The sequence below is a fragment of the Phocoena sinus genome, chromosome 15 (genome assembly GCF_008692025.1).
Source record: "Phocoena sinus isolate mPhoSin1 chromosome 15, mPhoSin1.pri, whole genome shotgun sequence".
Taxonomy (NCBI): domain Eukaryota; kingdom Metazoa; phylum Chordata; class Mammalia; order Artiodactyla; family Phocoenidae; genus Phocoena; species Phocoena sinus.
In genome coordinates, this window is record NC_045777.1 from 34,658,511 (window position 1) to 34,780,406 (window position 121,896).

The window sequence follows — 121,896 nt, forward strand, 5'->3', positions numbered from 1 at the left end:
CTGAAGTGGGAAATCTCACATAGGGTGAACCAAAGATATTTTTCTGGATACCTGAGTGGTGCTGTTAGCAGTATTTTGGGGGAAACTAAGGCCAAAAAGTTAAAGTTAAGTAATGTGTGCATGTTCATCAACTAATAACAATATGGCCTTCAGGTCTACTCTTTAGTAAAGATTTCAATGTAATAAAAGCCAAAAAGGAGATATGCACAGGAAATTCTGAGATCATAGGAATTGCCTCTATTTTTGCAAGCTGTGGTAAGATGCTGGACTACAAATCTGAAGATGTGCAATTGAGTCCTGCTCAATCAAGCTCTAGCTTTATTAACTTAGAAAATACCCTTCTTCTGGGCTGGGCTCTTTTAAGCATCTGGAGACACTGGCAGGCCGGCTACTCTGGGAGGGCCTCAGCTAGGACAGCTGTTCTCTGCTTCATGTTATCTTCCACCCTCCACCTGGCTATCTCAGACTTTTGTAGATGGCAGCAGTAGAGTTTTGAGAGAATGTGGAGTACACAGGTCTCCACCACATTCTGTTGACCGAAACAAGTCATAAGGCCAGCCCTGATGCAAAGGGAGGAGCAGAGAATTGGAGCCATTACTGCACTAAATCTATCATCCAAACATATAGTATGAGGTTTAAGGCCTGGGATTGTGAGATTGTTTTTAACTCCTATATAGGAAGCCATCCCTAAATTTATTTTCAGCTAAATGTTTGCTCTGTTTAATTCACAGAGCTGTTGAAAGAACCTGCTGTTTCTGATTCCACAGTAAATTAAAGGGGAAGCTTTGGGGGGCACAAAGAAACAAATACTATACCACAAACTGAGTTGCTGCTGGTATAATTAGATCTTTGGGTGTACACTTGCAGGGCAAGATTTTCACCCATCTCTGGGGACTTTGGAAGGAGAGAAGGAAGGAAACCAATTGACAGAAGAGCTTCAGATCCCAGTTGATGTTTGAAAACTGAGTTAACACAGAGCAGTCCTTATCCTTGTCATCCAATAATGACCACTTATCATGTCCGGGGAGCGTGTGCTACTTCTGGTTGGGAGAGTACTTATCTTAATCTGGAAGGAAAGCTTCCCACCTGATCGATGTAGGACCTCCCAGAACAATCTTAAGCAAAGTATCCCCACCTAGAATTTGTGAGGTGATGTTTTACAAAGGAACATTATTGACCTTGATCAAGTCAGGACTAGATAGCAGTGTGTCCACTGTCTCAAAAAACCAATGAGCACTCCACCTCTGATATGTGATCTGTCAGAGACTGGCTAGTTGCTCATCAAAGTGTTTCCTTTTCCTGGGCACACAAACAAAGTACATGGGACTGATTCTTGCCAATGGAATGTGAAGGGAAGACATCCCTTTTGGTGGAATGTAGGGGTCAGCAAACTATAGCTTACAGGCCAAATTTGGCTTGCCACCTGTCTTTGGAACTCAGCCACCTCCATTCATCTACATACTGTCTATGGCTGCTTTCACATTGTAACAGCAGAATTGAGTAGGTGTAATAGGGAATATGTGTCTCCCAGAACCCAAAATATGTACTATCTGTCCCTTTACAGAAAAAGGATGGCAACTTTTGGTTTAAGGCATCTTAAAGTTGAGTGCCTATTCCACTCTCTCTTCTCTTTGTTTGCTGTCTAGAAGTTGTCAAGATGATTTTGAAGCCATGATTGCACTTTGCAGAGACTCATCATGAAAAAATGTGTGTCCCTGAATGACTGTATGGAACTGACGCCTATGTCCAGACAACCAGCCCACCACCACTACTTTGAGATCCACACTGGATTATGAGATGGGTAAAAAATTTTTAAATTAGTATGTTAATATACTGTGTGACCAGGGGCTTATTTGTCACAGCAGCGAACACTACTTACCTTGGTTAATATAAATGGAAAAAAGATAGTACAAACATGATATTACAAATTTGAGTAACTGCAGCACAGAAAAATTAAGGCATTGATACAAGGCCTATATCATAGCTTGGAAGAGACAGGAGTGGTTACTATTTCTCCCCATACTGCGATGAGATGAATTGGCAGAAAACCACTGGAGACCGATTCTAGTACCAATCTTAAGGTCTTCCTCAGGTAACATGACTTGAGGAAAATTGGAATGTCAAGCCCAAAAGAGTATTTCCCTTCTGGTTTGTCACTAATGCCTGCCTAATTTTTTTTTTTGTTGTTGTTATTATTATTAAAAGCTGTCTCAGTGCAAACATTCCAGAAAAGAGTACGTCAAAAATCATCAGTTACTCCATATTAAGAAGGATATTATTATACCCTTTGAAAAAGAAAACTAGATAAGCAAGCCAGAAATATATATTTTATGATCTCAGAGACAATTAGAATCCTAGATACCTGGAAGAGAGGACTATAAAAAGAAATGTAGGTACTTCTTGGAAAAATGGAAAACCGCATAACTGCCCCCTTTGTTAGGTACGGTGCAGCTCTGGACTCTGATATAATCTAAACAGGTATCAGAAAACTATCAATTGCCTTGAACTCAGAGGCCAAGCTATATTCCTGTCCACAGCATCCTTGTCCTTCATCTACCTTTACCCCTTCTCCTCACCAGGAGTCATTTCTTCTGGTAATTCTTCCCTGGCCACTCCCCATGTGTCCTTTTGTCTTCTGTAACCCCTGAAATTAATAAATGCCTCAGGAAAGCATTAATTACACCCCAAGTATCATTTTAACCACCCATCTCTCCTACCAGATGTCAGCCTGGGGCCACTCCCTAGTATAATTTCTGGGATATAGAATATGCTCAATTAATATTTGTTGAATTAATGGGAAACTGTTCTCTAGGACAGTGAGTTTCCAAATCTGTTTAAGAATTAAAATCACTTGGGGAACACATAAAAATATGTATTCTAGACCTATTGAATCCGAGTATCCAGGAGTAAGACCATGAAACTGTATTTTTCACAAGGTGATTTTGGGGCATTGATTTCCATGTTCCAGTCCTTCTAACCAGGAAATCTTCCAATCCCAGGAAACTAGTTGAGCTGTAGTACTTTCTTTTGTGGTTCTGCCAGGGCCTTAGACCATGGAAGTGAGTTGGAGAACATCATTCATGCATTCATTCCTTCAGTCACAGTTATTGAGGGTCCCCTATGTGTCAACACTAGTCTAGGCTTTGGGGTTACTGTAGGGAAGAGAACAGATAAGGATCCCTGCCCTCATACAGTTTATATTCTAGGAAATTAGGGGGTGATTATAAGCATGATATGTAAATACAGATTGTAATATGTTTCTAATAAGTGTTGAAAAAAATTAAACCAGGAAAGGAATAGGAATTGATTATAGAGGAGTTCAATTTTAAATAGCATTACCAGGGAAGACCACAGTGAGAAGGTGACACTGAGTAAAGATCTGAAGGACAAGAGATTAAGTATGGTATCTGGGCAAGGAGTTTTCAGGAAAAGAGGAAGTGAACAGACCCCAAGGCAGGAGCATGCCTATCAGGTTTGAGAAACAGGCAGGAGGCAATGGGTGAGTGAGAGGATCAGTGACACAAACCAGGGTCCCAGAGGTTAGAAAGGGCCACATCACTTTTCAGGTCACTGTAAGGTGTTTGCCCCTCGTCTATGGGTGATGGGAGCCATGCATGGATGATGGGTGATGGGGTCTGGGAAAAGGTCTCCTCCTCCATGGGTGAGGGGGCTCTAGGCAAAGGTCTGACTTGCCTTTTAATAGCCCCACTATTGCTACTGTGCTGAGATTACACTGAAGTAGGGACAAGAGTTGAAACAGGGAAACCTGTTAGAAAACTGATGTCCTAATTTACACAAAAGATGATTGTGGGTCAGGCCAGGGTGTATGTAGTAAGGGAGGTGGTGAGATGAAGGCAGATTCTGAACATACTTTAAAGGTAGAGTCAACAGGTTTTGCTTGAGGATCAGGTATAGGGTAAGAAAGAGGGAGTCAAGAGCGACTCCAAAGTTTGAAGCTGAGAACGGAAATGATGACTTTGTGATTTCACCAAGACAGAGAAGACAGGAAATTAAGCAGACGGGGGATGGATATCAGAAGCTCAGTTTTGGCTCTGTTAAGCTGAAACACCCAAATGGAGATCTAAATGAGGTTAGAGGTCATTATTAACCAATACATTTCTTCCTCACCAATCTCTCTGGCTTGGACCTCCAATGCCTTAATCCGAACCTCTATTTTCTAAGAAAAGGGATAATTGCATATGTGAGTAAAATTGCTTTGTGAAACCATAAAGTACTGTAAAGTGTAAGCTATTACAGTTTATACGTGGAAACTCCAGGAAGATGCCATCAGACCCAAAAAGGGCCTTTTATTTGGCCTTTGGAAAAGCAGGCTTTAGGAAACATGCAAGAGTCCATAGCCCCTCAGGGTTGTGGGGCCAGAGAAGTACAATCTGGGTTATTTGCAAGCAAATACAGTGCCTTTTCTGGAAACCTTCACAGTTAGCTAAACTTTTGGAATATTAAACACCCACCATTAAATCATAACCTAAGGGGACCTGAAGTAACAACTGACCATCCACCCCCACCTCTTCTTATGTACAGCTAGAGGCAATATGAGTTCAATCAAGAATATCTGAAACCCATGGATTTCCTTTCTAAAGTAACCATAGTCCATTCTTTCAATCCATCTCCCACTTCCATCCCATCTTGCAACCACCAGCTCTGCCCTTGCCCCCACCCATCAAATCTTGGTAGAAACAGCTGTCACCACAAAAGTCATAGCTGGGCCAAGGCAGCCAGCTGGCTCTGTGATTCACAAACAAATTAACCTTGGGATTTTATTTTGAGCAAAGGGGCTTCCTATCCTATGTTCTTAGTGGCCATCTATATTTTTGCTCTTGGATAAACAAACACCAACTCAAATGTCACACAAGTCTGAGCCATATTGTGGGTTTTCAGGGCCACTACCCACTACTGCTTTTTTAAAAATATTCTTCTTAATCAAAAGCTTTTATCTCCTGACAACTTTTCCAGTGACCAGTTTAAATGATCTGATCCGTGCCCGGGGTTTCATTTCTCAAAGGCGGAGGAGTGTGAACATCATTGTTCCATTAACAATTTAGCAATCAGTTCTCAAAGTGAAGGCGTAGAATTAACAGATGACGTCATATGATATTTACAAGTTTTAGGAAATCAGCAAATACATGTGTTGCAGCACAGCACCATCTACTGACCAGATAGGGAAAGAACGTAGGAGAGAGAAAAAGAAGACAAGAAGATACGGGCACAGAAAGGGGGTGAGAAAAAATGAGAAGGCTAGAGAGGAAGGGAAAAGGGGAAAGAAGAAGAAAAGAAAGGAGGAAAAGTAAGGGAAGAGAAGGGAAAGAAGAAAAAGGACTTTGGATTTCTGCTAATCCACTAATGCAAATCCTCATTCCATATGTACAGAAACTGACCTCAGAAAGTTTAGCTGAATTCACCAAGGGTGTAAAAGACTCTCAGGTTGTCTGTTTATAAGAAAAATCATTTTCACATCTTCAAGTTTTAAAAAATAATTAGCTTTGTGTGGTATTGGCAAATGAATACATATATAACTCAAAGGAATAGAATAAAGAATCCAGAAGTAAACTCACACATTGAGTCTATTATTTTTCTACAAAGGTACAAAGACAATTCAATGGAGAAATGATAGTCTTTTCAACAAATTGTGCTGAAACAATTATACAAAACATGTGCAACCTCAACCCATACCTATCACCTTATATAAAAGTTAACTGAATATGGATTATAAGTCTGAATAAAACATTTTCAAATGTTAGACTAACTTTCATACCCAGAATTTATCCCAGGTATGAAAGACCAGTTAAACATTTGATAATCAGCTAGTGTAATACATCACATCAACAAACTAAAAAAGAAAAGCTACACCAGCATATCAATAGATATAGGAAAAGCATTTACAAAATCCAACACTCTTTTATGATAACAAAAAAAAAAAAACCTCTCAGTAAACTAGGAATAGAGGGGAACTTCCTCAACTTGATAAAGAATATCTACAAAAACCTACAGCTAACATCATACTTGATGGTGATAAAGCAGAAAGCTTTTCCACTATGACCAGGAACAAGTTAAGGATGTCTCCTCTCACCACTCATTTTCAACATCATACTGTGAGTTCTAACTAACATAATAATATAAGAAAAGGAAACAAAAAAATATACAGATTGGGAAAAAAGAAATAAAACATTGTAGATGAAATGATCATCTGTAGAAAATCTTAAAGAATCAATAAAAAACTTCTGAAACTAGTAAGCAAATATGGCAAGACTGAAGGATACAAGGTTAATATACAAAAGTCAACTGCTTTTCTACATACCATCAGAAGTAGAATTTGAAATTAGAAACACAATGCCATTTACATTAGCACCTCAAAAATGAAATACTTAGGTAAAAATATAACAAAATATGTACAAGTCTACATGAAGAAAATTGTAAAACTCTGATGAACAAAATCAAAGTAGAACTGAATGAATGGGGAGACATTCCATGTTCATGGGTAGGAAGACTCAGTATTGTCACAATGTCTGTTCTTCCAAACTTGACCTACAGATTTAATTCAACTGAAATCCAAATGCCAACAAGTTGACTTTATAGATATTGACAAACTGATTCTAAAGTCTATATGGAGAGGCAAAAGACTCAGAATAGCCAACACGATATCGAAGGAGAACAAAGTTGGAGGACTGACACTACCAGACTTCAAAATTACTATAAAGTAACAATAATCAAGACAGCATGGTGTTGGTGAAAGAACAGAGAAATAGATCAATGGAACAAAATAGAAAGCCCAAAAATAGACTCACAAATATAGTTGACTGATCTTTGACAAAGGAGCAAAGCAAGTCTGAACTTCACTATTAAAATAAAAAAAAAAAACCTAGAAACAACTCTTACACCCTTTACAAAAATTAACTCAAAATGAACCACAGACATAAGTATAAGAAGCAGAGCTATGAAATTCTGAAAAAATAATATAGGAGAAAAATTTAAATGACTTTGGGAGTGGTGATGACTTTTTAGATAAAATATCAAAGGCACAATCCATGGAAGAAGTGATTACTAAGTTAGGCTTCCTTAAAATTAAAAACATCTGACTTCCAAAAGACAATGTCCAGAAAATGAGAAGACAAGTTATGGATTAGGAAAACATATTTGCAAAAGACACATCTGATAAAGACTTCTTATCCAAAATATACAGAGTCTTCGAATTCAGCTATAAGAAAATTAACAACCAAATAAATAAATAAATAAGAACATGAACAACTATATTAAAAAGTGGGCCAAGTACCTTAACAGATGCCTCACCAAAGGAGAATACATATGGCAAAAGGCATACAAAGAGATGGTCCACACCACATGTCACCACAGAAAAGCAAATTAAAACAACAAGGTACCACTACGTACCTAATAGAATGCCAAAATCTGAAACCCGGATGACACCATATGCTGGCAAAGATGTGAAGCAACAGGAGCTCTCGTTCATTGATGATGGGAAAGAAAAATGGTACAGCCATTTTGGAAGATATCATAACAGATTTTTACAATAGAAAATAAACATTCTTACCATACGATACAGCCATCGTGTTCCTCGGTATTAACACAAAGAAGGTGATAAAACTTATGTCCACTCAAAACCTTGTACATGGAAGTTTATAGCAGCTTTATTCTTAATTGTCAAAACTTGAAATCAACCAAAATGTCGTTCAGAAGGTGAATGAATAAATAAACTGTGGTACATCCAGACAACTGGATTTTACTTAGTACTAAAAAGAAATGAGCAAGTAAGCCATCAAAACACATGGAAGAACTTTAATGTACATTACTAAGTGAAAGGAGCCAATCTGAAAAGGCTACATACTGTGTGATTCCAACTATATGGCATTATGGAAAAGGAAAAACTATGTCGACAGTAAAAGATCAGTGGTTGCCAAGGGATTAGGTGGGGAGGATGAGTAGGTGAGCAGAAAGGATTTTTAGGGCAGTAAAAATACTCTGTATGGTACCATAGTGATGGATACATGTCATTATACATTTGTCAAAGCCCACAGACTATACAACACCAAGGGTGAACCATAATGTAAACTACGGACTTTGGATGATTATGACGCGTCAGTGTAGGTTCATCAGTTATAACAAATGAACCACTCTAGTGGGGATGTTGATAGTTGGGGAGGCTATGCATGTGTTGGGCATGGGGTATATGGGATACCTCTGTGCCTTCCTATTAACTTTGGTATGAACCTAAAAGTTCTCTAAAAATTAAGTCTTTTAAAAATACTAGAAGAGGGCTTCCCTGGTGGTGCTGTGGTTGAGAGTCCGCCTGCGGATGCAGGGGACATGGGTTCGTGCCCCGGTCCAGGAAGATCCCACATGCTGAGGAGCGGCTGGGCCCGTGAGCCATGGCCGCTGAGCCTGCATCCGGAGCCTGTGCTCCGCAACGAGAGAGGCCACAACAGTGAGAGGCCCGCATATTGCAAATATATATATATACTAGAAGAAAAATCTTACATAATTATTCACAACACGGGATAGCACTGGGGGAGAAAAACAATGAAGGAACTACTGATTTACCTAATAACACGTATGAATCTCAAATGCATTATGTTAAGTGAAATAAGCCAGTCTCAAAGGACTACCTACTGCATTACTTCATTTAGTGGCATTCTGGAATAGTGAAAGCTCTATGGCCAGAAAATATATCTGTGGTTGCTGGGGTAGGAAGAGAGAGTGACTATGAAGGGCATAGAGGAATTTGGGGGGTGAAGAAACTATTTTATATCTTGATTGAGCTGGTGATTACATACTTATTTGTCAAAACTCTCAGAACTGTAAAATAGAAAGAGTGGATTTTACTGTATGTAAATGATACCTTAGTAAAAATGTAAAAAGTAATTAACCTTAGTCTAATATGTTACTTATATTGAAAAAAAAGATGGAATTAAAAGTATTTTCTACTCTCATACACTATTTGTTTAAACTCATTAATTTATTCTTAAAAGAAAGCACTTGCTAAACAAAAACTAATCCTGGCTCCTGTCTAAAATATCCTACATTTAAAAATAATAGAATATGAATTAGTAAGTTTTTAGTGTAACATGAACAGTTACATCATCTACTTTTAATGATCTAAATGTATTATAGAGAGTGGATTATACTGGCATTTAATGCAATCTTTGACTACACTTTTAACCTGAAAGTTTTTCCTTCAGAAATTCTTTCCGGTAGCTTACATTATACAAAGAAATCACTACATAGTTCTGAAAGCTGTCCCTTTCTTTTCAAGCTCCAGATTATATCTTATCAGCCTTCCTGGAGTCGTACTTTTGTTCTTACAACCCAGGTGACTTCTCAGCCCCAAAGAGAAGAGTTCAAAGGTAGCCATCTATAGGCAGAACATTTATTGTGTTGGATTTATGCTGCCAAAAGTAAGAGTTAACCAAAGGAGGAAGGGGAGGAGGGAGAAAAAACACTAAAACTCTCATAGCATCGAAAGCCATTTTGCCAAACTAATATTCACTTCATCAGTGGTTTGATCACTGCTCTTTGGATGTTTCTTCCACTAACATGATTTTGGGGCTATACAAAATTTATTTATTTAACAATTATTTCTCATAGGTCTGATAATTATTTCTCGTAGGTGCCAGAAACAAACGAGATATGGTAGCCAACAGAAAGACAAAGGACCTGTCCTAAGACAGGTCACCATCTTTGGGAGAATGTAGATGCATTAAGTCAGAAATGATGGCACAGTAAGATCAGAGTTGTCATGGAATCTGAGGAGTACAGGGGAGGAAGGCAAATGCCTCAAGGCAGGGGTCCAAACCAGGGAGGCGTAGTTTGTAATGAAAAAAATTATGAGGTCAGGAACATTAACCTATTTGATGACTGTTAACCAGGTGGATTGGGGAATATAAGCAGTAAGAGGAGACAATCACAGCAAAGCTCTAAAGGCTTACAAGTCTCTAACCTTATATAATCATGTAATTAAAGTTTTACCACATGAAAAAATATGCTTAGAAAATATAAAGACTCAATAAAACTGTAAAAAAACAAACTTCTCCTTAATTGATTTGTAGATATCTAATTGAAGTAACCCAACTGTTGCTAAGTGGAAACAGAAGGAGCAAATCTAATCTAGAGAAAATTCCATCCCCAAATAATATCATTAATTTGTCTTTAGTTGGGGAAAACATTTTGACATTAGGGTGGCTTATGCTAGATGACCAAATTCTCATAGAACATTCTCAGTTGCATAAAAAGGCAAAGTGTATTAGTCAGCCTAACCCTTTCTAGTTCTGAAACTCTGTGCACTTGGAGGTAGACTGTGACCAGACTGATTTCTGATAGATTTCATTTTAGAAATAGGTAGTAATCTCTTAATTTTTATGCATTTCCTGCAACACAAATATCTTGCATATTTAATTTTACTATTTCTTTGTATAGAAGTTTATCATTCATAGAGAAAATGTTCATTCAATCCAACAAATCTTTATCTGGTGCCCACAATATGTCATGACCGAGAATCCTCATTTGTATTATGCACTTGAGTTCACATCGGTCATATATAAGTCTGAAAATGCACATAAAATTACTTAACCAGTAGCTTAAATGCTTAGGTAAGCTTTCCCTCAAACCTCAAAACCAATAGTAAAATGAAGGCTAACATGTCACAAACCTAGCCATATTTTTGATCTGTACCATTTTTTAGTATAGAGTTTCAATAAACATTATTCTTTTAGCATGCCATAAATTCACTTCTCTATAGCTTAAAAAGCTTGTTCATAGTTTTATTGCTCTCAGTTTTAGTGAATTTGTCCATACTCAACCATCAGTCTTTACCCTCCCAAAATATTCATAATAAATAATTCAGAAATAGCACTCCTTTAGTTTCCCTAGATTTTTCCCTCTTCTTTATTTTAGGTCTCATTCTATCTCCATTATCCAAAGAGCATTCTGATGTTTAATTGTGGTGGTAACTTAGCAAAAGGTAATAATTTTGAAGGGGCCCGTGATAGTTGAAACTTAAGACCAAACAGCAACCTGGCTGACTTTATATATATATATATATATATATATATATATATATATATATATATATATGCATAGTTGATTAACAATGTTGTGTTAGTTCCAGGTATACACAAAAGTGATTCAGTTATATATATACATGTATCTATTCTTTTTCAAATTCTTTAATTCTTTTCCCATTTAGGTTATTACAGAATATTGAGCAGAGTTCCCTGTGCTACACAGTAGGTCCTTGATGGTTACCTATTTTATACAGTAGTGTTTACATATCAATTTAGAAAGAGTTTAAGAATAACCAAGAAGCCAGCACCTCGATCATTTTCTCAATGAACTGAGCAATGGCGGATAGAAGATTTCTCTTCTTCACATACCCCTATAATAGTCTGCGAGATACTTTTTCAGCTATTTAGCTGGAAAATATTTCTTTGAATCCCCGTTTCTCCTAAGCAGTGATACAAGGTGGACTGTCTAAGGCATGCTTTCATGTGGACACGGTATTGCTGCAGGCAGAAGGAAGCACTCCTATAATAAATCCTCTGGGTGGGACTGTTTTATAAGGGTCTTGAAAAGCGGAGAAAAGCAAAGAACCAAGTGTGAAATTTGAGGCCATTGTCACCGACAACACACGGAGTTAAAAGCACACACCTGCCCAAGATATGCTTGGTAAATCTACCAACTTCTCACTCACCCTTTTTTATTTTTATAAACCAAGAGAGGAACACAAGAAAAACAATTCTCACTTTTATTTTTTAACCCAAGAGAGGAAAAAAGTGAATTTTGCAGATTATTTACTCTTACTTTTGGGCAGTCATTATTAACTCTTAGAAGTTAAATCAAAAGAAATACAGGGTTCCATCAATCTTGGGCAGTGCTGGAGAATATTCAGTCTCTGTCTTCACCTCATACATGCGATGCACTTTCAGAATTAGATGTCACAGCATCACTGGAAGCAACTGATTGTTGCCAATGTTGAAGGAAACTGACAAAGCGTAGTTGCTTATTGTCATCTACCCACATGGTATCTGCAGATATTTTGTTCAAATTCCCTCTGTTAATGTCTAACACATGGTTTGGTACCTGATTTCATTCAAGTGTTAGTACTCTCTTCATAAAATCTGATTGTAAGTCTTCACTAGTGCTGAACCTACATGCCATAACCCTGAAGTCTCACTACAACTAAGAGCTTTATGTGGAGGATGAAATAAATACCTTAATTGAAATTCCAGTCCTCAATCTCACATCTAAAATAATCTCTACCAACGCCTAGTTATTCCTTAGAGAACTGGTTATAGGAAGTGGCTGCTATAGGGGACACAGCTGAGCTCCATCCAGAGACCCTTGAATTCCCTATGCCCTGTCTATGTGCCCATCCACAAGCTTCGGTGGGCCTTGATTCCTACAGCCTGCACCTGTGACTTCCTTCAGAAGGCTGACCTTGGACTACTGAAGCCACTTTGCTGCCCCGAGAGCCAGAAGTACCTGGGAATTTGCATCTTCCAAGGGTGTCCAACCAGCCCAGTTTGCTGGATATTGAAGTGTTTCTCAAGACGTGGGATTTTTCAGTGCTAAAAGCAGGACAGTCCCAGGCAAGCTGAAATGGTTGGTCACCCAAAGCACCCCGTCACCACTAGCAGGCAGTTCTTAGTTAATTTTCTGACTAATGCAGGAGTATGAAAGCCCAATTCCCTTGTCTCAAGTTGGGACAAACATTCAGGTACAATTATGTTCCAGAGCTCTTTGCAAGATCCAGCTGAGGCTAAAATTTTCCTTACTTGGCATCTTCCCTTCTGTATCTTGTCTTTCTTCTGTCACTTCCCTATGTCTCCTAGAAGCACTTCCTTCATAAATCATTTGTACCCCATCCTCATCTCAGTAAGCACTTCTGGATATCCCCACTGAAGTCACCTGCCTTTCTGTGAGTGTGAGAAAATCACAGGATGTATCTGTTGTTGAAATCCACAAGGCAGTCACAAATTTGACTTCAGCCAAATTTTTGAGCTTCTTCTCCTTAATTAAAATTGATTATAGGGGCCTTCCCTGGTGGTGCAGTGGTTGAGAGTACGCCTACCGATGCAGGGGACACGGGTTCGTGCCCCGGTCCGGGAAGATCCCACATGCCGCAGAGCAGCTGGGCCCGTGAGCCATGGCCGCTGAGCCTGTGCATCCGGAGCCTGTGCTCCACAATGGGAGAGGCCACAACAGTGAGAGGCCTGCATACCGCAAAAAAAAAAAAAATTGATAATAGAATTATGAGCAGGTGGAAAGCTTATATCATCTTGGTGAGTTTCCTTTTCTTGTTTCCACAACTGTGGTCAATTTGAAAGTGGTAAAGATGGCAGAAATGGCAGCAGAGGATAAAGGTGGCTCTGATGGGCAAAGAAACAGTTAAAAGGAGAGAGACAATTTATATAATCAAGTCCAAGTGATTAATTTGATTATTTATTATTTAGTGGGGCTCAAGGGGCATTTTTTCTGAAATAAAACTAAAACCTCTAGCACATTGTAAAAAAATAATTTTCTCTACTAGGATATTAGTAGAGTTATGTAATTCTATCATTTATGTATACTTACAGATATTCTTCTGAAACCATAACTCAATAAAATATTAACCTGGCCTGGCACTGTCTTTTTTTGTGTTTAAAAGCTCTTGGTCTCTGACCTGCTCTTTCTTTGAACCGTTGAAGTTACTATATGATGAGGAGCAATTTGCAATAATTTACCAAAATAAATAAATAAATACAAAGAATAATAAGGTAGCTCTATATCCTGTGTGTTTGATTTAAGGAAAAGCATTTTCCTTTCAGGAGCCTATGAATGTACAAGGTTCAAACAAAGTGCGGGGTGCTGATGAACAGACTCTTCCTGTGCCGGGCCCCTGAACAGAATGACTTCATTCAGGTCTACTGCTCGTGCATGGAAAGTGCTGGTAAAAAATCCCACAGAGTTCAGACGACCTTTTCCTAACTTTCATTTTTTTTTCCCCTGTTTGTCTTTCGGGTCTAAGCCAGGGATAACATAAATATTCATCAGCTGATATTTGCAGTAGCTGTGAAGTTATGAATGAGGCCATGCGGCTTCCCTCTTGTCCCATCTACAGAATGGCAGCTTCTCCACTCAGCTTCCAGCCAAAGGACACTTTCCGAAATCCCCAAAGTGTACTAGTAGGCTTTTCAAATTCAGTCTTTTTTTTTTCTTTAATGCTCAAAGCATAAATGCTGTCTGCTTAATATTTACCCTGGGATTATAGAAGAAGAAAAAGAAAAACACTACTTTGCCAAGTTTTAAACTTTCAGATGCCTTGACATAACAGGCAAATGTGTTAGTAGCTCAAAATATTGGTGGCATATATCAATGGTTATGATGGTTGCAAGTTTTCTTTTTATATTAAACGCCAGACAGGTAGCTGAGACATTTATTGTGTGATGAACAGGGAAAATAATCACAGCTTTGATCTGTTTCTATTGCTTTGTTAGTCACCTGGGCAGGTGTTGGAGAGAGATGTTGGAAAACACTTTTGAATAAGACAACTTCAAATAGGTGCTTGATGTTGAGACATAAAAATATAAAACCTATGCCTGTCATACAGCCCAGAATGGAGCTAATCTTCTTGTAATCCAGATTTCCCACAAACCAGCCCTTTAGAATCTGGACTTTTTTTAAAAATTTTCCAGGACCTCTCACTCAAAAAAAACCTAAGTAGAAAGAGAGTTGTAAATGGGAACAAGAGACTGTGCAATAGCAAAGAGCCAATTGATGAATCAACCCCCAATGGCTAATAAACATAAGTAAAACATGTTTTTATAGGTACAGGATAAATGATGTTGATGTTCAATATTATTTTTTGATTTTGCTTACCAGAGTGTTTTATTAAAAACCCAACATTTGGTCTGTCTTTGTCTCTGTAGAAATGTTCCCTACATGTATGAGTTAGCTGGGTAATTCTAGGACATGAGGATCATTTTTAAGAAGTATTACTCCAAGAGCCATACTTGGAAGAATCTACTGGGGAATGTACTGTATTTCTGAATGTTAAATAACAATTGCAGATCAAAATCTCCTACCATCACTTTTCTGTACGTTTCCAGGTTCAGCCATCTAGGATAAGATGACAATCTTGACAGTGGAAATAATTGTCTAAACCACAAAACCATAGAGATGGAAGATAGAAGAGCAGGAACTCAGGTGTTCCAATAAGGACCAGATCCCCACCTGGTGGGAAATCTGACTGGAACAGATATTCATGGCTGGATTCCCATCTCCATCTTCATCCTGGAGTCCAGCCTTGCCAGGACTAGAATGGGAGTCAGAGGCAAGTGCACAACTGTATCCTCCCTGGCTTCAGCCCTCAGCAGAATAAGACCTGATGAAGAGTTATTGGAGAGAATCAAAGGCAGTGACCTTCTGCAGGAAAAACTAGATAGTAGACAGGAACGATGGATTGCCATACATGCGCAGAGACATTTGGGAGGCCAGATGAGTTAGAGCAGGCAAGAAAGCATTTCTTCTCCTTCTCATCCTTTCACAGTACTGAGCATTCTGATCCGGAAGTAGCAGAAAGGACAATTAGATGTTGATCCCTCTCTATGAAACTCTTTTTCAAAGCTGACATTGGATTGCAATGAAACTCTTTTTCAAAGCTGACATTGGATTGCAATGTCAGAAAGAATTCCAATTAGAAACTTGTTACTCTTATCTTATCACAGAAGAAAATACCCTATTCAACAATAGCCTGTAAAATCTTGTGTACAAGTGACTCTATATTTTGATCTTGAGCACAAGCAACCAGAGATATTTGCTTGAGTATTTTTCTATGGTTTCAAAGGACTATTTACCTGTTAAAGGCCACTTCCTGAGTTCTAGCTTTCCTTTCTTCCCCCTGGCCTCTCCAGGAACACTGCATTTTTCCCACCAATACCTCATCATTAAGTACATTCTTAGAATTTTCAACAGTACAAGACAACTTCAGGTTAGTCAAGGCACATCAAAGTGCCTTCATCAGTCCATATTTTTCCATCAGAGTGGCCCATGTAATTTATATTCCAAATTGGGAGAATTTGGGAGTAAATGGGGCATTTACACCGGGAGAATGAATATAAAACTGGGACTGCTGTGGGCAAACAGGAGCATATAATCAGCCTATACATGGAGACTTCTGGTTGCTTCTCTCTACTTTTAGCTTCAGTTTCCACTTTTGTTCTCTGGATAATGATTTGTTTTCCTATTAGGAGATTTAATGTCACTTTATTTGGCTGCTATTCCAAATTATCATCGGTATACCTTACTCAACCTACATCCTATTGAAGTTGCTTTGGGAGATGTCATCTTCCTTCTTTCTTTCCGTTGATGGTTTTAATGATTTCTAAAGCATATCCCTTAAACAACTGTGCACGTGTATGTAGGACGAGTACTATCCCAAGAAAAATAGGATTAGATTGCTGATTTCTCTTGTTTCTGAGAGATTACTTGGTGGATACTGGATAGCCTACTGTTGGTTCTCTACACTGAAGTACCCTCAGCTCCTAATAGTAGGATACAGATAATTAATATACAAAGGGGCATCAGACTACTTCCATGGGCTCAGTGTCCACAGATGTTAGAGAAGAGCACCTTGGAGGAATAGCAACTCCAACACATTGGTTTTGGCTTAAGGGCTTTGTGATGCCCACTTATTTCCAGCTCCTCTGTGGTGAATTCCTTTTACTCTTGGGTGATCGTGATGAACCACTGTACCTCTTTTCTTCATAAAGTTCCATCAGTATTGCAATGTGGAAAATAAAATTGCACCACTTCAAAGTTCATAATTTTTTGAAGTAATAATTACCTGAAGTCTACAGATGCTATTTAAATGGATGAGGAGTATTCTGACAAGAATTTGTATTAAACAAGTTTTTTTTAATTTCTTACCATTTAATTTTGATTTATTTTTTTATTAAAACTTTATCAATTATCTCCAGTTCTGCCACTATTAGTTGACTGAACTTGGGTAAGTCATAACCTTGTTGGTCTGTTTCCAAAACTAAAGATGAATAACTTGGATTTTTAGCATTTCTTACATTGCATCCCATAGAACTTTAGTTCCATATTATATTAATTGTAGACATACCCGAAGTATTTACGGAAAATACCTGATTTAATAAAGGTAAGTAGATTTCTTTAATATAAGATTTGAGATACATTAATAAGCAGATGTGCCTTATCAAACCACAGGACAACTTTAAATTACTATGATTAATTTATGCACTTCAATAATAAAGCAATCAAGAAGTTAAATTTGCAAGAATGAACACACTAGCCTTGGAATAACATGTTAAACTTCCATCAAATATTCTGTGGTCTGAAACTGACAGTATGTTTCTGGATCACTGATGTGTGGTCAAGCAAAGAAAGTAAGACACTACGCACAGTGGGATTCAAGGCAATTCCCTGGGCAGTTTCAAATTTCCCAGTTGCCAAGTGATGCTGTACCCTTCAGGTGTTATAAGATTAAGGTCAAAGAACTCATACGTTTCCTAAGTTTCTTTTTTAGTAAAAATATCTCCAGAAAACATTAGTTAATTTGTAAGGAGGCCCACAAAATAGCACACACACATACAAAAAATATATAGAATGCCAAGTTAAATTTGAATATCAGATAAAGAACACTTTTTTTTAGGATAAGTATGTCCCGAATGTACGGGGTATACTTATAGTAACAACAACAACAACAACAAATGCATTTGTTGTTTCTACAAGGAACACCTATTGTTTTGTTAGCCACCAAAATTCCTCAAAATTTCTTACTCTGGAAGAAGCAGCACTCTTTCCCTTCCCTCTTTTCCACACTACCATATTTAGGATTCACAGCAGCCCCATATTCATATTGTACCTTTTCTCCCTGACTGTGTTCAATTGATCAAGGGGTGCACAAGTTAGCATTCTGCTTTCCAATAATCTTGAACTGGAACTAGAACATGAATTCTTGGTGGCAGAGCCAGGGGATGTGAATCCAAGGGGCTGCTGGTAGCCGTGTGACCTACCAAGATGAAGTTGCCCATCTGCAGTGAGAAAGTAGTGAAGCCAACATTCTGGGAGAACCAAAGGGAGAAAAAAGCAAAACAAGTCCTTGGAACTTTTAAATCCCTGGAACCAAGTTTCTTAAGTCCCAACTGCATTCATATTCTTCCTGAGGCTTGGCGGTTCAACGCTTCCTGTGATTTAGTGAGATACTTAAAAACCCCTCCTATTGCTTGACCTGATTCAAATTGTGTTTTTTCTTTCCAACAAAGCGTCATGAGCTATAAAATCTTAATGGGACATTGTTTAGGATGCTTAAGCAAAAATTAATTTTCTCAGAAGAACTAAAGAAATATTAATTACCCTTTTTAGGGATGGACTATTGTGTAATTGAGATGTGGCATACCCACAACACCAAATTTGTGTGGCCAAGACTGATTATGCAGGGAGTGCATCATAGGGCTTGCCCATAGTACACATGTGAGTAGTATTTGGCCACATGGTCTAACATATTCCAAGAAACTCTAAAATTCTATGACTTGGTGACATTTCAACAATTTCTCTTACTCAACTTGGTAGTTATTTGCTACAGAAACGTAATCAAAGAAACAGTGCTGTTTACAAATAGCAAAGACATGGAAGCAACCTAAATGTCCATCGACAGATGAATGGATAAAGAAGATGTGGTACATATATACCATGGAATATTACTCAGCCATTAAAAGGAATGAAATAATGCCATTTGCAGCAACATGGATGGACCTGTAGATTATCAGACTAAGTGAAGTAAGTCAGACAAAGACAAATATCATATGATATCACTTATATGCTGAATCTAAAAAAAAAAATGATACAAATGAACTTACAAAACAAAAACAGACTCACATTCTTAGAGAACAAACTTATGGTTACAAAGGGAAAGGGTGGGGGGAGGGATAGACTGGGAGTTTGGGATTGACATGTAAACACAGCTATATTTATTTATTTATTTTAGGATCTTTTTATTTATTTATTTTTAGAAATTCCATGTAATCTCTGAAACATTTATATTAACATATTTCCATACAAATAACCCAAAGAAAGTTTAGTATTAGCTGGTTTTTTGTTTGTTTGTTTATACTGCAGGTTCTTATTAGTCATCAATTTTATACACATCAATGTATACGTGTCAATCCCAATCGCCCAGTTCAGCACACCACCATCCCCACCCCACTGCGGTTTTCCCCCCTTGGGGTCCATACGTTTGTTCTTTACATCTGTGTCTCAATTTCTGCCCTGCAAACCGTTTCATCTGTACCATTTTTCTAGGTTCCACATACATGTATTAATATACGATATTCATTTTTCTCTTTCTGACTTACTTCACTCTGTATAACAGTCTCTAGATCCATCCACGTCTCAACAAATGACTCAATTTCGTTCCTTTTTATGGCTGAGTAATATTCCATTGTATATATGTACCACTTCTTCTTTATCCATTTGTCTGTCAATGGGCATTTAGGTTGCTTCCATGACCTGGCTATTATCAATAGTGCTGCAATGAACATTGGGGTGCATGTGTCATTTTGAATTATGGTTTTCTCTGTGTATATGCCCAATAGTGGGATTGCTGGATCATATGGTAATTCTATTTTTAGTTTTTCAAGGAACCTCCATACTGTTCTCCATAGTAGCTGTATCAATTTACATTCCCACCAACAGTGCAAGAGGGTTCCTTTTTCTCCACACCCTCTCCAGCATTTGTTGTTTGTGGATTTTCTGATGATGCCCATTCTAACTGGTGTGAGGTGATACCTCATTGTAGTTTTGATTTGCTTTTCTCTAATAATTAGTGATGTTGAGCAGCTTTTCATGGGCTTCTTGGCCATCTGTATGTCTTCTTTGGAGAAATGTCTATTTAGGTCTTCTGCCCATTTTTGGATTTGGTTGTTTGTTTCTTTAATATTGAGCTGCATAAGATGTTTATATATTTTGGAGATTAATCCTTTGTCCATTGATTCGTTTGCAAATATTTTCTCCCATTCTGAGGGTTGTCTTTTCGTCTTGTTTATGGTTTCCTTTGCTGTGCAAAAGCTTTTAAGTTTCATTAGGTCCCATTTGTTTATTTTTGGTTTTGTTTCCATTACTCTAGGAGGTGGATCAAAAAATATCTTGCTGTGATTTATGTCAGCTAATGTTCTTGCTATGTTTTCCTCTAAGAGTTTTATAGTGTCCAGTCTTACATTTAGGTCTCTAATCCATTTTGAGTTATTTTTGTGTATGGTGTTAGGCAGTGCTCTAATTCCATTCCTTTACATGTAGCTGTCCAGGTTTCCCAGCACCACTTATGGAAGAGACTGTCTTTTCTCCATTATATATCCTTGCTTCCTTTGTCATAGATTAGTTGACCATAGGGGCATGGGTTTATCTCTGGGCTTTCTATCTTGTTCCATTGATCTATGTTTCTGTTTTTTGTGCCAGTACCATATTGTCTTGATTACTGTAGCTTTGTAGTATAGTCTGAACTCAGGGAGTCTGATTCCTCCAGCTCCGTTTGTTTTCCTCAAGACTACTTTGGCTATTCGGGGTATTTTGTGTCTCCATACAAATTTTAAGATGATTTGTTCTAGTTCCGTAAAAATTGCCATTGGTTATTTGATAGGGATTGCATTGAATCTGTAGATTGCTTTTGGTAGTATAGTCATTTTCACAATATTGATTCTTCCAATCCAAGAACATGGTATATCTCTCCATCTGTTGGTATCATCTTTAATTTCTTTCATCAGTGTCTTATAATTTTCTGCATACAGGTATTTTGTCTCCCTAGGTATGTTTATTCCTAGGTTTTTTATTCTTGTTGTTGCAATGGTAAATGGGAGTGTTTCCATACTTTCAGATTTTTCATCATTAGTGTATAGGAATGTGAGAGATTTCTGTGCATTAATATTGTATCCTCCAACTTTACCAAATTCATTGATTAGTTCTAGTAGTTTTCAGGTGGCATTTTTAGGATTTTCTATTTATAGCATCATGTCATGAGCAAGCAGTGACAGTTTTACTTCTTCTTTTCCAATTAGTGTTCCTGTTATTTCTTATTTTCTCTGATTGCCATGGCTAGGGCTTCCAAAACTATGTTGAATAATAGTGGTGAGAGTGGACATCCTTGTCTCGTTCCTGATCTTAGAGGAAATGCTTTCAGTTTTTCACCATTGAAAATGAGGTTTGCTGTGGGTTTGTCATATATGGCCTATGTTGAGGTACGTTCCCTCTGTGCCCACTTTCTGGAGAGTTTTTATCATAAATGGGTGTTGAATTTTGTCAAAAGATTTTCTGCATCTATTGAGATGATCGTATGCTTTTTATTCTTCACTTTGTTAATATGGTGTATCACGTTGATTGATTTGCATATATTGAAGAATCCTTCATCCCTGGGATAAATCCCACTTGATTGTGGTGTATGATTCTTTTAATGTGTTGTTGGATTCTACTTGCTAGTATTTTGTTGAGGATTTTTGCATCTATACTCATCAGTGATATCGGTCTGTAATTTTTTTTTTTTTTTGCAGTATCTTTGTCTGGTTTTGGTATCAGGGTGATGGTAACCTCATAGAATCAGTTTGGGAGTGTTCCTTCCTCCACAGTTTTTTGGAAGAGTTTAAGAAGGATGGGTGTTAGCTCTTCTCTAAATGTTTGATAGAATTCACCTGTGAAGCCATCTGGTCCTGGACTTCTGTTTGTTGGAAGAGTTTTAATCACAGTTTCAATTTCATTACTTGTGATTTGTCTGTACATATTTTCTGTTTCTTCCTGGTTCAGTCTTGGAAGGTTATACTTTCTAAGAATTTGTCCATTTCTTCCAGGTTGTCCATTTTATTTGCATAGAGTTGCTTGTAGTAGTCTCTTAGGATGCTTTGTATTAAAGCATTTCTGCAGCGTCTGTTGTAACTTCTCCTTTTCCATTTCTAATTTTATTGACTTGAGTCCTCTCCCTCTTTTTCTTGATGAGTCTGGCTAATGGTTTATCAATTTTGTTTATCTTCTCAAAGAACCAGCTTTTAGTTTTATTGATCTTTGCTATTGTTTTCTTTGTTTCTATTTCATTTATTTCTGCTCTGATCTTTATGATTTCTTTCCTTCTGCTAACTTTGGTTTTTGTTTGTTCTTCTTTCTCTAGCTCCTTTAGGTGTAAGGTTAGATTGTTTACTTGAGATTTTTCTTGTTTCTTGAGGTAGGCTTGTAGAGCTATCAACTTCCCTCTTAGAACTGCTTTTGCTGCATCCCATGTTTTGGATTGTCGTGTTTTCATTGTCACTTGTCTCTAGGTACTTTTTGATTTACTCTTTGATTTCTTCAGTGATCTCTTGGTTATTTAGTAACGTATTGTTTAGTCTTTATGTGTTTGTGTTTTTTACTTTATTTCCCTGTAATTCATTTCTAATCTCATAGTGTTGTTGTCAGAAAAGATGCTTGATATGATTTCAATTTTCTTACATTTACTGAGGCTAGATTTGTGAATCAAGATGTGATCTATCCTGGAGAATGTTCCATGCACACTTGAGGAGAAAGTGTAATCTGCTGTTTTTGAATGGAATGTCCTGTAAATATCAATTAAATCTATCTCATCTATTGCATCATTTAAAGCTTCTGTTTATTAATTTTCATTTTGGATGATATGTCCATTGGTGTAAATGAGGTGTTAAAGTCTCCCACTATTATTGTGTTACTGTCGATTTCCTTTTTTACAGCTGTTAGCAGTTGCCTTGTGTATTGAGGTGTTCCTATGTTGCATGCATATATATTTATAATTGTTCTATCTTCTTATTGGATTGATTCCTTGATCATTATGTAGTGTCCTTCCTTGTCTCTTGTAACATTCTTTATTTTAAAGTCTGTTTTATCTGATATCAGTATTGCTACTCCAGCTTTCTTTTGATTTCCATTTGCATGGAATATCTTTTTCCATCTCCTCACTTTCAGTCTGTATGTGTCCCTAGGTCTGACGTGGGTCTCTTGTAAACAGCATATATATGGGTCTTGCTTTTGTATCCATTCAGCAAGCCTGTGTCTTTTGCTTGGAGCATTTAATCCATTCATGTTTAAGGTAATTACTGATATGTATGTTCCTATGACCATTTTCTTAATCGTTTTGGGTTTGTTTTTGTAGGTCCTTTTCTTCTCTTGTGTTTCCTACTTAGAGAAGTTCCTTTAGCATTTGTTGTAGATCTGGTTTGGTGGTTCTGAATTCTCTTAGGTTTTGCTTGTCTGTAAAGCTTTTGATTTCCCCATCAAGTCTGAATGAGATCCTTGCTGTGCAGAGTAATCTTGGTTGTAGGTTCTTCCCTATCATAACTTTAAGTATATCATGCCACTCCCTTCTGGTTTGTAGAGTTTATGCTGAGAAATCAGCTCTTAAACTTATGGGAGTTCCCTTGTATGTTATTTGTCATTTTTGCCTTGCTGCTTTCAATAATTTTTCTTTGTCTTTAATTTTTGCCAATTTGATTACTGTGTGTCTCGTTGTGTTTTTGCTTGGGTTTATCCTGTATGGGACTCGCTGAGCTTCCTGGACTTCTGTGGCTATTTCCTTTCCCATGTTAGGGAAGTTTTTGACTATAATCTCTTCAAATATTTTCTCAGGTTTTTTCTCTCTCTCTTCTGTTTCTGGGACCCCTATAGTGTGAATGTTGTCGCGTTTAATGTTGTCCCAGAGGTCTCTTAGGCTGTCTTTATTTCTTTTCATTCTTTTTTCTTTATTCTGTTCCACAGCAGTGAATTCCACCATCGTGTCTTCCAGGTCACTTATCCATTCTTCTGCCTCAGTTATTCTGCTATTGATTCCTTCTAGTGTATTTTACATTTCAGTTATTGTATTGTTCATCTCTGTTTTTTTGTTCTTTAATTCTTCTAGGTCTTTGTTGAACATTTCTTGCATCTTTTTGATCTTTGCCTCCATTCTTTTTCCGAGGTCCTGAATCATCTTCACTATCATTATTCTGAATTCTTTTTTGGAAGGTTGCCTATCTCCTCTTCATTTAGCTGTTTTTCTGGGGTTTTATCTTTTTCCTTCATCTGGTATATAACCCTCTGTCTTTTCATCTTGTCTATCTTTCTGTGAATGTGGTTTTTGCTCCACAGGCTGCAGGACTGTAGTTCTTCTTTCTTCTGCTGTCTGCCCTCTGGTGGATGAGACTATCTAAACGGCTTGATGGGAGGGACTGGTGGTGGATAGAGCTGACTGTTGCTCTGGTGGGCAGAGCTCAGTTAAACTTTATTCCACTTGACTGTTGATGGGTGGGGCTGGGTTCCCTCCCTGTTGGTTGTTTAGCCTGAGGCAACCCAACACTGGAGCCTACCTGGGCCCTTTTTTTGGGGTAATGAAGGACTCTGGGAGGGCTCACACTAAGGAGTACTTCCCAGAACTTCTGCTGCCAGTGTCCTTGTCCCCACAGTGAGCCCATAGGCCCCCAGCCCCGCCTCTGCAGGAGACCCTCCAACACCAGTAGGTAGGTCTGGTTCAGTCTCCCCTGGGGTCAGTGCTCCTTCCCCTGGGTCCCAATGTGCACACTACTTTGTGTGTGCCTTCCAAGATTGGAGCCTCTGTTTCCCCCAGTCCTGTTGAAGTCTTGTAGTCAATTCCCACTAGGTTTCAAAGTCTGATTCTCTAGGAATTCCTCCTCCCATTTCCAGACCCCCAAGTTGGGAAGCCTGACGTTGGGCTCAGAACCTTCACTCCAGTGGGTGGACTTCTGTGGTATAAGTGTTTGCCAGTCTGTGAGTCACACACCCACCAGTTATGGGATTTGATTTTACTGTGATTGCGCCCCTCCTACCATCTCATTTTGGCTTCTCCTTTCTCTTTGGATGTGGGGTATCTTATTTGGTGATTTCCAGTGTCTTTCTGTTGATGATTGTCCAGCAGCTAGTTGTGATTCTGGTGTTCTCACAAGAGGGAGTGAGAGCACATCCTTCTACTCCACCATCGTGGTTCCTCCTCAGCTATATTTAAAATAGACAACCAATAATGACCTACTGTATAGCACAGGGAACTCTGCTCAATATTCTGTGATAATCTAAATAGAAAAAGAATTGAAAAAAGAATAAATACATGTACATTTATAACCAAATCACTTTGCTGTACACCTGAAATGAACCTAAAATTGTTATGCAACTATAATCCAATATAAAACAAAAATTAAAAAATATTGATAACCAAGGCCTATTTTATAGTTTCTATAATTAATTATATTAAAATGAACTTGTAACTCACAAAAAAGAAATTTTTATATGACAAAATCTATCCGTGAGAAAAGTATACTTCTTAATATTTTAATAATTCCCCTTTTCATTTCTGTTTTGAAAATCAAACCATTTCACAGTAGCAATTTATGATCATAAAATGCTCATGTATAAAATCAGTGTTCTCAAAAGACCCCAAATTGCCAAAGCAATCTTGAGAAAGAAAAATGGAGCTGGAGGAATCAGGCTCCTGGACTTCAGACTATACTACAAAGCTACAGTAATCAAAACAGTATGAGGGCTTCCCTGGTGGCGCAGTGGTTGAGAATCCGCCTGCCAATGCAGGGAACACGGGTTCGTGCCCTGGTCCGGGAAGATCCCACATGCCGCGGAGCGGCTGGGCCCGTGAGCCACAACTACTGAGCCTGCGCGTCTGGAGCCTGTGCTCCACAGCAAGAGAGGCCGCGATAGTGAGGCCCGCGCACCGCGATGAAGAGTGGACCCTGCTTGCCACAACTAGAGAAAGCCCTCGCACAGAAATGAAGACCCAACGCAGCCAAAAATAAATTAATAAACTAATAAACTCCTACCCCCAACATCTTAAAAAAAAAAAAAAAAAAAAGAACAGTATGGTACTGGCACAAAAACAGAAATATAGATCAATGGAACACAATGGGAAGCCCAGAGATAAACCCACACATATATGGTCACCTTATCTTTGATAAAGGAGGCAAGAATATACAATGGAGAAAAGACAGCCTCTTCAATAAGTGGTGCTGGGAATACTGGACAGCTCCATGTAAAAGAATGAAGTTAGAACACTCCCTAATACCATACACAAAAATAAACTCAAAATGGATTAAAGACCTAAATGTAAGGCCAGACACTATAAAACTCTTAGAGGAAAACATAGGCAGAACACTCTATGACATACATCACAGTAAGATCCTTTTTGACCCACCTTCAAGAGAAATAGAAATAAAAACAAAAACAAACAAAAGGGAACTAATGATACTTAAAAGCTGTTGCACAGCAAAGGAAACCATAAACAAGACAACCCTCAGAATGGGAGAAAATATTTGCAAATGAAGCAAATGACAAAGGATTAATCTCCAAAATTTACAAGAAGCTCATGCAGCTCAATATCAAAAAAACAAACAACCCAATCCAAAAATGGGCAGAAGACCTAAATAAACATTTCTCCAAAGAAGATATACAGATTGCCAACAAACACATGAAAGGATGCTCAACATCATTAATCATTAAAGAACTGCAAATCAAAGCTACAATGAGGTATCACCTCGCACTGGTCAGAATGGCCATCATCAAAAAATCTACAAGCAATAAATGCTGGATAGGGTGTGGAGAAAAAGGAACCCTCTTGCACTGTTGGTGGGAATGTAAATTGATACAGCTACTATGGAGAACAGTATGGAGGTTCCTTAAAAAACTGCAAATAGAACTACCATATGACCCAGCAATCCCACTACTGGGCATATACCCTGAGAAAACCATAATTCCAAAAGAGTCATGTATCACAATGTTCATTACAGCTCTATTTACAATAGCCAGGATGTGGACACAACCTAAGTGTCCATCGACAGATGAATGGATAAAGAAGATGTGGCACATATATACAATGGAATATTACTCAGCCATAAAGCGAAATGAAATCGAGTTATTTGTAGTAAGGTAGATGGACCTAGAGACTGTCATACAGAGTGAAGTAAGTCAGAAAGAGAAAGACAAATACCGTATGTAACACATATATATGGAATCTAAAAAAAAAAAAAAAAGTTCTGAAGAACCTAGGGGCAGGACATGAATAAAGATGCAGACATAGAGAATGTACTTGAGGACATGGGGAGGGGGAAGGGTAAGCTGGGACAAAGTGAGAGAGTGGAATGGACTTATATATACTACCAAATGAAAAATAGATAGCTAGTGGGAAGCAGCCACATAGCACAGGGAGATCAGCTCAGTGCTTTGTGACCACCAAGAGAGGTGGGATAGGGAGGGTGGGAGGGAAAAGCAAGAGGGAAGAGATATGGGGATATATGTATATGTATAGCTGATTCACTTTGTTATAAAGCAGAAAGTAACACACCATTGTAAAGCAATAATATTCCAATAAAGGTGTTAAAAATAAATAAAAATTTTAAAAAATCATTGTTCTTAGAATATTCCATCAGATATTGTGATTTAATATTTTTTAATGGAATGCTTTAAGTATTTACTATATTTTGATGTCAAGCATAGAATGTTAGAGTTCATTCTTAAAATTTTCTATAATATCCATGATGAATTTTCATCAACTAATTTAACAAATATTTATTAAATCACTACAATTTTTCATGTAAGGTGCTGGCAATACAGAAAAATAAACAAGAGAGATTCTTTGCCTTCATGGACATGACAATCCAGCTTCTAGCTTTCTGCTCTCATAATTTGTCCTTAATGGTGTTTGTTTTGTTCTTAGGACAAGATGGCATAAGGTTACCCATGTGTTTACTTAACAGCTTGTAAGAAAGTAAAAGTCATCACTTGTCAACTTTAAGACTGTGGTACATTCTAGGAGCATAACTGGATTTCCAGACATCTTTACCGTGTTGTGTGCTCTCCCGTGTGTGTACTCAGAATGGCCAGAGCTGGAAGCAATGCTATATGAGTAGATGGAACACAGTTGAAGGAGACTTTCTGTTGTTCTTGACACTACATTTCTCTTACCATACTAAAGGACTGATAAGCATTACAGTTGGTGATAATAGAACTCTGTCCTCTCTGAGATATTCAAAGCACCAAACAGCAGTGCAGGAAGCAGTGTGCCATGACCGAAAGAGGTCTCTGTCCAGAGCCCAAAGATCTGGATGGCATACCTTTCTCCAATATCCATCTTGGCATGACCTCAATGCACAGAGAAATGTCTAAGGGCTTTGAGGCATCCTCTAGGAAATTAGAGGCTATGTCCACAAAAATGTCACTCCCCTATTCCTTTGCACTCTCCACATGAAACTGGTAAAATTTTTAAAGACTAGTGTATTGTTTTAGTAACCGATGTGTTAATATGTGATAGCTGGTGACAAACGTAATTATTCATTACTGAGCTGCTTCAGTAGTGCAGACAAGGGCTGATTATGAGCATTTTCCAACAGGGTCTGATATTTCTCAGTTTCATTCTTAACCTTTTGTTTGGTGGAAGCAAAACTATAAATGAATCTAGACTAGGAAATCACCTTGGCTTTTACACCGGATTGGAATGCTTAGAATACCTAATTTATGTTTTGTTTCTGAATGAGTGTCAAAAACTCCAAAAGGTCAGCAGTCCATGAAATAAACTGAAATGGATAGGAAAAGATGGATTCTTGCAAGATGTGAGTCTTATCTATCATCTCTCATTTCCTTCTATTGGGAAAGGTAAAAAATTTGGAGGACCACATGAACCTTCATCATCAGGAAGTTTTGGATAAGCAACAAAAATAGAAAATTTTATAAAAGTTATTACAGATGAAAAATTTTAATTAAGTTATCATACATCTTTTCAAATTAACTTTTTTTTAACTTACCTGAAGCCTTTGAAGAACTTTGGAAGTACAAGTGTTAGCAGAGAGGGTATTTAGTAGAGGGGGAAGAGCTTTTCTTTCTTGAACTCCTGGGAGGAGGCATCTCAGATGGAGAGGCAATTTGGGCATTAACCTCCTGTGCCCTCTTAACCACTCCCTTCCTGAGAAAGATCCAACAACTGTGGGGAGTGTCTTGCTTTCCAAAGACCTTTCTTTCTATGTTTATTTGCTTGCCCTTGCATCATTTTCTCCATCATTTGCCTGCCCAATAAAGGATGAGCAAGAAATGGCAAAAGAGTTGAAAGGCAGTCAAATCATCTGGATAAATTGTTAACAGACCTGGAATAAGATTAGCCAAGAAGCATTTAGCTAAAATAAGGTTTGGGGGGAAATATGTGGATTTCATTTAGATTGTGTTTACATGACAACAAAGCATCTGGTCAAGTTAGTGGAAAGTAGGCAAATTGTTTATGCAGTTGTGTAGACAAAACCGCCAGTTGATTCAATAATTGCATTTTCAAATTTATGGATTATGCCTTTCATATACACTGCCATGCCCATAATCATGAATATCTAAGAGTTGCATAAATTATTTTTTTTCTTTTTTTGGGTAGATTAACAGTTTACTAAAATCTCAATCTTCAAATATTTTTGTTGGCTTGTTTTATTGTTGCATTTTTTTTCGTAGCTATGTGATTGGGAGTGTTGGAAACAGTGAATTTTAACTTTATTCAGTTAGTTTATTGAAGAATTATTTAACAGAGTTTCCTTCTGACTACTTTTTAGTGGATTCTTTTTTAAAAATCACTACTTAAGACAGAAATGTTCATGTCATAACACATATTATATTAAATTACTGTTATTCATAAATTCTCCAAAAATTTGGAGTTATATTGCTCATTAATATTTCAACTAGGGGCTTCCCTGGTGGCGCAGTGGTTGAGAGTCCACCTGCCAATGCAGGGGACACGGGGTCATGCCCCGGTCTGGGAAGATCCCACATGCAGCAGAGCGGCTGGGCCCGTGAGCCATGGCCGCTAAGCCTGCGCATCCAGAGCCTGTGCTCCGCAGCAGGAGAGGCCACAACAGTGAGAGGCCTGCATACAGAAAAAAAAAAAAAATTCAACTGGATAGCATGGTTATAACAACTAATATTCAAACTAAAAATATATTCTTGACTAGGGCAAAACTATTGTCTACTATTATTCAGAAACTTTTTGAAAATCTGAGAAATGTGTTCATTAATATTAAAACCAGATAACATGATATCAACAATAAAGGAAAATCTCAACCAAAAGTGTGTTCTTGACTTGGGCAATGCTACATGTTCATTTGGTAAAGAAATCTGTGCTCCTGGATCAAAGAAATGCCAAAGTTCCTTAGAGAAAGGCTCCTTATTGGTGCCAGTTGGCTATTTAGGATACAGGATTTTATCTACTCAAAAGGACATTATTTCACTCTGTCTAACAAACTTTGCTCATTATTTTCAGATTTCCAAGATGTCAGTCATTACACTACATGCCAAATATTTTTATTACAAGTATTTATATAATAGCTTACGCATACATCATTTCTTAGTTTAAAAGAGCATCACTACTCATTAGTACATACTACTAAATAGTGTTATGACTATTCCACCTAAAGGATGAAAATTTATGTTCAAGATTATTTTCTCACGATGTTGTGTTCAGTCCATGGCTAGTCTGAGCCATGAACTCAAGACTTCAGACAAAATTTCTGGGATCTTCCCAGTAAATCATAAATGAAAAGATTAACAAGAAACACAAACAAAAACCAAAGCTGCTTTAGATCAATATAATATTTTCTTCCAAATAATTGTACACATTATTACATTTATTACAGTAATTGAAGTGCCTACAATATAGATAAGAGCTGCGATAACATTTTATTCTTTAAATTGGACTACATTGAAAAGACTTTATGTCACTTGCCCAGGGTAACCATGTAGCAAGGTTGGTCTTGAGTCTATTAAATAAAGTTTCTTCTTGGCCTAAGATTGTTCTGCATGTCTACATCTGGGTTACCCAGGACTATACCAAGTGGCCACATGCAACTACTTAAATTTAGAGTAATTAGAATTAAATGAAGTTAAGCATTCAATACTGGGCACATTTCAAGTGCCCAATAGCCATATGTAAGTAGTGGCTACTATATCAGACGGCACAGAAATACAATATTTTCATCATCACAAAACATTCACGGGGTAGTGCTGGTCTAGATAATAAGAATCTTTAAATGTTTGTTTTAGCAGAACAAATGTACCAAAATTTATAATAACCACTGATGTTACTATTGTTATAAAATTGTTAGTAAGGCTAACATAGAAAATAGAGGACAATGTTAATAGTATATAATAATTCATATGAGACATATACTAGTTAAGTTGGAACATTTTTCCTATTTAAATTAAAATTAAAGCAATGTGCTAAGCATAGTCCTGTTTTTAAATTGTGAGTCATGGGGCATGTAGCATTACCTCAGCTGAAGGTGTTGAAATTCAGAGATAAAGAAATCATTTTTCAGGCATCAGGTTTTTGTATTTGTTTTTGTTTTTTTGGTGGGTGGTGTTAGTAAGAGGAGGAAAGCACGCCAGTCTGGATTTTGCCAGATGCCAGATGGCAATGCAAAATGTCTGACAAAGGCAAGTGTGACCCCAAAGTATTATACTCATCTCAGCTACCATTCAAATATATACACATCAGGCCAATTTTCAAACATGCAGAAACTCAAGGAATACAGCTAATTTTGAAAATATAATTTACCAATGAAATCAAAGTTAAGAACCAAGGAATAGAGAAGCTCTGAAGACTATTGTAAGTACTAAACTTATTTCAATGAAAACTAATAGTAAACAATTTTGGAAATTATTGTTACAGAGGAGGATGCTTTATACTTTGATAGTAGACAAATATTAAGAAAATTGGGAGAGAAAGGGAGAAAAAAGAAAAGAGACTAGGTGTAAGGGCTAATTTCTTCATTTTTTATAGTGATGAGTTAATTGATACTGTCTGAAATTGAAATATGTATATGCCAGAAATAACAAATTACTCCAACCTCTTAAGCTTTAAATAATTTTCAAAATGCAATGAACAAAAACTTATATGCTATATTTCTTTTTGGATGATCATTTACCTTAATTTTAAGAATTCCTTCAATTTCTCTTTCCCCTCTACTAAATTCAAGTAACACTAAATTGAATATTTTACTTAAATGTAACATTTATTGTGTAGTTCCATTTCAGCAAAGCCATTTCTATCTATGTATCCAGCTGCTATTTATTATATATATATATATATATATATATATATATATAGCAATGTCTGAAATGGTATTCATCTAATATAAATAATAATTATCTCTATGTGGTAAAATATGTGATTTTTTTTTACTCTGTTGAATTGCTTGAAATACTTAACATTTTCACAAAAAGTCAAAGTTTTGAAATAAGTAATATAAAAACAAAATACGTATTTGAACTTATCTCTCCTGATGATAATTATTATGAATAAGACTTTGAATCTCAACTTATAATTCACGATACATTCTCACATATTTCACCATGCTGTGTTCTCATTTCATGGCTGAGAATCTGAGGGTGCTAAGGTTAAATAATGTTTCACATGGCTAGTTACTCAGATCTTCAGGATCCTAACCCAGTGCTTTGGGGTGGGTTGGCTTTCAACTTCATTTAGTGAAGTTGGTAATAAAGCTTTAATATATAATGAAAAGCATATTGCTATAAACTAGTCCATCAATAAGAAGATCCCCATACTGTTAGACTCAGGAGTTTGACTATAATGGAAAACAAATCAGCTTTAAAGATAGATGATCTAACCAGAGGACACAGGTAGGAAAGTAAGCCAGAGTCTTTTCCCCAATGAGGCTGAATCAAATGAACAAACAAAATCAAATTTATTGCTCACTTGAATTCCAGCCCTTGTATTGACATTATTCAGGATAACACAATTCTTGGTTTTCAGAAGATCCTGGAAAATTTTCAGTTGAACCTATGCTCATTATCTAAAATGATATTCAGGAAAATATCAGTAGAAAAACAAACAGATAACTGGATAAAAATAAGCTTTCTTATTTCCCCCAAACAACTATTAGTGAGGAAATAAGATACTGATTGCTCAAGTTAGATTTGGATAAGGACAGGAAATTACATCTTTTTAAATAGATAAGATTTCCCATCACACAAACATATAATAATACCCTTCTGTCATTTGTGTTAACATTTGTATTACCTAAAATAAACTCTCAACCTGATGTTCTTCTATAACTGGCATGTGACAGAGCACACATTGAAGACAATATAAGTTCAGAAAGCATCCTCTATCTTTATGTTATAAGAAAACTTCAGTCTTTCCTAAACAGACAAACTTTATTTTGTTGCTATGCAATGGACATGCAGTACAGTTCATCAGACAATGAATAAATTATGGATTTTACAATGAAAGATCTTTTCTCCTTATTTGAGAACAAGCCACCACTTCCTTTCATGCTATACTAATCCACCACAGCCCTCTAAAGCTGTTTCACAAATGTTAATGTTTTGGCAAGATAAACGAATGAATAACACAGCAATGACATAGATGCAGTTTTCAAACTGCAGGATAAGAAGCATCCATACTACTTGATTTATTCCTACAGGCCTGGGATTCTGGGCTCCCCAAGCCTGGTGGAGACAAGGAAGTTTATTTCACACCCACGTTCTTCCACATAGCAGAATATAAGCAAGCTTAAACAAAAGCGATTCTGATTAATTCTGTTAGCAGGCACCCATTACTGCTACCTATCTCAGTCATGATTCTGTGTAGGGGAATAAGAGTGATTTTAGCCATGAGGGAAAGATCTGTGAGGCCAAGATGTTACAAGAGTTGAGAACTTGTGCCTCATGCGCCATGCCCATGTTTAATATGACCCGCTCCATGTTTAGATTGTTAAATATTTGCCAGCCTTAAAATCTTCACATAACAATGTTGATGTCTAGCTTTTCTTGAAAAATCAGAAAATAACACTGAACTTGCATTTTCGCTAAAATCAGTGGGAATCAGCTTCCAGCAGAAAAAACAACCCAAACATGTAACAATAGGAGAATGAATCAATAAATTGTGGCATGTTCATGCATTGAATAAACAGAACTAATTACCGATATACTCAACAACATGAATGGACTTCACATACAAAACAAAAACAGTAGTACATATTGTATGATCCCACATATGAAGTTCAAGAACAGCCAGAACTAACCAATGGGGATGGAAGTTAACGTAAGTTTATTTCTGGTAGAGGGGGTCATTTGGGGATGATGGAGAAGCTCCAAATCTTGATCTGGGTGCTGATGGTCACATGAGTGTATGCATAAAATGTTTAAACCTCTGACAAATTTGAGCACTTAACACACATAAATGTAAGTACTTTGTGCCTCTATAAGAAATAAATTTCAACAAGAAGAATCAATTGGCTGAAGAAAAGGTGTCATCCATATGCAACAGCTGGCTCATTACATGATCTGCTTGGCAAATAGGAGTTGATGCTTCTTGCTCTAGACGAGACCAGTGGTTCTCAAAGTGTGTGTCTACAAGAGTGGTATCAGCCTCACCTGGGAGCATGTTAGAAATGCAGATTCCCAGGCCACACCCCAGACCTGCTGAATCAGAATCTATGACTGTGGCCCCAGCAATCTGTTTTAACAAGCCCTCCAGGTGATTATAATACACTCTCCAGCTTGAGAAGCACTTCTTTAGGGCACCATATACATTAAACACACAAGAAAAGTAGACTTGGCCTATATTAAACTATCTGTTCTCTATTATCCCCTCCCTCAACATATTTTAAGAAACGCAGGAACAGAAAAATCAGTTGTCTTCCTCAAAGAACTTCTCCCAAGTTCAAGTGAGAAAATACCCAGCAAGGGATGTGCAACAAACACGCCCCCCTTTTTGTCTCAGACATCAGACAGGTTTGGTTTTAACGTTGTTACAACTGGACTGGAGACACTCTCAAAACAATGTAAAAACAGCTTTATATCTTCCTGATTATGGAAACAACACACATCATGAAGCATTTAGTTGTATTATGACTCTGAAGAAAAAATGGATATCTACGTTCAAGGAGGTAGTGTGGATCTGGGGGTCATAAAAGTGTTTAGAAATTCACAAATTAAGACCATTCAGGGGCTTCCCTGGGGGCACAGTGGTTGAGAATCCGCCTGCCAATGCAGGGGACACGGGTTCGAGCCCTGGTCTGGGAAGATCACACATGCCATGGAGCCATTGGGCGTGTGAGCCACAATTACTGAGCCTGCGCGTCTGGAGCCTGTGCTCTGCAAAAAGAGGCCGCGATAGTGAGAGACCCACGCACCGCGATGAAGAGTGGCCCCCGCTTGCCACAACTAGAGAAAGCCCTCGCACAGAAACAAAGACCCAACACAGCCATAAATAAATAAATTTAGGAAAAAAAAAGACCATTCATCATCATTCTCATAAGACTCACTTAAAATGCCATTGTGAAGATCTCCATTTGCTGAGAAAGCTATCAAGTTTTTAGCAGCCACAAACTATAATGTAGCCAAAGTGGACATTCTTTGCAAACAGCAAAGGCACTTCTGAATCAGTTGGTGGGATCAAAGAAATGCTTATTATAGACCTATTAACTGATCAATATTAATTGGAAAAGCACAAAACAATTACGTGATATGACAGTCATATTCTTTCTTAGTATTTGGAGGAAAATTTAACTCCTTTTTATCAGATAAAATGATTCTTTTTTTAACTTTTTTTAAATTTATTTTTAAATTTTTTATTGTATTTTATTTTTTATATTTTTGACCGTGCCATGCAGCATGTGGAATCTTAGTTCCCCAACCAGGGATCGAACCCGTGGCCCCTGCAGTGAAAGCATGGAATCTTAACCACTGGACCACCAGGGAAGTTGCTAAATGATTCTTCTTTATCAGACCTAGATATAAGTTCAAAAAGAAAGATATATGTTTGTGTCCATCATAGTATTTACAAATATCTTAGCATTTAAAGGAAAAGAGAGAAGGAGGGAAGAAAGGAGAAAGAGACAGACACAGAGAGAGAGACAAAGAGAGAGATCTGAGAATGATCAAACAGTATAATAAAACAAGAAGACATAATATCATGGTCATATTTCAAGGTAGTGATTCTCTCAATTGTTTCATTCAGTACTTCACACTAAATGAACAACCAGAGAGATGGTGAAAAGACAATTTCAGACTCACCTTGGTTACCAAGTTTACCTATAATCTGTCAAATACCTGGTTGGGGAATAAATGTAAAAGTCACGTGACAAGGGCTTCCTGGACAGTTCGCCAATACAGTCACACAGGACTCCAGGCTCCAAAGGGGGCCTCAAGCGTAAGTTTAGTGTTCTGTTGTTGGCTTGAAATTCTTAATAATCTTATCTTTAAGTTTGTGTTTTATAATAAAGGATGATGGGACCATGGAACACGTGCTGGGGCCTGGGAGTCTAGAATCACACATTATCCCCACCCCCCACCCCCTCCACCCTACCACCCTGCCACCACCTCCCCACATTTCCTGAACGAGTCCTTGGCTGCTGGCTGAACCACCGGCCCAGTGGCAGTGCCGCCATCCACCCCCAGCAGGAGTTGGAACAGATCACAGGGTGGTGTTCAGGCACCAGTGAGGATCCCTGTGCCCAAGGAAACATGACATTAAATAGCAAAGAAAAGAGACCTTGACAGGTTAAGAGAAAAACTTTGAAAGAAAGGAAAAGGCCTTTTTCCTGCTTTTTTGAACAGGGGGCCCACATCTTCACTTGGCATGGCCCTCACAAAGCATGTAGCTGGCCTGGCACGTGACTGTGAGTGGAAAGAAGCAAATGAGTAAAGAAGAGGAACTAGGAGGTATAAGAGAATGAATGGGTATGCACAGGGAACAGAGAGGTAGTTCGGGCTCAGAGATTAAAATAGTTGAATTCCACTGTTACAAATTGACCCGGTATCTTCTTTTCAAAAAATGCTTTATTTCTCTCTGAATAAGAAGCAATCTATATCATAAAATACTCAGATATATTCTGTTACTAAAGCTGTGAATGGAAATCTACATTCAAAGAAGTAGAATAGCCCAGGGTGTTAAAAAGTATCTAGAAAAACCACAAATTACCACCAACTTATCCTAATTCTCTCAAGTGCTATCTCCTTAGTGTTGTGAATTCAAATCTCCTGTTTCTCCAGGCACATCCAGCCTTCTGAACCTGCGCTTAGATTTTAAGAACACAGTTTGAGGGATATCCACACACAATGCAGATTAATAAACAGGGAGATCATTATCTTTTTACCTCTGCACTAGCTACGTCCAATTTCACCCAAGGATATCTTTTGTTTTGTAGCACGTGAGGCTGCCAGGGGATGACGTTGTCTAAATCCATTTTCAATGTTTTCTTTTTAACAGTTAATATATTTCCAGGATGCAAGTCCATTTATTTCTAAAAGGTTCCTAGGACACTCATTGAAAAGTCAAAAGCAATGAACTTAAAATAGCAAGGGATTGCTATTTTGTTGGAGAAGAACGACACCCTTTGTATCGAAGTGGGGAATTACAGACTGTGGTCACCCTCTGCACAGTGTCTCTTTGTCAAGTAATACACGCCAAAAAAAAAATAATACAGATGGGAAAATATTGTGCACTGTCAGATCTTGGAAACGGCCAAAAGATTTTTCCTCACCAATGTCTTGTCGATGACTTTCACATTCTGGCACCCTGAAAAAATAATGCATACATTTAATATGAAATGAATGCAATAATAATCAGGCAGGTAATCGTTTTCCCAAGGAATGTAAAACTTGACAAATGTAAGGTTTATGATTCAAGGTAAGCTTGCCAAATCTTATGTGGCATGAGACCATTTTTATTACCTAAACAGTCCTTAACACAAAATGACTGGCACATATTTTTATTAACACAAAGAGTATATTCTTTTCTGCCACATTTAATAGAGAGTCAGTGGCTGAAAGCTCTCTTTTAGGATATGTCTGTAGCAAATTAAAATGCAGAGTGAGGATTCAGAGAATGGCGTTCTTCTCACTGATGCTGTGTCCACACAGCCTCAGCTCAGGAGCGTGTAGACCATTGATCTCCAGAATTCTATCTGTGGGGACAATCTGAGTGAAACGAATCACAGAAAAGGAAGCCCTCATTACTTTCAAAAGTGGAGGAGGTGATAATTGACTCAAGGTGATTCTAGAGGTCCATTCTGAGTCAAATTCAGTCACTAGGAATAATGGTGATTATTTACTTGTTCGTTCCTTCAGCAAATACTTATATTTACATGCTATGCACGGCTCTAGACACTGGGGATACTGCAGTAAAGATAACAAAGATCCCTGCCTCAGGGTTCTTACTTCCAGAGAGGAAACAGAAAATACATAATACATGTAATTAAAAAATTAATTATGTGATAGATTACCTATAGAAGGTGTTAGGTGTTATGGAAAAATAATGAAATAGTAACAGGGAAAAAACTGGAAGTTGAGTGGGTGGAGGACAAATTGCCATTTTAAATATGGTGGTCTGGATGGGACACTGTGAGAAAGTAGGATGTAAATGAGACTTGAAGGACATGGGAGAGTTAGCCACGTAGATATCTGGGGAAAGAGCATCCAGGTAGGAGGCGCAGCCAAGGCCAAAGCCCTAAGGCTGAAATATGTCTGACATGGTCAAGGATAATCAAGGAGGCAAATGTGGCCTGGGTGGAATAAGCAAGAGTGAGAGTGGGAGAAGCTGAAGTCAGAGAGGTGACAGAGGTCAACCACATAAGACCTTGTAGACCATTGTAAAGACTTCAGCATTTACTCTGAATAAAATGAGAGCCATTGGAGGGTTCTGATCAGAAGAGTGATATGACCTGAGTTCATGTTTAAAAGGATAGCCCTGATGCTGTGATCAGAATAGACTGGGACAGGGATGGAAGCAACGATAGGCTGACCCGAAATTCCCTAGGAAAGAGAGACAACGATGGGAAGGATACACAGGAAGACCATCACAATATCCAAGATGAAGAAAGATCATGAAGGCTCCAGACAGGCTGGTGGCAGAGGAGGTGGTGAATAGGTCTCTTTTACAGAAAGCACCTCTGTGGATGTGAGGGTATGAGAGACAAAAGGAGTCAAGAGTGACTTAAGATTTTTGATCTGAGCAACTGAGATAATAGTATTAACATGAACTGAGACTGGAGAGTTGGAAGGTAGAGCAGGTTTAAAGGGTAAAGTTAGCAGTTTAGTTTTGGACTAAACTGTTTTGGACTAGACTTTGAGATGCCCCTTAGACATCCAGATGGAGTTGTTGACTAGCCAGTTAGATTTCTTATTCATGTGTTAAGAGAGGAGGAAGGGTTCAATGTAGTGTTCACCCTTAAGGTACTAATAAGACTCACCAAAATATCCCTGAGAAGACTGTCAAAGGCTAAGTGACCACTCCAGACAGCACACACTGTGGAGTTCCTCTGTCCAGAGAGCACTCTGCACTACAGCTGTGAGTATGCAGCCAACGTTAAATTGAATTACACTCCAAATGATTCCATCCTCTTCCCCTTCAAATTCACTTCTCTCCACCAAGGAGCCTGGCCTAAAGACACCCAGAAGAAAAGAAGTTGTAAATGAGAGTACCAAGCCTTACCACTCAGAGCCATGGCCAACCAGAATTCTTCCTTCAGTATCTCAAGGACATCATGAACGCCTTTCTCTCCCTAAGCAAATAGAAGACACAGATCTTTTGAGTAAGTCAGTCTGAATGGTTTCACAGATTTATTTCACAGTTGAGTCATCCTGTTTTATATATTTATTGCTTTGTCCTCTCATTACCTGCAGAGCCAAGCCCCAAATGATCGGTCTCCCCACAAACACAGCCTTGGCTCCCAGGGCCAGAGCTTTGAGAATGTCGGTCCCCTTCCGTACACCCCCATCCAGGAAGACTTCCACCTTCCCTTCCACAGCCTCCACAATTTCTGGCAGAACGTCAATCTGTGGAGACAAGAGGTCAGTAAAGTGATACTATGCATGCTGAATTGTTCTCCAATTCAACTTCCTCAGGCCACCAACCATCTGACAGGGCTTAGAGTGAAAGAGGCTAGGTTTAGAATCAACAGTAAAGCTATTCCCTCTTAAAATAAAAGAGGTGCAAATGCTAGTAACAAAAAACCAACTAAATTTGGAACTGAGTGACTTATTTTTCTATCAAAATCCAAGGGTTTTATTCTATTCCTGATATTCAAATTCAAATGTCATGATCCAAAAAATATATAAACACAATTTAAAAGAACGTAATGATCTTAAAAGACACAGAGCTGTTTTTTCATTAAACACATAAATATAAATGAATTATCTTGCTCATATAAATTATTCTTAACATTATTTACTCATTGAAAAATGAGGTGTTAAAATTCATACTCAGGTTGTGGTAGAAGAAATGGTATATAAAAATGCAAACACCACCAGTCACAGAAAATCTTAGTCTCTGATTTTCCCATCCGAAATACGGGAATATGTACAATAATGTAGCAAATATATATAATAATATAGCAAACATCCAGCTGTACATTAGAGAATTCTCCCTGATAACATTTTTCTTGCCTTTAAGGAAAATGACCACATGAACCTTGAAGATCCTCATCTTGCTTGGCAATTGATGATAGGCTCATATCAGCACTAGAGAATATAAGATCCTCATTGAGGTCGATCTGGTAGATTGCACTATTGTTCTTAATTCTTCACACCACTCTGAACCCACTTTTTCCAAGACCACTTGGCAGTGTTTTGTACTAAAAGAAACAGAGTGCACTTGCCACTACTCGACAGTGGCCTTAGCCTTGCAACCTACTTTGGCCAATGACACTTGAGCAGAGGTGGCAGAGTGCCGTTTCTGGGCATAGGCCTTAAGAGACCTCATGCATTTCAATTTTCTCCTGCACCTTGCATGGGAGGAGAATCCCCCAGGCAGTGCTTTCCCTTTAGTTAGACCCAGAGAAAATATTCAGCAAGCAGAGCTGCCCCATCCAAGCCCAGCTGGACCTGAAACTTGGAGCACAGCCATCTAACCAGTACCAAATCTAGATCGGCAGACCCCCAGTTGACACAAAGATTCATGGGAATAAAGACTCTGTTGATTTAAATCACTGAGTTTGTAATATTTTGTTTTCTAGCTCATAAAGTTGGCTAATAGCCAACATTTTTAATAGCTAGTAACTGATACAATTGGCTACTTTGATGTGAATCTTTGCACTTGAGGGTGGAAACACTCCTCAAGGTGACCTGTAGATCAAAATCTGTAGAAATTATCCACTTTCATCCCCAAGTATTTAAATATAAAATTAAGTCCATACATTCAAGTGCAGTTTTTCTAGAAATAATTGTGCTGAAATCACTCAAAAGCTTTCCCACTTCTCCCCTAAAATTTTAGAGGCTCAACTTAAAGAGAGTTTTGTGTAAAATGTTGAAGACCAAACCTGACTACAGATTTGGAGGAAGTGAAGGCAACAGTTGGAACACGGCCCCTAAAACGTTTGGCAGGTAGTGTGATTTTCCCCTTTTCCTTTTGGCTTTTCTGCCTGGCCAAACATGCTTTGGATCCATTTACATACGTCCCTTTACCTATACATAGTCCTCTTTTTACAGTCAGGCAAGTTACATCAACATATAAATGCTACAGTTTCCAAGTGATGATGCAAGCTATAATTAAGCATATTTCCCCATTTGAAACCAAAACCAAAGAAAAATATTAGCTAGCTTGGGTTCAATACACATTTTCACAGTCACGCAAATCAAGTCTGTTTAGGATATTTCCAATGCCCAAACTAGCCTAAAAAATAAACTAATAAGGATACTTAAAATGTGAATCCTGGGTTATAAAATGAAGTCCAGATTGGTGTTTCCTATGTCCTTGGACAAGGATGTTCTATCCATAGCTGAGCATTTCTATCCTCCCTTTCTTCTTTCTGGAGCTGCAGTTTTACTGTGTATATATTATGCAGAATAATTCTGATCAGAGCAGATTAAATAAGTAAATGTAGTAGAAAAATCCACTATTTTATGACTGCTCTGTTTCCCTTTTTTTCAGCTTGCTACACATCTAAGAGACGATTCATTTCAGCTTTTCTTTCCTTAAAGGTTCTTTAGACAACTAATTTCAGGCTTATCTCCAGCAGAGTTAATCTACAGGAAAATACGGTAAGATTCCAATGTACTACTACTCACTCATCCATCCATTCATTGATTTTTTTTGACATCTTTATTGGAGTATAATTGCTTTACAATGGTGTATTATTTTCTGCTTTATAATGAAGTGAATCAGCTATACATATACGTATATCTCATTCATTGATTTATCAAACACTTTATTGATTACCTGGCAGATTCCAGGCATTATGCCAGGCAGTTTAAGGAATCCAAAATGAATCCCACAGGGATCTGACTCCCAAAGAGTCCCCCTCTTTCCTGTTCCTGCTCAAGGTACACATTTCCAGGTCCTCCCTGTCCCACAAAACTTCCACTCACAGGGGGCTTCCATCTTTCTACCTTCTTATAGCATCCAGTCCTATACTCTTGATTTCCAAACCAAAGCAGTTGAGCACAAACAAAAGCAGATAAAGCCAGAGGTGCTTTAGTTAACAGTGAAGGAGACAGATTCCAGGCCATTGCCCACAAGTCCTCCTCTGACTCTCTACCCATCACGCTTCACCAGGCAGCCCTGGCTGGGGGTGGGGGTGTAAGTTCTACTAAGCATGTTTAGAAAATCACTGGTCCATATAGGTCTGGCAATTGTTTGAAACTGTAAAAATGACTGCAACTATTTCCTTCCCTATCTCCATTTCCTTGCAACCTGACATTTCCACTCCTCCCATCATGAGAGAGAAATGGGGCCAGAAGAGTCTATTTCCTCACCCCTTGAATCTAAACTAGCCTTGTGACTTGCTTTCACCAATAGAACAAGAGAGAAGTGACAGTGTGCCTGTTCTAAGCGTAGAGCTCAAGAGGCTTTGCATATTTCCACTTGCTCTCTAGGAAACCAGGCCACCTAATGTGCTAGATGTGAGACGATGCAGAGTCATCCCTGCTGATGTCATCCTACACTAGTCTGCCCTAGTAGACCCAGCAATGGACCACATATGCATATGAGTGAGCCCAGCCAGGACCAGAAAAACCTCCCAGTGGATATCAGCTCAAATTGCCAACACACAAAGTCGTGACATGAATAAATGGCTGTTGGATTTTAGCCAGTAAATTTCAGAGTGGTTTGTTACACAGCAAAAGCTAACTGATATATCAAGTGTCCCTCAAAGGTAGAATTTCATGAATCCCTTTCAGAAGGAAAAGTGAAAGATCTCGTAGAATATGCCCAAGGACTCAACTTTAGAAACACTGATTTAACAACCCAAAGTTTATTTTCTGAAAAGGTTTTACAGTTGAGAATTTTCACTAGAAAAGAATGTCATATTTTTATGTTTAAGGTATTTTGGGTCCAGTTAGCATCAAAACAAAAATGAAAAAAGAATTCTCCTAGGGTTCAAAGACTCCAGAGAATCTGTCTTTAAACCCCAGTTTGAGATGTTCCAGTACTGTGGATTTTGGAAATTGATTTGCTTCTGCCATATCATTCTCTAATTACTCCAAGACAAGTCTTGGCCACATTATTACCTTCAGGGTAAGGATCTTAACATGAACTTATTTTTAAACTCTTTGCTGTAGCAGGGGTCTGGCAGTGGTTCTTGGTAGCGTTGCATTAAGATGGACTTAAGTCAAACTCCTGTTCTAGGACTCTTAGTGATAAGTATTTCTCCATACAAAGAAACTCTGTGATTTATAGAAATCATATAATCCAGATGTTCTATTTTTGCAACCAACACAACGTTATGAAGAGGCTCAGGCTGAAAAGTTTGAGCAACTTGCTCACCCAGCTCTCACCCCTCAGAGGAGGCAAGACAAAGACTTGAACCCAAAACTCTGGGTTCATTTCAATGCTCTGCCAGTGAAATCATGTTGCCTCTTTGGCTCTGAATTATGATGTCACAGAATGTGCAGGAGAGCAAGTCCTTCTGTGTATCTACTGAAAAGTTCTACACCACAGCATCCTCCAAGCCTTTTGCCACACACCTCAAAACCACCACACTGAGAGAAAAACACCTTCACTATAAACTCAATACTGTTTCACATTCTTCTCATTGTCATGCACCTTAAATTTGCTCTAAAGTAGGAGGCAAAACTCAAGCAAGCATCTCCTCTCATGCACACATCATGCAAAGGGGAGGGTAATTGTTTTTCTTAAAATAGTCTCTGAGACCACAACTCAAAAAACTCTTTTAGATAAGTTTCCATATCCCCTCAGCCAGAAGGAAATAAATCACACCATTTAGATATTTTCCCTTAAAATCTAGTTAGATTTGATTTCAGTAGATTTAAATTTTATTTTTAGAAAACAAACTGAATTTGGCCTGCACACTAAGTCTACATCTTCACACAAAAGAGAGTCATAAATCAGCGGAAAAGCCTTGAACTGTGACCATCTTCTCCCTGCCCAAAGGAGCTCTTCACCCTCCACTGCAGGCAATGTTTAATGTCACCTAAAAAGGTGGGTCTTTATAAGTAATGCTGAATTGGAAAGAGCTGACAACTTCCAATTTTATGATTTTAATTATTGACTGCGTGCAAAGACTTGATTCATTCCTATCATTAGCCCATTAGTGCTTCACAAAAAAGTCTGAGTGCAAATGCGTATACCCGATAGCCCCTGTCATCATTCAATCTGCCCTAACCTACACAGCATCCATGGCTTTAGCTAAATCAACCTGCTAGTTTAATGCAACAGTAATCCACTACTACTTTACTAAATTATTTGAATAAATTCAAATATTCATCCCAATTAAAGCCATTCCCTATTAACTATGACTAAATGGTTCTGACAAAAGGGGGAAATGCATATGATGATCCAGCTCAGAAATGATGACCTAGGAAGTCCATCCACATTATTTTGTAGATACATATTTATTTAAGTTTTGTTACATGATGCTAGCTTACTTTGCCTATGATAGATAATTGAGATTATAGAACACTAAAGTTTAAAGGCACCAAAGAAGTAATCTAATTGATTTTTAAACTTTAAAAGATGAAAAAGCTGAAATTCAGAGGGGTTATTGAGTCCTTCTGCCCCATAGCAGGTCAGGCCCTTCTCTCTTTCCTTGGCTCTCATAATTATGTGGGTCACCTCATTGATCTTCCTGCCCCCTGTAATGCCACAGTCCAATTTGTGATACTCGTTGCTGCTAACTCAGGGCTTTGTTATTGCATATTCAATGACATAATATTAAAGGACCACCTCCCAGACCTCTCCTAGCAGGTGTATTTCCCAGGACTCCCGACTCCCACCAGGTAGTGCAAACAAAATGGATTCCTTGGTATTCCCCAAACACATCTCACTCTTTCCCATTCCACTTTTAGACTCACACTCGTAAAAACAGGGGTCCACATGAGAACAGAGCAGAGGTGAAAGGCAACTGCAATCCCATTGACTCATCTAAAAGAATCTTGGTCATGTTCCCACAAGTGGACAGCCTGTAAGGGGACCCCACCCCACTCCACCTACAGCTCCTGGCCTCCATTCTAGATCACGGATCCATGAAATCCACCCCTAGATATGTGTCTGCCTCCATGACTTTTGATCCACTTCTGGGCCCACCAATCCTTGATCTTAAAATCAACCCCTGGTTGGACTCCTTGGCTCTTGGCCTTTTTGGAGCTAATTGCTCTCCTTTACAGTTTTAACTCCAACCCAAATCATTCCAGCCAGTTTAGTTTACTTTTATATCTGGATTCTGGACTCTTATTTGCCTAGCACAGTGTATACAGTGTATACAAAACATAGATTCACATTGGATCTCCTGGGTAGCTGTCAAAAATACCAGTGCCTCTGCCTCCCCTGGTCATGCAAGATTCTGATGGATGGATCTAGGGTGCAGCCTGGGAATTAGGATTCTTTACAGTTTCCCAGGTGATTCCAATATGCAGCCAAGGTAGTTCACAGCTCCAACAGAGTAGCTTGTTTGCAGCAGACATCTCCTCACCTGGACCACAGGATTTCTACCTCCTTTCCCCACCTGCCCTCACTCTGTAGTCCTTCAACTCCCACCTCCAGGAAACTCATGGCATAATATTTTCTTTCATACTCCAATTTATAATATACTTATTGGTATATTTATGAAAACAGGAATAATCCCTGCCTACTAATGGCTGGGTATTTAACACAGACTTTTATAAGTTTACAAATAAATAGACTGAATAGTGATCTAATTTAGTTAGTTACTTGCCACTAAACTTAAAATCTGAGCTCTTACCTATATTCATACATATTTTACCTTGAGTGTTCACACAAAAATATATACAGAAGGAAAGGCAGTCATAGAGATAGCCAAAAGTGGGATAGAAATGGGAATACCAGTTGAGGCATTTGCCAAAACTCACAGTGGCTGGCACCCCATCGAGCTGTCGACCCCCATGATTTGACACCAAGATCCCGTCCAAACCATGTTTAACTGCCTCCCTGGCATCATCACCTAGAAAGAGCAAGACAACCATTGTATGGAAAAGGCAACTTAATAAAGGCTTGAGTTCTGAGGCCAAAGCATCCCAGTCAAAGGGAGCCTGACCTCATACATACGTATCTTGCTTGGAAATTTTAACACAGAAATACACCCAAGGGTTAAATCTGGAATTATAGTGATGGCTTCTTTGGCCAAAAAAGGTTAACACTTAGAACAATTTAATGATAAAATAGAATTATCAATAGATAGAAAATTGACATGCAGTTAAAAATGTATTTATCCTGAAAAGTAAATACTCTTGCTAAGTAATTTTGTTGTTAACAAGATCATATTATTTAGCATTTAATATAAATATTCCTCTACAATTTAATAACATAAAAGAACATACAAGTAGCAAGCACTTTCAGTACAACAGGTGATGAACAAGTCTATTTCCAAAACATTCCTTAATATAAAGATATAACTTTAATAATTATTTTAAGTAATAGTGTTCTATAATTAAATGTATTTTCCCATTGAAATATACAAAAATGTAATATTAAAATTATATGCTATACCTCTAATCATGCTTCAAAATATATTGGTTTCTGAAAATATAATTTTAAATAATAGATTAACATTTTCTTAAATCAGTTTCCAACTTTTTTTATACTTTATATTTTAACTATTATTTTCAATATTCTCCCAATAAAAACCATTTTCTAACAGAATTACAAAAATAACACTGGTTCTCCAATTTAACACTCAAAGATAGTCCAAGGTTGTAGTGAAATCAGATTTTGGAAACTTAAGCAGATAGATACAGAACATTGTATATATTCATAAATTCAGCAATGGAGATCAAAGGCAAACCTGGCAAGAATAATAAAAAAAGATTGACAGGAGAATTTATAATTCTGGTTGTTTGAAAGTTTTATGCTAAATCACCATCTTCCAAACTGTGTTTCATGGCATACTGCTTTTTAAATGTTCCCATTTTTCAAAATAATGCTAGAAATATTTTTCTTCTAAAATTATAGGTACAGGGAAATGTTAAACCCATGTGGTATAGACTGAATATTTGTGTCCTTAAAAATTCACATGTTCTAGATTGGTCCAAGATAGCAGAGTAGAAGGATGTGCATTCACTCCCCCTTGCGAGAGGACCAGAGTCACAACTAACTGCTGAACAATCATTGACAAGAAGACACTGGAACTCACCAAAAAAATACTCCACATACAAGGACAAAGGAGAAGCCACAACAAGATGGTAGGAAGGGTGCAATCACAATAAAATCAAATCCCATAACTTCTGGGTGGTTGACTCACAAACATAAAAACAATTATACCATAGAAGTCCACCCACAGGAGTGAAGGTTCTGAGCCCCATGTCAGGCTTCCCAACCATGGGAGGAGGAATTCCCAGAGAAACAGGCTTTGAAGTTAACTGGGATTTGATGGTAGGACTTTGACAGGTCTGGGGGAAACAGAGACTCCACTTATGGAGGGCACACACAAAGTAGAGTGCACATCAGGTCACAGGGGGAAGGAACATTGACCCCATAGGAGACTGAATCAGACCTACCTGCTTGTGTTGGAGGGTCTTCTGTAGAGGCAGGGGGCGGCTGTGGCTCACCACAGGGACATGGACACTGGAAGCAGAAGTACTGGGAAGCACTCCTTGGTGTGAGCCCTCCCAGAGTCCACCATTAGCCCCACCAAAGGGTCTGTAGGCTCCAGTACTGGGTCATCTCAGACTGAACAACCAACAGGAGGGAACTCAGCCCCACCCATTAGCAGACCAGCAGATTAAAGTTGTATTGAGCTCTGCACACAAGAGCAATGCCCAGCTGAACCCACCACCAGTCCCTTCCATCAGGAAGCTGGCACAAGCCACTTAGATAGCCTCATCCACTAGAGATCAGACAGCATAAGCAAGAAGAACTACAGTCCTGCAGCCTGTGGAACAAAAACCACATTCACAGAAAGATAGACAAAATGAAAAGGCAGAGGACTATGTACCACATGAGGGAACAAGATAAAACTCCAGAAAAACAACTAAATGAAGTGGAGATAGGCAACCTTCCAGAAAAGAATTGAGAATAATGATAATGAAGGTGATCCAAAACCTTGGAAAAAGAATGGAGGCAAAGATTCAGAAGATGCCAGAAATGCTTAACAAAGACCTAGAAGAATTAAAGAACAAACAAACAGAGATGAACAATACAATAACTGAAATAAAAAATACACTAGAAGGAATCAATAGCAGAATAACTGAAGTAGAAGAACGGATAAGTGGCCTGGAAGACAGAATCGTGGAATTCACTGCCATAGAACAGTATAAAGAAAAAAGAATGAAAAGAAATGAAGACAGCCTAAGAGACATCTGGGACAGCATTAAACAAACCAACATTCACATTATAGGGGTCCCAGAAACAGAAGAGAGAGAGAAAGGACCCAAGAAAATATTTGAAGAGATTATAGTTGACAACTTCCATAACATGGGAAAGGAAATAGTCACCCAAGTCCAGGAGGTGTAGAGAGTCCCAGGCAGGGTAAACCCAAGGAGAAACACACTGAGACACAAAGTAATCAAATTGACAAAAATTAAAGACAAAGAAAAATTATTAAAAGCAACAAGTGAAAAATGACAAACAAAATACAAGGGAAGAGACTGAACAGGATGATGGCAGAAGAGTAAGACGCAGAGATCACCTTCCTCCCCACAGATACACAAGAACTACATCTACTTGTGGAACAACTCCTACAGAACACCTACTGAATGCTGGCAGAAGACCTCAGACCTCCCAAAAGGCAAGAAAGTCCCCACGTACCTGGGTAGGGCAAAAGAAAAAAGAATAAACAGAGACAAAAGGATAGGGATGGGACCTGCACCAGTGGGAGGAAGCCGTAAAGGAGGAGAGGTTTCCACACACTAGGAAGCACTTTTGTGGGCAGAGACTGCGGGTGGTGGAGGGGGAAAGTTTCGAAGCTGTGGAGGAGAGCACAGCAACAGGGCTGCAGAGCACAGCAACAGGGCTGCAGAGGGCAAAGCGGAGAGATTCCCACACAGAGGATCGGTGCTGACTGGCACTCACCATCCCGAGAGGCTTGTTGTCTCACCCGCTGGGGCAGGCGGGGCTGGGAGCTGAGGTTCTGGCTTCGGTCAGAGTGCAGGGAGAGGACTGGTGTTGGCAGCATGAACACAGCCTGCAGAGGATTAGTGCACCACGGGTAGCGGGGAGGGAGTCCGGGGAAAAGTCCTGACCTGCTGAAGAGGCAAGAGACTTTTTCTTCCCTCTTTGTTTCCTGGTGTGCGAGAAGAGGGGATTAAGAGTGCTGCTTAAAGGAGCTCCAGAGACGGGCGCGAGCCGCGGCTAACAGCCCCAGAGACGGGCATGAGACGCTAAGGTTGCTGCTGCGGCCACCAAGAAGCCAGTGTACGAGCACAGGTCAATATCCACACCCCGCTTCCAGGGAGCCTGTGCAGCCCACCACTGCCAGGGTCCTGGGATTCAGGGACAACTTCCACGGGAGAACGCATGGCACCCCTCAGGCTGGTGCAATGTCCTGCCGGCCTCTGTCACCACAGGCTCGCCCTGTACTCCATACCACTCAATCCCCCTGGCATGAGTGAGCCAGAGCTCCCGAAGCAGCTGCTCCTCTAACCCCGTCCTCTCTGAGCAAAGAACAGAGACCCTCCAGCGACCTACATGCAGAGGCGGGGCCAAATCCAAAACTGAGCCCTGGGAACTGTGAGAACAAAGAAGAGAAAGAGAAATCTCTCCCAGCAGCCCCAGAAGCAGCGGATTAAATCTCCACAATCAACTTGATGTACCCTGCATCTGTGGAATACATGAATAGACAGTGAATCATCCCAAATTGAAGAGGTAGACTTTGAGAGCAAGATTTATTATTTTTTCCCCTTTTCGTCTTTTTGTGAGTGTGTATGTGTAGGCTTCTGTGTGAGATTTTGTATGTATAGCTTTGCTTCCACCATTTGTCTTAGGGTTCTATTCGTCCGTTTTTTTGTTTGTTTGTTTGTTTTGTTTTTTGGGGTTTTTAAAATTTTTTTTCTAAATAATTATTCTTTATTTTAATTATTTTATTTTATTTTATCTTACTTTATTTTATATTATTTTATCTCTTTCTTTCTGTCTTTCTTCCTTCCCATCTTCCTTCCTTCCTCCCTCCCTCCCTCACTCCTTTCTTTCTTTCTTTCTTTCTTTATTTCTGCTTTTTCTTCCTTTTCTTCTGAGCCATGTGGATGAAAGTCTCTTGGTGCTGCAGCCAGGAGTCAGTGCTGTGCCTCTGAGGTGGGAGAGCCAACTTCAGGAACTGGTCCACAAGAGACCTCCCAGGTCCACATAATATCAAACGGTGAAAATCTCCCAGAGATCTCCATCTCAACATCAGCTCCCAGCTTCACTCCACGAAGAGCAAGCTACAATGCTGGACACCCTATGGCAAACAACTAGCAAGACAGGAACACAACCCCACCTATTAGCAGAGAGGCTGCCTAAAATCCTAATAAGCCCACAGACACCCCAAAACACACCACTGGATGTGGAACTGTCCACCAGAAAGACAAGATCTAGCCTCATCCACCAGAATACAGGCACTAGTTCTCCCCACCAGGAAGCCTACACAACCCACTAAACCAACTTTAGCCACTGGGGACAGACACCAAAAACAACGGGAACTATGGACCTGTAGCCTGCAAAATGGAGACCCAAAACACAGTTAGATAAGCCAAATTAGAAGACAGAAAAACGCACAGCAGATGAAGGAGCAAGATAAAAACCTACCAGCCCTAAGAAATGAAGAGGAAATAGGCAGTCTACCTGAAAAAGAATTCAGAATAATGATAGTAAAGATGATCCAAAATCTTGGAAATAGAATAGACAAAATGCAAGAAACATTTAACAAGGAACTAGAAGAACTAAAGATGAAACAAGCAATGATGAACAACACAATAAATGAAATTAAAAATACTCTAGATGGGACCAATAGCAGAAGAACTGAGGCAGAAGAATGGATAAGTGACCTGGAAGATAAAATAGTGGAAATAACTACTGCAGAGCAGAATAAAGAATGAAAAGAACTGAGGACAGTCTCACAGACCTCTGGGACAACATTAAATGCACCAACATTCGAATTATAGGGGTTCCAGAAGAAGAAGAGAAAAAGAAAGGTACTGAGAAAATATTTGAAGAGATTATAGTTGAAAACTTCCCTAATACGGGAATGGAAATAGTTAATCAAGTCCAGGAAGCACGGCGAGTCCCATAGAGGACAAATCCAAGGAGAAATACACCAAGACACATATTAATCAAACTGTAAAAAATTAAATACTAAGAAAACATATTGAAAGCAGCAAGGGAAAAACAACAAATAACACACAAGGGAATGCCCATAAGGTTAACAGCTGATCTTTCAGCAGAAACTCTGTAAGCCAGAAGGGACTGGCAGGACATATTTAAACTATGAAGGAGAAAAACCTACAACCAAGATTACTCTACCCAGCATGGATCTCATTCAGATTTGATGGAGAAATTGAAACCTTTACAGACAACAAAAGCTGAGAGAGTTCAGCACCAACAAACCAGCTTTACAACAAATGATAAAGGAACTTCTCTAGGCAAGAAACACAAGAGAAGGAAAAGACCTACAATAGCAAACCCAATACAATTAGGAAAATGGGAATAGGAACATACATATCGATAATTACCTTAAATGTAAATGGACTAAATGATCCCACCAAAAGACACAGACTGGCTAAATGGAAACAAAAACAAGACCCATATATATGCTGTCTACAAGAGACCCACTTCAGACCCAGAGACAACTACAGACTGAAAGTAAAGGGATGGAAAAAGATATTCCATGCAAGTGGAAACCAAAAGAAAGCTGGAGTAGCAATTCTCATATCAGACAAAATATACTTTAAAATAAAGACTATTAGAAGTGACAAAGAAGGACACTACATAATGATCAAGGGATTGATCCAAGAAGAAGATATAACAATTGTAAATGTTTATGTACCCAATATAGGAGCACCTCAATACATAAGGCAAATACTAACAGCCATAAAAGGGGAAATTGGCAGTAACACATTCATAGTAGGGGACTTTATCACCTCACTTTCACCATTGGACATATCATCCAAAATGAAAAGAAATAAGGAAACACAAGCTTTAAATGATACATTAAAAAAAGATGGACTTAATTGATATTTATAGGACATTCCATCCCAAAACAACAGAATACACATTTCTCTCAAGTGCTCATGGAACATTCTCCAGGATAGATCATATCTTGGGTCGCAAATCAAGCCTTGGTAAATTCAAGAAAATTGAAATTGTATCAAGTATCTTTTCCGACCACAATGCTTTGAGACTAGATATCAATTACAGGAAGAGATCTGCAAAAAATACAAACACATGGAGGCTAAACAATACACTACTTAATAACGAAGTGATAACTGAAGAAATCAAAGAGGAAATAAAAAAAACCTAGAAACAAATGACAATGGAGACACAATGACCCAAAATCTATGAGATGCAGCAAAAGCAGTTCTAAGAGGGAAGTTTATAGCAATACAATCCTACCTTAAGAAGCAGGAAACATCTTGAATAAACAACCTAACCTTGCACCTAAAGCAATTAGAGAAAGAAGAACAAAAAAAAAACCCCAAAGTTAGCAGAAGGAAAGAAATCATAAAATTCAGATCAGAAATAGATGAAAAAGAAATGAAGGAAATGATAGCAAAGATCAATAAAACTAAAAGCTGGTTCTTTGAGAAGATAAACAAAATTGATAAACCATTAGCCAGACTCATCAAGAAAAAAAGGGAGAAGACTCAAATCAATAGAATTAGAAACGAAAAAGGGGAAGTAAAAACTGATACTGCAGAAATACAAAGGATCATGAGAGACTACTACAAGCAACTTTATGCCAATAAAATGGACAACCTGGAAGAAATGGACAAATTCTTAGAAACGTACAACTTGCTAAGACTGAATCAGGAAGAAATAGAAAATATGAACAGACCAATCACAAGCACTGAAATTGAAACTGTGATTAACTATCTTCCAACATACAGAAGCCCAGGACCAGATGGCTTCCTAGGCGAATTCTATAAAACATTTAGAGAAGAAGTAACACCTATCCTCAAATTCTTCCAAAATATAGCAGAGGCAGGAACACTCCCAAACTCATTCTATGAGGCCACCATCACCTTGATACCAAAACCAGACAAGGATGTCACAAAGAAAGAAAACTACAGGCCAATATCACTGATGAACATAGATGCAAAAATCGTCAACAAAATACGAGCAAAAAGAATCCAACAGCACATTAAACGGATCATACAACATGATCAAGTGGGATTTATTCCAGGAATGCAAGGATTCTTCAATATATACAAATCAATCAACGTGACACACCATATTAACAAACTGAAGGAGAAGAACCATATGATCATCTCAATAGATGCAGAAAAAGCTTTCGACAAAATTCAACACCCATTTATGAGAAAAACCCTGCAGAAAGTAGGCACGTAGGGAACTTTCCTCAGCATAATAAAGGCCATATATGACAAACCGAAAGCCAGCATCATCCTCAATGGTGAAAAACTGAAAACATTTCCACTAAGATCAGGAAAAAGACAAGGTTGCCCATTGTCACCACTCTTATTCAACATAGTTTTGGAACTTTTAGCCACAGCAATCAGAGAAGAAAAGGAAATAACAGGAATCCAAATCAGAAAAGAAGAAGTAAAGCTATCACTGTTTGCAGATGTCATGATACTATACAAAGAGAATCCTAAAGATGCTACCAGAAAACTACTAGAGCTAATCAATAAATTAAGTAAAGTAGCAGGATACAAAATTAATGCACAGAAATCTCTGGCATTCCTATGCATTAATGATGAAAAATGTGAAATCAAGAAAACACTCCCATTTACCATTGCAACAAAAAGAATAAAATATCTAGGAATAAACTTACCTAAGGAGACAAAAGACCTGTATGCAGAAAATTATAAGCCACTGATGAAAAATTAAAGATGATACGAATAGATGGAGATATATAACATGTTCTTGGATTGGAAGAAACAACACTGTGAAAATGACTCTACTACCCAAAGCAATCTACAGATTCAATGAAATCCCTATCAAACTACCACTGGCATTTTTCACAGAACTAGAACGAAAATTTCACAATTTGTAGGGAAACACAAAAGACCCCGAATAACCAAAGCAACCTTGGGAACAAAAAACAGAGCTGGAAGAATAAGGCTTCCTGACTTCAGATTATACTACAAAGCTACAATAATCAAGACAGTGTAGTACTGGCACAAAAACAGAAAGATAGATCAATGGAACAGGATAGAAAGCCCAGAGATAAACCCACACACATATGGTCACCTTATCTTTGATAAAGGAGGCAGGAATGTGCAGTGGAGAAAGGACAGCCTCTTCAATAAGTGGTGCTGGGAAAACTGGACTGCTACATTTTAAAGTATGAGATGAGATCACTCCCTAAAACCATACACCAAAATAACCTCAAAATGGATTAAAGACCTAAATGTAAGGCCAGAAACTATCAAACTCTTAGAGGAAAACATAGGCAGAACACTCCAGGACATAAATCACAGCAAGATCCTTTTTGACCCTCCTCCTAGAGAAATGGAAATGAAAACAAAAATAAACAGTTGGGACCTAATGAAACTTCAAACCTTTTGCACAGCAAAGGAAGCCATAAACAAGACAAAAAGACAACCCTCAGATTGGGAGAAAATATTTGCAAATGAAGCAACTGACAAAGGATTAATCTCCAAAATTTACAAGCAGCTCATGCAGCTCAATAACAAAAAAACAAATAACCTAAGCCAAAAATGGGCAGAAGACCTAAATAGACATTTCTCCAAAGAAGATATACAGATTGCCAACAAACACATGAAAGAATGCTCAACATCATTCATCATTAGAGAAATGCAAATCAAAACCACAGTGAGATATCATCTCACACCAGTCAGAATGGCCATCATCAAAACATCTAGGAACAATAAATGCTGGGCAGGTGTGGAGAAAAGGGAACACTCTTGCACTGCTGGTGGGAATGTGCATTGGTACAGTCACTGTGGAGAACAGTATGGAGTTTCCTTTAAAAACTACAAATAGAACTACCATATGATCCAGCAATCCCACTACTGGGCATATACCCTGAGAAAACCATAATTCAAAAAGTGTCATGTTCCAAAATATTCAATGCAGCTCTATTTACAGTAGCCTGGAGATGGAAACAGCCTAAGTGTCCATCATCAGATGAATGGATAAAGAAGATGTGGCACATATACACAATGTAATATTACTCAGCCATAAAAAGAAACGAAATTGAGCTATTTGTAATGAGGTGGATGGACCTAGAGTCTTTCATACAGAGTGAAGTAAGTCAGAAAGAGAAAGTGAAATACCATATGCTAACACATATATATGCAATTTAAGGAAAAAAATGCCATGAAGAACCTTGAGGTAAGACAGGAGTAAATACAAAGATCTACTAGAGAATGGATTTGAGGATATTGGGAGGGTGAAGGGTAAGCTGTGACAAAGCGAGAGAGTGGCATGGACACATATACGCTACCAAACATAATATAGATAGCTAGTTGTAAGGAGCCGGATAGCACAGGGAGATCAGCCCGGTGCTTTGTGATCACTTAGAGGGGTGGGATAGGTAGGATGGGAGGGAGGGAGGGAGACGCAAGAAGGAAGAGATATGGGAACATATGTATATGTATAACTGATTCACTTTGTTATAAAGCAGAAACTAACACACCATTGTAAAGCAATTATACTCCAATCAAGATGTAAAAATAAATAAATAAATAAATAAAAATACAAGGGAACTCCCATAAGGTTAACAGCTGATTTCTCCGTAGAAACTCTACAAGCCAGAAGGAAGTGGCATGATATATTTAAAGTGATGTAAGGGAAGAACCTACAACCCAGATTATTCTACCCAGCAAGGATCTCATTCCGGTTCAACAGAAAAATGAAAAGCTTTACAGACGAGCAAAAGCTAAAAGAATTCAGCACCACAAAACCAGCTCTACAACAAAGGCTAAAGGAACTTCTCTAAGTGGGAAACACAAGAGAAGAAAGGAACCTACAAAAACAATCCCAAAACAATTAAGAAAATGGTAATAGGGACATACATATTGATAATTACTTAAAAGTGAATGGATTAATGCTCCAACCAAAAGACACAGGCTTGCTGAATGGATACAAAATTAAGACACATATATATGCTGTCTACAAGAGACCCAGTTCAGACCTAGGGACACATACAGACTGAAGGTGAGAGGATGGAAAAAGATATTCCATGTAAATGGAAATCAAAAGAAAGCTGGAGTAGCAATACTCATATCATATAAAATAGATCTTAAAATAAAGAATGATTCAAAACACAAGGAAGGGCACTCCATAATGATCAAGGGATCAATCCAAGAAGAACAGATAACGATTATAAATATATATGCACCCAACATAGGAGCACCACACTACATATGGTGACTGCTAACAAATATAAAAGAGGAAATCAGCAATAACACAATAATAGTGGGGGACGTTAGCACCTCACTTACACCAATGGAGAGATATTCCAGACAGAAAATTAATAAGGAAACAGAGCTTTACATGACACAGTAGACCAGATAGATTTAATTGATATTTATAGGACATACCATCTGAAAATTGCAGAATACACTTTCTTCTCAAATGCACGTGGAACATTCTCCAGGATAGATCACATCTTGGTCACAAATCAAGGCTTGGTAAATTTAAGAAAATAGAAATCATATCAAGCATCTCTTCTGACAAAAGGTTATGAGATTAGAAATAAAGTACAGGTGAAAAAACGTAAAACACACAAACACATGGAGGTTAAACAATACATTACTAAATAACAAATGGATCACTAAAGAAATCAAAGAGGAAATAAAAAAGTACCTAGAGACAAATGACAATGAAAACAAGATGATTCAAACCTATGGGATGCAGCAAAAGCAGTTCCAAGAGGGAAGTTTATAGCAATACATTCCTACCTCAAGAAACAAGAAATATCTCAAATAAACAAACAAACTTTACAGCTAAAGGAACTGGAGAAAGAAGAACAAGCAAAACCCAAAGTTAGTACAAGGAAAGAAATCACAAAGATCAGAGCAGAAAAATATGAAATAGAAACAAAGAAAATAATAGCAAAGATCAATATAACTAAAAGCTGGTTCTTTGAGAAGATAAACAAAATTGATAAACCTTTAACAAGAGTCAGCAAGAAAAAGAGGGAGAGGACTCAAATCAATAAATTAGAAAAAGAAGTTACAACTGACAAAGCATCCTAAGAGACTACTGCAAGCAACTCTATGCCAATAAAATGGACAACCTGGAAGAAATGGAAAAATTCTTAGAAAAATATAACCTTCCAAGATTGAACCATGAAGAAATAGAAAATATGAATCGATGAATCACAAGTAATGAAATTGAAACTGTGATTAAAATTCTTCCAACAAACAAAAGTCAAGGACCAGATGGCTTCACAGGTGAATTTTTTCAAAATTTAGAGAAGAGCTAACACCCATCCTTCTCAAACTCTTCCAAAAAATTATGTGGGGAGGACCCCTTCCAAATTCATTCTACGAGGCCACCATCACCCTGACACAAAAACCAGACAAAGATAATACAAGAAAAGAAAATTACAGAGTAATATCACTGATGAATATAGATGCAAAAATCCTCAACAAGATAATAGCAAACAGAATCCAACAATACATTAAAACGATCATACATCATGATCAAGTGGAATTTATCACAGGGTTGCAAGGATTCTTCAATATATGCAAATAAAACAATGTGATACACCATATTAACAAATTGAAGAATAAAAACCATATGATCATCTCAATAGATGCAGAAAAGCTTCTGACAAAATTCAACACCAATTTATGATAAAAACTCTCCAGAAAGTGTGCATAGAAGGAACCTACCTCAACATAATAAAGGCCATATACGGCAAACCCACAGCAAACATCATTATCAATGGTGAAAAACTAAAAGCATTTCCTCTAAGATCAGAAGGAAGACAAGGTTGTCCATTCTCACCACCATTAATCAACATAGCTCTGGAAGTCCTAGTCACGGCAATGAGAAAAGAAAAAGAAATAAAAGTAATCCAAATCAGAAAAGAAAAAGTAAAACTGTCACTGTTTGCAGATGACATGATGCTATGCATAGATTATCCTAAAGATGCCACCAGAAAGCTACTAGAGCTAATCAATGAATTTGGTAAAGTTGCAGGATACAATATTAATGCACAGAAATCTCTTGCATTCCTATACACTAACAATAATAGATCAGAAAGAGAAATTAAGGAAACAATCCATTTCATCATTGCAGCAAAAATAATAAAATACCTAGGAAGAAACCTACATAAGGAGACAAAAGACCTGTATGCAGAAAACTGTAAGACACTGATGACAGAAATTAAAGATGACACAAAAAGATGGAGTGATATACCATGTTCTTGGATTTGAAGAATCAGTATTGTGAAAATACTATACTACTCAAAGCAATCTACAGATTCAATGAAATCCCTATCAAACTACGAATGGCATTTTTCACAGAACAAGAACAAAAAATTTCACAATTTTTATGGAAACCCAAAAGACCCCAAATAGACAAAGATATCTTGAGAAAGGAAAACGGAGCTGGAGGAATCAGGCTCCCAGACTTCAGACTATACTACAAAGCTACAGTAATCAAGACAGTATGGTATTGTCACAAAAGCAGAACTATAGATCAGTAGAACAGAATATAAAGCCCAGTGGTAAACCCACACACGTATGGTCACCTTATCTTTGATAAAGGAGGCAAGAATATACAGTGGAGAAAAGACAGCTTCTTCAATAAGTGGTTCTGGGACAGCTGGACAGCTACATGTAAAAGAATGAAATTAGAACACTCCATAACACGGAACAGAAAAATAAACTCAAAATGCATTAGAGACCTAAATGTAAAACCAGACACTATAAAACTCTTAGAGGAAAACATAGGCAGAACACTGTATGACTTACATCACAGCAAGTTCCTTTTTGACCCACCTCCTAGGTTATAGAAGTAAAAACAAAAAGAACCCAAATAGGACCTAATGAAACTTAAAAGCTTTTGCACAGCAAAGGAAACCATAAACATGATGAAAAGACAAAACTCAGAATGGGAGAAAATATTTGCAAAAGAAGTGACTGACAAAGGATTAATCTCCAAAATATACAAACAGTTCATGCAGCTCAATATCAAAAAAACAAACAACATAATACAAAAATGGGCAGAAGACCTAAATAGACATTTCTCCAAAGAAGATATACAGTTTGCCAACAGGCACATGAAAGGATGCTCAACATCACTAATCAATAGAGAAATGCAAGTCAAAACTACAATGAGGTATCATCTCACACTGGTCAGAATGGCCATCATCAAAAAATCTACAAACAATAAATGCTGGAGAGGTGTGGAGAAAAGGAAACCCTCTTGCACTGTTGATGGGAATGTAAATTGGTACATCCACTAAGGAGAACAGTATGGAGGTTCCTTAAAAAACTAAAAATAGAACTACCATACAACCCAGCATCCCACTACTGGGCATATACCCCGAGAAAACCATAAGTCAAAAAGAGTCATGTATCCCAGTGTTCATTGAAGCACTATTTACAATAGCCGGGACATGGAAGCAACCTCAGTGTCCATCGAAAGATGAATTGATAAAGAAGATATGGCACATATATACAATGCAATATTACTCGTCCATAAAAGGAAATGAAAATGAGTTATTTGTAGTGAGGTGGATGGACCTAGATTCTGTCATACTGAGTGAAGTAAGTCAGAAAGAGAAAAACAAATACCATATGCTAACACATATATATGGAATCTAAAAAAAAATTGTTCCTGATGTACCTAGGGGCAGGACAAGAATAAAGACTCAGATGTAGAGAATGGACTTGAGGACACGGGGAGGGGGAAGGGTAAGCTGGGACTAAGTGAGAGAGTGGCATGGACATATACACACTACCAAATTTAAAATAAATAGCTAGTGGGAAGCAGCTGCATAGCACAGGGACATCAGCTTGGTACTTTGTGTCCCCTTAGAGAGGTGGGATACAGAGGGTGGGAGGGAGATGCAAGAGGGAGGAGATATGGGGATATATGTTTATGTATAGCTGATCAGTTTGTTATAAAGCAGAAACTAACACACCATTTTAAAGCAATGATACTCCAATAAAGATGTTAAAAAAAACAAAACAAACAACAAAACAAAACAAACAAAAAACAGATCGGGAGATATACCATATTCTTGGATTGGAAGAATCAATATTGTGAAAATGACTATACTATCCAAAGTAATCTACAGATTCAGTGAAATCCCTTTCAAATTACCAATGACACTTTTTACAGAACTAGAACAAAAACTCTTAAAATTTGTACGGAGACACAAAAGACCCCGAATAGTCAAAACAATAGTCAAAGCAATATTTTCTGAGGGGAAAAAACAGAGGTGGAGGAATCAGACTCCCTGAGTCCAAACTAAATTTCAAAGCTACAGTCATCAAGACAATATGGTACTGGCACAAAAACTGAAAGATAGATAAGTGGAACAGGATGGAAAGCCCAGAGATAAACCCACACACCTATGGTCAACTAATCTATGACAGAGGAGGCAAGGATATACAATGGAGAAAAGACAGTCTTTTTAATAAGTGGTGCTGGGAAAACTGGACAGCTAAATGTAAAAGAATGAACTTAGGACATTCCCTAACACCATACACGAAAATAAACTCAAAATTGATTAAAGACCTAAATATAAGGCCAGATGTTATAAAACTCTTAGAGAAAAACATAGGAAAAACACTCTTTGACATAAATCACAGCAAGATATTTTTTGACCCACCTCCTAAAGTAATGGAAATAAAAACAGAGAAAAAATAAATGGAACCTAATGGTACCTAAAAGTTTTTGCACAGCAAAGGCAACTATAAACAAGACGAAAAGACAACCCTCAGATTGGGAGAAAATATTTGCAAACAAATTAATGGACAAAGATTAATCTCTAAAATATACAAGCATTTCATGCAGCTCAATATTAAAAAAACATAAACAACCCAATCCAAAAATGGGCAGAAGACCTAAATAAACATTTCTCCAAAGAAGATTTACAGATGGCCAAGAAGCACATTAAAAAGTGCTCAACATCACTAATTATTAGAGAAATGCAAATCAAAACTACAATGTGGTGTTACCTCACACCAGTTAGAATGGGCATCATCAGAAAATCTACAAACAACAAATGCTGGAGATGGTGTGGAGAAAAGGGAACCCTCTTGCACTGTTGGTGGGAATGTAAATTGATACAGCCATTATGGAGAACAGTATGGAGGTTCCTTAAAAAACTAAAAATAGAATTACCATATGACCCAACAATCCCACTACTGAGCATATACCTAGAGAAAACCATAATTCAAAAGGCCACATGCATCCCAATTCTCATTGCAGCACTATTTACAATAGCCAGGTCATGGAAGCAACCTAAATGCCCATTGACAGACAAGTAGATAAAGAAGATGTGGTACATATATACAATGGAATATTACTCAGCCATAAAAAGGAACGAAATTGGATCATTTGTAGAGACATGGATGGACCTAGAGACTGTCATACTGAGTGAAGTAAGTCAGAAAGAGAAAAACAAATATTGTATATTAACTCAAGGCATTCTGAAATGCCTTGTGATGCTAAATTTTTCACTTATATACAAAGAAGAAAGACTAGGGAGCTAATATAGTCTTCTGGAGCTGTTTTGCAAATCAATTTTATTCCTGCCAAGTCTTTGCCTGGAGAAGAAATTCTTGGAACTCCATGTGGGACAAGACAAGGAAAGTCAACTGAGGGGCTACTGGACTGTGAACTTCAGTGTCAGAATAAGGACAGTATCCTTATTCTGAAGGTCATCCACCCATAGGTTGTCCCAGCACCCATTTAGTTCATTAAAGAGGAGCAAGCTACTATGCCAAGTTGCCTATTATTGCACTAGAGGGACAGGATTATTGGCTGGTACGTGAGCTTCACAAACAGAACTCCAATTAATCCCCTTGCTTTTCAGTTGCCACTTCCCCATCTCTGTCACACTAGACACCCAGAGCCCCCTGAGGCATCCCATTATATGACTTGCTCCTGCTGTCAGGGTTCCCATAAAGACTACCTGTAGAGGCAGTTTTATTTTCATGTTCCTCCTGTCAACATGACTTCTTACATTTTGTTTCTTTCATAAATTTCTTGAGGTTTCTCTGCTGTTTGTGCCTCTTATTTTCCTTTGCTTTGTTGTCATAAGTGTTATGTATTTTTGGACTTCTATACTTTAATTTCAGTGGGGTCTTAGTTTTGGTAAGAGTGTTTTGAACCAAAAGCCCAATATACCATCATTTAAAACATGTTTGGAAAATGGTTCTCTAAAGACACAGCCTTAATACAGTGCAGTCCAATAGAACTTTGCTGTGATGATAGAAATGTTCCAGATCTGTGTGGTTCCATAAAATAGCACATGTAGCCATAGAGTAATGGGAGTGTGGCAGTGTAAGTGAGAAACTGGAATTTTACCTTTATTTAATTTTAATTAACTTGAATGGCCACATTTGGCTAGTGGCTGCCATATTGGCTAGCTCAGCTTTAATGTTTGCATGAGTTTACTACTCTGATAAAGAGATGTAGCGTGGTATTTTTCTAAAAGTCTAGATATAACCATAAATAACCTTAATGGACAATGTAAAATGTATTTGGAATTGCCCTGGTTATCTAGTTGTGTATGTGATACCAAACATAAAATCAAAAGTTAAAAAATCAAAATATATGAACTATATATGAACCCCATGATTGAAGATGTACAAAATCCTCCTGTGTATATGAAGATACCTGCCACCATGTAGCTATAACCTGTGTTTTGAGATATTGAATACTGTCAATAAACTGATCCTACACAGCATGAAAAAGAGATTACACTTTAGGCTTTGTAATAAGACCACTTATATTTGAATCCTGTATCTGCTACTTGCTTGCCACGTAAGTGGCAAGTTATTTAACTTTTTCTTGTTCATCAGTGTACTAAATTACAAAATGGGTATAAAGATGCACATAAGATTGGTTTGTGGATTAAAGGAGTTGAATGAATACTTCGAAAGTGCCTGACACATGTTGAGCACTCAGATGAATATGCAGTATTATTATTATTATTATTATTTTCATCTGATGGTGCAGGGAGTGTTAACTAAGAAGATGAGTAGGTAGAAGAAGATTCATTTGCTGGATACTTTTGGCAAGTTAGTTTGAGTTTTGTTTATAACAATAAATTTTCATCCTAGCAAGGATTATGGTCATTATGAGCCTTTCATTTTGAAGTAAGTGCTACTTAAGTCATAGTTTGTTGTTTTCTATCATTTTAAGTGGTTTTCTGCGTCCTTCCAGGCAGTGCTGGGAATGTAGGGAGAAATGACAGAGTGATTTGCTCAGAAGATAGGATCATGAGTATCTAGAGAAAAAAGAAAGTAATCATTTAGGACCAGATACGAGCCCCTTTCACTACTTGCTTATGAAATCTTGTCCATAGTTTTACATTTTATTTTAACCCAGAGAGAAAAAATGTTTCCTTAATGAGAGAGTCAAAATGGTTTTAGCAAAATGTTGATGAATCTTTGATATTTTCATTAATCCCTAGAGTTTACTGGTATGCCATTCCACATTTGTTGATTTGCCAGTTAATACACTAATTGATCGACAAACACAATAGTCAATAGTGAACAGCACTATTTGCTATCTTATTAACACATTATTTCCATACTTAATCTAAAATACCAAAGTGAAATGTAAGTACTCAAGATTTACCCTCAAGCCCTTGGACTTTCTAACCCAGGACTCTGTGCTATCTCAACAGGAGTTTAGTAACTAAATCCTAGCTCCATGGCAGCAGCTTTGAACACAATCCAGGAACACTGAATATTCTTTGAAAATGTCTTTAAAAACTGTAGATAGGAAAATAATGAGTTAGAGAAGTTTCTGAGAGACCAAAAGCCACTACAGAAGTGAGACAGCCTAGTTTAAAATTTTTTTAATTAAAAAAACCCACAACTCTAAAAAGCATACGTCTGCTCAAATGCCATTTTTTAGCGTGAGTTCTGGCAAAGACCTAATCCTGCTCCAAGTACATGTTTGGAGTCTGTGTTAGTTTTCCAAAGGCAGAGTTTAACCACAGCAAGAGATTACATCTTGCAGTCCAATTTGCATTCATTAGAATGCAATTCTTAAAATGGTGGTAAGGGGGGATGTTTCACTGAGATCTTCTCAGTTGCCCATGATTTCATGTTTCTACAAACATAATCTGTGTCTTTCTGGGAAAATGGAAATGAAAGAGGATAGATGACTCTCAGGCAGTCCATGTGACTTCTGGATGAAAATCTGTGAAATATTGACACCTGGATTTCCCACAACTGGCCTTGCCACACCTGTCTCCCCTCCACCCAGATTGAGCATGTGTACCACCTGATGTAGTTGTTGTCATAGTGATGATCCTTGTTTGTTAAATAAATAAAATGAATAGTTACAGAGAAACTAGACAATGTAAACTGTACATGTATAGATAAGTTATTTCCTTTCAAATGCCAAATGCCCTATATCTCCTTCTCTTGCTTTTGTGCTCTCTCTAATTACAGACATTCATGTAGTTTTCACTGAGGATTTTACTTAACAAACATTTGGACTGTGTACTGGGTGCAAAACATAATGAAAATATGACAAGCAAGTAAATAATACATATGTATAAGAAGAAAAAAGAGAAGTGATGGTGGTGGTGGTGGTCCTTGGTAAAAATGACCACAGAATGAAGTTCTAGAAGCCAAAGTATTTATTTTTTATTTATATATATATATTTTTTTGCGGTACGCGGGCCTCTCACTGTTGTGGCCTCTCCCATTGCGGAGCACAGGCTCCAGATGTGCAGGCTCAGCGGCCATGGCTCACAGGCCTAGCCGCTCTGCGGCATGTGGGATCTTCCCAGACTGGGGCACGAACCCGTGTCCCCTGCATCGGCAGGCGGACTCCCAACCACTGCGCCACCAGGGAAGCCCCAAAGTATTTTTTTAACATAACACATGATAGTAAAGTCTAATTCAATAGATTTATGTCATATTCTAGAGGACAAAGTTGTAGAAAATTACATATACTGGGAATCCAAAATTGAAAAGTTGGTTAAAAAAATTAAATGACCTTGGTGTTTTTAAGCCAGCTTCTGTGATGAGAGTGAATTAAATACTTGAAACAGAACTAATTTTGTAAAATAACTACACTCTCTCAGATTCCTCACTGCCATTACTGTAGGTCAGCCAAAATCATCTCTTGTCTGGGCGAGCAGTTTCCTAAATAGCCTCCTTGAGCACAGTTTTGCCGCCTCCATTAAGAAGGTCCATTACATAAAGCATGATTTTTCTAAGATGCTAATCTGATGAGGCAGCTTCCCTGATCAGTATTCTTAGTGGTCCTCAACAATCTTAAAGTCTACATTCTCTAATATGGCTTATATGTTTAAACATTGTTAACTTGTGACTGCTGTGTTTTGTCATGATTGAAGTCAGAAAAAGAGTCTTTTGACCTGATATCATGGCAAAACTCAAGGATCAGCTTCCATTTTATAATGAAACCTTCCCTAACTTACTTTTATAATTGTCTAAACCCTATTTTCACCCTCACCCTTATGCTGCATAGATTTCAATCTCAGCACCTGTTAACATCTTATTGCACCCAAATTCTTGCTTTTATGTCTGTCTCTCACAAGAATGGGGTGTCCTTTAGGCCAAGGACCTCAAATTATTTTATTTTAGCACACAGTAAGCATGATAAATGTTTATTAAATGAATGAGTGAGTGAATAATTGAACGGATGAATGAAGAATGGGGCAGATCTTCAGGTTAATACTTTAGTATCTACAGTTGTATATAGCTACAGGAAGTAGCACTAACAATCATGGACTACAATATGGATGCAAGCAAGGTCAGTGAAACTGTTGTTTAAAGGTGTCTGTAATATCAGGGTATGCTCAATGAAGTATAATCCACAGAAAATTTGAACTAAGACAATGGTCAACAGGAAATAATGTGGCAATTTTGTTTTAAAATCACAGATTAAGACAGATCTGGATTTAAACATATCTCCACTACTTAAAAGCTTCATTAGGTCCATTCTTTTACTTGCATTAGCTTATTTTTGTGTACAGAATATTAAATAAAGTCGAGGACATGCCTAGAGTTTTATAAATAGGGGCTATGGGATTCATACATATTCAAGTAAAGCCTATGAAAAAGTTTAGATTCTATGTCGTTGTTAACCCTGAGATAAGTTAATAGAATCTCTCATCCCAGAGACACTTACTTAAACATTTCCATTTAAAATAATATGTTTGGGGCAGTTATTCATATAACAGTACTTAAGAAATGTTTTCAAAGGCAAGAAAGCATTTTTGTGGGTGAACACATTTACACTCCAAATTATTATAGTCATTGGTACCTCTCTGTGGGATTTGCATACATGTGGATACTGGGGAAGTGGTCAAGTTCCTTAATACCTACGGCTTGATATTTGAGGATTTTAATGTTCTTGTCAGCCTTTCTTTAAAGGGAGGTGATGTGGGATTCACCACACTCAGAAAGTCAGTTCTAGTCATTGGTACTGGGAGGGAACAGGAGAAAAATAGAAAAGGTTCTTTAAAAAGGTCTGGCTGTCATAATATCATCCTTGGGGCTTCTTGTTGTCTGAGAGCAGCTGTTGGCAGCTTTCAACCAAAGCAATGAACTCAAGACCTTCTAGCTAGATTTTGCCAAGCTCTGTGATTTGATGACAGTTCCAAAATAAGGCAATGACATCCCAATTCTTTAGAAAAGGTAACTTCTTAATTCATGAGAATCCTGTTCTCCTTCATAATACTACCTAAGAAGGAGGAAATATTTACTCACTAACACCAAAATGGAGAATTGAGAGATAAGATGTCTCTATTTCCATACTAATTTTTCCTGATTATTTTCCCTGAAAAAATATTATGATCATATCCATAAAAAATCATAAAATCATGGTGAACTCAAGTAGAGAAATAAACAAACCTCTCAAAATGCCTTTTGCAACAATGGGCAGGGATGTCAGTCTTCTCAGCCATTTAATATCCTCCCAGCTGATAGATGGGTCTATTGCTTTAGCCACATATGCAGCAAGTCCACTGTTGTCTCCAAAATTTTCCTTGGGAGAAAATGCTAAATCATTGGTTTCAAAATTTTTCATTCTGAAATAAAGAATTGCACAAAATGAGATATTTCCCAAAGTTAAAGATATCTTTACAATGACTCATTCAATGAAAAAAAAAAAAAACAGGGTTCCCTTTTCAAATCAATGGGCTGTTCACTCTTCAACCATCTACAGATTGATTGCATTTACATTTTCCATGTTTTGGTGGATGATTCCAGGCTAAATGTGACAATCGAGTGGACTTAATCGGTCACTTACAGTTTATTTTACATCTTAGGTTTTTACATAAATAAATCAGTTTAAAGGAGAAATGTTTGGCCAAGTTTAAATATCTCTACATTTTAAGCCACTTTATGAATATAAACAATAAATTTGATGCTATTTTCAGCCAGCAATGCATACTAAGCATAAAGATGAACACTTGCTTGGTGCATCACAATTTACAAGGGGCATTCATATAGCCACAATTTTAAAAGCTTTTGGAAAATAAAATTGATACTCTATAATTCCTATTTTATGTAGAAAATAAAACCAGAGCTGCAGAATGAGATGCCCCCAAGTATAAAACTAGTTAAGGCAGCATTTCAGTTCCAAACTGGGTCTCTTGACTCCTAATTACATTTTCTTCACTCAGATCTCAATTGCATTCTGGCAATTGCATTTGACTTCAGAAATCTTTCAAAGTCCTTGTGGAAAATTCTAGAGGAGACTGGAACTGCAGTAACATGTGTTAACAACTTCTGTCTGTTGTCACTGTAGACTCTTTTCCCTGTCCTGCTATTAGCGTGGTGGTGGTGGTGGTGGGCATAGGGAGAATCGGGAAGTGTTTCTCAGCAAATGAGTTGTCAGCTCTTGCTTTTCCCTCTGCCATTTAGGTGCTTTCTCTGAGCCTCTCTGCCTGCTGACTCAGACTCCCCCATCTTCCAGAAAATCCTGACCAAGACATGAGTTTTCCAATTATCAAGACCTTCCTTACTTTGCCTGTGATGTGATGGTTAGTTTTGTCAGCTTGACTGGGTTAAGGGATGCCTAGGTAACTGGGTGGAACATTATTTCTGGGTGTGTCTGTGAGATTAGCATTTAAATCAGTAGACTGAGGAAAGATGTGGGTGGGCATCTTACAATCTGTTGAGGCCCCAAATAGAACAAAAAGGTGGAGGGGGTACAAATTCATTCTCTCAGTTTGAGCTGGGACGTCCATCATCTCCTGCTCTTGCACATTGGAGCTATTGGTTGTCAAACGTTCTGGCTTGACCAGGACTTACACTATGGGCCCCCAGTTCTTGGGCCTTCACACTCAGACTGGGACTTATACCATTGGCTCCCCTAGTTCTAAGGCTTCAGATTTGGACTTGAACTACTCTGGCTTTCCTGGGCCTCCAGCGTGTAGATAGTAGATTGTGGGATTTCTTAGCCTCCATAATTGTGTGAGCCAATCCCTCATACTAAATCTTTCTATAGATATAGATACTAATATATAGATATGGATATCCTATTGGTTCTGTTTCTCTGGAGAACCTGACTAATACATATGACTTTTTCTTGCTCTTGGAGCCTGAGTCACCATCTACACAGAGGACTCAACTTGTCAAGGGTGTTGGTATATAAATACCCCAACTTCTTCACACATAGGCAGACTAACTCTGAGAAGTATTCTACAAGATCTCCCAGAGTTTCCCAGCAGGTTTAAATTTTAGTTGCCCATAGCTGTAGCTGTCTTGAAAACATGCCCATTGTTCACTACCTCCCCTCCCTTGCACCTCTTCCCTACTCCTTTCATCTTCCAAAAGAACTACTTGTACTTAAAACAGTGCCTCTCACTCTGCTCCTAAAGGAACCCAAACTGAGACACACCCCATTGAGCTGCTGCCTTCTCCTATGTCTAATTTTGTTAACCCAGCTTAGAACAGTATTTTTCTAATTCACCTGTAAGACTCTGCTACTGGCTTACTCTATACCTGAAGTCTTTTCTCTTAGTCTAATATCCTGATATCTTGACTAGATTTTGGCAGTTCTCCAAGCTAGGGATAAAGTCTTTCCTGCCTGCATCTCTGACCACTAACTGGATTGATGGCCATCTGGATACACAATGGCACCATCCATGTGACTTACCTGCCCTACAGACCCAAATCCAATTACCTACTTCATTTCTCTAAAAGGCTGATTTTGAATGATGACAATGATCTGGACTCACCTTGTTGTTCTGCACATTATAAATTACCATGCTAGCAAATGTCTTCTTTGCATAAAAGTACAACTGTATCTCTCGCTTAGTCATAGGTTTTTATTCCCTTCCACTGGCTTTGCCACTGAACACAGAAAGGATCTTGGAGCCAAGGCTATAGCAATTTTTATATAAACTTAGAAGCACATAGGCACACTATTTTTAAATTTTTTAAGAGAATCATAAGACTTCAGGACTTCCCTGGCGGTCCCGCGGTTAAGACTCCATGCTTCCACTGCAGGGGGCATGGGTTCAATCCCTGGCTGGGAAATTAAGATCCCGCATGCTGCGCTGTGCAGCCAAAAGAAAAAAAAAAGAGAGTGAATCATAAGACTTCAATACAAAATTAGGTTTAATGCTTTTAGTGTGCTTTCAGCTAAAATAGCTGGTTGTGTAGCTTGGGTGGCATCTATTAACATAAGGACATGAACATTCATATCCCAAGTAACTCTTTTCAACCACTGGCAAAGTTTTCTCAATAAGGATTGAATAGTTAGTCTAATAATTTCATTGACTCAGGTGGCCATTAAATATCGCAGAAAATTCCAACTCCATGAGAGTCATACTGGTATCCATCTATTTGCTGAGTTTTGGTCTGGATTTTAGCTGAAATACTTGGATTTTTTTTTTTAATCAACCCACTTAGGGTTGTACATTTTATCAAAGACTTCGGTCTTTTGTGGTCATCCTAACTTTAATTAAGCTAACCTTCTGATCAATAAACATACCCTTACTATGGAGAGCTATTTCATTACTTAGAAATGATATTAAGTGATATTAAATGCCAAACTTCTAAATAATATCGTTAATAAGAAAAAGGTCCAGTCTGTCTATCCTATAGCAAAACCAGGGGGGGAAAAAAGAATAATATCTGTATGTGTATATTCTCTGCATAGCACCCCACCCCCATCCCAAACAAGCTACAGTGTTTCAGCAGGGGTGGGGTGAAAGGGTGAAATGGATAGGAAAAAACAGAAACATGGATAAAATTATATAAATAACTGTTGTTATTCTTGGATGGTGAAATGCAGATCAACACTTGAATGAATGTTGCCTTACAGAAATTTCAGGGCACAATGAAGCCTTGTTGTTACTCTAAAACGTTGTTCAAAGCCAGAAGCCAAGAAAAAGTTTTCAGATATCTTGACAGAGACCCACGATGGAGTGTTTTACCCATGGCTCTGAAGGAAACCTCCATGAATACTATTTTTATTAGAATTATGACATATACACAGAAAAACACTTAAAGCGGCTTCTGATAACCAAAGTACTCCATTTCATAAGGAAGGAAAAGGGCAACATCAAAATAATAACATGATTACTTGGGACTTAATTCTCCAAATCCCAATCTGTTTCATGACTCAAAGGCAAAGGATAGGATTTCTTCTTTGTAAGAGACTCATTGTGCCTTGAATGGCCCCCAAATATGCTTTTTAATCTAATATAAAAATGATCTTAGTTTTTAGTAAGTTAGTATTATAAAAAGGTAACAACTACTAAAGAAAGTTAACTTTATTAAATAACCAGTTGTAACATTGATAAAGATGACTATTACTGAGAAATATACAATATTTTGCATTGTAAGTATTGATAATGTGACATTAAAGATATAAAGATAAAGCCATATGTCTCCACTGTGGGAAACAAACTATAAAATAACAAACAGTATAACACACAGTATCAACACAATATGAGAGAGAGACATTCATAATACATTATAGAAATGAGTGCATGGAACACTAGCGTTTAATTCTGTGGTTAGGAAAACATCTCTCTTGATTGCATAGCCCTGCTAATTTCTTCTTCAATGTGGCTGAGCAGTTGGAAGAAAGGTTCAGGGCAAGGATTTTAAGTATGAGCCCAAACCCTCGTTCAACTTCTTGTTTATTGGGTAAATCTCTTATGATTTAGCACATTTTTATTGATTGATTCAACCTTACTTATTTAGCACCTACTATGTGCCAGTGTTTTAGTAAAATGGTCAAAAATGCCTGGCCACCTAGGGTTGATATTCTAAGCAAGGGAGACAGAAACTAAACAAGGAACATAATAAGTAATTTATGGAGCATGTTAGAATATAAGTGCTATACAAAATAAAGGGGAAAAAAAGAGCAGAATAAGAGGAATGTGATCTGGTAGATGCTTAACTTGAAAGTTTAAATATGGTAAACATGGTCTCAATGAGAAGATATAGAGGAAATTGGCAAATCTGTGCTTTTGTAGTTGTGTCCTGTTGCTGCTATAACACACACACACCTAGAGGCTTTAAAGTGACACAAATTTATCATATTACAGTTCTGGAGGTCAGAAGTCCAAAACGTATCTCATTGGACTAAACTCAAGGTGTCGTTAGGGCTGTTTTCCTTCCAGAAGCTGTAGGGGAGAATCCATTTCCTTTCCTTGTCTAGCTTCTAGAAACCACCTACAGTCCCTGATTCCTGATGCTATCACTCATATCTCTGCTTCTCTCATTGAATCTCCTACTCTGACTCTGACCCTCCTACTTTGCTCTTATAAGAATGCTTTCCATTACTGTGATAATCCAGAATAATTATCCCATCTTGAGATCCTTAACTTAATCACATCTGCAAAGTCCATTTTGCCATGTAAAGTATTAATAACATATTCACAAGTTCTAGGGATCAAAACATGGACATCTTTGGGAGGTCATTATTCTGCTTAATATTATGTGAATTATACTGTGAACATTTTCCTCACAAAATAATTCAGAGGCTGTTGGGTCATGTACAAAGTCCTCCTTCAAATCCTTTTCTCCCTTCCACCTCCACAACCCAAGATCCCCACACATATTGTGTCTCTATTCTGATCTCTACTGTTTATTTTTTATTTTTGTTTCCCAACATAAAGACATGTAGAGTCACCTCTGATGTCAAAATGTAAACGAAGTGAAGTTAGTTATGCATTGATTTGGGGAAAGAACTTTACAGGCAGAGGGAAGAGTCAATTCTGAGGCTCTAAGGGGCAGGTGTGTTTGGCATGTTGAAAGAACAGTAGGAAAGCCAGAGGTTCTAGGAAGAGTGAATGAAGTTGAGGGAGCTGGTCAATTAGATCAGAGAAGCAAGGGGGACACTCACTGGCCACTTTTATCCAGAGAGACCGGGGAAGACAGTGCAGTCTGATCTATTTTTGTGGGCTGTGCTCTGGCTGTTGTGATGAATACATCATTTCAGGGCATAAGGGAGCATCTCCCTGGGCAAATCATCAAAAGTGTAGGTGTTATGATTTACCTTGATCTTAGTCGATGATTGGAAATTTCTTTTCTTTTAACTGCCTTGGTGCTGCACTGAAGAGCCAAATCTTAACCCGGGATAAATGAGCCACCTCTGTGGGGCATGGAGATGGAAGAAGGTCCCTGCCTCAGAGCCTCAGGAACCAGTCTGGTGAATTGGCTTCAATCCTCTCCTCTGCCGAGAGCAGATGAGAATTCGTTTTACTCCCCCTGAGTTTCGGGGACCTCTGGGCCACTTATACTGCACACATATGTGTGTTTTGCATATGGACCAAGCAGAGATTACCAAACTCCTGAACTCTGGCTGGTCCCAGACGCCAGGAGTCAGGTCCTGCCCCCTCCCCTCCAGGCAGAGGAAGCCGTGAGGGTTGGAAGGAGCCGCCGCTTTACAGACTCATTCTCCTCTGGATTTCCTGCCTCCCTTGCCTGCCAAACCTCATTCTGAACAGCCCGGCTTCACCTTCTGTGAGTCAGGTCAGTTGAGGAAAGAAACCTGATTTCATATCAGGCTGTAACAGATGAGCTTTTTGGTAGCGTGTGGCCTCCAGCGGAAGCCTGGGCCTCCCATCATGTGCTCTGCCTTCACTGCTGAATGTGGGCCCCAGGGTGCTGCCCCCCTGAAGCTCACAGGGACAAAAAGGGCCAATGTATGCACTGGGGGCCAGGGCACCAGCAAGGGGTGTTTCCTGTGTTCCCCGTAGCCTGGATGTGTGGCTCATTATTTGATCATCTTCAGACGGGAGATGTGACAAGCTGGGGAGCCGCGGCCACTCCTGTGCACATCGACAGCTGAAAAGGGTCTTTGTCTCCCAGTCCCTCACGTCATCTGGGCAGGAGCCTGGGAGCAAAAAGGGGGGAAAAGCAAAGCAGCCTTCCCATTCCTGGCTAAATGGCCCTGGCACCCAGGAGCAAGAGATACCGGCCAGAATTAACGCATGTCATCCGCCATCTAAGTAGATACCGCTCTGAAACACTTGTTATCCTGAGCAAGAAACTGTTTCCTAAGCTTAAAGAAAACCTACTGTATTATTTATTATTGTTGTTGTTGCTAGTAGAAGTGGTAAGAGGAGGAGGAAAAGGAATAGTAAATTCCTTTTTAAACGGCCAAAGCAAAACAATGAGGGACACTTCCTGTCAGAAGCCTAAATACTGGGAAACTAATTATTTTAGAAAATCTAAAAATGAAAGCAACCAAAATAGAGAAATAATGTGAATACAGGTTTCATATTAAGGAAATTTGAAACCATCTACTTTCTGACGAATTTGGCAAGAAGTAGGAATACGTCAAGGACGTTTGTTTTTGTTTTTGTTCTCTTAGAAAGACAGGATGTTTGTGCAACTCAGTGTCTGGGATGCATGGAGCGGGGTGATTGACAGCTGTCAGGGGGAGCACTTTGTCATTGGGCCATTGACAGTATCCCATACAGAAATAATATCTTAAACCTACCTGGAAGTGTCACGGAGATAACATCACACAGCTCATTTACTTATGGTTTAGCAGCAAGATTTTATGCACAGTAGCTTATACTTAAATAAGTTTACATACAGCAGAGCTATATGACAGTTATGTGGCACTTACATAAGATTATGGACTTATGTGATGCATGAGAGACATCCCATTCTCTAATACATATGGAATTCCTGGCTTCCAACGATCTTATTGTCCTTATGTGGAATGCTGATTTGATTTTGAATCTTTTAGATTTTGGATCTTTTAAAAGGATTAACTTTATATGTAGACAAAATAAGCAACAGTCCGTGTGAAGTGAGGTCTAGGATTCCAAAGAAGGCATCCCTCATTTCCTGTACTCTGTTGGATGCTTTGAAGTCCCATCATCAAAATGTCCTCCATTAAAACTAAGATTTGAGAGTCACCTTTGATTTGAGGTCAAAGAGTTTTAGCCCTATGAAAAACATAAGGGCAGATTTTAGTGGGAACTGAGGGAAGGTAAAAACGAAGGGGAGGGGAGATCTGTAGCTTAAGGAGGTTGGGGGTCTTTCTCAGTAAACTCCATTGAGTTTCTAGTTTTAACTCAAGATGATTCTAATCTTTTACAGAGAAAAGGACAACAATTCCCTGCTGATGGATGGGCTCACAGTTTAGTTTTAGATTACTAGATACATTGTTTTTGCTAAGATGAATGAATGAGTAAATGGATCAAAGAACGAATGAACCAGTGAATAAGTTAATGAATCTTGATCCATAGGTGAACCACAAGAAAAGAGGAATATTGCTGAAAGAAGTAGTAAATGAAGGAGCAAATGAGTGGCTTCTTTTGTCTCCATTCTTTTAGCTTTCTTCAATCTTCCTTGCCAGAGTTGTTCCAAATACAATAAAAATAAAATTAAAAGGGTGCTTTTTTATTTCAGCAGACAAAGAAATAGGGTATTGGGATCACAATAACAAGCTGTTGTTTAGTTTAAATTAAATATCTTCTGTCTATATGGAAATTCATCTTACTCAAAGCCCTTAATGCACTCTGAGACATATTTTTTTTTTGACTTTTACAAGTATACAGCAATTCCTATCTCTGTTTTTATAGCTCAAGTACGTGACACCCATATAAGGGGTGTGATTTGCTGAGGATTATGTGGATATTGGACAATGGCACCATCTTTAGAACCCAGACCTTGTCATCCCTAGACAAATTCCAGTCAACCATACTTTGGGACCAACATTTTGTGAAGATCTAATTCCCCAGGGCACCCACGTAGAAACTGGAGAAAGTCTTTGGAGTTGGATCATGACAAGAGCAAAGAGAATTAGAAAACCAGCTCAGGGACCCAGTGATCAGAGACCCATGTTTACCTGAGTTGGGGTGGCAGTTTGAACCTGTTACGCACATCATCGAAGCGGTTGCCCAAGTAAGGTGTGTCCACCGTCACAAATATGGCCTTGTAGCCCATCCACTCAGCCCGTCGCACCAGCTGCTTGGTAACCTCACGGTCCTTGTAGATGTACAGCTGCAGCCAGCGAAGTGCCTCAGGACCAGCTTCTGCCACTTCTTCAATTGAGGAGGTGGCCCAGGAGCTCAGCAACATGCCCGTTCCCAGTAACCTGCAAGCTTGGGAAGAAAGGAGAAGATCAAGGTCAGTCTGGCATTTTCCCTACTCCAAAGTCTTCAAGTTATGGTTCCAGGGGTAAAGCCATCTACAAGGGCAATTTGGAAATAAGAAGTTAAGTCTTTAAAAGTAAGAAATATGCATTCCTTTCCACACTCTGTGAACCGATCTCGAAGACAAAAATGACTCAAATAGCCAAAGATGTGCTATGTATTCGGATAAAAAAATTGGGAGCAACTTGAATCTCCAACTTTAGGGGATTAGATAATCTATAGTTCATAAATAAAATGAAATATACACACCCATGGAAAGTAATATTTTTGTGATGGTTAATTTTATGTGTCAGCTTGGCTAAGCAATCGTGCCCAGATATTTGCTCAAATATGTCCAGGATGTTGCTGTGAAGATATTTTTTTAAAGGAGGTTAGCATTTAAATCAGTGGACTTTAAGTAAAGCAGATTACTCTCCATAATGTGAATGGGCCTCATCTAATAAGTTGAAGGCCTTAAGAAAAATACTGACTGTTCTTGAGGAAGAGGGAATTCTGTCAGCAGACTGCCTCCAGACTCAACACCAGCTCAGCCCTTCTTGGGATCTCTAACGTGCCAGCCATAGATTTTGGACTTACCAGTCTATACAATTGTATGAGCCAATTCCTTAAATCTCTCTCTCTCTCTCTCTCTCTCTCTCTCTCTCTCTCATGCGCGCACGCACAATCCCTCTTTCATTCCACCCCTCTTCTTTTTCTGACTATGACAGTTACAAAAGAATGACATTGACAGACATAGACAGTTTTTCAAGGTATATTAAGAAAGCAGGGAATTCCCTGGCAGTCCAGTGGTTAGTACTCTGCACTCTCACTGCTGGGGCCCAGGTTCAATCCCTGGTTGGGGAACTAAGATCCACATGGCACAGCACCCCCCAAAAAAAAGAAGAAGAAGAAAGAAAAAGAAAGCAAAAATCCTCCAGAATAACATATATAACATGATTTGTACAAATGTGATTATTGGTGTATGAACCTAAACAAACTAATTGTTAATTATAGGTGGGAGAGTTTAATTTTTCTTCCTTTTTAAATTTTATCTTTTAAGCTTTTGTTAAAGGTGCATCTACTATTTATGTTGTCTTTTAAAATTTTATACAATTCATATGTTAGACATTTCAAACAGACATCAGTTACCTCACAATCTTTTAAACAAGATATCAAAAAATGAGCAAATAAATGAAAAATTAGATAAAATCATGTAACTTATTGTCTTAGAGAACTTGAAAGAACATGGGTGATAGGCTTTTTTCCAAAAATAGGTAGTCAAATTGGGGTCAGCTTTAGTGCAGGAGAAACTGATAAAATGTTTGTATGCCAAATGTCAAACATACCAAGAGATAAATAATAAATATATAAAACTGACTGTGACCCTGGGTCATTTGACTTACCTGTGTCCCTGCCATATATCAAATGTGAGTAAAAGTCATCCAAGTGACACTTACAGGGTGATGATAAGAATTAGATGACATGCTGTTTATAAAGCTACTCTGAGAGGTTAAAATGCTTTCATGCTTCTCGAACTTTAGCAGGCAATCAAATCCCCTGGAGTATTTGTGAAAACACAGGTTGTGGAAAACACCCCCAGAGTTTCAGATTCAGTCGGTCTGAGATGGGGCCCAAGAATTTGCCTTTCTAACCAGCTTCCAGGTGGTACTGATACTGCCAGGCCCTGGACCACACTTTGACATTTAAATAGCATTGTCATTTGATAGTAAAACTCTAAGTTCACCTGGTAACAAAGTGGATTTTGTTTTTGATAAATGTTACTTTCCCTATGTCATTGAAGGTGTTTTTCATCCCAATTTTCAGGTCACAGGTCAGATAAAGAAGGCTTAAGCTGGAGATTATATTATCTATGGGTTACTAATCTGTTTCCTCCAAGTGTTCCTTTGAGAATTTCTCATAAGGACTCATGATTTGCAAAATATTGTCCAAAAAGACCACATTTTAAGTAAGTAATAATAAGTAGTGATATGTATGAACATCCTGAACCATAGTGTTATTTTCATTGAGTTGTAAATATGGAAAATAACTCTAGGTCATCCAGTGCTGTTTGGAACAAACACTAGAGGACAATGATTGCTGGGATCAGAATCTCCTAACTATCAATTTACCACAAAGAAAATGTGTCCTGAAGAGGATGTGGCCTAAGTAAGGTCACAGAGAGATGGGCAACTGAGTGAAACAAGAACCCAGCATGTCTGACCACTCCCACAGGGCAATGATTTTCCTAGAATTCCCAGATGCTCAGAAGACTCCCCTGGTATCAAATATGGATAAATGTACTCCTCCAATCCTTCAGGGCCATGACACCCAAGGGACACTCACAGTTTTCCATATGCCTGAGGGACAATACCACAGTCAGAGTTCTGTGAAAGCATGGAAATTTGGAAACCAGTGGGTAAGGCCTGCCATTGCTTTCCAGGTGCAGACTGTGGCTGCACAAAGTGGTCCAGCTAAGAGGACTAGCACATGATAAGGCACCTTTTTGTAGTTTATGAAAAGGCATCATGCAGGCAACAGCAGCTCTGCTAATAAGGATCAAAAATCCTCAAACAGATCTCCTTGAATTCATAAGAAATATCTACAGACATTCCACACAGATTGTTAAAACGCTACAAACCAGTGCACCAATAATATTTACTTTACTTAAACTATCAAACTAGCAGGAGGTTTCAGCCTTAACAAGCATTTTGCCCATTTCCCTTGGGTAAGCATGTCTGGAGTAAGGTAAGGCCAATCTGTGTCATCTGGTTCCTGAGTCTTCTGGCTTTGATACTAATGGTTCCTGGTGCTATTGGTGCTTGAGGTTCATTTTCCAAGATTAAATAATACAGGACTGAAATTTTGAATCAGGGTCCCCCCAAATTCTAAGTTACCATTGTTTCCAGGTATAGGCATTCAATAAATACTTGGTAAATTAACAGGTGTACTCCAAGACAGCCTCCTGGATGCAGGGGGAATATCAGAGTCTGTGTTGACATATTATGAGTTGAGGCTAAGATGCTACTCCCAAGAGAGAACAGGAGCAAACCTGAGACGGCTCCATGTTTCTTGGAACATATATTACCAATGTGCTATGATCCCCATTAGCTTGTGATTATTTGCTGTGATAAAGAAAAACATTACTCTGAATAGCCAAAGCAATCCTGAGAAAGAAAAACAGAGCAGAGGAATCAGGCTCCCTGACTTCAGACTATACTACAAAGCTACAGTAATCAAGACATTATGGTACTGGCACAAAAACAGAACTATAGATCAATGGAACAGGATAGAAAGCTCAGAGATAGGGCTTCCCTGGTGGCGTAGTTGTTGAGAGTTCGCCTGCCGATGCAGGGGATGCGGGTTCATGCCCCAGTCCGGGAAGATCCCACATGCCACAGAGAGGCTGGGCCTGAGAGCCATGGCCGCTGAACCTGCACGTCTGGATCCTGTGCTCCACAACGGGAGAAGCCACAACAGTGAGAGGCATGCATACCGAAAAAAAAAAAGAAAACTCAGAGATAAACCCATGCATATATGTTTACCTTATCTTTGACAAAGGAGGCAAGACTATACAATGGAGAAAAGACAGCGTCTTCAGTAAGTGGTGCTGGGAAAACTGGACAGGTACATGTAAAAGAATGAAATTAGAACACTTCCTAACACCATACACAAAAATAAACTCAAAATGGATTAAAGACCTAAATGTAAGGCCAGACACTATAAAACTCTTAGAGGAAAACACAGGCAGAACACTCTATGACATAAACCACAGCTAGATCCTTTTTGACCCACCTCCAAGAGAAATAGAAATAAAAACAAAAATAAACAAAAGGGACCTAATGAAACTTAAAAGCTTTTGCACAGCAAACAAAACCATAAACAAGACAGCCCTCAGAATGGGAGAAAATATTTGCAAATGAAGCAAATGACAAAGGATTAATCTCCAAAATTTACAAGGAGCTCATGCAGCTCAATATCAAAAAAAACAAACAACCCAATCCAAAAATGGGCAGAAGACCTAAATAGACATTTCTCCAAAGAAGATATACAGTTTTCCAACAAACACATGAAAGGATGCTCAACATCACTAATCATTACAGAAATGCAAATCAAAACTACAATGAGGTATCACCTCACACCAGTCAGAATGGCCATCATCAAAAAATCTAGAAACAGGGCTTCCCTGGTGGTGCAGTGGTTGAGAATCTGCCTGCCAATGCAGCGGACATGGGTTTGAGCCCTGGTCTGGGAAGATCCCACGTGCCGCGGAGGAACTAGGCTTGTGAGCCACAACTACTGAGCCTGCGCATCTGGAGCCTGTGCTCCACAAGAGAGGCCGTGATAGTGAGAGGCCCGTGCACCGCGATGAAGAGTGGCCCCCGCTTGCCGCAACTAGAGAAAGCCCTTGCACAGAAACGAAGACCCAACACAGCCAAAAATAAATAAATAAATATTTAAAAAAAAAAAAAATCTAGAAACAATAAGTGCTGGAGAGGGTGTGGAGAAAAGGGAACCCTCTTGCACTGCTGGTGGGAATGTAAATTGATACATCCACTATGGAGAAGAGTATGGAGGTTCCTTAAAAACCTACAAATAGAACTACTATACAACCCAGCAATCCCACTACTGGGCATATACCCTGAGAAAACCATAATTCAAAGAGTCATGTATCCCAATGTTCATTGCAGCACTATTTACAATAGCCAGGACATGGAGGCAACCTAAGTGTCCATCAAGAGATGAATGATTAAAGAAGATGTGGCACATATATACAATGGAATATTACTCAGCCATAAAAAGAAATGAAATTGAGTTATTTGTAGCGAGGTGGATGGACCTAGAGTCTGTCATAGACAGTGAAGTCAGAAAAACAAATACCATATGCTAACACATATATATGGAATCTAAAAAAATAAAGGTTTTGAAGAACCTAGGGGCAGGATAGGAATAAAGATGCAGATGTAGAGAATGGACTTGAGGACACAGGGAGGGGCAAAGGTAAGCTGGGACGAAGTGAGAGAGTAACATGGACATATATACACTACCAAATGTAAAACAGATAGCTAGTGGGAAGAAGCTGCATAGCACAGAGACATCAGCTCGGCGCTTTGTGACCACCTAGAGGGGTGGGATAGGGAGGGTGGGAGGGAGATGCAAGAGGGAGGGGATATGGGGATATATGTATACATATAGCTCATTCACTTTGTTATACAGCAGAAACTAACACAACATTGTAAAGCAACTATACTCCATTAAACATGTTTAAAAAAAAAAACAGTGATGAATTACATCCACTGTTTTCAACACAGTTTTATGTTAGAAGGAGATAAGGGAGCCTGGGATTTGCAAGAACCACTCACAGAGACAGTTGAAAATTTTCTTACCTCCACTAAGGACAGATCTAAGATTCCATTGGTACATACCAGCATGACAATTCAGCTTGTTAAAATATTGAAATACTTCCATTCCTGTTTGTAAATAACCATGGCTCCAAAGTAAATGACCCCTCTTCCTGAGTCCCTTCAATGTGACATCTCTCTTTTCTCTCACTAAGGAGTCTCTGGATTCCCCAAACCCCACACACCCACACAATCCAGCAATTTAAAGGCTGGTGCCTGGCAGAGCTGGGTACATCCAGACCACCATTAGAGCACTAGAGAAAAACATCTGAGCATCTCTTGCAATTGGTCAAAGTCTTTGCTCTACTGGTTGCTAAATATTTCAAATATCACCTTGGCCTCAGAGATAAACATGTGTCCTTCCAGCTCATATTGTTCTTTGGGGGGCAAAAATTATAAGCTTTTGAATTTTGTAAACCACCTAGCATAGTCAGATTTTGTTGAGAAATTCTAATTCGAGTTATCCTAGTCTAGCGTCAAAAGCTCAAAATTGTTGAAGTCCATTTTCTCTCCCTATTCATTTTCCACAATGAAACTCTCACCTGCTCTCAAAAGTAGCAACTGTCAGATTTCATTTTACAAAGGGCAGGGGTCAACTTTCATAGACCTCCATTCCCAAAATGTGGTGCAGCAACAGAAAACTCCAAAGCACGTCGCCTTTTCCCAACTCCTGGCAAAATGGAGATCATCTCTGAGGTGATATTATTGTAAAGGCAAGGTCTGGCTCTTGCCCATGATGAGGGTCCCCAGTATTTATCCAAGTCTAAAAATCTTGGCTTTCATAATAGTGAGGGTATCCTAGAAACAACGTACCCAGGAGGCTACACCATTAAGTAAACATTGATCCCATATGACTATTTCCTTACTTCCACAAGCTCTTTGTTTCATCATCCCTAAGATATATCTTCAAGGATAGACACCTAAACTTTAAATGCTCTAGATATATTCAGACTTTGTTTATATTTGACATTTCTTTTTCTTCTTTATTTAGAGGCAATAGGAATACATTATGCCATTGCTATTAAAAAATGCATATCACTCACACACACACACACACACACACACACACACACACACACACACACCACTAAAAGAGACACTAGTAAGGTTTTGGACCTTGAAACATCAAAGATAAAACCCTATAAATGACCTACGTGATAACATCTATCTCTCAGAAAGACAAGATCCAATGGATTGAGAGTCAGAAGGCCTGGGCTACAGTCCCAGCTTTGCCAACTGAGGCACATTTCATCTGCAAAGTTTGTCTAACCACAGCTGCTGCCCTGCCCACTTCATAGTGTTGTCAGATGGTCCACTGAGACAATGTTTGTGGATGTTTTCTGGTAAACTCTAAAGCTAAACAATTGTAAAGGGTTAAGTGAGAGAGTGCCTAATACTATTTGGGAAAAGAAGTTCTAGATAGCTTTTTAAATTTTCCGAATTTTGCCGAGGACCTGGATTTCTCCTCATTATTCACAATCTTCTCAACACACAGCTTTCCTCTGCAATGGTTTTGATGCGTAAGACACTCATTTATCCTTGCAAATATATGGGCAAATTCTCACTACCTGAAGCAAGAAAGCACTTAAGGGAGAGAGGAAACTTCTCCAGGCCAAGGAATTCTGGACTAGGGCTGATCATTTCCATTAATACATTCCGAGGGTGTATATCTTTTTGGAAAGTCAGGGACAAAACAAAAGCAAATAATCTAGGAGGTGTAACAAAAACATGCATTTCCCCACTCCTCATGCCTACTCTTTATTTGCCTACAGACTTCCATGAAGAGAACTGTGTGGTAAATCTACGTGGCGGCCAGCTTTTGCTAAGTCCAGCCATCAAGCAGTAATACCTAGAAGCAATGGTTCCAAATTCTCCCTACACTTTTTGGTTTCTCTCCTCTTTTATCTGCAATACAACTGCAAATATAATGATACGGAAATAATGAGATTAGTATCATTGTTTATTATCAGCTATAACCCCTCCTCCAACCCCAAAGTGGGCTATGGGCTAGTGGAAAATGTTGGTGCATTGCGTTTAACAGAATAAAAGTTATCCTCAGACCTATCCAAATGAAGTTTCTTATTAGAATTAAATCACATGCCCTAGGCTGGGGAAATGCTTCAGGGTTTACAATAATCTGGCATGAGATCAAGTTAATTCTTCCTCCCCAGACCACCATTCAATAGAAATAACTCAGTTTCCTACACTATGAAACCTGTAATCAACTACCAAGGTTTACATCACTTCATATTAGATATGAATTCAGCCACCCCTGGGGTTGATGCAAATGCTAAACTCTGATGTTTAGCGATTTGGCTGGGCTAGAACAGGTAAATCGCTTTGCAAAGCAGCATGAGCTGGCAAAATCCTCCCTGTGGCTAAGGAATGCAATTGTACTTCTAAATTTTGCCAAGGTTTCATTTTACATCAAGCCTAATAACAACATTTATTTCTAATCCAGGTAGTCTGGATGTGAAGTAGAGAAGACAGGAAACCTATTGTGGCCTTAAATTTTAGGCATGCTAAGTCTGCCTGTCCCAATTCTTTAATTGAAAACTGCTTTGTACACGTCTCTCTTGTGTGTCTTAGAGTCCGCTTCGCAGTTCCTGCTCATTGCAGGCAGTCATCACGAAATCAGCTGGCTCTCAGAAGGTCTTAGAGGATCTTCGGATGAAAATGATATTCATGCTACACCCAAAACTGTTTCATCTTTGAGGATTTAAGTTATGCCTTTGGCTGGGAACCACCAGAAACTTTCATTCCAAGTCTTTGTCCAGTGCTTCTCAAACTTCGACATGCACAGGAATCACATGGGGCTGTTGATAAAATTCAGATTCTGACTCAATAGGTCTGGGATAGGACTTAGATTCTATATTTCTAACAAGCTCCCGAGTGATGCTGATGCTTGTTTCGTGGACTATACTTTAAGAAGAATGAAGTAGATATCTTCTTTCACAAGGACTCATGCAAGTTAATTGGATATATCTGATGGCCTGAGTAATGACAGGACCTTACAGGAAGCAGGAGGGAGAAACTGACCAGTGGTGTAATGGTGGGTAGCAGCTGGCTCCTGTCTTGTCAGTTGCCAGCCACATACTGCTGAATCTTTCTTCTCCATTGTTGTCCCTCTGGAGAGGGGCACAGGTACCTTTGCAACATTTTCTTATGCATTCATCTTTTGCTAGATTTAAAGTCAAGGAACTAAATTGCATTACAGTAAGAACCTCTCAGCACACTTAACCATTATCAGACATATTTTATAACCTTGCTTATCCAGGATTTTCCTAGCTTCCTAGATTTCACATTCAAGGCAAAATTAAGCAACAGAATAAAAATAAAATGACAGAAGATGAGGAAAAAGAAGATGTTTCTCAAAGTTGAGAAGGCACAATTAACTAATATAAAATAGCTTCCAAATGTTTAATGTCAACACCAACAACCTTACACATATAAATAAGCTGCTGAATCATCAAATAAAACTAAAGTTCATCATGCTAGGCTTGACAAGGGAGAGAATTATAATACATTTGAGAACGATGTTTATTCACTACCACAAAAAAAAAAGAAAAACAACAACAGAGAAAATGTAAACTATTAGTTATCAATGGGAGTCAATGTCTGTTATTTGGAACATTAATTCATGTGGGATAAATCATATATCCAGATTAGAGCAGAGCAACTAAGCAATGTGCTACTTTGGGTACAAATTATTTCCTTGAAAATAACTTTCCTATATGGGAGAAGTGAGTTAAGCTTCCAAAATTATGTATTTAAAGGAAAGGGGATAATATGATGAAAGGGCCCAAAGGAGCTTTTTTTAGGTGCATTTGATTAAAAAACTCCTGCAAAACTTAGTCACCAAAACAGCTGTGCTGAAAATTTTGCTGAGAAAACGCATTTTGTCCTCTGCACAGGAAGTCATTATGTAATGGGGAAAATATGCAATGACAATGTACCAAACAGTTGTGTGGTTCTAAACTCAGGGTCTGACACACTGAAGTGTTCTCATCCTACCAGTTTACCCTACCAGCCAGTGAGTGGATCTGCCTTTCTTTGCACAGGAACTATTATTACACAGGTTTGTTAAAGACACAATTAACATTATTGTCTTAATGTCTAAAGTTATCATTGAGATTACCCAGAAAAAGAATGTTCTGAAGTCAGTCATCTAAGGGAAGAACAAAACTTCTACTATAATCATGAGTGAAATACTTAGAAGTGGTCAAATATTCATGTACCATTTAGAAAATTTAACCGATTTAAATACTGCCCCAAAAGGCCAAGAAACCAGTGTTTTCATGATGGTTCATTGTCTGAATTTGGAACAGTAACCTTGAGCAGTCATAATGTCACTACACCTCAAGAACTCTTTTTCATTGTATGGAAATATTTTCAAGGAACAGTTAGTCCAATGACATCTTAGCCCTCCCTTCCTTGCTCCTACTTTATCTCTGGGGCAGAATTCTGCAATAGACAAAAACATTAGCTTTACGATACCGATTCCCAGGTTATTATTCTGTCATTTTATTGAGTCGTCAGGTCCTGTCATAACTGGCTGATGGCATGGAGATGACACCACAGTGAGATGCCTTTTAACGATGGTTCAAGGAGTATCAGGTTTGCACGTGGTGACTTCAATCAACCTCTCTCAATTTAACAACCTCAGTATTGGAATATATACGTCAGCCTCTGACTTCTCACTGTCACATCTTTAAGGTCACCAGGCACTCTAATAATTTGAGAAGAAGCAATCTCATGCTCTTGAGAAAGCTGATCAATAGCTGAAATTCTGGTGCAAAATACTAGAAATTATTTCATTTGATGCTGGTCTTTAAGATAGCTGGAGTCTAATTTTTTAATAGCTGTTTTGGATTAATGAAGTTTGTCTCATTGCAAAGTGATTTCAACACTGAATCTATCACTTTTTGAAAAATTTTATATATGAATTATACATTTATATATATGCATATATAAGATGTCCATAATCATTAATATATATGTATATATGCATGTGTATGTAGATGTAACATGTGTGAGTGTATGTACAGAAAGAGCATGTCCACTGACTTTTTTTTTTTCTTTTTGCGGTACGCGGGCCTCTCACTGTTGTGGCCTCTACCGTTGCGGAGCACAGGCTCTGGACGCGCAGCCTCAGCGGCCATGGCTCAGGGGCCCAGCCACTCCACAGCATGTGGGATCCTCCCGGACCGGGGCACGAACCCGTGTCCCCTGCAGTCGGCAGGCGGACTCAACCACTGCGCCACCAGGGAAGCCCCTACTGACTTTTGATTATTGAAAAAGAAGGTCCAGAACACAAAACTGAGATAAAAGAGTTTGAAAATAAAAGCAAGAAAAGGTATGAATTGTTTTTTTTACTACAATGATGCAAAGATATATTCCCTTCCAAATGTTTAACTAATGTAATTTGGACAAAGTTTTAGTGAACTATCCTTTCTCCTTTATTCCTCCCTACTTTTGATTCTTCTCTGTAAAAGTGATAAAATAATGGATGAAGACAAATAACTGGGTTAAACTCTAGAGTGAAACAGATCAACAAACCTCATCTTAACCACTCACCAACACTAGACATTGGTCAAAGGTGTCCTTCTCCTCCACTGTCAACTGAGGAGAATGATAAATAATAATGACCTCACAGGTCTATTGCGAGGATTAATAATAGGGATGAAAAGTCCAAGCACCTGGTGCATAAAAGGCACTCACCTCAGAAAGAGTAAAATTTAAAGCAAATCTGGTGCTTTTCCTGGATTTAGATAAAATTAAGAATAATGGTGATATTTTCCTTGTAGGTATGCTGAAATGTATATCTACTTGATCACCTAGTACAACACATAAATATATCAATAAAGCTTTCAAAAATACATCGTTTGGGTCTGGAGCAAAGGAAATGACAATTTTTCCTGCTGAATGGTCTTTCACTCAGTGTTAAGGTTGATCACTTAATCTCGGAAAATCCAGAAAATTCAACAGCTAAAGCTCTCACCTACACCCTAATTCAGTTCTTTGGGGTCTTTGTGTTACTCTGCAATCTGTTCCACCTGCAACTTAATAGGTGGCCAAGTCATAGCTGAGTCCCAAAACTTCACTTTGGAATGTTCTGGCCTTTTAGGCTCAAAAAGAAAGTGTTTAGACTTAATGGTTTTATGACCCATCAAATTCTGTGTGGTAGCCTCTAATTGCATCCAGAGATAGGAATTTCTTTTTTAAATCTTTTTTTTTTTTTGACAGTTTAATAAGAATTTACTAATATGCCAAGCATTCCTGGAATGCATTAAGTGGGTTTTAATTTTTCTCTATTTGAGGTCCCAGCACTCCCTCATGTGGCATTTGTCCACATAACAAGTCAGAAGCAAAAGGATAAGTAAATATTTAATCTCTTCTTTTCTCTTTCTTTTTGATTTCCCATGATTAAATGGAGCAAAAGAGCTAATGCATGCCTCCATGGAGTACAAAATAAAATTTTATTACAGCTACTGTGCATAAAACCAGAGAGATTTTCACCATAATGTCCTAAAAGCCTCAATGCTATAGTAAGCATTTTGTTAATTGGTTCTTTGAGAAATCAGAAATGTTCTACTTCTTTTGCAAGATGGAAATTTAACCTAATGAGACCACCTCCCTTATGTGCTACTAGCATTTATGTTTATTATTGCTATTTTCTTCAATATGTTAAATATTTTGGAGAAATGATTCTGTATTCATCCCTGAGGCTTATGTGAAGGATAAAACTTAAAAAAGTAAAAAAACAATCTAGTAGAGTTTCAAACGCTATGCCATTATAAGTAGAGGCATTTATCTGACTGCTTAAATATTATAATAATGGTCAATTATTAAAATGTTGACTAAATCATCCACTGCAATAAATCTCTTATTCATAAAACAATGCATAGCAAACTGCTCTCCACTGAGTGTTTTCTGGTTATTTTCCTTCCATCTTAAAAGTTTTAATTTTCATTTGTTTAAAATTCAAGCCCCTTTATTTACGCTCCTGAATTTTGCACAAGGCTCTTAATTCCTAATAAGTTTCATATTCTGTGGCTTATTCCATACTCTCAAAACTAAAAGGATAAAACTGTAAAAACATAGAACACTTATAGTAAATATTCCAAGACTATAGCATACAGCTTGCCTTAGGGATCTTGCTGCAGGCAGTTAATGACATTTGGAAATATCAGCAACTGACCAGGGTATTATAGACAGCATTGTGTAAGTGATTAATTACCCTGAGCAAGGTATTTAATCTCTCCAAGCCTCAGTTTCCACATGCACAGGAGTCAGAGAAAGATCCTCAGGGCTGTGGGCTCACACATTTTAAGACAGTGGTCAGGGATAGATGAGTTAATAAATTCAAATTGCCTGGCACACATTAATTGCTAAATAAATGGTTGCTACCATCATTTTCCACAAGACTTTGAAGTATCACTTTTAAAATTTATGTAAGCATTTATTAAACACCTATTTGTTTTCAGCAAGATCTAGAGATCAGTAATTATCTGATCGTTCTCTTCTATCCCAAGAATGCAGTTTTGAGAAATGAAAATCCAATGTAGGCGGATGCTCACTCCATAGTCTATATCCTCCAGGGCTGCCATAGAGTGGAAAGTAAGGGAGAGAGTGGGGATTTCAGCAATGTCAGGAGGGGCAGGTCTTGACTTTGGTCTCTTTTTTTGTATTCGATGACATCTTAAACGGGCACAAAACCAGTTATTCGTATGCTGAAAAAAATTGTAAAGATCATCTACTCCTGTTGGGAGTTTTATGTTTTTGAGTATTCTTTTTGTTTTTGTCTTAGCAGCAGAACTTTTTCTTTAAAGCACTGTTCTTTTCAGTCCCAACAAGCAACACAAGTAGCTGTGTGCTCAGTGACACACTTAACTTCCTTGAGATCATTGGAAACAACTCCAGCCTCCTTGCGACACCAGAAGTGAACCACTGATCACATGTAAGCAGCTCACTTTATCAGTGAGGAAACATAATCCTAGAGAGTGAAACTAGTTAGTGGTGAATCTCCACATAAATCAGATGCCCCAGCTGGACAGCCCAGGGGACAGTTGTAGCCCACAAAAGTATTTGCCTTGGCCCACACATTGTTGCTCCAAACAGTGTTTTAAAGAATTTTGATTTATTTGCCAACATTTAAAAACCAGGACATTGCACATAAAAATCAAGATTTCTGGCTTCTCTTAAAATTTTTGAAGTTTTGGCAACCACCCCACATCCTCACTCCCATGGGGCATCAGTTAGCTAGTGTCAAGATGTGGCTGCCCTCCTTCAATGGAACCTGCAATCTAGGTTTGGTACCCTCTCCACCACTGAGCTTGCATTGTTGTTTTCTTAACTTCATCCTTCCTTGGACATTTATATTACCAGCCTGGCCCTTAAAGTCATTTTTTGAGGTTCCTGCATAAAGCTTAAAACAAAAACATCTTTAACAAAGTAAAAAGAGCAATTTTTTACTCCCACTAAGATATTACAAATGGAGTATACTTTTCTGAAAGTGAGTTTTTAATGTATGGGAGAGAAATATTTTAGGGACTTGGAATCTCAGGGGCAAATAAAAATTGAGCCCCATTTGGGGAAGCTTTTTCTAGTATTTATCTCATGTGACCCTCACAAGTGCCTCTAGAGGTAAGATCTCTCATTTAACTAGGGTTGCCGGCTGTAGCAAATAAACATAGGATACCAGTTACAAATGATTTGGTTTTTATCTGAAATGCAACTATAACTAGTTCCCTGTATTTTATTTGGCAACCCTATACTCGTTGCCATTTAGAAAATGAAGAAAGAGTAGCTCCACTGGTCACTCTACAACCACACAGTCATGTAAAGAAGAAAGCTCTGCTCTTGGGCTTAGTTCAAAATGCGGACATGTCCTACAGTGGTGAGGAGAAAGGCCAAATGACCCCTGAAGTAAGTCTCTGTGAAGAAGTCTGGAGAACCAGCTGCGAAGGCAAGACCATGGTACCACAGCAACTTCCAGAACTTTCTATGTGCTCATTCTAATTATTCAGGCCAGACCATTCCCTGGGGATTTGATTTCACCTACTCTTACTGACCAGGCTAACAGGAACACTTTCTCCAGAGACGGCTTCTAACTAACCCCTATCCTCTGAACTTGGCCCCAGTTTCTCCTTCTAGCTAAGGACAAAGACCCTGGAAAAAAGAAAACTTGATTAGGGGCCAGATAATTAGAAAGGTGGGGAAAAAAATCCTCCACAGCAACATCCATCCATAGATCTCACAGTTTCCCCAAGGATCAGGCTAGCTTGAGAGAGTTTCCATATTTGGAAATGATAGAGTAAGTCAAATATCAGCTGCATAATTCCATGTTGATTTTCTGAGTTTTGAGAAAAGAAAACAGTGTCTACCAAATAAGTATGTTCCTCCACTCTTCCTTAAATTTGCCTGTGGCTGTACAAATATTCAGTTAGTCATTGTCTTGGTTTGCATTCTTCCAGAAACTGACAATGAGACAATGCTACGAGCCTGAGTCTTGTATTTGGGAATGATGGCAAGGTGAGCTGACGGAGTAGGAAAGTGAAAGAGGGATGGGGGGCAGCCAGTGAAGGGTGTGCTAATGGGCAGGTAACTTCTGAAGGCAACTGGGGCTCAGTCTTATTAGGGAAACCCTGGGTGATGGGATTAGAAGATGCTTCAGTTACCCTGATCAAAGAGAGCTGAGGTATTTATCTACCAGCCAGAGAGATGCCCTTCCACTCATCCACTTCCAACCATCACCCCCATTCATCAGCTCCTGCTGCCAGAGAAAATGTTAGGAAAAAAGCTGCAGGTTCTGATAAAAATGGGAAGTAATAAGGGAATATATCCTGGGCACCAATAGCATCTGTTCCAGGCACACATTCTTTCCTTCCAAGTAACCTATCCATCCCGCCATCAAAATGTATCAGCCAAGGAAGACTCTTTGTTATGAGCTGATCACCACCTGTTTGGGGGATTAATCTTAATAATAAAAAGACCATCAATCCATAAACAGTAATTGGAAGGTCAGAGAAAACCTTAAGAATGTTGAAATCCTTGAGGGATGATTCTACCACAAATCTGGAATATAAACAGTAATGTCACTGCCCTGACAGGAATGTGTTCAGGATCTTGGCTTCTCCAACCTGGTGTGTATAACCTTTCATTGCCAGTTCCTCTGCGTCCTCAGTGTCACCACATTCTCTTTGTTCTGCCTGTTCTACCTTACGCTAATGTCTATCAAGTATTTCAGTCTCCTGCACTCCCCCGGCGGGGTCTGCTCTGCGTGCACCTTAAGTGACAAATTAATTACTTTTAGGGAATGTGATTTACAGATACATGGGCTTCCCTTCATGATACTTATGGGATTTTCTGGAAATTAAAAGCAGCACAAGGTGGTTAAGAGCCCAGACTCTGGAGCCAGACTGCCTAGGTCTGAATCCCATCTCTATCATTTATGAACTGTGTGACCCTGGGCATCTGCCGTGTGCCTCTGTTTCTCCTGTATAAAATGGGCTTAATAATAGTACCTACTTCTTTGGGCTGTTCAGAGGATGTGATGCTTTGTTTTTGTTTTTGTTTGGGGTACGTGGGCCTCTCACTTCTGTGGCCTCTCCCGTTGCGGAGCACAGGCTCCGGACGCGCAGGGTCAGCGGCCATGGCTCACGGGCCCAGCCACTCCGCGGCATGTGGGATCTTCCTGGACCGGGGCACGATCCCGTGTGCCCTGCGTCGGCAGGCAGACCCTCAACCACTGCGACACCAGGGAAGCCCGGATGTGATGTTTTAATACTTGTAATGTGCTTAGAAAAGTGCCTGGAACATGGTAATCATTTTATTAATAAATAACTCTAAAGGGATAAGACTCCAATAGGCATTTAATAATGTTTCATGGTTAGTGCTAGAAGGAAATAATGTTAGATAAAACAGTACTGCCTAGGCTGTCAAATTATAGTTTCTAAGTAACCTTTCTTCTCATTTTTCTTTCCACCCCATCCCCAGCAAAAGTAAGGAGCCATCAGAGGTGATTTGGAGAGTAAGTCCTATCAATTGCTAACTATGAAAACCTGCTTTCTATGGAACTAGCTCTTTGCCCATAAAATGGGGACAGTGACACCTGTCAAATAGCAAATAAAATGATGTATGTAAAAATACTTTAAAGGCTCCAGGGCATTTTACCAAGTGAGCTTTGCTTATTGCCTTCTTCACTTTCTTTCGTTCACTTCCACTCCATGGCTCCTTCTCCAGTTTTCTCTCTTCTTTTAAATTTAGCTTTTATTGGTCTCTTCTTGCAAAATAATTCAAAGAAAATTGTATACATATGGACCAAAAATAAGAAGACTATAGAGTCAGGAATAGTCCCATCACTCATAAATAAAAATTTGTAAAATGTGGTCTACGTTCTTGGTCTTCAAAAATAAATATATTATATGACCTTATTATTGTTTGTAACTGCTTTTTAAAAATTATTATATGGTAACATATTGCCATGCCACTCAAGTCTTTCTATAATATGATTTTTAAGTGTTTAGCCCATATTTGTGCATCCTATTTTTTTGCAACCAATCTCCAAATATGGGACATTTGAGTGTTTTCCTGACTATTTTCTTAGTAAAAATAACAGGCATGAAAATCCCTGCAAAGATGTCATTCCTCAAAATCATAATTATTTCCTTGGCATTCCTAGAAGATAATTCATAGCATCACTTGGAATTCATATTTTCAAAGCTTTGATACATAGTGTCAAATTATTTTCTAAAAAGATTATTCTATTTTTCACTCTTCCTACCAGTATTTGAAAATGCACATTTTCAACAATGCGTGTAACCTAATCACCTTATCTAATATTAAAATAATAATTTGATATTCAGAAAATAAAATTATCATAATTTTATATTTGATAATTATGGATGGGATAAAATTTGAATATTTTTCATATATTTATTTGTTATTGTTATGCCTCCATTTGTGAATGTCTTATTTGCCTTTTTTCAATTACATCTTTTCCTCCATTTTTGGGTTATATGTTATTTTATTATTCAAATAAAAGAGCTCTTTACACAGGAAGGACATTAACTCTTTGCAGTCTCATTTTTCAATTCTTATTAGTTGGTCATTTGTTTTAAATTTTTATAGATATTTGATAGTGTGGAAATTTCCATTTTTGTGTGTGTGCTGATTTGTTTGCTTTTGTTTCACTGGTTGTTGTCTATAACATTCTTGGAAAGTCCTCTCTTATCCTAACTTTAAATAGACTGATACATTTCCCTTTTTTCCCTCTCCTTCTCCATATTTCAGGATTACTGTAGACAAATGGCTGTGGCCACACTTATCTGTGTGTGGTCCTAGAATTAAAGGGACTCCAGACTCTAACCTAAGTCTCTCTAGCACAATCTCACTGTGTTATGCTGACAGTCCAGGCAGTATTTTGTGAAAGACATTTCAAGGAGGGAAGTGAATCCACAAGATCCTTAATTCTTATAATTAAAATGTTTTAAAATAGTATTTAGTTCCTGCTCTTTGGTCCTGAATTTCCTGCCTTGCTCAGCATCAAAAAAAAAAAAAAAAAAAATCAGATAGACTTCATTACCAACTTTTATATGTGTTTCTGAAGCAGAATGTGGGGAGATTTATCACTGCACATATCCTTTCAAACGTTCATAGTTGCTAGAGGACTGGGAAGTTAATAAATTAGCCCTAATTAGGAATTTCTGCATATCGTATTTGAATTTCTCATCATTCCCTCCTAAGGCAGTTGGAAATGCTCTACTGAGAATATAACCTATCAGTAAATGAATCATGGTCCAAAACCATGGCAGAAAACACAACCAACCAAGTCACTGCATTTGCTCTTTGATGGTGAGAATCATGTGGTTTGGCGGAAGGAGCAAGGGCTTTGAAATTAGATAGCCATGAAGTTGAGTCCATCTCTGTACTGCCTAGCTGTGTGACCATGGGTGAGTCCATTTCTCAGACCTCGATATTTTGAGATATTGATATTGATACTCATAATACGACTAAAAGTCATTGAGCCACTACTCTGTGCCAGGCACTGTTTTAGGTACTTTATATATGTGAACTCAGTTAATCCTCACAGTAACCCAAGGATGTAGGTACTATTTTTATCTCCATTTTACAACTGATAAAACTGAGTATCTTGCTAGAGTTGTACAGCTAGAAGGTAGAAGAGCAGGCCGTGCAAGAACAGGCATTTTGATGCCAGTCAATGAGCTTAACTTTTGTGAGTATAAAGACATCCAGGGAAGTGTTTGCTTGATGCATACAGAGAAGAGAGTTGCTAAATATTAGCCCATTTCTGTCCCTTTGAGTGAGAACCTTGTTCCTACCTCGCACAGTTGCAAGCTCCCCATCCACGTGAGCCATGCGCTGCATGGCAGTAGCCCCAACACAGATTGGCATGCTGACTTTCTGCCCTAAAACAGAAGTCGACAGGTCTATTTCAGCAACGTTCCGGAGCATTCGTGGATAAAGCTTCCACCTAGAATTTTTGAAAAAGAAAAAAAGCTTTTAGAATTTCAAAAGCATAACCAAAGCTTTGACATTAATTTGAGTTAGAAAGAGAAAATATTCTTCTATTTTTCCCAGCAAGCAAAGTCCTTTACAAAGCTCAAGGAAATGCGGTAAATCTTAATTGTTAAGATGGAGAGTTAACAATAAGATGAATAATAAATTTCTCAAGCCATTGTTCTTAGTAAGGTATAATTAACATTTTATAGAATTAAACCATTTGAGTGTACGGTTTTTTGCCCTTTGAGAAACGCATGAAGTTGTGTAACCAGACAATCAAGATCTAGAACGGTTCAGTCATCCTGAAAATTTGCCCCATTTCCTTTTGTAGTGAAACTCTCCCCCATCCAATCCCCTAACAACCACTGATCTTTTTTTTTTTTGTCCCTATAGTTTTACTTTGCAAGAATATCATACAAATGGAATCATATATAGTCGACCCTTGAACAAGGTGGGGGGCGGGGTGGGTGGAGGGGGTCAGCCCTTTGCACAGTGAAAAAACTTTACAGTCGGACCCTCCAGATCTCCAGTTTCACATTCACGGATTCAAGCAACGATGGATCGTGTAGCACCGATTCAGTGAAAAAAATCTCTGTATATGTGCACCTGCTCAGTTCAAACCCACTTTCAAAGGTCAGTTCTAGTATGTGGACTTTTGAGTCTGGCTTCTTTCACTTAGCCTAATGCTTCTGAGATTCACCCATATTGCTGCATGCATCAATAATTGTTCTCTTTGGTTGATGACTAGTATTCCACTGTAAGAAGGTAGCACAGTTTGTTTATCCATTCTCAAGATAAGAGACATTCGGAATCTTTCAACTTGGGGTGATTATGAATAATGCCACTATAAACATTCACTTAAAGGTTTTTGTGTGAATATAGCTTTCATTTCACTTCTTCCAAGCCATTTTCAAGATGGTATAGAATGGCATGGAGGTTAGATTAGAGTTTAAGAAGATATCCTATGTCTACTTCAGCAGTATTTTTTCTTACAGACGGTAGCTTCAGGGAACTACTTTTAAAATTTGATGTGGTTTCTTCAAAATCCTTGATCTGAATTCAGTATCCACTGAAGTATGATGATAAGGGAAGTTTTTATTTTAGTTTAATTGAGCATTTTCATGAACAATGTTATTTGGCAAAGACAAGTTTTTGGCTTGAATTTTTGACCCCTGAACATTATCTTAAATTACTTTTTCTGTAATACTTTTGTGTAGCAATGAAAGTTACTAACAAACCAAGAATCAAACTAGTAAATTTTACAGGAAAACTAGTTCTCTTTTCTCTCAGCAAAATTTGTATCTCTTATTTGTTCAGGATTATTTTCTCCTCATTAGTAACTGATTAAAACTGAAAAAAACACAGCCCCATTTCTAATGAGCACTAAGGCAATAAATATGTGAGTACACACATATACGTACCTAACTAGCACGTACCTTTCAGGACCTAGATTTAACTCTGCTTCTAGATAGATCAAGATTTTTTATTAATACAGTGAAGTGTGATTTAGTAAGGGAGTCACCAAAATAAATTGAACCTCCCAAGTCTTAACTGAAGCTTACTTCCTGTAGCAGAAGAAGCAGTTCTGTCTTCGTGTTGCCTTGAGGAATAGCTAAGGGTCTGTAATATAACCCTTCCTCACATAATAAAGTAAAAACATCCAGCCCTTGCAAGCATAATAAAGAAGTTTAACTGTGATTTCTCTGCAATTCCTTTGAACATCATAATTGTCATGATTTTCTGTCACACCACATGCTCTGCTGCTGGAAGTCTTTTCTTCTCGACTGACCCTCACAGCGTAATTCTTTGATCTCCATTCTGATGGGGGAGAGGCAGAAGCCTTGAAGAGAGTTTTCTACTACCAATCATCTCTAAGTGTATTATTAGAATGAGAGAAAAAGATTTAATAGCAGCCGTTGGCACGCTGGCCTTGGAAGGCATTAATATTTACATAGAGCTGAGGAAACAATGAAAGCTTTTATGAAGCATACACACAGAGCTGCGGGGCATCAGCCATGTGTGTGTGTGTGTGTGTGTGTGTGTGTGTGTGTGTGTGTGTGGCAGAAAGAACATTTTCAAATATCCAGTTCCCCTTTTTAAGGCAAGGTTCCCCTTTTAAGGCAAGCTACTTCCATCTCCAGGCAGTAGCTTTAGGCTTGGCCACGAGGTGGCGCAGTCACTTAAATAACTGTTCTTGCTTCCCACACACGTTATTTCCTGCCTTGAGGATGGCATTACAGACACCCGTCAACCAATGCACAAAATGCAATTCCTAGGCCAAATTAGATGAGATCAATGGAGTGGGAAATGTACGTTCTCTAGAAAGTCCTCCATATTTTGAAATTTTCCAAAGACCGATTACAACTAACCTTGTCAGGTAATTCCAATAGCTCTCCAAGCCCCACCCAATCCCATCCCCCAATTTAAGTGATTTTTTTCCACAGTCTTACATAAAACAGTAGCTGACTATAACCTTGGACTCTGCTCTTATGGGACCTCCACTTTGGAAAAAGTTATGAAAATTGACAAAATAATCGAGCCAATTGAATAATAAACCTCTTTCATAGGTTTCCTGAGTTAAAATAAGTGGGGCAAAAGTTGGGATCCATTTTGTTAGGGAAACCACTGACTGAAACAGCCTGCCCTGGCCAGGCCCAATAGTAAACACTTGCATGAGTTTTATTAAACAGGAGGTCCTGGTAAGGAACGCGACAAGCCACCATCAACCGGAAGAATTCAGGAAAAGTCGAAAGGAGAGGAGACTCCAGTGATCTGTCCTACCAACTTCCCAGAATCCTCCTCACTGGAATCCATCTTCGCTGAGTGATGCATGCGCCACCAGGAAGGACCCTGAGTCAGAATGATTGGCCAGAGACAACCCGGAAACTAATTCCATCACCGTAAAACCCAAGACTGCGAGCCACGTGGCAGAGCAGTCCTCCTGGGTTCTCTTCCCCTGCTGTTCTCCGTCCGGGCGCCCCTTCCCAATAAAGTCTCTTGCTTTGTTAGCATGATTGTCTCCTCAGACAATTCTTCTCCAAGTGTTAGACAAGAGCCCACTCTCGGGCCCTGGAAGGGGTCCCCCTTCCTGCAACATTTTCACATCCAACAAGGACCTTGATTTTAATTTATCATAAATCGGGTGATACAGTCCTCAAGAGGAGGTACACTGATGAAAGAAGACACCTGCTCATCACCCAGCTTTGAAGTCCTGTGCTGTTTTTGAATCCCACCAACTCAACACACTGAATTAATAAGTCCAGTAAGATGATCATATTGCATCTTAATTTCTCGAAATTAGTTATTCTAAACAATAAAAACACATGAAATATATGTATAAACCTACAGAATATGTGTATATAAAATACACCACAGTATTTGTAATCATACTTTTTACCATTCATTTGTAATATCGAGAGATCTTTAAGAAATTTAACTGAATTATTATCAACCTCTGAGGCATCCTGGTAAAGGAAGAAGGAGGGCAGGAATTTAAGTCTGAAGAAAACACAGCATGGTAAACATATTTAAATAGTCAAGCCATTTTTGGAAAGGCTTTGTGTGTAGTTAAGTTTCAGAAGGCCTGCGAATCTCCTGAAATGGTATGTGTGTGTGTGTGTGTGTGTGTGTGTGTGTGTGTATCTTCAAAAAACAAGAGACAATTAGCTGCTTTTCATAATGCAAGAGAAAAAGCAGCTTACTTACCTGTTGTGCAAATGAGCTGAATGATCCTGTGACGTTTACACCTACGAGAAGAACACTGCCAGTGCCACTGGCAGGTGTAGATTGCTTCTCAAATATTAAAGAGAGGGAATGATTTCACTTTTACCATCTGTTATTTGAAAGAAAACCACACAATTTTCCGAGTCTCTAAGTGATTTGCGAGGGACGAGGAGAGCTTCCTTTTCTAATATTACAGGGCTTCTAAATACCCAAATCAGAGAATTATATTCCACCAATGATAATTTCACAAGAAGCCGCAAAATATGTGCAGATCACGGTTTAGAAAGATACCCTGAGTTAATGTGTAAGAGAAACAAAGTACTGTTCTTTTGAAAATTAACTCCAATCAGGTCAGGCCCCATGAAACCTAGCAAGCTGACGTTTTTCTCTGTTCCTGTTATAATTGCGATAGGAAACTGTTCTTCTGGGTGGTTCTATCTATTTGACTTTATTTGTCCTTTTTTATGTGGGGAGTGGACACAGTAGGATTAGAGCCCCAAGTCTTAGCCAGAAATACCTCCAAGCAACCGTTTGGTCACATAAGTGGCCCGTGTCCCCAGAACTCCAAATCGTGGTTGTCAGGGCTGGGTACAGAGATAAAAGGTGTCATTGTGGATGACCATTTGCTACACTTGTGCCATGGGGAGGGGTATAAATGTCATAACTGTCTTTAAAATACTCTGTCATTGTGTCACAAGGGGTTATCTGAAGTTTGTTTATTTTGCCATCTTCATTTGAATCAAATGAGATGTTTCAGACTGATTGCCTTCATCCCATCAAGCCAAAGCCACCACCACCTCTGCAGAACATCTATTTTTAGTTCCACGTGATCAGCTTGATGACACAGGGTGAGGACTGAAAGGCCACCCAGCAAGTTACACAGCAAAGGAGGAACTGGGATGTTAGATAGGCAATGTGTGCTGCAATAAAAACTCCTCAGGTGGTTGATAATAATCCTCTCTCCTCCAGAGAAAGTTGATTAATACATTTTTCCCTTCTTTAAAGCTGAACAAAATTGAATGATCAAGGTTCGTGGAAAAGGTGGCATTGAAACCTCATTCTCATTATCTGTGTCTTGACCCTAAATTACTCGGTACTTAGGCTGAGTAAGTTGAGAATACTCACTGCAGAACCATGTAATTCACAGAAGTTGTGAGGTACTTTTCCAGTCCATATCTTGGAGGTCACCAGTCTTCTGTGTTTCACCAGGTTTCTAGAATTTCTAGGGTTGAAGAGGTGTTCTGTCTGCTTTGCTACACCTCTTTGCTTCCTCTTAAAGGCCTCCAGTGGGCCAATTGTTTTGGGTCCAGTTTGCATCAATTCAACCCACCAGCACTATGGAGGCCCAAGGTCAAGATGCATCTACCTGAATGTAAGCTCCTGTGGACAAGAATTTTCTTCATCTGGCTTACTGCTCTATCCTCAGCATGTAATACTGAATCGAGCCCATTGAGAGTGTTAATGTGTGAGGTAATTAATCAACTAGCATGGGGTGAAGGGTGGTAAGGGGTGAGGAAGGCTGTGTATAAGTGGAGTAGGTGGTCACCTGAGCATTGTGCCCCAAGGAATGCTGAGGGACACCAACTCCACCATCCTGTCAAGCCCCTGAAATTTCCTTGGTTAAAATTACCTATTTGTGGGCTTCCCTGGTGGCACACTGGTTGAGAGTCCGCCTGCCGATGCAGGGGACACGGGTTCGTGCCCCGGTCCGGGAAGATCCCACATGCCGCGCAGCGGCTGGGCACGTGAGCCATGGCCGCTGAGCCTGTGCGTCCAGAGCCTGTGCTCCACAACGGGAGAGGCCACAGAAGTGAGAGGCCCACGTACCGCAAAAAAACAAAAAAAAAAACAAAGTTACCTATTTGTGTTCAAGTGTTGCTTTCAGGAGACTACTAATAGGCAAACCACATCACCTGGTGATGAGTTGACATGGGCCCAAGAAGGGGCATCTTCCAAGGACAGAAAATGTTGAAGGGACCCCAAAATATTACATAACAGTTGGAAAAAATCATGCAGAATTTTAAGCCGCTCCACTCTTTGCCAGCTTTTCCCTTCCCATAGCTCCCCCAGCGTCCCAGAAAAGATCTGAGACAAAGTCAAGGCTTGAAGGAGTTTTGGGAAGCCCCCCACCCCCTTTCACCCCACTCTCAGGCTCCTGCATGGATTTGCAGATGAATCGGTGCTGCTTGCCAGGACCCACCTTGGTTAGAATGATTTCACTTCTCCTAACTTACACATAGAAAAATGATTTTGAGTGATTTTGCTCTAGGCTAAAGAAGAAATGAGGAAGGCAGGCAGATTCTTTCCCCTGGATACTTTTTGCCTGTTTTCTTTAATTTTTCATCCTCCATGAGTGCCCACGACATTTGCTGGCTTCACTAAAAGCTATTATATAAGATGAATGAGCCCCAAAGACTATAGTATATGGAGGGCTCGCCTCTCCTGCTCCAGCAAATAAACCATTTCCTAATTGCTGAGAGAAAAAGGGGTTTTCCTCCTTTAAAGTTACTTTGTTTCTTGTTTTTATTACAAATAGAAAACATAAACCATGATATCTACCATCTTGGGCTTTGAAATATGAAAGTCAAGGGCAAACTAATTTGGGAAGAGTGATGAAGCACTTTGAAGGAGAGATGAAACAGCAAAGTTGAAAGAGTAATGCTATATGGACAAACTGGAATCTAAGGTGAAAATTTAGACAATGGTAATCAAAATGAATGATAGTGGAAAGCCAGCAGGATGGGAACATCTGAGGCGAACATCTGAGGCAACCATCCGATCTGGTTTGACCAGATAAGATGGCTATCTTATGTTTAATGTTACTAGTTTCCTACACCATAAAATAGACCATCATTGTCATACTCAGAGAAAAAGAAAATGGAGTCATCAGGATTTGTCACCATTTTTATACACAGTTAAATGTATAAAAATGTATGTATCCACATAATTCCAAGTGAGGAAAGTTAGGGTTAGCTTTTTTCAAGATTCCCAGGCTTGGAATATGTTCAAACAAGTTTAAAGCCCAACATTTCTCACAGCCCTATGAATTTCGCCTCTCTACTAAGCATAATATCTAGACAAATAATTCCACACCATCAACATTAAAGCTGAAAGATCTTGATAGAATGTTTCTGTGTAATTTTTAAATATGATTTTTAAAAATTCTTACCTGGAAAATGCTGCAATATTATCAGCCAAGGTTTCCTGATCATTTGCCCCAGATTTATAATAGTCATATATAGACTTTGGAAGTATGAATTTAGCATGTTGTTCATAATCACTGATGCAAACAAGCCGGGTGAACATTTTCCTGTTGCGAACCCTGGGATATTTTTCTTTTTTTTCCCTGTGTTGCTTTCTACATCCTGACAATTCTGTTATTTGTCAATTATTAATAGACTTTTTCCAAAGTTCAGATTTAGTTTTCTGTTGTGTACATTAAGAGAGCAAACATATGCTTAGACTTTGAAATTTTATTTGCAGCTGTCTGCCAAAGAACAGGTAGTACACCTAAACCACAAGAAGTTGGGTTGGGGAGGCAACAGGAGGGGATTAGGTGTTTGTCACATTAAAAAGGCAGAAGAAAAAACAAACAAACAAAAAAAGGCAGAAGAATGAGTAAAAATTAAAAACCTAGAGAAGTACTTGCCTAAAGCCGCTCTTAACTCAGTTCTGCCTAAGGCTGCTTCTTCCCCAGGGCATGTGCCTTTGCTGCCTAACTGGTACTGGAATAGGCTGCCCATTCATTTTCATTCCATGTTTGGATCATGCACATATATGAAAAAGAGCTTATGAAATGAATGGGGCATGTGTTACTGGAAGGGGGACCCCTTCCAGGGCCCGAGAGTAGACCCTTGTCTAACACTTGGAAATGAATTGTCTGAGGAGACACACGTACTGACAAAGCAAAAGACTTTATTGAGAAAGGGCGCCCAGGGGGAAAGCAGCAGGGTAAGGGAACCCAGGAGAACTGCTCTGCCACGTGACTCTCAGTCTCGTTTTATGATGATGATAATCTCATTACCTTTCCAGATAGTCTCTGGCCAGTCATCTTGCTTGCAGCCATATTTGGTCTGACTCAGCATCCTTCTTAACTCTCCTCTTGCCTTCTTGGCTCGCACCTCTCAGCCAAGATAGATTCCAGTGCAAGGTTTCTGGGAGTTTGGCAGAACATATTATGGGCTGGAGTCTCCTCCTTCTTTTTGGCCCCTCTCGAATTCTCCTGGTTAGTGTTCGGCAACAGCACTGTGTTCCTTATCAGGACCTCCTGCTGAGACAACTCATGCAAGCCATTTATCATATGCCTGGCCAAAGCAGGAGGTTTCAGTCCGTGGTTCCCTTACACATCCAGTAAAGGCAGGGTGTCTACACAATATGAAACTCAGCCGATTATAAACATTTGGCTTTAACAAGGAACATTAAGGCCAAATTTACAGTTAATTCTTAGAACTTTATCTTGTTCTGGAGAGGATGCAAGCAAGTGCCAGTCCAAAAGATCATGTGATCTCAATCCAAATTTCACTCAGTCATGGAACGAACACCTGGAGCAGATTCATATTAGTAAGAAATGACTCAGAAAGCAATGGCTTTGACATCAGTTAGACCTGGTTTTCAATCTGGGAGCCCCCACTTAAAACTGCTCACATGCTGTCCAGCAGCTGAATTCCAACTGCCTACACCTCTCTGAGAATGCTCTTTTAAATTTGGAGCCTGCTTTTCCATCCACATGGCATGCTAAAGTGCTATGGAATCAATGCCCCCTGGAATAATCCTCCACCGAGGGCTTAGTGGAATTGGTGTATAAATACCAAATCCCTCACTCCTCTGGGGGTTAACTCGTAGGTGTGTGTTCTACGGTGCAGGCTTCAGTTGCCCGCAAGTGTTAGTAGGTTGCTAAGCCACCCTGTGTTGGCTGCCTTCCCTTACAATCTCACTCCCCTAACAATCTCACTCCCCTACCCTTTAATTTAATCAAAGAGCTGTTAGGATTAACATTGAATTATAGGTAGGTTTATTCCTCAAGTTCACAAATGCTTACTTTTTGCTTCAGTGTAGTGATAACTAAATTGACCCTAGAAATACTATTGGAATGTGAAATTCTGTTAATATGTTAGGGGAGTTCTAAAAGAAATAACTCCATCGCACAGTTAACAAAATCATTATGAAAATTGATCTGATATCTTACCTGCTGCGAGAACTGATTCAAAAGTTGCATATTAAAGCAAGAACTTTTATTTACATATTCATTTATTTGCAACTTCGACATATTAAAACTTTTAACACCTTGCAATTAAAGTAATTTTGATGCAGAGGCAATTTATCATTCTAGAATGAACCTTAAACAGGTCAAGTGCTTGAGAAGCTAAAGGAGATAAGGGCCAGTGGTTCCCAAAGGGTGGCCCTAGACCAGCGATGTCAGTCTCACCTGGAAACTTTTGTTAGAAATGCAAGTTCTCAGGCCCCTCCCCTGTCCTGCTGAATCAGAAACGCTACAGCCTTTTGTGCTGTAACAAGCTTTCCAGGTGACTCTGATGTACAGTATGGTTTGAGAACCACTGCTCTGGCTCGATTGAGAGTAAAGGAGGATTTATTTTAAGAAGCTCGAATTAAAAGAAAAAGAAAAAATTCCATTCTCATCTGTACTATTGCAGCCGGCAGCTGATTTGGTGTACAAACCATATTTGCAGATAAACTAAATATAGTCCCCAAATAGTTTCATGAATCTCTTGGTGGAGAGAACTAAAAGAAGTGGGTGGAGTTTAGAACTGCTTCTGTTAATTTGTGATAATTATGTTGTTTAAATATCTCACATTTTTTCAGAGACAATACATTCTGTAAAACTCCACTCTAGGCCTCTGTGAAGTGAGAAGCTTGTTCAAGCTGCTAATGGTTGCACTTGCCCATCGCTGCAGACCACCCAATTTGGGAATCAGGATGGTAAATGGCCAGGAGATGGCCTCTGCTGCTGGATTTGAACTAAAAGATAGAGGGGTTTTTTGCTTTTTTACTTTTTTTTACACTGGACTTTCTTTATTCATGTCAACCCTTCTTAACATCCCAATAAAATGTTCAGCAGAATAATGTCTCTTACAAGGGTAAAAAATATTTCATTGTGAGTTTGTTAGCCGGAAACTGGGTTTGCCTCTTGGTGGGTGTTGAGACAATAGACAAAATCAAGCCAACGATCTGGAGAAGGAAGGATTTATTATTACTTGCAGAAAGTAAGGGAAGATTTATTATTACTTGTGGAAAGTAAGGGGGTCTTTCCCAAAGCAGTGTCTACCCTAACAGCAAAATTGGGGAAGTTTTTTTTGGAATTTTATTTTATTTTTTTATACAGCAGTTTCTTCTTAGTTATCCATTTTATACATATTGGTGTATATATGTCAATCCCAATCTCCCAAAAATTGGGGAAGTTTTAAGCAAAGGGTAAATGTATATTCATGAAGGAGCTGGAGCAGAGAATTCAGCATAGAATTAGGGCAAAGGTCGACAGAGTCCAAGTTTTAGTTGATTGAAGTTATGAGGGTCAACTTAATCATTCCATCCTCCACCTGGGGGGAGGGGGGCTTAGTTCCTACAGAACTCAAAGATACATTATTACATATATCCCTTGAGGAGGAACTAGGACTCTGCTTTATCACTGCACTATTGTTTGACTGTCTTTTCTCTGTTCCTGCATTCTCTTGTTCCCTTGAGATCATTAATTACCTAGACCTTTTCAAGGGCAAGCATTGCAGCCATGCTTAGATCACTAAAATGGCTCAGGCCAAAATGGCTTCTTTTATGCCAGAAAAAGAGAAGCCAAATGTGGTCTTTTCCTCTGGGGACCCTCCTACCCTATCTGCCTACAGTTTTACTTTGCATTTTCCTGATTATTAATGAGTTTGATAATCCTTTTATGTTTGTTTATTGGTTTTTTATGTTTCCCAACTTGTGAAATGCTTGCTCATGTCTTTGGTGAATTTTTATATTAGATTTGTTGTTGACAGGTAGAATTTCTTTATATACTTTGGATACATCTTTTGTGGTTATACATATATAAGGTACATTTTTACTAAGTTCTTGACGTTTTTCCCACACACAAAATGCCAATGTCAGTCTCAAAGCTGCCTGATTAAGGACAAGTGTTTAGATAGTCCCCATTTTCTTTCTCTTCCTTCTTTCCTCCTTTTCTTTCTCCCTCTCCCCTTCCTTCTCTTTGACTTTATCTTTAACTTCATTTTCTTTCTCTTCTTTTTCTTCTTTTTCTTCCCTTTCCTCTTCTTCATCCCCCTCATTCTCTTACTTTTGTTCCTCTTTTATCCCTCTCATTCTAATTAGAGTCAAGTTCTAAATGGGCAAGTTGCCTCTAGCCAGGTGAATTTGTTTTTTTCTGGTTCATCCAGTAAATGTGTTGCCCTTTGAGGTCCTGGCTTTGAGCTGCAATGAAAGCATGCACAACTGTTGCAAGCTTCTGGAAAGTTTCCCTCTTTCATTCTGTGCAAAAAGGCAGGACTTTGCAACAGTCCCTGGCAGTGGTCTGAAGATGGAGATGAGGTGCAAAGAGTTTTCTTGTGCTTCTCCACTACACTGGTTAACATCTTTTTGAGTATCCACCTTGAAAGTGATATGGTTTGTCTTCTGTTCCCCAAGGTCCATGAAGCAATTAAAATAGAAATCCAATTCAAGGGTTCAGCACATGCCCTTGGAGGAAAATTGTCTCTGCTTACCTCTCTGGGCTCTTGCTCTCATTCAACTTTTGTCTGTTTATTCCTTACTATTTTATGAAGATGCCGATGCCTTTTGCACTGTGTTACTCATTATTGCTCTTCAGCAAATAGATCTCTTGTCTTCCAGGCTCATCCTAGTATTGCATGTCCTGATTTACATGTGGTATGGTTGGGTCATAAAACCTGTTGGCCAAAGAATCATGGGTGGAAGTGTAGTGTGTCAATTCTGGGACAGAGAATTTAATAAGAACTGAAACCCTCTGGGTCTGTTGTTTCCTCTGCCATGATAACGAACAGTATTAATACCAGACAGGGCCCTGTGGGGCTCCTGGGTACAAAAGTTTTCTGTGTCCCCCCTTTCTTTGATTACAGGAAATAGCCTTCATTCAGCCTCCGTGAACTTCCCTGAGTTCCAAGGGGCAAATTCAAGCAGTTGTTAATTAGGGAAGGGAGGGGATGCAAGACAAGGGAGAAACAAACAGTCAGGAGAAACAATAGTGCAGCCTTGGGGCAAGGTCCTTGTTTCCCATCAAAGGATATACACAACAATATCTTTGAGCTGTTTTACAGATACTGAAACCCCCTCCAGGTGGGAAAAGTTAACGATTAACAATGGTATGCTGCCCACGAGCAAGTAGTCCCCAGACCAGTTGGAACCTGAAGGTTGATGATGCTGACTCCTACTTACCTCACCATCAGCCCATCAGAAGAATGTCCATGAGTGGATCACACCCTCTTTGAACCATTACTATAGAACTTCTCACTATCCTCTCCAAGTGGGGACACATAGTTTTTTGAGGCAGGAGGTCACTGTGTCCCCCTTTGCCTGGGAAAGTGACAAAGTTTTCCTTTTCTTCTTTACCCAAAACTCTGTTTCCAAGATTCAATTTGGCACTGGTGTATAGAGAAGCTGAGCTTTCGGCATCAATTTTCCAAATAGTGGCTGTTCCAGCAGCCTGAGTTCCCAAATGTGGGCATCATGGAGCATAGCCTCTAGCCAGTACAAAATGGTTACAGAGTGTGAGCAAGAATAAACTTTTGTTGTTTTAAGAGACTGACATTTTGAAGTTTTTTACTACTGCAGTACACCCTGACTGACTTAAAAATAGTATTAGAGAAAGAGTAACAAAAAAGAAAAAATGTTGGGTATTTGGTTAGGGGGTGAGTAGTAGGAAAACTATTAAAGTTAAGAAGGATTAAAATTCATGTCATGCAGTGGCAAAACCATTATTATTCATATCACTAGCAATAACTTGGAAGGCAGATCACCTACTTAATGAACCCCTAAGGGAAAGAGTTGGAAAGCAAATATATAGCATGTGTTGGCTACTATTTAGCTGTGTTGGGTGCATTACTACAAGAAAAACAAGCTCACAAAGACTTGGCTGATTTATGCACAGGGAAAAAAAAGATTCCCAAAAAGAGAGTCCAGAAATGTGGAGATTTGAAAGGCTTGCAGATGCTACTTGTTCCCAAACCCTGTCAATAAAAATTTAAAAGATGTTTGGGTGATAAATGTCATTTCAAACTCAGTTCTGTGCAAGGATCAAATCTAGGGCACATCCCTCACACTCCTTGTTAACACAACTGAATGAAGTAAGCCATCTCAGAGCAAGACCCAAAGAATATGATGCTCAATAAATCCTTTCAACAGGACAGCATGACAGGGAAAAGAGTAAAAAGGAGTGGCTGAGATATCCAAGTTATGACCCAGTCCTTCATCATCCCAAATTTAGTGACACAAAGCAAGATCTGTTTTGATATGCTCATAGATTCTGTACATCAGGAATCTGGACAAGGCAAACAGGGATGGCTTTATGCTCTTCCATGATGTGTTACCTCAGATGATATGACATGAATATATGGGGGCTAGAATCATCGAGGGGCCAATCACTCACATATCTGGCACCTTGGCTGGGATGTCTTAAAGGCTAGAGTCAGCTGAGACAATCAATCAGACAACCTACAACATTAAGCTTCTTCATGTCACTAGGATTTCTTCACAGCAAGGTAGCTCAGGTGATTGAACTTCGTACATGATGGTTTAGCACTCAAAGAGTGAATGTTCTAACAAACAATGCATAAGCTACATGGCTCTTTACAACCCAGACTCAGAAGTCACATAGCACCACTTCTTCTGCTTTTGGTCAAAGCCATCTCAAACTCAAAGGAAAGGAGACACAGACTTCAACTCTTTTTTTTTTTAAATGGACCTACAATTATATTTCAGGTGTACAAGATAGTGATTCAATATATTTTTCTTTTTAACATCACTGACAGTTATTTATTTATTTATTTAAATTGAAGTATAGTTGGCATACAAAATTGGTTTCAGGTGTATAGCATAGTGGTTCCACATTTATGTACATTATGAAATGATCTCCATTATAAGTCCAGTAACCATCTGTCACAATACAGTTATTACAATATTATTGATTGTATTCCCTATGATGTACATTACATTACCATGACTTATTTATTGTATGGCTGAAAGCTTGTACCTTTTAAAACCCTTTACTTATTTTGTCCATTTCCCTACCCCCATTACCTTTAGCACCGCCAGTTTTTCTATATCTATGAGTCTGTCTCTGTTTTCTTCTGTTGATATATGTGTTTGTTTTTTTAGATTCCACAAATAAGTGAAATCATGTAGTAGTTGTCTTTCTGTCTGACTTATTTCACTTAGCATAATACCTTCTAGGTCTATTTATGTTGTCCCAAAGGCAAGATTTCATTCATTTTTTTAATGACTGAATAGTATTCCATGGTGTGTTTGTACACACACACACACACCACATTTTCCTTCCTTATCCATCCATTGATGGGCACTTAGGTTGCTTCTGTACCTTGGCTATTGTAAGTCATGCTGCAATGAACATAGAGGTGCACGTATCTTTTTGAATTAGCATTTTCATTCTCTTTGGATAAATACCCAGCTGTGGAATTGCTGGACCTTCTGGTTGTTCTATTTTGAATTTTTTGAAGAACCGCCATATTGTTTTCTATAGTGGCTGTAGCAATTTGCATTCCTACCAACAGTGCACAAGTGTTCCCGTTTCTCTATATCCTCACCAATACTTGTTATTTGCTGCCTTTTTGATAATAGGTATTCTGACAGGTGTGAGGTGGTATCTCATTGTGAATTTGATTTGCATTTCCCCATGATTAGTGATGTTGAGCATCTTTTCATGTGCCTGTTGGCCGTCTGCATGTCCTCTTTGGAAAAATGTCCATCCAGGTCCTCTGCCTATTTTTCAATCAGATTTTTTTTGATACTGAGTTATATGAGTTCCTTGTATATTTTTGTATAAGGATATCAATGCCTTATTAGATATGTGATTTGTAAATATTTTCTCCCATTCAGTAGGTTGCCATTTTGTTTTGTCGATATTTCCTTCACTGCGCAAAAGCTTTTTAGTTCGATGTGGTCCCATCTGTTTATTTTTCTTTTGTTTTTCTTGCCTGAGGAGACATAACCAAAAAAATTGCTAAGACTTATGTCAGAGAGCTTACTTCCCATGTTTCCTTCTAGGAGTTTAATGGTTTTAAGCTTACATTTAAGTCTTCAATCCATTTTGAGTTCATTGTTTTATTTTATTATTATTTTTTATTTTGGCTGCCTTGGGTCTTAGTTGCAGCATGCAGTATCTTCATTGAGGCATGTGTAATCTTCATTGCAGCACATGGGCTTCTCTCTAGTTGTGGCATTCAGGTTTTCTCTTTGTAATTGTGGCACACAGTCTCCAGGGTATGGGGGCTCTATAGCTATGGCACACGGGATCCAGAGTGTGTGGGCTCTGAAGTTTGGTGGCACACAGGCTCTCTCGTTGAGGCATGTGAACTCAGTAGTTGTAGCATATGGACTTAGTTGCCCTGCAGGGTGTAGGATCTTGGTTCCCTGGCCAGGGATCAAATCCATGTCCCCTGCATTGGAAGGCAGATTCTTTACCACTGTACTACCAGGGAAGTCGCTGGGTTCATTTTTTTATATATGGTATAAGACAGAGACTCAAACTTTTTGTTGTTCTTGTTGTTCATTGCTATATATTCTTTTTTAAAAATCACCTTTATTGGAGTATAATTGCTGTACACTGCTGTGCCAGTTTCTGCTGTATAACAAAGTGAATCAGTTATATGTATACATATATCTCCATATCCCCTCCCTCTTGCACCTGCCTCACACCCTCCCTATCCTACCTCTCTAGGTGGTCACAAACCACCAAGCTGATCTCCTTGTGCTATGCAGCTGCTTCCCACTAGCTATCTATTTTACATATGGTAGTGTATATATGTAAATGCTACACTTTCACTTCATCCCAGCTTATCCTTTCACATCCCTGTGTCCTCAAGTCCATTCTCTATCTCTGCGTCGTATTCCTATCTTGACCCTAGGTTCATCGGAACCATTTTTTTTTTTTTAGATTCCATATATATGTGTTAGCATACGGTATTTATATTACTCTTTCAGACTTAATTCATTCTGTATGACACTCTAGGTCTACTCACCTCAAAACAAATAGGCCAATTTCGTTGCTTTTTATGGCTGAGTAATATTCCATTGTATATATGTTCCACATCTTTATCCATTCACCTGTTGATGGACACTTTGGATACTTCCAAGTCCTGGCTATTGTAAATAGTGCTGCAATAAATATTGTGGTACATGTCTCATTTTGAATTATGGTTTCCTCATGGTATATGACCAGTAGTGGGATTGCTGGGTCATATGGTAGTTCTATTTTCAGTTTCTTAAGGAAACTCCATATTGTTCTCCGTGGTGGCTCTATCAATTTACATTCACACCAACAGTGCAAGAGGGTTCCCTTTTCTCCATACCCTCTCCAGCATTTATTGTTTGTAGATTTTTTGATGATGGCCATTCTGACCGGTGTGAGGTAATACCTCATTGTAGTTTTGATTTGCATTTCTCTAATGATTAGTGATGTTGGGCATCCTTTCATGTTGGCAATCTGTATATCTTCTTTGGAGAAATGTCTGTTTAGGTCTTCTGCCCATTTATGGAATGGGTTGTTTGTTTTTTTTAATATTGAGCTGCATGAGCTCCTTGTAAATTTTGGAGATTAATCCTTTGTCATTTGCTTCATTTGCAAATATTTTCTCCCATTCTGAGGGTTGTCGTTTGGTCTTCTTTATGGTTTCCTTTGCTGTGCAAAAGCTTTGAAGTTTCATTAGGTACCATTTGTTTATATTTCTATTTCTCTAGGAGGTGGGTCAAAAAGGATCTTGCTGTGATTTATATCATAGAGTGTTCTGCCTATGTTTTCCTCTAAGAGTTTGATAGTGTCTGGCCTTACATTTAGGTCTTCAATCCATTTTGAGTTTATTTTTGTGTATGGTGTTAAGTGTTCTAACTTCATTCTTTTGCATTTAGCTGTCCAGTGTTCCCAGCACCACTTATTGAAGAGGCTGTCTTTTCTCCAGTGTATATTCTTGTCTCCTTTGTCAAAGATAAGGTGACCATATATGCGTGGGTTTATCTCTGGTCTTTCTATCCTTTCGATTGATCTAAATTTCTGTTTTTGTACTAATACCATACTATCTTGATTACTGTAGCTTTGTAGTATAGTCTGAAGTCAGGGAGCCTGATTCCTCCATCGCCGTTTTTATTTCTCAAGTTTGCTTTGGCTACTCGGAGTCCTTTGTGTTTCCATAAAAATTGTAAAATTTTTGTTCTAGTTCTGTGAAAAATGCCATTGGGAGCTTGATAGGGATTGCATTGAATCTGCAGATTGCTTTGCGTAGTATAATCATTTTCAAAATGTTGATTTGTCCAATCCAAGAACATGGTATATCACTCCACCTGTTTGTATCATCTTTAATTTCTTTCTTCAGTGTCTTACAGTTTTCTGCATACAGGTATTTTGTCTCCTTAGGTAGGTTTATTCCTAGGTTTTTTAGTCTTTTTGTTGCAATGGAGAATGAGATTGTTTCCTTAATTTCTCTTTCAGATTTTTAGTCATTAGTGTATAGGAATGCAAAACATTTCTGTGCGTTAATCTTTTATCCTGCTACTTTACCAAATTCATTGATTAGCTTTCATAGTTTTCTGGTGGCATCTTTAGGATTATCTATGTATAGTATCATGTCATCTGCAAACAGTGACAGTTTTACTTCTTCTTTTCCTATTTGGATTCCTTTTATTTCTTTTTGTTCTTTGATTGCTGTGAGTAAAACTTCCAAAACTAGGTTGAATTATAGCTGTAAGAGTGGGCAACCTTGACTTGTTCTTGATCTTTAAGGAAATGGTTTCAGTTTTTCACCATTAAGAACGATGTTGGCTGTCAGTTTGGCATCTATGGCCTTTATTATGTTGAGGTACGTTTCCTCTATGCCCACTTTCTGGAGAGTTTTTTCATAAACGGGTGTTGAATTTTGTCAAAAGTTTTTTCTGCATCTATTGAGATTATTATATGGTTTTTATCCTTCAGTTTGTTAATATGGGGTATCACATTGATTGATTTGCATATATTGAAGAATCCTTGCATTCCTGGGATAAACTCCACTTCATCATGGTGTATGATCCTTTTAATGTGCTGTTAGATTCTGTTTGCTAGTATTTTGTTGAGGATTTTTCATGTATCTTCATCAGTTATATTGGTCTGTAGTTTTCGTTCGTTGTGACATCTTTGTCTGGTTTTGGTATCAGGGTGATCATGGCCTCATAGAATGAATTTAGCAGTGTTCCTCCCTCTGCTATATTTTGGAAGAGTTTGAGAAGGATACATATTAGCTCTTTTCTAAATATTTGGTAGAATTCACCTGTGAAGCCATCTGGTCCTAGGCTTTTGTTTGTTGGAAGATTTTTAATAACAGTTTCAATTTCAGTGCTTGTGATTTGTCTGTTCATTTTTTCTTTTTCTTCCTAGTTCAGTCTTTGAAGTTTGTACTTTTCTAAGAATTTGTCTATTTCTTCCAGGTTGTCCATTTTATTGGCATATAGTTGCTTGTAGTAGTCTCTCATGATCCTTTGAATTTCTGCAGTGTCAGTTGTTACTTCTCCTTTTTCATTTCTCATTCAGTTGATTTCAGTCTTCTCCCTCTTTTTCTTGATGAGTCTGGCTAATTGTTTATTAATTTTGTTTATCTCCTCAAAGAACCAGCTCTTAGTTTTATTGATCTTTGCTATCTTTTCCTTTATTTCTTTTTCATTTATTTCTGATCTGATCTTTATTATTTCTTTCCTTCTGCTAACTTTGGGTTTTTTTTTGTTCTTTCTGTAATTGCTTTAGGTGTAAGGTTAGGTTGTTTATTTGAGATATTTCTTGTTTCTGGAGGTAGGATTGTATTGCTATAAACTTCCCTCTTAGAACTTCTTTTGCTGCATCCCATTGGTTTTGGGCTGTTGTGTTTTCATTGTCATGTGTCTCTAGGTATTTTTGGATTTGTACAGTGATCTCTTGGTTATTTAGTAGCATTTTGCTTAGCCTCCATGTGTTTGTATTTCTTACAGTTGTTTCCTGTAACTGATATCTAGTCTAATAGCGTTGTAGTCGGAAAAGGTACTTGATATGATTTCAATTTTCTTAAATTTACTGAGGCTTGACTTGTGATGCAAGATATGATCTACCCTGGAGAATGTTCCATGAGTACTTGAGAAGAAAGTATTCTGTTGTTTTTGGATGGAATGTCCTGTAAATATTAAATAAGTCTATCTGGTCTAATGAGTCTTTTAAAACTTGTGTTTCCTTATTTATTTTCATTTTGGATGATCTGTCCATTGGTGAAAGTGCAGTGTTAAAGTCCCCTACTATGATTGCGTTACTGTCAGTTTCTGCTTTTATGGCTGTTAGCATTTGCCTTATGTATTGAGATGCTCCTATGTTGGGTGCATAAATATTTACAGTTCCGTGTTCTTCTTGGATTGATCCCTTGATCATTATGTAGTGTCCTTCTTTGTCTCTTGTAATAGTCTTTATTTTAAAGTCTATTTTATTTGATATGAATATTGCTACTCCAGCTTTCTTTTGATTTCAATTTTCATGGAATATATTTTTCCATCCCCTCACTTTCAGTCTGTATGTGTCCCTAGGTCTGAAGTGGGTCTCTTGAAGACAGCATATATATGGGTCTTGTTTTCATGTCCATTCAGCCAGTCTATGTCTTTTTGCTGGAGAATTTATTCCATTTACTTTTAAGGTAATTATTAATATGTATGTTCTTATTACCATTCTCTTAATTGTTTTGGGTTTGTTATTGTAGGTCTTTTCCTTCTCTTGTGTTTCCTGCCTAGAAAATTTCCTTTAGCATTTGCTGTAAAGATGGTTTGGTGGTGCTGAATTCTCTTAACTTTTGCTTGTCTGTAAAGGTTTTAATTTCTCCATCGAATCTGAATGAGATCCTTGCTGGGTAGAGTAATCTTGGTTGTGGTTTTTCCCTTTCATAACTTTAACTATGTCTTGCCACTCCCCTTTGGCTTGCAGAGTTTCTGCTGAAAGATCAGCTGTTAACTTTATGGCGTTTCCCTTTTATTTATTTGTTGCCTTTCCATTGCTGCTTTTAGTATTTGTTCTTTGTATTTAATTTCTGGTAGTTTGATTAATATGTGTCTTGGAATGTTTCTCCTTGGATTTATCCTGTATGGGCCTCTCTGTTCTTCCTAGAGTTGACTATTTCTTTTCCCATGTTAGTGAAGTTTTCAACTATAATCACTTCAAATATTTTCTCAGAGATTTCTTTTTCTCTTCTTCTTCTGGGTCCCCTGTAATTCGTATGTTGGTGTATTTAATGTTTTCCCAGTGGTGTCTGAGGCTGTCCTTAATTCTGTTCATTCTTTTTTCTTTATTCTTCTGTTTGGCAGATATTTCCACTATTTTGTCTTCCAGGTCACTTATCCGTTCTTCTTCCTCAGTTATTCTGCTTTTGATTCCTTCTAGAGTATTTTAAATTTCATTTACTGTGTTGTTCATCATTGTTTGTTTGCTCTTTAATTCTAGGATTTTGTTAAATGTTTCTTGTATTTCCTCCATTCTATTTCTGAGAATTTGATCATCTTTACTAATTACTCTGAATTAGTTTTCAGGTAGACTACCTATTTCCTCTTTTTTTTTGGTCTGGTGGGTTTTTACCTTGCTACTTCATCTGCTGCATATTTCTCTGTTTTCTCATTTTGTTTTATTTACTGTGTTTGGGGTCTCCTTTTCCCAGGCTGCAGGTTTGTAGTTCCTGTTTTTTGTGTGTGTGTGTGCCCCTAGTAGGTGAGGTTGGTTCAGTGGCTTGTATAGGTTTCCTGTGGAGAGGACTGGTGCCTGTGGTCCAGTGAGTGGAGCTGTATCTTGTCCTTCTGCTAGGCAGAGCCATATCCAGTGGTGTGTTTTGGAGAATCTGTGAACTTAGTATGACTTTAGGCAGCCTCTCTGATAATGGGTAGGGTTGTGGTCCTGTGTTGCTAGCTGTTTGTCATGGGGCGTCTTGCACTGGAACTTGCTGGCCATTGGGTGGAGCTGGGTCTTAGTGTTGAGACGAAGATCTCTGGGAGAGCTCTCGCCGATTGATATTACGTGGGACTGGTAGGTTTCTGGTGGTCCAATATCCTGGACTCAGCCCTCCCATCTCAGAGGTGCAGGCCCGACAGCCAGCTGGAGTACCAAGACCCTACCAGCCACTCAGCTCAGAAGAAAAGGAAGACAGATTTATGTCATAGAGTGTCCTGCCTATGTTTTCCTCTAAGAGTTTTACAGTGTCTGGCCTTACATTTAGGTCTTTATTCCATTTTGAGTTTGAGTTTACTTTTAAGTATGGTGTTAAGAGTTCTAATTTCATTCTTCTACATGTAGCTGTCCAGTTTTCCCAGCACCACTTATTGAAGAGGCTGTGTTTTCTCCACTGTATATTCTTGCATCTTTTGTTGTAGATAATTGACCATATAAGTGTGGATTCGTTTCAGGCTCTCTATTCTATTCCATTGATCTATGGGTCTGTTTTCATGCCAGTACCATACTGTTTTGATGACTGTAGCTTTGTATTATGATTTGATTTCAGGGAGCATGATGCCTTCAGATATGTTCTTCTTTCTCAAGATTGTTTTGGCTATGAGGAGTCTTTTGTGTTTCCATACACATTTTAGAATTATTTGTTCTAATTCTGAAAAAAACGCCAGTGGTATTTTGATAGGAACTTCATTGAATCTGTAAATTGCCTTGGGTAGTATGGTCATTTTAACAATATTAATTCTTCCAATCCATGAAAACAGGATATTGTTCCATCTGTTTGTATCATCTTCAATTTCTTTCATCAGTGTTTTATAGTTTTCTGAGTACAGGTTTTTTACCCCCTTAGTTAGATTATTCATAGGTATTTTATTCTTTTTTTGATGTGGTTGTAAATGGGATTATTTTCTTAATTTCTCTTACTGATAGTTCACTTTTAGTGTACAGCAATAGATTTATCTATATTAATTTTTATTGTGCAACTTTACCAATTCACTGATGAGCTCTAGTATTTTGCTGATGGCATCTTCAGGATTTTCTATGTATAGCGTCATGTCATCTGCAAACATGACTTCCTTTCCAATTTGGATTTCTTCTATTTCTGTTTCTCATCTGATTGAGGCTAGGACTTCCAATACCATGCTGAATAAAAAAGTGGTGGGAGTAGACATGCTTGTTGTTTTCCTGATATTAGAGGAAAAGCTACAGTTGAGTATGATGTTAGATGTGAGCTTTTCATATACAACTTTTATTATGTTGTTACATTCCTTCTATGTCCAGTTTGCTGAGAGTTTTTATCATAAATGGAGGTTGGATTTTGTCAAAAGCTTTTTCCACATTTATTGAGATGATCATATGATTTTTATTCTTCGATTTGTTAATGTGTTGTATCACGTTGATTGGTTTTTAGATATTGAACCATCCACCTTGCATCCCTGGGATAAGTCCATGGTGTATGATCCTTTTAATGTGTTGTTGAATTCTGTTTACTAGTATTTTAAGGTTTTATGCATCTATGTTTATCAGTGATATTACCCTATAATTTTCTTTTTTGTGTGATATCTTTGTCTGATTTTGGTATCAGGGTGATACTAGCCTCATAGAATGAATTTGGAAGCGTTTCTTCCTCTTCAACTTTTTGGAAAGATTTGAAAAGGAATGGTGTTAACTCTCCTGTAAATGTTTGGTAGAATTTACTTGTGAAGCCATCTGGTCCTAGACTTTTGTTTGTTGAGAGTTATTTATTACTGATTCAGTATCATTACTGGTAATTGGCCTCTTCATATTTTGTATTTCTTCCTAATTCAGTTTTTGGAAATTGAATGTTTCTAGGAATTTATCTGTTTCCTCTGCATTGTCCATTTTATTGGCATATAATTTTTGTAGAAATTTTTTATGATATTTTTTAGTTTATGTGTTGTTCGTGAGTTTTCCTTTTTCATTTCTGATTTTATTTATTTGGATCATCTGTCTTTTTTTTTTTTTCCCTTGATGATTCTAGCTAAAGGTTTATAAATTTTGTTTATCTTTTCAAAGAACCAGCTCTTAGTTTCATGATGTTTTCTAATATTTTAGCCTATTTCATAATTTCTGCTTTGATCTTTATTGTTTCTTTCCTCCTAATAACTTTGGGTTTGTTCGTCTTCTTTTAGTTACTTTAGACATAGGTTTAGGTTATTTATTTGAGATTTTTCTTGTTTCCTGAGGTAGGCTTGTATCTCTATAAACTTTCCTCTTAGAACTGTTTTTGCCATGTCCCATAGATTTTTGAATTGTTGTGGTTTCCATTTTCATTTGCCAATAGATACAGTTTTTATCTCCTTTCTTATTTCTTCAGTGACTCACTGGCTGTTTAGTAGCATACTGTTTAGCTTCCACGTGTTTTTGGTTTTTACAGACTTTTTCTTATAGTTGATTTGTAGTCTCACAGTACTGTGGTCAGAAATGAGGCTTGATATGATTTCAATATTCCTAAATTTATTGAGATTTGTTTTGTGGCTTAGCATGTGATCTATTCTGGAGAATGTTTCTTGTGTGCTTGAAAAGAATGTGTATTCTGCTTTTTTAGAATGGAATTTTATAAATATATTCCACCTGATCTAACGTTTCATTTAAGGCCAGGGTTCCCTTATTGATTTTTCTGTCTGGATTATTGGCCCATTGTTGTAAGTGGGATGTTCAAATCCCCTACTATGATTGTATTACTATCAGTTTCTCCCTTTACATTTGTTAATATTTGCTGTAGGTATTTATGTGCTTCTATGTTTGGGGCATATATATTTAAAATGGTTATATCTTCTTATTTGATTGATCCCTTTATCATTATATAATGTCCTTCTTTGTCTCTTGTTACAGTCTTTGTTTTAAAGTCTATTTTGTCTAAGTATTGCTACTCCACTTTTCTTTACATTTTCATTTGCATGTAATACCTTTTTCCATCTTCCATCTCCTTACTTTCAGTCTGTGTATGTTTTTAGACTGAAGTGACTCTCTTTTAGGCTGTTTTATTTTTTAATCCATTCAGCCACTCTATGTCTTTTGATGGGAGTATTTAGGCCATTAACATTTAAAGTAATTATTGATAGATATGTACTTTTTGTCATTTTGTCAATTGTTTTCAGGGTGTTTTGCAGTTCTTTTTTGTTCCTTTCTGCAGCATTTGTTCTTTTCCCTTGTCATTTGATGACTATCTTTAGTGTTATATTTGGATTCCTCTCTTTTTTGTGTTTGTACCTATTATAGAATTTTGGTTTGTAGTTTCCATGAGGTTTATATATAGCAATATATATATATTTAGGTTTATGATCTCTTAGGCTCAAACACATTCTAAAAGCCATGCATTTTTACTCCCCCACCAACATTTAATATTTTTGACATCATATTTCACATCTTTTTGTTTTGTGTATTCCTTAACTACTTATGGTTGATGTAGAAGATTTTAATTCTTTTGTCTTTTAACCTTTCTACTAGCTTTATATGTGGTTGATCTACTACCATTACTACCAGTGAGAGGTTTTCATTCATAATTTTCACACATCTAGTTGTGGTCTTTTCTTCTGCATTTAGAGAAGTTCCTTTCATATTCCTTTTAAAGTTGGTTTAGTGGTGCTGAACTCTTTTAACTTTTGCTCGTCTGTAAAACTCTTTATCTCTCCTTCAAATCTGGGTTATAGTCTTGCTAAATAGAGTATTCTTGGTTGTAGAATTATTCCTTCCATCAGTTAAAAAATATGACATTTCCTTCTGGTCTGCAAAATTCTTGCTGAAAAATCAGCTCATGTTCTTATGGAAGTTCTCTTTTGCATGACTAGCTGTTTTCCCTTGCTGCTTTTAATATTCTCTCTTTAGCTTTAATTTTTGCCATTTTAATTGTAATGTGTCTTGATGTGGACCTCTTGAGTTCATCTTGTTTGGGATTCTCTGTGCTTCCTGGATCTAGATATCTGTTTCATTTCCCAGGTTGGGGAAGTTTTTAACTATTATTGCTTCAAATAAATTCTCTGCCCCTTTCTTTCTCTTTTCTCCTTCTGGAACCTCTATAATGCAAATGTTAGTAGGCTTGATGTTGTCCCCAAGGTCTCTTAAATTGTCCTCATTTTTTAAAATTCTTTTTTTCTGTTCAGCTTGGGTGATTTCACTATTCTGTCTTCCAGTTCACTGATGTGTTCCTTTGAATGATCTAATCTACTGTTGATTCCTTCTAGTGAATTTTTTATTTTAGCTATTGTATTCTTCATCTCTATTTGATTCTTATTGATATATTTTGTCTCTGTGTTAAACTTCTCACTGTATTTATCCATTCTTCCCCTGAGTTCTTTGAGCATCTTTATGATCTTTACCTTGAACTCTTTTTGGGTACTTTGCTTTGTTCTGTGGTTTTATCTTCCTCTCTTTGGAGCATAGCCTTTTGTTACTTCATTTTGCCTAATTCTCTGGCAGGGGGCATTGTACATATCAGGTAGATTGATTACATTTCTCAATCTTGGAGAAATAGCTTTTTAGAGGAGACATCATATGGGGCCCAGCAGCACACTCCTCTATGATCACCAGAGATATGTTATCTAGGGGTGCCCCCTGTGTTGGCTGAGTGGGCCCTTCTCTTTTAATGGGGCTAAATACTGTGGGTGCACTGGTTGGTAGTGCTGGCCCCTGGCCTGGTTGACTGCCAGGCCCTGTCTTGTACAGAAACTGCTGACCACTGCTGGGCAAGGCTGGGTCTTGATGTGGCTGGCTGCATGGCCCAGGGGAACCTGGGGCTGGTGTCAGCCCACTAATGAGCAGGGCCTTGGCCTTGAAAGTCCTGGGTTGGTCCTGGCCTGTTGGTGAGCAGTGCCAGTGCCAGTGGAGTGGGTGGTAGGGCCCAGGGGTGCTGGCCCACTTGTGGGGGCCAGGTCCTGGTGTGGCTGGCTGAAGATGCTAGGGGAGCCCAGGACTGGTGCCAGCTGCTGGTGGGTGAAGCTATGAAGCCATATAACCAGCTGCTTGGCCTAGGGTGTCCCAGAGCTGATACTGGTTCACTGGTGGTTGGTGCCAAGTCCTGGCACTGCTGAGGTCCCCTTTCTTGAATGTGTAGTGCAAAACTAGAACTACCAACCACCTTGGTCTCTACAGAGAGTGCTTCAGCAACATCTTCCACTGGTAATTTCAATGCTAGTGTATTACCAAGTAGTATTTTCTAAATTGATATTAAATACAGGTACCACAAGACTCTTTCAAGTATTTGTCTCTTTCTTACCAAATTTTACATTGTCAGGTCATAGGAAAAAGAAACAGTGGTTAAATTTCATGTTGGTGACCTATGCTGCCAAAATGGTATGTTTTATGTGTTAAAAGAAAAACTTTACCCTTCACCTCTCACCTTCCCCATGACCCTCCCCTCTAAATACCCTTCTATGGAGGATGACTCAGCCGACAGGTCCATTCTTTGCCTTTCCCAACCTTTTCCCTCTTTCTTCCTGACATGCAGTAAGCTCCAGCAATTATAAGACAAAGATGGGTGTCTGAGCTAAAGATGGTGAGACAAAGAGACAAAGAGCCTGGGTCCTGAGGCTCACAAAACCACCTTACCAACTCCAAACCACCTGCCTTCCAACTTCTTTCATATAATGGAGCATAACACTTTATCTTATTTAAGTTCTTTATATTTGGTGCATCTTTCACTAGCATCCAAACACAGTTCCTGATTGACCCAGACCTCAATTCATTGGAATGCCCAGAAAAGAATTTAATAAGGTAATAAGGTATATAACATATTATATATACACATATA

The 121,896-nt window shown here is 38.4% G+C and overlaps 1 protein-coding gene across 1 annotated transcript; it reads right to left on the minus strand.

Annotated features, from left to right (window-relative positions):
* Window positions 1-36,813: 36,813 nt before the first annotated feature.
* Window positions 36,814-102,306, minus strand: HAO1 (hydroxyacid oxidase 1). Its single transcript, XM_032606456.1, has 8 exons — window positions 102,138-102,306; window positions 95,065-95,216; window positions 76,037-76,292; window positions 67,615-67,790; window positions 46,315-46,406; window positions 39,670-39,828; window positions 39,485-39,554; window positions 36,814-37,570 (listed from the first exon to the last, which is right to left on the minus strand). Exons 1-8 carry the CDS (start codon window positions 102,272-102,274, stop codon window positions 37,500-37,502), a joined length of 1,113 nt encoding a protein of 370 aa, XP_032462347.1. The 5' UTR covers window positions 102,275-102,306; the 3' UTR covers window positions 36,814-37,499.
* Between the last annotated feature and the right edge of the window lie 19,590 nt (window positions 102,307-121,896).

What these genes read in the sequence shown, in the direction of transcription:
- HAO1 (XM_032606456.1), bottom strand. Translation starts at nt 102,274, where the DNA reads ATGTTCACCCGGCTTGTTTGCATCAGTGATTATGAACAACATGCTAAA. An exon ending in AAACTGCCACCCCAACTCAG is followed by an intron (nt 67,791 to 76,036) that starts GTAAACATGGGT and finishes TCTTTATTTCAG; the next exon opens with AATGAAAAATTTTGAAACCA. An exon ending in TCGATGGGGTGCCAGCCACT is followed by an intron (nt 39,829 to 46,314) that starts GTGAGTTTTGGC and finishes TTGTCTCCACAG; the next exon opens with ATTGACGTTCTGCCAGAAAT.